Source organism: Lycorma delicatula, chromosome 9 (assembly GCF_047948215.1).
Source record: "Lycorma delicatula isolate Av1 chromosome 9, ASM4794821v1, whole genome shotgun sequence".
Lineage (NCBI taxonomy): Eukaryota > Metazoa > Arthropoda > Insecta > Hemiptera > Fulgoridae > Lycorma > Lycorma delicatula.
Window position 1 is genome coordinate 45,510,620 of NC_134463.1, and position 124,756 is coordinate 45,635,375.

Below are 124,756 nucleotides of genomic sequence, written 5' to 3' on the forward strand. Positions count from 1 at the left end.
CGTTTTTGTAAGATTATACTTCATATATAAAGCTATCCAGAAATGTGTACAATTTTCTTAAATTATAAACCTGTGACCTAAAACGCAGAATTCTCTCATTTTAGACTTTATTGAAGGGGGTGTTAGATTTAGAGAAAAAATTACTTTAACAATCTTAACCTACATATATAAATATTATTAATATATATATATATATATATATATATATATATATATATATATAATTATTATTTATATATATATATATGAATAGCTTTAGAAAAAAGGTTTTTTTAACATTTATTCCTCACCTCGCAATTTTTGAGTAGATTTCATAAGAAAGCTACCTATTATAATGGGTAGCATGATTCGTCTTCAGGAAAATTTTGACATATCTTCGCGTTTCACATCTCACAGACTTCAAAACCACGTTCACTCCAAAAGTTTATATATATATTTCACTTTCTTGTGGACACGATAACTACCATAACTTTGTGCCAATCACTTTCAAATTGATACATAAAATATAACGATCCAAAATATCGGTCGAGTTCGTTAATGGGCAAAATCGGATCATGGGGATGGAAATGGGTGGGGGCTTCTTCAAAAAAACAAAATATCACTGTAACTTTCTTATTAAGTATAATATTGAATCCGTTTAAAGTTCTTACTATTCTTTGGAAAAGAGCCAAGGGGGTGGAAAAAATGAAGTTTCAAGGACAAAAAAATCATAGCTGCCTTAATAGGCACAGGAATCATAAGATCATAAATTTATTTGTATTTTAATAAGTCTTGATTAATTTAGCTTTTAGTCTAATGAGAAAACGTAATGTCTGTAAAACATGGAAAGTAATGTTTGATACGAGCTCGTACAATCCGAGTTCACCTAACCCTACTTTTTTTTTCCCCTACTCCCCCGGGCCGGTTATCCAATTAAGTATACGCAGCCCGAGGGAGTGTCCTTTTACTCTAAGGGGGCTCCCCACCCACCGGCTGTATGTCCGGCTCGGGAGTTTGGCCCCCCCCCGGTCGGATCTTTTCTTTTCTTTTATTATTGCCTGCCTCAAATTTCCAGGACCAGGACGGAGTCCGGCTATGCCGTCCCCAGCCCCAGCCCCAGGAACCGGGTCTCGGTCTTGTACTTTGCCTGCCTCTAACCCCGCTGAACACCGGCATGGCCCGACTATGTCGTTTCCAACCGCGCCCAGCAGGGCCGGGACTCGGTCTTGAATTTTATTACCCCATTATTAATGTTAAAATCCTCTCCTTCTTCCCTCATCATCCTTTATCCTTATTACTTGGGTCACGAAAGATTCAAATTTGTGCCAGTTGTTCTTATTGGCAGTCAGGAACGATAGCATGTCTAAAGCAGTCAAAACCTGTATCCCGTTGCGCCATCTCAAGGGTAATCATCTGGGGCATGTGAATAAGGTATGTTCCACTGTGTCCTCCTCAACACAAAACATGCATGTTGAGGAGTCTCGACGTCCGAATCGATGTAGGAAATGTTCGAAGTTTCAATGTCCTGTCACGGCCTGTGTGGTATAAAAGCTCATTTCACCATGTTTTCTTTTAATTCATCTACGGATGTCAGGAACCATTCTTCTTGTCCAAGAGGCAGTCACGCATCTGTCCCATCTCTCCTGCCACTTATCATATATAATTTCGTTGGCCTCTCTCTTGTCCATGCCGTGAAAACGTAGCCATCGCTCAAGGACCAAGAGTTCTATAGGTGGGACCGATGCCAACACGCATGCTGCCTCATATGTGATGGTGCGGTATGCGCTTATAACCCCAATCAACATCCTCCTGTGCACACTCTGAATGCGTCTGACATTTTTTTTGATGTTCATAGCTCTATGCCAAATCGGGGCGGCGTATAACAAGGTGGAAGTCAACGCAGAAGCAATAATCTTTCGTTTGGAAGCTTTCGTTGCAGCTGTTCTTGACATAAGGTCAAGCAAAGATTTCAGTAACCCCTCAGATTGCCCACATTTATTGGCTATGTGGGAGCTGAAGTCAGCGACTACCTCTACCCCTACTTGGCTCCGGTGAAATTTACCTTCGTCTTCCGGTGTGCCGAAAAGAATTTTTTTTGAGGGGCTCTGACGCTTTCAATTTTTATTATTAATGGCCGGGAAAGTTATCCAATACTTACCCACTTTTTTAAATTATTTTTGTTTAAAATAAAAAAATAAGGCTATTTAAATCTAAATAAAAAAAGTAAAAATACACTTAAAAGAAAATTACTCTTAAAAATTCAGTAAAAGTTTATATATTAATGTAATTCAATAATTTAGATTAAAAATTTAGAGTATTTTTAAGATGTGAATCATATTCCATAAAGGGAAAAATTATTATTATTTTTATTAATTATTTTTTAACTTTTATATTTCGTAATATTTCTATATTTTTATTTATATTTCCATTTTTGATAATTAATTTATTTATAAAAATAAGGTTAAGCTTAAAGAAGTTTACTAACTCTGCTTCGCTTTAATAAAGATTTATTTATTTTCGTTTTAAAGAAGATTTTGTAGATTACTATAGATTACTATATTCTTAATAAATATAAGCCTTCAATTGCATTCATGCAGCAACTAGAAATAAATCGAATATTCGAATAACTATTTTTTTATGTCACACGCAGGTTTGATACACATCTCCATTTTTTTATATTTCACATCGATCTGTTAAATTTAAATATTTTTACAGATCCTATATTCTCATGTAATCTATGTTTTCGATATATTTTCTTACATTAGTAAATTAAATTAATGATTAGTGAACTTAAAATTTTAATAAATTTTTTAAATAAAGTAAAAAGTTTGTAAATTTTTTCCAGTTCCTTTTAAAGTTTCTTAATTTCAAAATTGTTCAACCCATTTAATTAATTAATTTAAATTGTATAATATCAAACATCAAAAATTTATATTTTTTGCTTTTGTACAGTCAGTGTTATAATATAGTAATGTGCTGTACTTTATCTTTACTAATATTTTAAATAATTTTTAAAATTAGACCAGTCCCATCGGACTGGTCTAGCGGTTCACTCGTCGTCAGTAGTTTAACATTTGACTTTTGAAGTCGAAGGTTCTGAGGTTCAAAGTTGCTTTTTTACGGATTTGAATTGTAGACACTGGATGCCGGTGTACTTTGGTGATTGGGTTTGAATTAACCACACGTCTCCGAAATAGTCGGCCTGCATCAGTACAAAACCTCATTTTCGTATCGTGTCTATCATCCTCATCTCACTTGCCCATGGAGGATTGTTTATTGTTCACTAGTTGCACAGATTGCAACGTACACATTAGGAAAATAAAATAAAATTATCCTTTGACATTTTTTTGCATAACTAAGAAAATTCATGTGGTATATTGCTTTTCCTTATATTAATAGTCTATTATCTTACTGTTATTTTTATTTTATAAGTTCTCAGTTTCATAAATTCCATATTTATTTAAATAAATTATTCAGTTTTAAAAACAGTTATATTATTTAAATTAACTATTATTTTTGAAGATTTATTCAAGAAATGAATTGGAAATAGCTATCTATTCTATCCCATCTATTAGAACGAATGACAGTACTAATAGATTCGTCATTTATTCCATTTTTAAATTGCATTTTTAAACTAGAAAAAAAAATGATAAGAAAAACTCAGTTGATTGCACACTGCTTGCTAAATGTTTCCACAATCACCTTTCCTTCTCAGTTAAGATAGAAGATGAAGTAGACGTAAAAGGAAAACTCATCAATGTATAAGAAAATAAAAAGATTAATAATAAAAAATTTCAGGATTTTGTCTCAAGAACAGTGAAAATATTGTAAGAGTTATTCAACAAAAAAAATGCGTTTTATAAAAATTAGTTTTAATGCTAAACGCTACTGGGAAATAGTTAAAATAATTATCAGTCAGTTAAACTGATTTTTCTGGTAATATCGAATCCTATCTTATTATTTAACTGTTAACAAAAAATGTTTAACTTATTTGAACTTCAAACAGCTATTGAATTTTTTTTTGTTATTGATGAGTAGGAGAAATACCATTTACGCACGCTCCATAAACTCATACTTTATACATTGTATAAAAAATAATCCACAATTCAAAAGGCGTTAATGAAACTTATTTGAGTACATATTTACATACACAGAGACGCAGAATATTAAAGATTTTCTAACAATATTATTTGAAAATTTATCGACGGAATAATTTTGTTTCTGCCGAAGAGAATCAATTAATTGTATTTTAAATAATTTTGTATCAAGATTTATTTAATAGGTTAATTTTTTTTTAATTTCTGAATGTCGTTCTGTATGATTCTGTTATAGTAATTTTTGACAGCCCATTTGATAATCTTGAAGACTAGTTTTTACTTTTAATTCCGTAGTTCTTCATTATATTTAATTTAGTCGTTATTAATTGTTTTGAATTGGTTGTAACAGAGATCCAGTCTCGGTTGGTTCTTTTTGGGTACTGTAAGCCACAAATATTTTCTTAAGATCAAGCACGTAGGCTCTTCTCAATAGTCTTTCATTTACTTAATTTTTTAGTTCAAGAATATTTTTAGTTAAAAAAAAAAGAATTTTATTTTATTCTTGTATTTTCTTTGTTTGAATAACCCCAATTGTATATTTTTAATAAACAAAAAGAACTTTATTATAGATTTTAATATTATTAATTAATTACGAGGTAATTAATGTAGGTTGCCGACTAATAAATAATTTAATTTCAAATTCAAGACTTCTTTAGTGTTTTCTTTCAGTAGACGTGCTATGAAATTAAAATTATATTATGTTACCGCTAACTTGAAATTAGAGATAGAAAATGCTGGAACGAACAAATCGAAAATTATATTAGCTTCTGTGACTCGTTTTTTACTTCCTTTTACTTTCTCCCCCTCACCATTTACATCTTTTATTTTCAGTTTTATTTTTCATTCTATTTTCTACATTTCTTATTTGTTTTCCTCTTTTTTTTAATATTAACTTAAACGTTTCTATTAAAGCAAACCTATAATTTTATTGTAAGTCTTATATGTTCATATTAGTCGTTTATATACATATAATTTTTATTAATTTATTAATTGTTTTATATTAAGTTATTTCCTTTGTGTTATATTCGTTATGAATAATTAAAATTCATGCGGTTAAGAAAGAAATTAACCTTTGCTTTAAAATGGTTCAACATTTAAACTTTTAGAAAGGAAAATAAAAATAAAAGTTACTCCATAAAAAAATTGCAGACTAAGGAAAAAGAGGAAAAAATGTGAGATATCAAACATGATAAATCTGTTATACTAACCTCGATAAATATTTTCCTTTATTTATTTATTTATTTTTTTTTTTGCTCTTTTCACACTGATATAAAGAAGAAATTATAGTTAAGAGGGTTCAAAAATAAATAATTTTCTTTATATTTCCATTATTTTTTATGAAAAAAGGTGTTAATAATGAAACGATTTCGTGTATGTTAACATTGAAGTGAATGAAATCTCAATTTTTTAATACTATGACGTGAGCTATCAACTTTAAACTTATCGATAAATATATATAGTAACTAGTTTAACTCACTTATGTCAATAAAAAATAAGATTAACGCTAACAATTTGCATTTATTTTGCTATTTATATTTCCTAATGAAATCATTGAAATATTGCTACTTTATATGTATGTACAAGGCAGTTGCGGTTCGCTTCGCTTGTCCGACTGTCTAGAAAGAGAACGGAGCCCCAAGGACCCCCGAAAAATTCATTAGCTTCGTAGTTGTGAGAAACTTTCGCAGTTATATGTTCAACCTTTTTTTTTTTTTTTTTTTCTCTCAGCTCCCCTGGGCCGGACCGACTTGTTGGTATTACGCCGCCCAGGGGAGTGTCTTTAAACTCAAATAGGCCTCCCCACCTACCGGCTATATACCGGCAAGGCAGGTCGGCCTACCGGTTAGCTCTTTTTGAGAGTTCTTTATCAATATTGCCCCTCTGGAGACCCAAAAGGGCAATACTAATACACCACATTATTACACCACATTATATTATTATTATAACTGGGTCGCCAGACCCAGTTCACCGCGACGCGGTGCTGGGTCCCTTCAGTATTCAGTGTGCTGTTGTCTGACTGTTACCCGTGGAGTCCTTGGTGGCTCATCAGTGCCAACACACCGCAGCATGCTGGACCTCACCAGCAAGGCTGTCCACCCAGTCCTATTCTAGCCAACACCTTGTCTTCTCTCATCGGAGTATTTCTGTAGAACAACTTGTCTAACAAAACTAGCAAAATTATTCCAGTTTGACTCGCTTCTTAGCATGTAGTCTATTGTTGTCTCTGGAGTTATACCTGTGAGTGCCTTACTATGTCTAAGTGTGTCCCACCTATTGCACTCAAAAAAGGTGTGCTCAGCATCATCTATCTCGTTGCAGTAGTTGCAAATCGGCTCTTCTCTCTTGCCTATTTTGTGCAGGTAGTTATTGAAGGAACCATGTCCTGTAAAAAACTGCGATAGGTGATGATCAACCTCACCAAATCTTCTCGACAACCATGGCTTGATGTTGGGGATGAGGGTTCTCGTCCATCGACCCACAGCTTCCTGCGACCATCTTTCCTGCCAGATATTATAAACGGCATCCCTGACCTCTTGTTCTGGCTTGCCTTGTGCCCTCTCCACCCTCTTTTTTGCGATTAGGTCAATAGGAGGTGTACCCGATAACACGCACAGGGCGGCATAGGACACTGTCCTGTATGCGGACACAACACCTAGGAGCACACACCTGTGCGTCCTCTCCAGTCTCTCTTTGTTGCGCCTGATGGCGGTAGAGCGCCACCAGGCCGGAACGGCATACATAAGCGAAGACACGACGGTGGTCGCCAGTAAACGGCGCTTTGAGGCCCGAGGGGCATTCTGCGATGACATAATGATGTTTAGACTTTTTATCATCCTTTCTGCCTTGTTGCATACATTGACTATGTGCTCGGTGTATCTACCGTTTTTCTGGAGGATAACTCCTAAGTACTTGATGTTATTCGCTTCTTCTATAGCATGACCGTTGATGGAAATATCAACCTGGCTACGCTTAGCGGCACTTCATTATCGTCCTAGATTCGATCTCTTCTTAAAGGGAATAATGAAAAAAATGGAAAAAACAAAATTAACACTTAAACGCGTTGCACTCAAATAACAATAACACGATACCTAAAGTAGATATCAGCAATCCAAGAACATGTGGTTATAGAGGAGGTTATACGGAAAACAATGCTGCCAATCGCACGTCACTAAATATTTCCGTTGGTGCGTAATAATAAAAATTCGGTTGTTTTTTGAACAGACCTTGTACATATTTAGTTCAGTTATAAATTCCTTCCTCCTCTATGAATCATGAGACCTTGCCGTTGGTGAGGGGGCTTGAGTGCTCAGGGATACAGAGTAGCTGGACCGAAGGTGCAACCATATCGGAGAGGTATCTGTTGAGAGCCAGACTAAGGAATGATTCCTGAAAGAGGGCAGCAGCTCTTTCAGTAGTTGTTAGGGGCGTAAGTCACAATGACTTAAACGGCCATATCAACATCACTCAGTCCTCTGAGTACTGCGCAGCTGAAAGCAATGGAAAACTACAGCTGTTTTTTTTTTCCAAGAAAATGTGGCTCTGCATTTTCAAAAGTAATAATGGAGGCGCCTTCCTTGGTAAAATATTCCGGAGGTAAAATAGTCCCCCGTTCGGATCTCCGGGTGGGGACTACTAAGGAAGGGGTCACCAGAAAAGTAAAAAATAACATTCTACGAGTCGGAGCGTGGAATGTTAGAAGCTTAAAAAAGGTTGGTAGGCTAGAGAATTTAAAAAGGGAAATGGATAGGGTAAACGTGGATATAGTAGGAATTAGTGAGGTTCGGTGGGAAGAGGAAGGCGACTTTTGGTCGGGTGACTTTAGAGTAATTAACTCAGCGTCAAATAATGGGCAGGCAGGAGTAGGTTTCGTGATGAACAAGAAAATAGGGAGGAGAGTGGAGTATTTCAAGACGCATAGCGATAGAGTCATTGTAATAAGGATAAATTCAAAACCTAAACGGACAACGATTGTTAACGTCTATATGCCTACAAGCGCCCATGATGATGATGAGGTAGAATGTGTATACGAAGAGATTGATGAAGCAATTAAACACGTAAAAGGAGATGAAAATTTAATAATAGTTGGAGATTGGAATGCAAGCATTGGAAAAGGCAAGGAAGGAAATATAGTGGGTGAATACGGGCTGGGCAAAAGGAATGAAAGAGGGGACCGACTTATAGAGTTTTGCGCGAAGTATAATTTAGTAATTGCCAACACCCAATTTAAAAATCATAATAGAAGAATATACACTTGGAAAAAGCCAGGCGATACTGCAAGGTATCAGATAGATTATATCATGGTTAAGCAAAGATTTAGAAATCAACTCGTGGACTGCAAAACTTACCCTGGAGCAGACATTGATAGCGACCATAATATGGTGATAATGAAATGTAGATTGGGGTTTAAAAACCTGAAGAAAAGGTGTCAGATGAATCGGTGGAATTTAGAGAAGCTTGAGGAAGAGGAGGTAAAGAAGATTTTTGAGGAGGACATCGCAAGAGGTCTGAGTAAAAAAGATAAGATAGAAAATGTAGAAGAAGAATGGGAGAATATTAAAAAGGAAATTCTTAAATCAGCAGAAGCAAACTTAGGCGGAATAAAGAGAACTGGTAGAAAACCTTGGGTTTCAGACGATATATTGCAGCTGATGGATGAACGTAGAAAATATAAGAATGCTAGTGATGAAGAAAGTAAAAGGAACTATCGGCAATTAAGAAATGCTATAAACAGGAAGTGTAAACTGGCGAAAGAAGAGTGGATTAAAGAAAAGTGTTCAGAAGTGGAAAGAGAAATGAACATTGGTAAAATAGACGGAGCATACAGGAAAGTTAAGGAAAATTTTGGGGTACATAAATTAAAATGTAATAATGTGTTAAACAAAGATGGTACACCTATATATAATACGAAAGGTAAAGTCGATAGATGGGTGGAATATATTGAAGAGTTATACGGAGGAAATGAATTAGAAAATGGTTTTATAGAGGAAGAAGAGGAAGTTGAGGAGGATGAAATGGGAGAAACAATACTGAGATCTGAATTTAAGAGAGCATTAAAAGATTTAAATGGCAGAAAGGCTCCTGGAATAGACGGAATACCTGTAGAATTACTGCGCAGTGCAGGGGAGGAGGCGATTGATAGATTATACAAACTGGTATGTAATATTTATGAAAAAGGGGAATTTCCGTCAGACTTCAAAAAAAGTGTTATAGTAATGATACCAAAGAAATCAGGGGCAGATAAATGTGAAGAATACAGAACAATTAGTTTAACTAGTCATGCATCAAAAATCTTAACTAGAATTCTATACAGAAGAATTGAGAGGAGAGTGGAGGAAGTGTTAGGAGAAGACCAATTTGGTTTCAGGAAAAGTATAGGGACAAGGGAAGCAATCTTATGCCTCAGATTAATAGTAGAAGGAAGATTAAAGAAAAACAAACCAACATACTTGGCGTTTATAGACCTAGAAAAGGCATTCGATAACGTAGACTGGAATAAAATGTTCAGCATTTTAAAAAAATTAGGGTTCAAATACAGAGATAGAAGAACAATTTCTAACATGTACAGGAACCAAACAGCAACAGTAGCAATTGAAGAACATAAGAAAGAAGCCATAATAAGAAAGGGAGTCCGACAAGGATGTTCTCTATCTCCGTTACTTTTTAATCTTTACATGGAACTAGCAGTTAATGATGTTAAAGAACAATTTAGATTCGGAGTAACAGTACAAGGTGAAAAGATAAAGATGCTACGATTTGCTGATGATATAGTAATTCTAGCCGAGAATAAAAAGGATTTAGAAGAAACAATGAACGGCATAGATGAAGTCCTACGCAAGAACTATCGCATGAAAATAAACAAGAACAAAACAAAAGTAATGAAATGTAGGAGAAATAACAAAGATGGACCACTGAATGTGAAAATAGGAGGAGAAAAGATTATGGAGGTAGAAGAATTTTGTTATTTGGGAAGTAGAATTACTAAAGATGGACGAAGCAGGAGCGATATAAAATGCCGAATAGCACAAGCTAAACGAGCCTTCAGTAAGAAATATAAGTTGTTTACATCAAAAATTAATTTAAATGTCAGGAAAAGATTTTTGAAAGTGTATGTTTGGAGTGTCGCTTTATATGGAAGTGAAACTTGGACAATCGGAGTATCTGAGAAGAAAAGGTTAGAAGCTTTTGAAATGTGGTGCTATAGGAGAATGTTAAAAATCAGATGGGTGGATAAAGTGACAAATGAGGAGGTATTGCGGCAAATAGATGAAGAAAGAAGCATTTGGAAAAATATAGTTAAAAGAAGAGACAGACTTATAGGCCACATACTAAGGCATCCTGGAATAGTCGCTTTAATTTTGGAAGGACAGGTAGAAGGGAAAAATTGTGTAGGCAGGCCACGTTTGGAATATGTAAAACAAATTGTTAGGGATGTAGGATGTAGAGGGTATACTGAAATGAAACGACTAGCACTAGATAGGGAATCTTGGAGAGCTGCATCAAACCAGTCAAATGACTGAAGACAAAAAAAAAAAATAAATTCCTTTGCGAAATATGATTTTATATATTATATTGTCATTGGCACTAATCATTTTTGTAGTTCCCATATTTTTCATAGGGATATTAATCCTCATAATTTGAGAAAAACCGTTTTCCCTTTTGTATTTATTTAAAAAACTGATATCCATAGAAATTAAAAAAGCTTCTCTTTCAATTTATAAAGCGTATTAAAATATTAGTTTAGTTCATAAAGTTCGTTTGCCTAATTATAAAAAGAATTACGATAAACGTTTCCGGTAAATGAGAAAAGAAGATAGTTATCAAAAATTGCTTACAAGCAATTTTTATAAATTCTTTTATAAAAGAATTTATTTGAAGTCTAAAATCAAATTGCCATTTCGATTATTAATTGTCAGTAAACACTGAGAAATAACTACATAAATAATTTATAAAATATTGTAATAAATAAATAAAAATATTAATATAAATGAATAAACAATAACTAGGTATCATTATACAAAGAGAAGATTACGAAAAATAACGTTATTACCGTTCAAAAATCTATAAACACTCTTATGTGCATTTCTTTTGTTTTTGTTTATTTTCTCAATATGTTTTTGTTAGTAAAATGAATTGTCCAGTAAGCCGTATGCAATGAATATTATTGTAGTTAATAATGAAAACTACTACATCCTCGCAAATTAAATCGGTGGAGGTAAATATTTTTTACGACATGATTTTTTTTCTATTTTTGCGAAGTAACGTCTTCCTTTAATTGTATAATTACGAAAATATCATGGAATTAATTAATTTAATAAAAATCAAGGTTTTCTTGTCAATCTTTTATGTAAATCTAATGACTCATTTAATCTCCTGGCATCATAGCTCGAGAATTATGCAAGAAGGAAATTATGATAATTAGACAAAAAATAAAATAAGGAAATTTTTTTCACTTCTCGACGTTTCATTACCAAGGGACCCAAAAAAACAAAAGAAAGTAAAGGGTAATGTTTTAATGTATGTACATGTGTTGGTGTGTTTGAAGCTAAATTTTGACTGGATAACCTGATTTAAATGAAGTTTGGCACAGTCTCGTATATATGGTGCAATATGCTGGTAAAAGTTTGAAGTTAATATTTTCATGGGGTGATGAAAAAGGTTTCCCATATTAAGGCAATCCTTAATTCGACACTGTATGCTTAATCTAATAGATATTATAATAAATTAAAACTCCTATATCCTTTTTTGTACTTACAAGCGGCGAGTCAATGTGGCGAGAGCCGCATTGTTGGACCGTGTTGGAGTTCCTTAATCCGATTGCTATGTTCAACCGACATCAGTAGGTTACTTAAGGGAAAGACTCCTATCGCACTGCTGTGGGAAGATAACCTTGAGATATATGGTTGACCAGCAGCTAATTAGGGCTCCAAGCGCTTTAATATGGTGGACAGGTACTTGCTGGCATTCAGCGGCCTAGGCGTGGCAGCGAATTGCTGTCTAGACAAAGTAAATTTTAATTTACGGATGTCATATATATTTTCAGTAGTTGATGGGGTGCGCCTACCAATTTTAGTAAATATATGACAAGTGAGCGGTTGGGACACGTAAGCTGGTGGTGTATGACACCGCGCTTAGCCCGCTCACGCTGTTAAGTAAGCTCTAGTAGTTATTTAGGACACTGGTCGCTAAACTGTTTTGAGGCTCAGTAGCAGCCGTTTGTGACACATACATTCGGTCTTATGCTTTAGGGTGACCGAATGGGTGCTTAGCATTTCGGAAGAAATGCCAAGCAAACCAAAGCCAAAATTATTTTTTGTACACCCGGTAATTTAAATAAATAATCAAGGAAAAGTTTTCAGTTTATATATTTAAACTAATTATTATTACGTTTGCTCAGAGGTTTACTCTAAGCAATATTAAAATATTATTTTTATTATAATGGTAGCGTCTAAAAACATTTAGAGTTTAGAGTCATGAGTTAGTTGTCGAGAAATGAAATAAATTTGTTTCTACTTTTTTTTATCTTCTTTTTTAGCAATTATTCTCTAACTTAAATATAATTTTGATGATGAAAACGTCATTTGGTCAACGAGTCAATCCGGAATAAAAGTTATTTAATAATAATTTTGATTTTTTTCTCAATTATACTTTTAATAATTTGATCAAGGAGATCAAATCCGCCAAATTTCTTTTAATAAATATTTTGATTTTTTATTCTAAAAATTGTATTATTATTAAGTAATAATATTTAAAAAAAAAACAACAGCGTATTTGAAATAAAAATCTGTTAGGGAAAAGCCGGAAAAATTATGCACCCCATTGCTAGGATTTAAAGAAAAAAAACAGCATAAATTATTTCATTTTTTCGTTATTTTCAAGATGTTTATGAATAGATAATATTTAATCGGCTTCAGTTAAATACTTTCAATTTAAATAATTATTGAATATTTTTAATTTTTTGATTAAATTTTTCCTCCTGTTATACTAATAACCGTTATCTCGATTAGCACAATAAGTTTTTGTTTATTTATGGTATTTTTGACAAAAGTTTGGTTTAGCATTTTACACGGGCTTTTATAATGATTAAAAATGTATAAAAAAATATTGTTTTCCTAGCTGACTGATTTAATTTGTTCTTTCAGAGCAAATGTAAACTGTGGTTTTTTTCGTTCCTATATGCCTTTTATCTGATGTATGGAAATTTTGCTGTGGACTAAGAAAAAACAATTATAAATTTTAAATATTTTGGTTACAAATTTAAGACAAATTTTCTTCTTCAATTAACTCTTTATTTTCTATATAATTATGAAATATCAAAAATTGAAGTTTATTTAAAACCAATTTTTTTAAATTGATTAATAATAATAATCCATGTTATAAAAAGAATGAAATATGTAATTAAAATGTCAGCGGTTCACAAATAAAATAAGAACTTAAGCGTGATAAGATACTTTTCTGAAATAAGTAAACGTAGAAAAGAGTTTACTTGTTTAATTTATTTTCTCGAACGATTTACATCTAAATGTTGACGTTACGAAGATAAACAACGAACGAGTCGAAGGAAAACACGATTTCAAAATAAAATATTACACTTACAAAACTCTTCAACTAAACATTTTATTGTTAAATATAATAACAGAGTTATTTAAAGATTCGGAAATAAACCGTCTATGACCTACAATTTCGAGTAAAGTTAATCTTAAAATATTGTTCCTTTTTCAACATCTCCGTTAGATAGAGTATTATGAGTTATGAGATTATATATAAAAAATAATTATAAATTACGTGAAAATAAATCTCGGTTCTATTTGAATTTGATTTTTTACTTTATTCTCTAATAAAACATCATGCTCATTATTCTTGAGTTATTTCATACAAGGCTGGCTGTCAATTTAACAGGCTTCTTTCCAATCCTCTCTTACCTCGGTAATCCTCCTCCACCTCGAAATTTTACTCTACTCAAATCCTCTTCTCTGAAGATGTCATCCAGTTACACCGTTCTTCCCCCTATCGCTCCTGTATTTTATTACATCCCAGAATACCATACTTGTCACTCATTCGCTTGTGAACGGTTCAACATACCCATCAAAACCTTTTTTTTATTTCCACAAATATTTTTATCCTTTTTGTAATGTGTTTTTTATTATTTTTCTACTCTCCTTATTCACAATCAGTTTAGTAAAAATTCTTTTTCATGCTGCAGTAGGCAAATTTCTGATAAAATATCAACATTAAATATATGGTTCATAAGGATAATAAACTGCATTAGAATAAGGAAAAATTAAAGAGCTCATTTTATAGAAGATGCAGTAAGAGTAGAATAATTTTAACTTTATATATAATTTATTAATTTAAATGTCAGGAAAAGATTTTTGAAAGTATATGTTTGGAGTGTCGCTTTGTATGGAAGTGAAACTTAGACGATCGGAGTATCTGAGAAGAAAATATTAGAAGCTTTTGAAATGTGATGCTATAGGAGAATATTAAAAATCAGATGGGTGGATAAAGTGACAACTGAAGAGGTATTGCGGAAAATAGATGAAGAAAGAAGCATTTGGAAAAATATAGTTAAAAGAAGAGACAGACTTATAGGCCACATACTAAGGCATCCTGGAATAGTCGCTTTGATATTGGACGGACAGGTAGAAGGAAAAAATTGTGTAGGCAGGCCACGTTTAGAATATGTAAAACAAATTGTTAGGGATATAGGATGTAGGGAGTATACCGAAATTAAACGACTAGCACTAGATAGAAAATCTTGGAGAGCTGCATCAAACCAGTCAAATGACTGAAGACAAAAAAAAAATATATAATTTGTAATAATATTTGTATATTATTATGTGTGTATTAACCCTCATCCTTCTGCTTGTTATTTTATACATAAATTTATTTACATTTTAATATATTTTTTGAAAAATTCAATATTTAATATTACAATAATTAGCCGTTTGTATTCATGTGTCTGTATTTAAAATTATCTTAACTTCGCAAGAGTGTTTAAATTAATTTCAAGTATGAGTTTAATATGGTAAATAAAACGTACTTATACCAAAAATAATTGAATCAACTTAATTTGTGCATGCAGTTATTATCGTAACTGATATACTTACTTAGGTTATATCAATAACTATTGAAAAGCGATGGTAAACAGAGTTAATCGAATAAATAGGAGATGAATATTCATGTAAATTAATAAACGCCTCAAATAATAAGCTAGAGTGGAGAATAATCATAATACAGTTTTTATTTAATTTATTTGTTGGCATCCTTGATATCAGTCTTTTTTTATCAGTTTCTTAGATAATTTGCAAACCTAGATCAATCTACAACCTTTTTAAAGATAACATGGAGTAGAAATAACATGGTAGAAAAACACCCACCACAACACGTTGTCGAAAGCGGTTAAAGACGGTTTCAGGAGACTGCCTGCATTTTTTCTAATGGTGGCCATTTTGAAAATCTGGTATAATTGACATTGCAATTCTGTTGTAATTATTCCTTGCTAATAAATAAAACTAAAATCACACTGTCCAAGGTAAGACCTTTTAATCTTATCGTAATATATAAGATTAATGAAATACCTATTATATTAATGTATTTTTTCTTTTGTCCCGAAAGAGACAAAATTACGACGCCACGCGGTTTGTTTACAACAGGATAACTCTTAAAGTGAATCGAGTATATAAAAAATAATTTTTTTTTTTTGAGATGTGCGGGTATTGACTGCTGAGGTCACTTAGCCAAATGGAAATTTTACCGTAAGAAAAATGCCATGCCTGACCGGGATTCGAACCCAGGAACTCCGGAGTCAGGGATCTTGGTTATTTTATACTAGCTAATATACCGTACTTTTTCCTTTTTTTTTATCTCTGCCTCCCGGAACCAGACCCCCAATTAAGCATGTACACGGTTCCGGGAGGAGCCTTTGCCTCTAGCCGCCAGACGAGGGAAACCCCAGGCCCAGTCTTCATCACCCAGCAACCGGGACTCGGTCCTTTGTGCTTCGCCTCTAACGGGGATACCCCCGAAAGGACGGCCCGCTGGGACTCAGTCTTTTAGCTCAGGGGCTCGAGAGTCCACTCACTTCATCAATACCACCCACCCGTATAAGCGCGGGTGAACAGCAGCTCTGTACGGAGCTGTCCCTCACCCCCTCGCTTCCCGATATTTCATTTGCAGCATTCCCGACACAAAATCCGTCACAGTGTCTAAGTCCACCGAACTGCGTAACATCGTTCCAACGATGGTCCCCACCTCGAGATGCCCAGTTACGGCAATGTGTAGTCAAGGAGTTCCTCGACCCACCACCGGCACTGGAATACCACGTGTTCCGGCGTGTCTAACTACCGACAGTAGGGGCAGAAGGGATCTTCAGCTCTTCTTCGTCCACACAGGTATAAACGAAAGATCCCCATGGCCGGTTAGAAATTGTGTCAACCAGAATCCCAGTTCGCCAAATTTCCTCTCGGCCCACGGCTCAGTGTGCGTGATCAAACCATGCGTCCACCTCCCTTTTGTGGAAGCATTCCACCTGGCTTGCAATCCCTGTAGACAGTTGCGTTGGCATCGTCCTTAGACACACCCTGATAAACTTGCACACGAGCCGCCACCAGCTGCTGAAGTGGCGGCATCCCAGTCACCACCAGCACCGCCTCAGTCGAGACCAAGGCGTATGACGAAGCCACCTTAATATACCGTACTTTAAAACGAAACATCTTCACAGAGAAGTATGAGATGATGTATGATGTATTGTATTCGCTTAATTTAAACAAAAATATTTCTTCCTAACAGACAACCAAAATTATCATCATTTTTAATAAAACCTTTTTTTATAAAATTATAAATCCCACCCTATTTTTATAAAAAAATATAATTTGATTTACGTATCGTAATATACTTTTTAAAATATATTTCCATGTAAAAATATTTTTCAGGCTCTACTGTGACCCGGCGGTAAATATTAAATATTGAATTTGATAAGAAAAACAATAGATAAAGTTTTGTTCTTTCATGTATATATAAGTAATATTTTTTTATAACATCCATTTATAAAATTATGGGACAAATAAACTAATAAAATGAAACAGGAATAATATATTACTTCATGAGAAATTTTTCTAATTCCTTTCAGAACTCGTTCAAATAAATTTAAATTCGATGTATAATGTAAAAATAATAAATAAGTTTTACTGTGGTAAAAGTATAAAAATTAATTATTACAGTACGGTTAGAAGTTCTGTTGAATATCTGTTAATATTGAATAAAAAATAGGGTCACTGTTTTAAAACTCTCACTGAAAAGAATTTTTTAATACACTTATTGAAATGTAAATAAAACAATACAACCAGCAAAATGCAATAATTTCATAATTAAATTTTTATTTAAAAAGAAAATTAAGTGAAGAAAGACTTTTTTTTTTTGTTTAATAATATGCCACTGGTTTTACCGTCTGAATATAGATATACAATTTTAAAAAATTAATTCTCTCTTACTGGAAATCAAACAAAATATTTATTTATATTTATGAACCTACCTTCACTTATTTTAATGGATCTCAATAAAAATTCATTTTTATGAATCTTTTATGAATCATTTTTATGAATGAGTCTGTCTGTCTGTCTGTCCGTCTGTCCGTCCGTCCCCCCTCTCTCTCACCCTCAATCTCTCTCACTCTCACTCACTCACTCACTCCCACTCTCTCTCTGTCTCTCTCACTCGCTTTCTCTCTCTCTCGCGCTCTCTCACACTCTCTCTCTCTCTCTCTCTCTCCCTGTGTCTCTCTCTCCCACATATGGTGGGTCTGACAAGTGATTTACTGACAACATTTGGATGGGAAAATTTACGGTCACCCACCGTGTAGTCTGGACTTAGCTCCTTCTGATTACTATTTGTTTGGGAAATTGAATGAACTTTTGAGTGGTAAGCGATTCGCGGGTGGCGATGAACTTAAAAATGCTGTTAATCAGTGGTTAAATGGATTGGCGGTAGAAGAATACGATGAGGGTATATTGAATCTAGTGTATCGCTACGATAAATGTCGTAATTCATGTGGCGATTCTATAAAGAAATAGTATAAGGTATGCAGTTTAAGAGAAATAAAAATGTAAAGTTTTCAGAATAAAATTTTACAATGAAACTGTCTTTACTTTAGAGATAACCTCTTGTAGATTATATACGATTTAATTGTTGATTCCTAAATTTCGAACTTATCAGATATTCTCTGGGCGGCCAGATTGGGGAAGAGATTAATGAAAATTAAAAAACTGAAGATAGAAAGATTGATGTATACTGTTAATTGACTTTCTGGCAGTAAAAGCGTATTCAGATTTTCTATTTAATACTACTTTTTATCCTAAGTGACATCACTTAGTTATAATATCCTTGTTATTATAGACCTCAACTTCAGCCTGTTCAGAAACATATTTAACAAAATTCATAGCAGTATTTGAGATAGAAGTTAGGGACAACAAGATGAAGCCGCGTATGCAGAGCTTATCTTTAATAAAATTCACTTTTCTCCGTTAAGCCTTCAGATCAAGTAGAACCCGTTTTCTCTGTAAAATGTGACATTAAAAGCTTTTAGTTTATATCGCGTAAAAGAAAAAAATCGTTGGTGATGTATAATATTAAGCACATTTTTTTTTTTTTTTTGTAATATCAAAAACACTTTTATTATTTATTAATCTTAAATTAAAAAATGGCAACATCTAATTTATTTTCGGTTTCATAAATAAATCTTAAGTAAAATTTAATATTATTCTGTAAAATTTATTTTTAAAAGGTTTATAAATATAATAAGTAATATTTTTATAAACTATTTTTACCGTTTTTTGCTTTGATCTTATAGATAATGTGCGAGCAATATCAATTTGAAAAGCAAACCATCGAGTCAGACTTTGATAATATAATATGTAATTATATATGGGTTAATAAAGATGGACGAAGCAGGAGCGATATAAAATGCCGAATAGCACAAGCGAAACGAGCCTTCAATAAGAAATATAATTTCTATTGAAATTATATTTCTTATTTCTTATTCAAAAATTAATTTAAATGTTAGGAAAAGATTTTTGAAAGTATATGTTTGGAGTGTCGCTCTATATGGAAGTGAAACTTGGACAGTCAGAGTATCTGAGAAGAAAAGATTAGAGGAAGCTTTTGAAATTTGGTGCTATAGGAGAATGTTAAAACTCAGATGGGTGGATAAAGTGACAAATGAAGAGGTATTGCGGCAAATAGATGAAGAAAAAAGCATTTGGAAAAATATAGTTAAAAGAAGAGACAGACTTATAGGCCACATACTAAGGCATCCTGGAATAGTCGCTTTAATATTGGAAGGACAGGTAGAAGGAAAAAATTGTGTAGGCAGGCCACGTTTGGAATATGTAAAACAACTTGTTAGGGATGTAGGATGTAGAGGGTATACTGAAATGAAACGACTAGCACTAGATAGGGAATCTTGGAGAGCTGCATCAAACCAGTCAAATGACTGAAGACAAAAAAAAAAATTGAGATTTTAAGGCAAATTGGACCGTAATACAGCATATGTCAAAATTTGATTAGAAAATTTACAACCAATCTAATTAAACAAATTTTTCTGAGCAAACGGACGATCCGTGTTAGAACCAGTGGGGTACTTTCAAAAGTCTTTGAATTTAAAAATTGAGTCCATCAGGGATCTGTTCTAAGTGTGATGCTCTTCTTAGTAGACATTAATAAGGTAGCTGATGTGATCACTCCGTCGGTTAAAAAAAGTATCTTCGCTGACGATATCATTATCACCTGTCGAGGCAAGGAAATTGAAACTACTAGGGAAATAATGCAGAAATCGCTGAACACAGTGCAAAGATGGGCACAGTGTGGTGGTTTCAAGTTGTCGATAACTAAGTCAAGATTTATTGTTTTCTCTAGACAGTTAAATGGATGGATACAAGAATATGGTGAAATTAAACTTAGGTGAAGATGAAATAAAGGGAACAAACGAGATTAAACTTCTAGGTGTGATTTTTGATGACAAGCTGACTTTCTCAAGCCACATTAAGTACACTAAGGCTGAATGTTTAAGGAGAATTAATGTTCTTAAAGCCATATCATCTTGCAACTGAGGTGCTGCAAGATGATATGAATACCTGAATTGGCTTATCAATAGGGGAATTTGCCACTACCCCTATACCAAGTTTACTGACGAAATCCTATGAAATCCCATTACATTACAGGAGGCTATAAATTACCAGGCTATAAAGTACGCGATCAGCAAGTCCCGTCTCTCCAACTGCTCACGCAAACGATCAGGCACGCTCGCACTTTACCACTCGAGGGAAAGAAGTCCTTACCGCAGTCTTTCAACCTTAGACTGCTTCGCTATCTCTAGGAACTAGATCTGCCTGTTCCGAGGGTTCTTGGAAAGAAAATAGGATCCTTGGTTGCGCGCCTCTCTAATGATCGAATACTTACCGTCTGAAAGTCGTAAACGGGACCCACGTTACCAATCTCCTAGAAACCAATTTAGCGAGATGGCCAAGAAATACAAAGGATACACTCAACACAAACGGTTCTGTCCCGGTCGACAGATGTGGCTGTTCAATTATACTCCGTGACACCGAGATAATATATAAGTTTAGTGCATATTCCTCTGTGTTCTTTTTCGAGGCCTACGAAATTTACTCCGCCTTGAGAGTTATCGAGACACGTAGTGACGACAGATTCCTGGTAATTACCGACTCTTTGAGGGTACTTTAGCTGCAAACCATCTGAATTCATCGTCCAAATAATTTCCCCTCTCAAGAATAAATAAGGTAGTGGTATTGGTATGGGTTTCGAGCCATTGCGGCATCCTCGGGAACGAACGGGCTGATGAGGCTGCCAAGAGAGCGGCAATAAATGGTCTCCGAGTAGATTTAAAATGTAAGAGCGACTTCATGAAAACAGTCCGTTTTAATCTACGTTCTCAGTGGAATAAGTTCTGGCTGCTAAGTCCTCCTACGACCTTACATGGCATCTGGGAGAACGTGTTCGAGAAACGTTTTGTCCCTTAGCAACAAAAGAGACCAATTCATACTAACTCGACTGAGGATTGAACATAGTAGGCTTACCCACGCCTATCTATTTGGCTTTCCTCAGCAAAACTGTGAAACGTACAATGTAAAATGGTCCGTAAACCACTTGTATATAGACTGCCGAATCATCGTCACAATCAAATTAGTGTCCGATAAAAATTAGACCTGGGTTCAGATGTGAGGTGTTTACTAATACATAAAAACACTTGCGGTTTCTCTCTTCTAGTGGGATGAAGAACGTAATTTAGCGCGCAGTGCAAAATGACTAGTGGTGATGTTTCAATTTTTATTACCAATTTATTATTCTTGTTCTAGTTTGTGTTTATTGTTTCTTGTTTTTGGTGATTATTATTTATGATCATGTAGTTAGTTATATTACAGTCGCTAATCACTCTAAGGGCTCGTCCACATGATAGCGTTTGCTAACGCGCGGTTGCAAACGCGCGTTAGTGAGGTACACAGAATTGCATGGAAGAGTACGCGTTAGCATGCAATTCTGTGTACCTCACTAACGCGCGTTAGCAAACGCTATCATGTGGACGAGCCCTAATTGTTGATGCGACTGTAATATAGGTATTTTAAAAAAAAAAAACATAATTTATTAAACATTTAATTTATGAATGTAAGAAATTTAAAAGGTAAAAAAATACATCGAAAACAAAGTTAGTATAGATAAAGAAAATGTGTGATCCGTAAAATATGTTAAGTTTTTCAGTTCGGTGCAAAATATAAAAAAAAATGGGGAGATGTGTATCAAATCTGTCGAGTGACATGAAAGAAAAATGTTATTTAAATTTTTTATTTATTTCTAGCTACTGCATGTATGCGGCTGAAACAGTAAGCTTTATTGAGAATATAATTAACTCGAAAATCTATAAAATTTTATTTAAAGAAAATAAATACATTTATTTTTGTATGTAGAGCAGCAGAGTTATTAATTTTGCTTCTTCTTTCTTTTTTCCTGTTTAGCCTCCGGTAACTACCGTTTAGATAATTCTTCAGAGGATGAATGACGATGATATTTATGAGTGTAAATGAAGTGTAGTCTTGTATATTCTCAGTTCGACCATTCCTGAAATGTGTGGTTAATTGAAACCCAACCACCAAAGAACACCGGTATCCACGATCTAGTATTCAAATCCGTGTTAAAATAACTGGCATTACTAGGATTTGAACGCTGTAACTCTCGACTTCCAAATTACCTGATTTGGGAAGACGCGTTAACCACTAGACCAACCCGGTGGGTTATTAATTTTGCTTAACTTCTTTAAGTTCAACGTTTTCATAAATTAATTATCAAAAATGGAAATTTAAATAGATGCATACAACTTATATTTAATGTACTAAACGTTTAATAAATGTCTACAATATTTTCCTTTTTTGCTTAAATTTTCAATTATTTTATTTTAAACAAAAATAGATTTAAAAGACTGATTAAATATGACTTTCCCGACGACTAATATTAAAAATGAAAAGAGTTAGAGCAAACAAAAAACCGAGAATACATTTTTAGAGGTGGGGAATAAATTTTAAGAAAACGTTTTCTAAAAATATTCTCATAAAAAGATTAAGCTTAACAAATTAGCAAAATTAAAGTTTTCTTTAAATCTAACACCCGCTTTAATAAAAGCTAAAATAAAAAAAAAATTGATGTCGATACCACATGACTTCCTTGTACGCCTATTAAATTACATATACAATTTTTTTTTAATGAAAAGCACATAAGATTTTATTTCATAAATAACTTCTGATATTTTTTCATTTTTTTTTTATTGTTATTGAATTATAAACCTTTTTAGAAGCAGAAGTTAATAATTATTAATAAATCACTATATATGAATTTAAAAACAAGTTAAAATAAAAGGAGATGAAGTCGGATTGAACCGATGTGTCCAAGTAAGATCCAAATATTTCATTAATTAAAATTTTATTTGACTCCAACTCTGGAACCAATGAAAATAAGTACCACTTATTGAAAAGCTCTCAATGGGGGGGGGGGGACATTTATTTCTACAATTAATAAAAAATTCCAACATCCAATTTTTTTGGATTTTGGGCTTTTTTGGGCACTTCTGGTCCCGTCGATTGCAATCAAAAGGGAAGGTGCACAACTAGATGTTACAACAATCCTAAATCCAAAATTTCGACATCCTACGGCAAATCGTTTTTGAGTTATGCTGACACATACGTACGTACAGACATCACGCCGAAACTAGTCAAAATGGATTAAGGGATGGTCAAAATGGATATTCTCGTTGAAATCTGAAAACCGCGATTACAATACTTCCTTTACTTCGTACAAGGAATAAAAACGTATTTTACGTCCTAGGTCTACAATTTACGAAAATTTTAGACGTTTCTTGATAGCTTTGTATATGAAGCATAAACTTTCAAAAACTTTTCGAGGAATATTTAAACCGAAGGGTGATGGAATAAAGAACAAAAATATTATATTTCAATTTTAAGAGGTGGGGGTTGATTTCTGAAAAAGATTTGTTACGTTATTGATTTATATGTTGTAAGTAACAAATTTGGTTTAATAAATTTTTCTTTAAAACTCTTCTGAAAAAAATCAAAATTGATTTTTCTCGCAATATCCCCTATCCCTTAACGAATTTTGAAAAAGGATCTATCAGGTCAATGTCTCATGTATAGAAATGTTTGTGCCAAATTTGAAGAAAATCGATTGCGTCAATCCTTAGATGTAAGGCCAAAAGCAGTACGACACACACACAAACGTACGCATGTTCATACATACGAGTACATTGTTTTTTTTTTTTTATGTAGGTGAATTAGTTGGATTCTAAAACGTAAAGATTTGCAAAAAAAAAACCGGGTATCCCATTTTAACATAATCATCATACTTTCCCCTTTAATATAGCTATTCTAACTATATTATCTCGGAAAGAATTAAATAAAAAAAGTAAATAATTTTATCGAAATTAATTTCGTTTAGATAACGTAAAATAAAACCGATTTATTTAAAAATAAAAGCGCATAATGTTTTTAAAATTGACGATAAACGACAAATAAATAAAAGAAAATACTTCTCAAATAATCACAGGATTATTACATTAATATTTTTTTATAGAATATATTAGTTATGGTAAGAAAAAAGGAAAGTTGACTTTTTTTTATTTGATGTTATTTTTATTTTTTATAATTTATTTTTATTTAATTTTAATGTTATGTGTTATCAACACAAATATAAATATATATGTCAACCTACAATTTAGTCAATATGTTTTTTTTTTTTTTATAAATAAATAAATGAAATTCAACCTTACCAACAATTCGTCCACGTTCTCTTTTCTAGCACTTTCGGTCATTCGACCATCCTCAGGAAAAGTTATTCTTCAATTTCAGATCATTAAAATTAAATTATGTAAAATATAAATTTATAAAATGTTAAAATCACAACAACTTATCGATAACAACTGCAACCTTCTTGCATAACAGACATGACTAATTTTATATTATGACGACCAGTTGTGATTTTATAAATTTACGTAATTTAATTTTAATGATCTGAAATTGAAAAATAACTTTTCCTGAAGATGGTCGAATGACCAAAAGTACTAGAAAAGAGAACGCGGACAAATTGTTGGTAAAGTTGAATTTAATTTTTTTATATATAAATAATTTTATATACCAACTGTGCCATGTTTCAAAAATGTACATACCCTTCTAAAAATTATTTTAATTAAATATTTTTTTTTACTTTTCTGGCAACATAACTCAAGAGCTATGGAGAAGAAAAATATGGTAATCAGTCAAAAACTGGGGTATGAGCTTTTCTGCATTTCTCGATGTTTCATGACTCAGGGACCCAAAACAAAAAAGGGGAAGGGAAAGTTCGTATGAACATTTGTACGTGTGTTTAGCGTGGTTGAAGTAAAAACCTTTTGACTGAATAAACTGAATTCGATGAAATTGGTACAGTCTCGTGTATGTGGGTCAATTATTGGTAGAATTTTAAGATTAATATCTGGAGAGGGGATTTGGGGATTAATAATCTCATAATTTTACAAGCATAACCGCACATTATATTAAGCTTAGTGTACCTGCGTTCATGCTTATCTTACTATTTTTTTTTTAAATTTGCCTCAAAATTCCCCCTTTCACAATAATCGAAAATAGCTATCTTTTTATTTATGTTATTTTTTTAACCGAATTATTTTTTATGTCTTCCTAGGTATTATAATAATGCAAGTGACCCTGGGGCAGTATTGGTGGTGAGGGAGTCAATCAAAGTATAAAATATCGATTTTTTTTTTTTTTAATTCTTTAAAACTTCTTTTGATTTATTAAAACTTTTAACATTATTAAAAGTTTAAACAATAAACTTTTAATAATAATATTTCAATCAAATTTCATCATAATTCACCCCCTCCCCACAACAAAAATGAAATTTTAGTTAACTTTGTATTAGTTGTATATTTTTCAGTAAAGTTTTTTTAGTTTCTTCCATTTTTGCCACTTTTTTCATGTATCATTATTTTTCCACTATATACGAATAAATAACCAATTCCAGGAAAATATTAAAACTTTATTGCCAGCTTTTCTTTATAAAATAATTCTGTAGTTCTTATACATTTTTTATGAATAAAAGAAGTTATATAAATATAAAATTTTACATAAAGAAGTTTTATTCTATTCTCTTATATACTGCTTTATTAAAAACAAACGATGTTTAAATATTTACCCAGTTGATGAAAATTTTATTCATTAATTCCAGAATATGCTACACTAAAGCTTGGTCTTTTTAAGAAAAAAAAATCAGTTTTTATTATTTTATTTTTAATAAATAATTTATTTTAATAATAATAATATATTAAAAAGAGAGAAAAAATCACTTTTTATTTGTATTATTTTTTTGTTAAAGATTTTTCGTTGGGAATTGTTAAATATAATTAATCAAAACAAAAACTTTTCACATAAGTAAACTTTAATAAAATATAACCAATTTTAAATAGATCTTTTTTAAAACAAAATTTGGAGTTATTCTAGATTGATATTAACATTGTTTTAGAAAGAAAGAAGCGTATTTTTATTTTTGAATATATGTATTTCAACCATTTTTTCCAGCTTGCTGCCATATCTAGGTGTGTTTTTATAAGCAAATGCAATTACTGCTACCGGCTTGCCAGGCCTGCACCTGTAAATGTACCGGTAAACATATAGTCCTGAACAGACTCAGGTCGACCACTCTTGAAAGGTGTGGTTAATTGAAACCCAAGCGCTAAAGAACACTGGTATCCACAGTCTAGTACTCAAATCCGTATAAAAGCAACTGCTTTTACAAACCTGTAGAACTCTGGACTTCGAAAATCAGCTGATTTTTTGATGACGAGTTTAATAAAACAATAAAAGTATAATTTTCCTAAAATTTTACTTTTATAAAGATTATATTAATTTACTCTTTATGAACCCTCTGGGAATTTTATTATAATTTATTTATCTTCCATTTGTAATCAATTCATATATTTTGTCCCTTCATATAAAAAGAGTAGTCCCAACGATCTCAGAACGAAATGTTTTTATTTTTTTAAATTCATAGAAATATATTTGAGTGGGAAACAAATACGGTACTACAGAAACAATTCCACTAAGACAGACTTTAAGGTCTCGTCCAAGTGATAAGTGATCATTCCATTTACATCCCTTGCGGAAGATCGGAGTATTTTTATCTAGGCTAGAACCATTATTTATATTTCTGATCAACCATTTTGAATTAGTCAGATTAAATAATTATCGTATGAGCCGTCAAAATTATTACTCAGACTTTAGAAACTAAAGAAATAATCAAAGCCAGATTTAACTTACACCAAAACAAGTTTATCCTGTCTAACAAAACATCCTCGTTTTACTGCGGAATTCTCTACTAAAACGAATTAGAGATAAGTTGAAATTTGATCTGACAGATCACTCCAATGTTGAGGAAAAATTGAAAGGATATCTACAATTTAATATTATAAAAATTATTACTGTGTCTACAGTAAAACCTTGCAGTGTCTATATTTTCTGTCTGGAATTATGAATCACCTTTTAGATTTCCAAAGAAAAAAAATTACTAATAATTTGACAGTGGTAGATTGTTTTGATAGATTAGTAGTTCGTTCGTCGATCTATAAATAATATTTAATATTTATATGAAACAAAGATGTGTCCCACATTTTTCATAAAATTAAATCGTGAATTCCCCACCTCTTAATTAAAATTCCATTTACGGACGCCTATGCAGTGTCGGGTCTCGCTAACAGGTGCCGCAAGTAGTTATTAATATGTGTATGTAAACCTGCGCACTACCGACTAAACCACCACCCTTCCTGGAACTGCTAGTAAAGCATTCCTTCTGTAGGAGGGTTACACGCTCGCTCACACACAAATAAGTCATGGTAAGATACATAAGATACAGAAAACAGATTATGAAACTGCAAACAAAGAAAAATGGCACACAACATATAAAAATACAAGAGAAGAAAAACTCAAGAAAACAAGTCTCACAAGAATATAAAAACCAATACAGCAAGAACATGAAAAAAAAAATACGCCTGAAATGAGACATTCATTAATATTACACGATCAGTGCAACAACACAACACTAAAAATGCATCGGACAGCAATACAAATCGTTATGTAGCTTGGAAAATATTTATTTACTTGGAAAAAAGAGATTATTTCAGGTGAGATTTTGATGGAAATCGGTTTTATTTGTGTAAACTTACATACAAAACGTTTTGTTTTTGTTTTTTTTAATAAATATAGATTTAATTTTTTTTTTAATTTTTAAGCAAATTTCCAGCCGTAAAATCAATTTAGATAAGCATATAAAAAACTAATTTTGATGTTATTTTTTAAAACTAATTTAATTTTTATTTATTATATTCGTATCAAATGAATTTCAACTCAGTTACAACCATTTGATGATCTATTTACAGTATCAATAAAAAAAAATTACTTTCTGCAAAACTCAGTAAGTCGGTCCTCTCTTTCATTCCTTTTGCCCAGCTCGTATTCACCGGCAATATTTCCTTTCTTCCTTTTTTCGAATCTTGCATTCCAATCTCTAAGTATTATTAAATTTTCATCCCCTGTTATGTGTTTTAGTACTTCATAAATTTCTTCGTATACATACTTTATCTCAACATCATCATGGGTACTTGTAGGCATATAGACGTTAACAATCGTTGTCGGCTTTTTTTATTTTATCCTGATGATTACAATGTTCCTCCTATCTCTAAGCTTTTTGAAATACTCTAATCTTTTCCCTACCTTCTTGTTCATTACGAAACCTATTCCTGCCAGCCCTTTATTTGATGCTGAGATAATTATTCTAAAATCACCTGACCAAAAGTAATTTTCCTCTTCCCACTAAACCTCGCTAATTCTTACTACATCTACATTTAACCTACCCATTTCCCTCTTTAAATTTTCTTACCTACCAACCTTTTTTAGACTTCTAATATAGAACTTCACTCTGACTCATAGAATGTAATTTTTTAATTTTCTAGTGACCCCTTCCTTAGTAGTCCCCACCCGGAGATCGAACTTGGGACTAGCTTACCGCCGGTATATTTTACCAAGGAAGACGCCTCCATATTTGTTACATGAAAATGCAATGTTACATTTTCTTTGAAAAGAAAACAGCTGTAGTTTTCCATTGCTTTCTGCTGCGCAGTGCTCAGAAGATTGAATAATGTTGATATTGCCGTTTAAGTCCCCCTGACTTACGCCATTAACAACTACTGAAGCGCTGCTGCTCACTCACAGATATCATTCCTTAGTCTGACTCTCAACAGATACCTCTCCGATATGGTTGCACCTTCGGTCCAGCTATTCTGTATCACTGAAAATCAGAGCCCTCTAACCATCGGCAAGGGATCATGATTCATAGAGGAAGAAACCCATTATAGTAGGTTAAAATATAAAATTTCATTGGCATTTAACAAAATTGACTTTCCTGGATTTGGCTATTTATTCTTATACAGTGGAAAAATAATGATGTATGAAAAAAGTTACCTAAGATTTCCTTTTTTAGAATCGGGTGATGTTTTATTATCAATTATCATTACATATTTAAAGAAACCGAAAAACGATTTTTTTTAATGAAAAAATCGGTATTTTTAAATATTTTCTGCTCCCCTACCGCCAAAAAAACCCTTCGGATTTTACTACGTATATTATTTTAAATAGAGCAAACTACAAAAAAAAACTTTTTTTTAATGAAGGGTTGAATCATCATTAAATTCTATCGTAATATTATTACTAAATTTTATTATTTAAACTTTTAATTAAAAGTTTCGATAATTAAAAAAAAATCAACTTTTATCGGCTCCCCCACCGCCAATATTGCTCCCTAAGTGTTATTTTGGATCGCTTCAACTACTACTACGTCTATGGACATTTAAAAAAATTCTGTTAAAAATGTATAATAAATAAAAGATAACTTTTTTTCAATTTTTGAGGAAGGGGAAATTTTGGGACAAATTCTTTCTAAAAATGTTAAGATCATGCACGCATATACAGAGAATAATAATAAAAATGAGTTATATTCGCAAAATTTTGAGAAAATTGACCCCCCGAAAATTTCCCTGGAGATATTGATCCCAAAATTTTACCTACAAATTATCCCTTATACACGAATCTCTGTACAGAATTTCATAAAAATTGATTTATCCAGTCAAAAGTTATTAAGTTTCAAACACGCCAACTTAAGTAATTACTATCTGTGTTAGGTTCATACAAACACACGTAATTATTACCTACATTATGAACAGTTTCCCCCTTTTTGTGTTTTGCAATTCGTGGTTCACTAAACGTCGAGAAATGCAAAAAAAAAACCATACCGCATTTTTTGATTGATAATAACATTCCTTCTCGCATCATAGAGCAATGATGCCAAGAAACTAAACTTAAAAAGAAGGGTTAGTTTCTTATTTAAATGGGTACTGTAGTTGTATTGTTAATAGACTATACTTGCTTTAATCTGTTTAGTGAATAATCGTTTTCCATTCATTAGCTGAGGATATACCAACGATCTTCTAATCAAACTTTTCTCTTATTTCTAAAAGTGAGCTGATTTATTACCCAATAACTTGTACACGGTTGAATTGAATATCACAAAACTAATTTCAAATTAGTCTTTGAAATATTAAAAAAAAAAAAAACTGCAGTTAAACCCGGATCGGTTTGACGCAAGAATTGATGATCAATCAAATGATGATCGAATTAAATGATGATCAATCAAAAGGTGCAGTAATGCGACAACTGGCTTTTAACTTTTTATATCATTATTGAATACGAATGAGATACCTTGTACGATTTATTAGGAATAAATGGTAATATAAGTACTGAAAAATTCCTTTATTAGTTCAATTCTTCCTTTTTTTGGAATTTTCAAAAACATTTCCCACAAAAAAATTGAACTAATACGAAAAGATTAGTTAATTAGTAGTTATAGAATATATTACTAATAAGTAATAGAACATATTTTTAGGAATTTCATTGTTTGAATTTAAAAAAATGTAAGTGTAAGTTACAGAAAAATCAAAAAAAGTGCTGTTCATTAATTTTTCTCCATTATTTCGAAGACGGATTTCAATAATTGCATATACTTAAACTAGATTTTGCAAAATTAATAAGATCACTCTCTATTGTTCATCGTTGTTATGAAACAAGTTTTAATAAGTTGTTTCATAACCGAAGTGTTTCATACACATCGGTAATATGAAACAACAGTTGTGTAATATTCAGTTATATTTGAAAAGTTTTCTAACATATGGAAGTTCATTACCGAATTTACTTTACAAAACCCTCTACTGTGCTTTTCCATCCCAAATAAATAGTATCGAATTATTGTTCGTAACTTTTATTTCCCTAAGGTCTCTTTATTATTACATTTTACAATTTATACAAAATATCATTCATAGAATCTTTGTAGTTTGTTTCCTAATTAAAAGTACAAAATACTGCCGACTCCCTAGCTATCTTTTTTTTTGGCTAATCAACTATTAATATATTATTTTTTTAATTCTATTTTTTTTTTTTTTTTTGTAATTCAGATTTTAATTGATAGTATCTCAGATAATTTAATTTTCGAATAATCAATAAAATTGATTTTTTTTTTTAAATTAATTTTTTTTCAGATTGTTCACGGATGTTATAGGTTAAAAAATTTAGTGGTTAAAAAAATAATATATAGGATTAGTTAACTTAGTTAAATATTTTTTTCTAAATTCAGTTTTTGTAGTTTTAAAATTGTATTTAAGCTTGTAATCTCGGAATTTTCATCGTAACCTAAACATCTGAGTCCTTATAAGTAACAGAAGTTTTTAGAAAAGAATATTTTTAACATAAAATTATACGTGGGTTTTCTTTTGGTTCATTCATATTTTATTCAAGTTTTATTCTGCTTTGTTTTTAATAATAAAAGTTGATTTCATTTGGTTTTTTAATAGACTTTATTACATCAGTTTTTTTTAGAATTAAATTCTCTACAAGATTAATAATAAGATTTAAGCATTTATTAGTAGTCATTTAATAAATTTTTCATACTTCAAACCTAAAAAAAGTGTTTTCGCCACCGAAATTTTCTGTTTTACGTTGGATATCAAGAAAACTACGGAAAATACAGCTCTGGGACCAGTTTTACTCGATTTTCCGGTCATGAAACATAAGAAAGCAAGTTTATACCTTATATAACGCCTTAAAAATTTCAGTATGGTCTCATTTCACCGGAGGAACTGTAGTAATACGGGCAAAATTTTTCGTTATTTGCAACTCGATAACAAAGCGTTTTAGGATATGAAACTTTTTTCCTTATTTCAAGCTATACTTCGTCCATCTTAAGAGACAAAGTATGCAACTGTAAAAATCAGATATCATATATAGTAAGTAGGATCTAAGAAAAATATATAGGATTAAAGAATACTGATTAAGTTTTATTTTCTGTCAGAAAAAAAAAATGACCATTTTCGTAAAATAAAGCATTTTTGTATGTATAGTTTTCTATTGATAATCTTTTGTAGTGAAATAAATCTTTACTATTTTTATATTGATTGTATTTTTGTATTCTTTTTCTGTTATTGAGAGTTCATAAGCTTAAAAAAATATACCATTTATTTATATGGACCACGCAAAAACCTTTAAAATTAGAGATTTTATTAAAATATCATTTAACGAAACGGTATCAATTGTCTACATATATATTATTTTAACAAAATAAAAATGAGATAAATGAAATGATAGGTAAAAAGACATTTGCCAGGATTTGAACCTAATCTAAATGTCAACATGCTAAACACTACACCAACGTTACATACGCTACATTGTTACATAATTTTAAAGAATTATCAAAAAAATAAAGATTTCCTTAACTCCATCGGGGGGTAAAAATACACTAAAAATTGTTACAATTTATTGGGTTTTGTATACATGTTGCATGTTGTATATGTTTTCATATTGTTACAAGTAACAATTTAAGGCTTTAATAAAAATTTTTTCAGGTATTTATATTTTGAAAACTCATCTTCATGTGTATTAGGTACCATCCTCGAATGATCTCCTTCTTCTTTTTCCTGTTTAGCCTCCGGGAATTACCGTTTAGGTATTACTTCAGAGGATGATATGTATGAGTGTAAATGAAGTGTAGTCTTGCACAGTCTCAGTTCCACCATTCCTGAGATGTGTGGTTAATTGAAACCCAACCACCAAAAAAACCGGTATCCACGATCTAGTATTTAAATTCAAATAATTCCCGAAAATTCTGTAGCCATTCATAAAAACAACAAGATCCCATGCTAGGAATACTAGGGAAAATGAGGTTCCCTGTGACCTTCTTAATCGAGCCGAATATTATTTAATTGTATATTAGCATACCAGATCCAACGAAATTCCGGTGAAAAATTACATTTTCACTATGTGATAGACTGGTTGTTTAATTAAAATCATTACTCTTAGAGAAAACAAATCTGATTGCTATTGCTTGTACATCTGATGCTTTATTTGTGTTACATCCATAAATTGACAAATTAATGCCTCCCTTTTTATGTAAAGGAATGAACTTTAAGTATTGTTTCGACTAGCTGGGTAAAATCATCCTCATAAATATTAATGCAATAATATAATATTGATTCGATTTTAATTTTTAATGCGTTAAGATGATGGAGAGAAATATAATTACACAATAGTCAATTAAAAACAGAAAACATATTTTTTTAGTTAGATTACAAATCAAATAAATGGTAAATTAAAGCAAATTTTTACATTTTATTTTTTATCTACCAGGTTTTCTCCGCGAGTAGGATATAACATAACAAAGAAATATCCTTTCTTGGCGACTTTAAAATATCAACATCTTATTTTTTTTTAATTATTCAGTCATAATCTATTCAAAGAACACTGTAATGAATCGTAAGAAACCTTTAAAATCATCAAACATTATACACAACTCAATTTCAAATTATATGGAAATTGATTCTCAAAAGGAATTTTCAGAGATAATTAGCAATACCTTCCTCTTCAATGGTTTTACCAGAAGCGATGTTGTTAATCAATGATAAGAGATACAATTGATACGTTAATTACTATTAATTAATAGATAGTTCCAAAACGTCTTTCTATGAACAATTTCTATTTAATTTGAATTTGAATCTTTTATAATTAATTATTAATAGTTTATTGTCTGCCTAGATGATCTCTGAAGGATCTAACAGACTAAAAAAAACTAGTATTATCTAATAACAAAATAAAATACACTGAGTGTGAAAAATATTCGACAAAATTTTACAGTAAGTTTTTAATAAAAATAAACGTTAAAAAAATTACTTATGTACCACCATTTTGATGCCGTTTTTTCATAAAAATATTACTTAGAGATATGGAATTCATAGCAGTAAAATTAGCTTACATATTCAGTTAGTAACAGCAGTTTTATTTGTGTTACAATTAGACCAACGTAAACTAAAAAAGAGGAATAGAAATGACATTTTTAGGTTATGAAACATGCACGGAAAAATGTAGTAATATTTAAAAATTAAATTAAGTTTATCAAAAAATGTAAAATACATACAAATTAGCATTAGTTTAATAATATTAAACTAAATTAGCAATATTATTAGTTTAATAATTTTATCTGTTATAAGTATGTGTTGATAAATGTTTCCAAACAAACTAAATCTTTCCATATAAAATTTACGTTAATTAAACTTGGTCAGTAGATTAACTAGAAGAAAATAAATAGAATAAACATTTTACAGGAACATTACACAGATGTAACACATCCGTGTTAGGTCGCTAAGTAGTAGAATAATTTGCTTTCAGTTTTAATAATATCAAATAATTTAACAACGTAAAGAAATTAATCAACCGTATTCTTGTACGGTTTATTTGTAATGATTTTGAACATGAAAATATTATGTTTAAAGCCAAGTTTAATTTTTTTTTGTCTTCAGTCATTTGACTGGTTTGACTTAGATTCCCTATCTAGGCCATTCGTTTCATTTCGGTATACCTCCTGCATCTCTAACAATTTCTTTTACATATTCCAAACGTTGCCTGTCTGCACAATTTTTCCCATCTACCTGACCCTCAAATATTAAAGCGACTTGTAGAATGCCTTAAGATGTGGTCTGTCTCTTCTTTTAACTTCTCGGCTTCTGGCCCTGTGCCGTAAAACTTGTGTTTATTGCTACCGGTAGCGATATATTGCTTCAACAAATACAGCGTACGTTCACGTCGTCGGGGATGACAACGATCAGTGGCTGTCAGTCAACCTGCGTTGCTGTAGCGTTTAGGCAATACAGCTTCGTAGTGTGTTACAACTATGCCACTGTCGGCTAAATAAGGACGTTTCCTTTGAATCGTGTCCCCATTTTCATAGGTTCGTGAGGCCAGTAAATTTTTCTGATCCTCTGGCAGGTTCGGAAAGCGATTTCGCTCCGACCTCGCCGGTGGTCTGTAATAGGAGCTTTTAAGCTTTGACTTTTTCGAGCGGAGTTGCGTGAGAACAGGCGGCCTCGCTCGGAATAACTAAGATGAAGCTCACCTGTCTTGTGTTAGGTGTTAGGTTTCATTCAAACTGTAGCTGTAGTGCCTGGTGGTAGCAAATTGCTGTCTTTGACAAATTTAATTACTGTTAGTCATATATGTTTTAGTAGTTGAAGTGGTGCGCCTACCCATTTTAGTGATATATGACAAGTGGGAGTGAGACACGCACGCGAGTAGTGTAAGGTAACACGCTTATTCCTCTCACGCATTTAGGTTAGCTCTAGGAGCTAGTTAGGACATTGTTCGCTAAACTGTTTCGAGGCTCAGTAACCATTTGTAGCGCAGACGTTCGGTCTTATGCTTTAGGGCGACCGAATGGGGTGGTGGCGACCCAATTCGGTCGCCCTCTGCTACAAATGGTTACTGAGCCTCGAAACAGTTTAGCAAACAATGTCCTAACAAGCTCCTAGAGCTAACCTAAAACTGCCAAGCAAACCAACTATTCTTTTAGCTATATTTTTCCAAATTCTTCGTTCTTTATCAATTCGCCGAAACGCCTCTTCATTTGTCATTTTATCCACCCACCTGATTTTTAACATTCTTCTATAGCACCGCATTTCAAAAGCAGCTTCTAATCTTTTCTTTCCAGGTACTCCGGTCGTCAAATTTTCACTTCCATATAAAGCTACGCTCCATATACTTTCAAAAGTTTTTTTCTGATATTTACATTAATTTTTCATGTAAGCAGATATATAATCTTCTCGGCATTTAATATCGCTCCTGCTTCGTCCATCTTTAGTAATTCTACTTCCCAAATAGCAAAATTCTTTTACCTCGATAGTTTTTTCTCGACCTATTTTTATATTGAATGGTCCAACTACATTATTTCTACTATATTTCATAACTTTCGTTTTTTTCTTGTTTATTTTAATGCGGTAGTCCTTGCGTAGGACTTCACTCATACCGTTCATTGTTTCTTCTAAATCTTTTTTACTTTCATACACTGCTATTCCGCATCTAAATTGTTCTTTAACCTCATTAACTGCTAGTCCTATGTAAAGATTAAAAAGTAACGGGATAGGGAACCTCCTTGTCTAACTCCTCGTTTATTACTTCTTCTTTATTACACTCTTCAATTATTACTGTTGCAGTTTGGTTCCTGTAAATGATAGCATTTGTTCTTCTATCTCTATACTTAAACCCTAAGTTTTTTTTTAAATTCTGAACATTTTACTCCTTTTTCATTACGAAACCTACTCCTGCCTGCGCTTTATTTGATGATGAGTTAATTATTCTAAAATCACCTGACCAAAAGTAATTTTTCTTTTCCCACCGAACTTCACTATTTCCTACTACATCTACATTTAACCTACTCTTTTCCCTCTAAATTTTCTAACCTACCAACCTTTTCTAATATTCCAGGCTCCGAATCGTAGAATGTTATTCATTAATTTGCTGGTGACCCCTTCCTTAGCAGCCCCACCCGGAGATCTGAACGTGGGACTAGTTTACCTCCGGAATATTTTGCCAAGGAAGGCTCCTCCATCTTTGTTACATGAAAATGCAGAGAGCTAAATTTTCTTGGGAAAAAACAGCTGCAGTTTTCCATTGTTTTCAGCTGTGCAGTACTCACAAGATTGAGTGATGTTTATATGGCTGTTTAAGTCTTCCTGACCTACGCCTTTAACAGTCCCTCTTCCAGGAAACATTCTTTAGTCTGATTCTCAACAGATACCACTCCAGTATGATTTCACCTTCAGTTTAGCTGCTCTGTATCACTGAGCACTCAAACCTCTCACCATCGGCAATTTCTCATGATTCATAGAAGGGACTAACTAATTTAATTTTTTTTAAAATTATTTTTAAAATTTTAGTCAGCATTATTTTATAAGGTCTCATTTGGGGATTATTTGCTTTCATCATATCAAAGTAAATCTTACTTTTGATAGAATTTATTTACATTCTCCATTCTTTAAGCTATTCAAAAGTATACATACTCATTAATCTATTTATATTATAGCTTAAATATATACACAAAGAAAAATTGTAAAAATGTTAACATATAAAAAAAGTTAAATAAAATTATCAAGAGGTAAATATACTTATAAATATTTAGAATTGGTTGTAGAACTAATCATCAAATTTAGTTATGAATAAATGACTATTATTTTAGAGAGATTTGGAAATGATTTTTTCACAAAGTATCTTATGTAAGCTACGTAGTTTGGGCTCAAACTCAATTACGTTTGTCAAAAGCAAACAAGCTCGTTTTAAAGGCATTGATTCAATTCGTTTACCGTACTAACTGTCAATATAAATAAAGACAGAAAAAAGTTCATACAGAAAGAGAAAGGCGAATGTTTTTGAACTTTTAAAGTGGTCATTCGTACTGAAAGTAACAACATTATGTCTATTCATTGAATACAATTAGTATTTACGAAAAGCAGTTAATTGTAATTTGTAAATTCAGAGGAAATTCTGAACAGTTGTACGTTCGTTTTTTATTTTATTATTTGAAATAACTCCAGATTTCTTTACTGTTTTTCGCGTATTTTTATTTACGTATAGGTAATATTAATAATTAGCCTTAATTGTTGTTATGAGTATATGAATAAGTAATTTAATTTTAAGTTATTTTTGCAGTTGTTTGAAAATTCCTTTCATCTTTTAAGATTGGAGGAATCTTTTTTTTTGGCAATTTCCTTTAGTTACTTACAAGAAACGAAGGCAATAAAAGAGAGTTTAAATTTATAATATTTTTGCAACTGATGACTGAGATTACAAAATAAACGATGTTTAAAATTAGATGTAGAATAACTAACATTATGTTTATGATTCTTGCTAACGTTTGAAGTGAGATGTTTGCGATGAGAATTAAATGCATTGATGTAATATTGTTTTTTTAACATTTCCAATACTGAATAGTGAGGTTGTAGTATTTAAACTAATATTTTCCAGAATGTGTCGTCTAGTCTCAAAAAATTCTAGGAATTCTTGTAAATTTGGATAGCTCTTATTTGATAATCTTTCCTTTCATAGTTTGGCAATATCTAACCTTGAGGTTAGAAATTGAATTATAATGAATTCGAATATGTTAGCTGGAAGTTTCATTACTTCAAGTGAGTTGACAAATGAAGGAATGTCAATAACGAATTTATATAGGAGATCTAATGATTCTTTTTTCAAGCAATTTTTAAAATGCGATCTGCATTAAAATATGAAATCGTGAATTTATTATCAAATCTTTTTATGAAAAAATCTAATGCGATTCTATAATTTTCATTTGTTATTAGAAGATTTTTAACTACGGCTAAGGCTTCGTCTCTTAGCGAAGAATGTAAGTAATGAAATTTTTGAATATTTGTTTTATCTTTTCGAGTGTGGATTAAGTTAAAAATATTAAAAAAGTAAGGCCATCCAAGAATGTCACCTTTAAACAATATTTTATTGAGATCGTTTTTTAAATGATAAATAATGAAATTAAATACTTCTCTAATAATTTATATTAAAAGGCTGTAAAACAACTTAATAACATATGGAAATACGTAGAATTTTTTTAATAATGGATTGGGAATAAAATTGTGGAATATGATTTCCCAGGAGTACACAAAAGTTTTCGAAAATTAAGTTATAGTTTTTAATTCATCTAGATACAGGGTTCACAAAAAATTGAATCAAAAGAATAATCGGTATATTAAATACACGCTTTGTTATTCTGCATATCATGGATATGTAAAACTGATTAAATTTTTTAATTGTTACTATATCATGACAGATTTATACAAAACAAAAAATATTTACGTACATATATTGTAAGAAATAAATGTATATAAATAGAGTAATCAAAAAGTAAGCTAATCATTAAATAATTTTTCAATCGATAAATATTGAAAATAAAATTTAGTAAATATCCCGATCCGAAAAAAAATCTGTATTTTCAGTATGAGATCCCACATCTCACTCGGGAGGCAACCATTTTAAATAAAAAGTAGAATTTTGACATATTTTAAAGCATATTAAAAAACAAAACTAAAAATTCCTTTCATCTTTTAAGATTAGACAAATCTTTCCTTTAGATATAAGTCAATCTCAATAAACGAAGGCAATAAATAAAAGAGAGTTTATTTTTTTGAGATTTTTATTTTTAATTGATAAATAATAAAATAATAAACAATTATTACTATTATTATTAATATTATTATCCCAAACTTTTACAGCTTTTACTTTTGCCAGTGACGTTCCTTAAACTCGGAGTAATTTATACCAATGAAATTAGGCTTGCTATTTTTGACTAAGTGCCTTCCGGACAACATGGCATTATTATTGTTATTATTATTATAAACAATTTTATATTATACTGCTGTAAAACAAGCAAAAGAATAAAAATAAAAAACTGCATCGTTGTTGTTGTTATTGCTGGCATTAAAAACCTTTGAGCTACAACAACGCAACAAAAATGGTGTCGTTTAATAAGTTTTCCACGGCTAATTTAAAAAGTAACCTACAGCATTCTCCAAGTACTGGTCTCATACCGAAAAATAGTTCGTTTTAAGAAAATATTTGCTAAATTTCAATAAAAGTGAACAGTGCGTTACAGTTGAACCATTATTTAAGATATACTGTGGACCACTTTCGAAATTAGATTTGAAAAATGAATTAGATATGAATTTTGGATTTAGGACTATTGTAACATCTAGTTGTGTACCTCTCCTTTTGATTGCAATTGACTGAACCAGAAGTGCCCAAAAAAGTCCAAAACCCAAATTTTGGACTTTTTGTTAACTGCAGTAATAAGTCCTCTCACTGAGATCTTCTCAACGATACCAGTGGTACTTTTTCATTGGTTCCAGAGTTATTGCCAAATAAAATTTTAATTACTGAAATTTTTGGATCTTAAAAGGGGAAGGCATATCGGTTCGAATCAAACTATATTAATTAATAAAATTGATTAATTAATAATTATTAAGCTCTGATTCTAAAAAAGATTTTACGATAAAAAAAAATTCAATAATAACAATAAAAAAATATATCTAGAAAAATATCAAAGTTAATGAAATAAAACTTTATTTACTTTTTCATTTTAAAAAATGTGTATGTGAAATTTAATAGGCATACAAGGAAGTAATATGGTGTCCACATCAGATTTTTGTTTATGTTTAAACCCTGAAAGCAAAAAGTAACAGATATATTAAGAAAAGAAAATTAAAGAAAGAATAAATCAGATTGTGAAATGAAATCTAAATATATAAAAAAGATTGCAAGAAAAAGTCAAAGAAAAAAACAAAATTGAGACATTCGTTTCCGTCGCTTTTACAGCCACTCTGCCTCCTGGACCCCCTCTGTATTCATTAAACTCATGCTTTTGAAAATAATAATTATATAAAAAATAAAGCCTGTTCACTTTATTATAACTATCAGTGTATTGTAATTTTTTCAGAGCCGCAGTTTAGTCAGTAAAAGACCCGAAAAGTTTGAATGATCTTCAGTGGAGAATCGCCAAGAACGCACGGTTCTTAGCGTTCCTACTTTCATGTACGGCGCAGCCGGTCGCGTCGCAGATACATTAACACTGGCATTTAGCTGTGTTGTTCAATCGCTGCGCCGTATATATTCGTATCCTTAAAATGTTAAAATTTAATAAAACCCCAAAAATGGTTTTTAGATATTTATTTTAAAAAAATATTTTTAACCCAAGATCGAGTAAATATTTAGTTTAATTTTATCGGAGATGGGGAAAATTTACAAAATCTTACCTTTCTTCACCTCTTTAAGGTCGAATTTAGAAATTGGTTTTTAAATATTCACATGATTACACACACCAAAAATCAAGATGTTACTTTCTCATTTGTTACCAAAAAATTTAAAAAAATATATATACATAGTAAAATGCGTTTAAACCCGGAATTTAAAAAAAAAACCTTTCTTAGTATACACTTAAACTGTGAATGTATATACAAATTTTCAATTATTTATCTTCAGATGATTTTGCTGGGCGTTGATTGTGTCAGGTCAGGACAAGTTTATTATATTTTAATTATTTTTATTAATTCATCTTAAAATTACGTATTCATTAAACGACATAAATTTGCTACAAGTGTGTATGAGCCGATATTGTTATTAAAAAATATAATTCATTGAAAAAAACTTTCATTAACGAATTTATGTAACGTTGAGATTGCATTACCGGAAACAAGGAATATAAAAGGATATTTTCACTCCCTAATTTCTACAGTCATTCTTCAAATAAATTGAATCTCAAAGTAATAAAAAGGTAAAGTGTATATATGAGATCAAACATTTTTATTTCTATCTAACACTATTTTATTAAAAAAAAAAACTGATTAATAGTATACAAGATGTATAAAAATAAGGCAAAAGATATTTGAAAATCTAATTAATACAACAAATAATTTAATGTAAAGCAGTGAATGTAAAATATTATTTTTAAAGTCGGTGACTTGTGAGATAAAGTTATATTATGAAATATACGAAGGTACGGGTAAATTTAAAGGAAAAGCAGGACTAATAGGAACCTAAAAAAATTTGAAGAGATGAGAAAAGAAAAATAATATAAATCGTGAATGGAAGAAGAATGAGAAGAGAGATAAGAAAATGAACTTTTTTATCCACGTTTTTCTTCTGGTTATGGCAATTTGCAGTAATTCTTTTAAATTGCGTTAAATGCGCTGAAAAGATTTCTAAATAAAATAATTATTTACATATTTCATGAAGTAATAAATACTTCAAGGAAACGTATAACTTTCAATAAAGAAACACTTTTCATCATCAATAAAAATATTTTTATTTTATCAAAGATATTTAAAGTTAAAAAAAATTGATATTAAAGTTTCAATTGAAAAGATTTGAATAACCTACTGGTCTTACCATTTTCATTATTATTGACCAAACATTTTCGTTTAAGAAGATATGCATTTCCACAGAATAACTACTGAATTTTTTTAATTTTTTACTTCTCGTTCCGACCACTACGGATCAAGTTTACATAGTTTTGACTTCTTTTTTTTCCTCAAAAGGTTTTCTCATTCTTTTGCTCTGTTATCGCCTTTCTTTCTTCCATCTATTCAGGTTTACCCTTCTTTTTCTTTCTCTTTGGAAACTTAGATTCTCTAATCATTTTTTCTAATTTTTCTCTGTCTACACAGATCTAATGTTTTTAAAGAAAGACCGTTTGGTCTTTGTGGCTCTGTTTATGTAGAAATTAAATATTTGTTCTGTCAATCTTTGGTTATTCATTCTCCATAAATGTCCATAAAACTATAGAATCTTTTCCGGATTAATTCCCGTAATTTTTCTGTATGTTAATAAATTTCATTTTCGCTTTTCAATTTGTAAATTCCATCTTTATATTTTGGTCCATAAATTTTTCTTAAAGTTATTTTTTCTATTTCGCTATTTCTTGTTCTGAAAAAACTGCAGATATCTGCCCCATATAGTGCTTCTGGTAGGACTAGAGTTTTATATTGCCTGAAATTGGAGTTTTATAACAGGGATTTATTATTGTAAATATTATTCGTGAGATGAGAGGCAGTTGCCATTTTTCGTTCTCTATTCTTCATCCCTTTTTTTCAATTAAATTTGGTGTTATGATTTCTCTCAAATATTTAAATGTTTGAACTTTACTTATTAATTCTTTGTTGTCGGAAATTTTTAGGGTTTGAGTTCTGTTCTCTTTGTCATTGGAAAACCAGTTAGGTTTTTTCATAAGAAATTTAGAGAAATTTTAAAATCAATTTTTCTTGCACATTCCCTTAGTTTTTGAATTTTGTTTTAGACTTGTCCATATCTCTTGCGAAAATAGCAATAGCGTCTGCGAAAATCAGAATGTGGTGTTTATGAATTTAGTTTTAGCGACCATTTTTATGTTTTCTTGTATGTTTAACTTTTTAAGTTCTTACTCCCGTTCTCTTATAACTTTTTCAAGAACACAATTAAAGAGGACTGGAGACAGTCCATCTCCTTGCCTTACTCCAGTTTTAATTTCGAATGGTTCTGAAAGTTCTACGAATTTATCTTTCGATTTGATGCTTTTTAATGTTTCTTTTATAATGTTTATTGCCTTGGGATCTATTTTAAATTCTTCAGGGATTTTATGTAGAGATTCCCTGTGAGCTTTTTTAAAATCTATAAAAATTGTAACTTATTTTAGATTTTTAATTTTTTGGTTTAGAAAAATTTGTTTTATATTAAAGATTTGCTCTGCACGTAAATTTGAGAAATTATTCATTTTGATATTGGATGAAAAAAAGCTTTTCAAAATCATTCTTACATTAAAAACTACGATCTTTCGTTTCTGAATGACCCCTTTTAGATTTACTTGAGATTTAATGCGAAATCTAACTTTTTGTAAATATTATGTTTTTTTTTTTTTCATTTTAGCCACTTTGGACCACGTTATTTTAACTAATTCATTTTTTTCAGTTTCTTTTTCTTCCATATCTCTTTCATAATTTTCCGGTGTTTTTCATTCTTCTGTCCAAGTATACTTGTTCCGGTATTTTTATTTTCCCTCACAATCCGTGATGTTTTGCAATTTCTGTCTTAATGATGAATGTTCTTTTTCGCATGATGAACGTCATTTTTCTTTTAGGTTCTCAAAACCAGTTATTGGTTTTTAGATTTTTATAGTATGTAAATAGCCTGTTTGTCAGCCTATTAGGAATCATTCTTTGAGTGAAATAAAGAATGAGAAATAAAAAAATCACCTTCTACACCACTGCAGAAGGTGATTTTTATTTTTCTAATTATCCTTAGACTTTTTTTTTGGTGTTCAAATACAGTTCAGTTCAGTTCATTATTGTGTATTCTTTCAGTCTTTGATATGCCCTATGAACTTTCTCAGTATTCTTCATTCTTTTTTATCGATTATAAGTTTATTGTATGTTAGATATTCAGCATATATATAGAGCTTCAAGACAAACGACTAGTGTAGCGTTCATTGATAATGATTTCTTACTCTAAGCGTCCATAATTAATGGAGAGACTAGTTAAAATTTTATTTCTTCATTTAATAATGGCTTGCTTTTCAGAGACATTAACTTCAATTATTTATCCTAGATATTTGAATTTTTCGGTTGTTTTAATTTTCTAATTTGCCGTTAGTTTTTTGGGAACTGATTTTCTATATTCGTCATAAATTCTATTTCATCGAGAGAGATCAACAGTTCTATCATTTCTGCTTGATATTTTTTTATTAAGATTATTTGTTTCGTTACTCTCTCTATTGAATCTGATATGACAGCTAGATCATTTTTAGCCTATTGTTAAGCTTTTTCTGGTCCGATTTTACCGCTAATTTATATTCTTCCACTTCCACTTTTTCCATTCTCTAATAACTTTTTCCAGTACATAAATAAAAAGGACAGATCCATCCCCTTGTCCTACCTATTTTGTCCTATCGCCTTGTCTATTTCGAAAGGTTTTTTAAGAATCATTTATGTTAAAATTATACTTATCTATTTTAAAATTTAAATTAAGCTTAATTTTGTCGGTTTGATATAACTAATATCATAGCTTACGTATGAATCTCACTAAAACTGGATTAATTATTATCATAACATAACATAGGACAGATTTTTACTTTAAGAATATATAAGGCTAAAATATAAAAATTAAAATAAATGTTTAACTTTTAAGTAGGTGTAACTTATAAAAGTAGAATAATACATTATTAAAATTTTCACTGAAGTGAGGTTTTTAAAAAGAAAATGGTTTCATGCAACCTTATGCGGATGTAAAAAATGAAAGGAGTAAAATTCCTAAAATGATACTCTTTCAACTGTTGGAGTGAAATGAATTTCAATCTCACGTACTTTAGAGAATACTTTATCCGGTGAACAGCAGCGTCAGATGCACTACTGCGTTATATCGATGGCTATTCCCTATTTTTCCTTTTCTAGTCTTTTATACCATCTACACCTTTTTGAACCTAACATCGGAGTTCGTTTATTATTCTCACAATTTATTTATTTTTTATTTACAACCACCATCTTTAATAAAAAGAATTATCTAAGCTTTTTTACTAAACTTTTTTCCTTCACGTGTCACTTTTACTTTCGTAAGTAACACAAAATTATGAATTACATGAACCAACGAAGAGAATAAAAAAATATGAATACAATAAATATATACAGAGTTATGTTAATATGCATGTGTTGACATTCGATAAAAATTGAATTTTATATCGAAATATAATTCGATATGTAGAATAATATAAAATATAATTCGTATATGTAGAAAGATAACTCTAATCGATATCAGGAAAAAGACTTTTAGTCGTAATCTTCTCGATACCTATTACACCGAGGATATAACAACCGCTAATTTACAACTTTTCAACAGTTAAGCATAAAAAAATTAAATTTAGTAAATCTTCCTACCTCGAAGTAATATATTTCTTTGGAATGAGATCACCTCACCCCCTAAGTACCATGTGGGTTATCGAAAAACTTTAAATTTTTTTAATAAAATTATTAGATCACTTTAAAGGAAATTGAAAAACAAAAATTTTGACTTATAAAACCATCGGGTTACCGATAACTTTAACAACAATGGCGACCATTTAATACATTTGTTACAACTAGTCTCAAAAGTGTGATAGTATGTCGCAAATACAAGTCTCATACCGAAAGATGAATGGATGATTTTGTGATAGCAGCTTTGTTTTTTTCTTTTAGTGTTTCAGAGAATTGAACCAATTATTTAATAGATACATTAGTTCACTTTTGAATCTAGCTGTAAAAAATATCAAATGGTCGTCATTTTTTTATGGTTGTTGCAGTAGTATGAATATTCTTACCTAAGTTTTTTTTAATACCCTTTAAAATAATTTGCTACAATCCTACCCATTGCATGTAAAATTTATGAAATTTTACTGTTTACGCCAATGCGTAAAGCAGTTTTAATTCAACTTGATATTTAACTTATTTTCATCTAAAATTTAACAGCATTTCAATTAAAATGAAAATTTCAACTATAAATAAGAAATTTTTCATACACTGGGATTTATGTATTTCATTCAACATATATATTTATATATGCTCAGCTGATGTTTTCATTTATGCCTTCTGTACTGATTATTTCTTTAAGATAATTATTATTTCATGTGTTTATATCTTAAATGGTAATAAGAAGAACTTTTAATTAAAACAAAAGAAAATCATCTTTTGGATTGTTGTATTGTTTTCTTTTCACATATTTAAACCATTTTCTTCTCATTACACTTCAATTTTATGAATAAGACACTACATTTTAAACTCTCTTAAAAAGTGTATGTTTCAATTAACTCTGAAAGTCCTCCTCTGTTATGTTTAATTCTTATGAATCTTTGTTTTATGTCAAAAATTCTTTAAACATTATGTTTGTGAATTTCTTCTCTGTAATTGTGTGACAAAATATTAAACTCAAAAGAATTTATTTCGACAGAAGTTAATGATTTTGAGATTACATTCTGTGCAAATTAACAGCAAAATATTGTTTTTCATCCTACAGTAATTGCTGTTTTCTATTATGTTAGTCCAGATTACATTCTGCGTAAGTGAATATTAAGATATTGTTTTTCATTGAACAATAATTCGTCTGTTAAATATCGTCCATTAAATAATAAGTTTATTATACTTTTTATCGTTGTTATATACTTTGTGTATGTTATTATTATTATATACTTTGTGCATCTCAATGAAGTACTAAAGTTAACAAATTTAGCTATACTGTAAATGTTATAAATAGTTTTATAAAACAGTTTTTATTTTGCAGTTTTTTTAAATATGGTTATATAATTCTCATTTCATTCTGTAAAAAAAGTCCAATATTCTTTTGGCTAATAAAATTATGTATAATTTTATTTTTGTAATTTGCCCAACAGTGCCCAACAATCGTTTTTCAGATGAGTCTTACATCAAAAAAAGATTGTTGTAGCATCTGCTAAATTTTATTTTTTTATTTAAGTTGTCGATTAAGTAATAGCGTCTATCTTTTATCTGGAGGTCCTGGGTTCAAATCCCGGTTAGGGGTGGCATTTTTCATACGCTGCAAAGATTCTTATAATTTCATCAACCAAAAAATTAACTGTCATATTTATTATTGTGTATGTTGAAGTCCTTATCAAGAGAATTATTTGTATGTTTCCGTAATTTTTCTTTTGTATTTTCCCCTAAGTAAATTATATAATACAAGTAATATACAAAGATTGTTTGAAAATGTTTTTTATTTTAGTATTTTTTTACATATGCACATAAACCTGACACAGTCGGATTTTCAAAATACCACATAGAACTAATTGGTCTTAACAAAACTAAACAAATTAATTTCTTCTAATTCCTTTGGTGAAATCCTCACCCTGTAACATACATTTTTATAACTAACCTGTTAAATCTAATATTTATACTTATACTTAATATTTATTTATTTATACTAACTACTGTATCCCTGTTAGCTAACACAATATTGTATCCCTGTTAGCTAACACAATCTTGTATCCCTGTTAGCTAACACAATCTTGTATCCCTGTTAGCTAACACAATCTTGTATCCCTGTTAGCTAACACAATCTTGTATCCCTGTTATATAATATATCTTATATTATTACATTGATGTAATAACATAAGTACATACAGTACTTATAAGTATATTATTACAGTACTGTATGTACTTATACAATACATACAGTATGTATAAGTACATACAGTGATGTAGTACAACTACATAAGGAAAAATATGTTTTGGGTAAAATTTTGATTGTACCAATTTTATTAATGTAATACGTGCATGTAAAAAAGTTTTGTTTATTTATTCAACTATAATAATTTTATTATAATATTATAATAATCTCAACTGTTGAGATAATTCAGATTTATTTATCTGATATTTACCTGTTTATTATTTACCCTCTGTTTTTAGAAAAAACAGAGTATTTTCTGTCTTCTTTTTTTTGGAATAGGTATTTTGATAGGAAAATCTGTGCAAAAAAATTAATTTATTTCTTAAGCAATAACTTAACTTAAAAAAAGTTGACTAGAAACATGGGGTCATTCACCCAGTCTAAATGTAAAAAAAACTTAAATGTAAAACTAAATATAAAAATAATTCATAATTCAGAAGGTGTTAATGAAAATTATTTGATGTTATATAATGCAGAAAATGATATTTTATTTGGTGTTATATGATGCAGAAAAAAATATTAAAAAATATGTTGAATTCAATATCACTTTTTAAGAATAAATGACTAAATAAAATAAAAAATGGTGTTCAGATGTATAAAAGATTATATACTTTTTTTCGTTATTTTGATAAAAAAATGGGTATCCTCTGAGTTACAAATTTGCAATTTGTCTAAATGTTAAATGTTTTGACTTTCTGAAATTAGTCTTTCTTAATCTTCATTGTTTTTATTTATAGTATAATAAATTTTTTAAACAATAAATGCCATACACATTTAAACCTAATGCGACAGTTTAGTACTTTATTGCAGTTTGTTTTATCCCAACACACCACATTATTATTATTATCCTTAAGAATTGGGAGCTAGAGTGACAGGTGTCGTGGAAGTATGCGTGGTGACAGAGGATGAGGGGCAGAGCTGAGATGAAGAGATTGTACGATGGCCTGAAGATGTAAAACGATTCAAAGCGCTATCATTTGAAGTTCCGAAGAAAGCGATATTACCCTTTTGACAAAATAATGTATGATGCGAAGAATTCTCATGAATTCTAATCTCATAAGTTCGATGAGAATCTATCGGAAGAATTTTGAGCGAAAAAGGATTTTATCGGTTAAATTATTACAGTAGGATTTTTGGGTGACCTCAGAGAAAAATTTCTCAGAAAAAGTGGTATCAGCATCAAGGCTTTCGAAAATATTTTTTTCAACCGTGAAGAATTCAATCAATTCTTCATATGTGGGTACATTTTTTATGTGGGTAAATTAACCCAGTCATTGAAATTGCCTGAAAATATAGGAATTTTAATTTTCGGAGTTTAAAGACTGAAAAACTGGTTTAATATTCGGATTGAAATCGGGAGTTTGATTTTACAACTATCATTATTAGTATTATTATTACTGCCCTGATTATAATATTATTGTTATTATTATCATTGTTTTATTACAAATATCGCACATTGGTCTCACTTCGCCGGTTAACAAATATGAATTTGTTAATCGCGTGTGACCGATTTTAAGTCTGGTCGCTTTTCCATTTATATGGAGACGTTTTTACAGAGTTTAATTTTGTATTTAAACTCCTCCATTCAGCATTCCACTTGTTTTTTACTATGTTTGTTAGACGGTTTTTAACATCTGCCACTCTTACAGGAAATGCATCTAAATCATCGCAGACTGTTGCATTTCTGGCAGCTTCGTCTGCGTTTTCATTACCTGTAATACCAGCATGCCCTGGAGTCCATAAAAATATGCATCGCTGTCCTCGTTGATTTTGAACGTATAAAATGGACAGGATGTTTGCAATTAGGACATCCTTAATGTTCTTGTTCCGAATTGCGACAAGTGCACTTAAAGAATCGGAACATATTAGCACTCTTCGGAAAGGTGTTCAGTGTAGCGAAGAGCTTGCTGAATTGCAGTAAGTTCTGCCGTGTAGACACTGGCCACATCTGGCAGTTTCCAAAAGTGGGCTTTTTCATTTTCATATATGGAGCATCCAACACCATGTTCGGTTTTAGAACCGTCAGTATAAATTCTAATATGTTCTTCGTAACTACTGACGGTTGCCAAAAATTCCTGTTGGATGATCACTGCTGGTTTCTTTTTTATTTCTCCTTGAGAGAGATCCAATCTTGTATTTACCGCTGGTAAGAGCCATGGCGGTATTTCTCTAGTAGAAATTGCTAATGTATCAGGAATGTCAATTTCGTATTTACTTCTTAATTCGTAGTACCTAATAACATGCAGCCATAGGATGGTTGTTTTAACTTTATAATGTTTTGCAGTGGTATTCAGCTGCCTGATCATATTATAATGGATTTCATCCGGACCAGCAGCTGTGTTGCCTGCTTTTTCCAACGCTTTCATGAATTCTTCCATTTTAAATGGTACATTATTATATGAGTAATTATACTCAGTTCTAAAATTTAGTAGACATTCAAGTTCTTCTTTTTTGGTTCAAAAACCTTCCTCGTAGTTGGCCGTTTTGCTGGCCTTCTCGAAGTGATTGGACAATAGCTCTGCGATTTCGTTTGGAGTGTCCTTAATTCTATCTTCATCTTGAAGGCTAGTTATGGGCGCAAAATTTTTACGCCCACAAATCGCCTTCACTTTCCTCCAAACATCTGATGCAGTAGTGGTTCTGTCAATGGATGACACATATTGCTGCCAGGATCGTTTCTTCGAGTCAATCATGAGACGTTTTGCATACGCCCTGTATTTTTTAAAGGCAATAAGATTTTGTAGGGTAGGACGTTTCTTGAAGGCGTTATACGCTCTTTTCTTTCTTTTAATAGCTTCACTTATTTCTTCGTGAAGAAATACCGTGGAATGGGTTGATTCGTAAGTTTCCCAGATGTTTTGGGAATGAATTTCGATGCCGACTCAAGTATCGCATTTGTTATAGCGTCGACATCGTCCCCGATAACTCCAGTTGTTTCAGGGAGTATCGTTCTAGCTGTGAAGCACAGCTAGAATTTGCACCAGTTACAATTTGCACCGGGAAATGATCGCTTCCATGCAAATCTTCTAAAATATGGAAGCTGTACCTCGGTGCTATCGATCCGCTTATCTGTGCAAGATCTATACAGAACGTCGATCCATCACTGGCATTGAAAAAGGTTCCTGACCCATCGTTTAAAAGCATAAGTTCAGAATTCATCAGGAACCTTTCCAATTCTCTTCAGCGGGGATTTACTCGATCCGATCCCCAGAGAGAATTATGAGCATTAAAGTCACCCACCAGTAAAACAGGTGGGGGGAGCTCAGAAATTAATCTTGCTATGTCATCCTTATTCCAATCAAAATTCGGCAAGTATATACTGCAAACAGTGACCTGAAACGGAGCTTTATTCTAATGGCAACCGCTTGCAGGTTTGTATTTAGATCAACAGCTTCGGCGGTAGCTCTGGTCGATGTTAGTATGGCTACTCCACCTCTAACTAATATTTGGCGGTTGATCTCGCAGAAATGTATCATATCCTTTTAATTTAAAATTTTCATTTCGCTTGAAATGTGTTTCTTGCAGACATATACAAATCGGGTCTACATCATGTACCAAGCGTTGGAGCTCATGGATGTTTGAAAAACATCCATTGATGTTCCATTGTACTATCGACCCGCTGATTTTAAATTATATTATAGCCTAGGTTTTCCCTTCGGCTATCCTTTTCTTTTTTTCTCCATCTTACGAACAGCATCGTGTTCGTGAAGGTCGTCACCCGTAAAGCGTCCAGTCCGTCCGTAAAGCCGCCGACGACGACGGGCATGGATCGGCACCGGTTACAGGCGCCGATTGTGGGGCGGCAACCTGGCCGACCCCAGACCCGGGGGTCGCACCAGTCACCGCTTGTGGAAGGGGAGACACTCGTCCCCCCTGTGAAATTTTTTGTGACCTCTGAGGCTTAGAGGCCACTTCAGTTACAGGAGGCTTTGGAGCCTCCATAACAGACTCTGTAGCTGTTACTTTCTTTTCATCAACTAAAATCTCACTAAGACGGACTTGGATTTCAGGTTTAGCGTCCGTTTTCTTCTGTACTGGAGAAACTTTCGGTTTCGGAAATGTGTGTCTTAACAGATTCTTTAGTGCTGAGAGGCTTCATTTTATTTTCAATGATCCTCTCAATTAAGCCAGCCAAGGTAGGTGCAAGTTTGTTGATGATTGCATCAACAGCAGCCGCAGCCTGAGCATATGTTGCTGTTGCTCTAGGTCTGCGGGCGTTTACGATCTTCTTTGCTTCGAAGTAGCTGACCTTTTGCAGGGTTTTTACTTCCTGCACAGCCACTTCATCTTTGTAGACAGGACAATTCCTGTATCTACATGAGTGCTGTCCCTTGCAATTGATGCATTGAGGGGGGCTCTTTACACGGCTCTCCCTCATGCACCTCTTCGCCGCACACGCATATTTGCGTTCTCTCACATTTGATAGCGGTGTGGCCAAAGCGTTGGCACTTGAAACATCGCATTGGCTGTGGGATAAATGCCCGCACATCCAATCGATGTATCCCCGCTCTTATCTTCTCCGGCAAGTTAGGCCGATTAAATGTGAGAACATGAGAGGCTGAAGGTAGAACTTCGCCATTCCTCCTCGTGTTCAATCGGCGACACTCTATTACTCCTTGAGCTGCCAGTTCTTCTACAAGCTCTTGTTCCGAACAATTTAAAAGATCCCGACAGACCACAACACCCCTTGAGGTGTTGAGTGTGCCATGGAGATCAACACGTACAGCCAAATCTCCTATTTTTTTCAGCCCTAGGATCTGCTGAGACTGTATATAATTTACAATCTCTACATGCAGTCCCGTGAAAGTTTATCTAATTTCCTTAACAGGGCCTCCAGCACATTTATTTCTCGAGCGATGGGGAAGGGACTCAGCTTCGAGCAATTGCCGTCTTCCTTTGTGATAACTAAATATTTAGGCTTCGGAACGTTGCTCTTAAAAAAAGCTATTTGCATTTTCCTTGACTCTGCACTCTTACGACGTTTCGCCTCGGGCGAACAGAACAGCCGGTTCTAGACGAGGGTGTTTACGTGAACCCTCTGCCACGTTTGGTTGTTCAGTTTGCATGAACGGTTAATCCCTTAGGTAGTAAGGCTAGCCGCCGGGGAACACCCCCACTCCAGGTCTACTAATCTTGGAGGTCCGATCCGGTACTCCGGTGGAACTGGCATATGTCCTGGCAGAAAGCAGATGCACAATCTGTGCACTGACTCCAGGCTCCTACTCACAGAAGCTTTCAGAGCTCCCATGCACCGACATATATGGGCACCATTGCTACATGCTTGCCATAGCAGGGGGCATGTGGACAACGGAAGGGTCTCTTTTAAACCTGCAATAACATTGACCCCGGCTGCCACATCACCAGCTCTAGATATGGTGTGAGTCCATTTCCAAGTCATTAGTAGTTCATATCCTGCAGGTGGAAATCCAATCCATATGGTGACCTGAAGATGGAGAAGGTCAAAAGATAAGCATATCCAAGGAATTTACTCGGAGCCCCGTTAGGGCATATATATATATATATATATATATATATATATATATATATATATATATATGCCCTAATATAACTCTTATATAACTAATCTAACTAATATATAGGGCATATATATATATATATATATATATATATATATGCCCTATATATTAGTATTGTATTCCGATATTTATGTTTTTAAATATTTTATTTATTGTTTTTACTATTATATATATTTTTATGTAATACTGTGCAACATATGAAGGCTTTGTCCAAACTAAATAAATAAAAAATTATTATTATTATATAATTATTATTAAACTTTATTATCTGAATCTGAATCATTATTAAAGTTTATTATCTGAATCTGACAATAGAAAGTATGCTCTATGTTCAGCTATAGGATTGGTACATACGCTATTGTCACTGAGACATTGGTTGAGGAGCTCGGGATTTTATTTGACACGAAGTTGTATTTTCACGAATATGTTGCTCGGATTGTCAAAGCACGCCCGGGACCTTGGTCTTGTCCTTTGGATTTGTGGACGGTTTAACAATATTTCCACTTGTAACCTGCTGTACAAATCTTTGGTGAGAAGTCACTTGGAGTACTCGACCGTGGTGTGGAATAGTACAAGTTTTTGCCTTTGATCTGGTTGAGGGTGTTCAGAATAGGTTCTTGAACTGAATGCGTTTTAAGTTTAGAGATTTTGTTGGCGCTAGTAGAGAGGATATGTTGAGGCGAGATCAGACCTCTCCAGGTTATCTGATAGAAGAACGTACTTTGACTTGGTTTTATTTTATAAAGCTCTGCACAATAAACTTCAGACGCATTACCATGTTGTCTTGCAAAACCAGGCCAGGTCAGTGTGGTCTTTTAGGCAATTTGTGACACCGGTTGGTTCCACCGTGTCTCCGATTGAGTGGTGTACCAGTGTTGCAGTGGAGTTCCAGGATAAGCTAGGCTTTTGGGAAGATGAGACAGCCTTTATTAAACATTTGAGAGGGTTATGTGGCAATGGATTATTGTCCTTAGTGTAGTGCTCACTTTCATGATTTTAAAATTGTTTTTTTAAGGATTATTGCTTATAACTTTTTATTTGGAATGTATTAGTAATATTGTGTTTTTGTTTTTGTATGTTTTCATCTGTGTTTTTATTATCACTCCATAGCTACCGTTTTTAAAGTTCTAATTATTATTTTTTTTGTATTTGACTTCATAATTGTTATTATGATTATTATTATTGTGTTTTGAATATTGTATTTTTAATTTATATATGGGTTGTTGACTTGTGGCTGTTCCTGTGTGAATTTATGTGATATTGTGCAGCATACAAAGGTTTTGTGTAACTGTTCTGTTGCACAAACAAAGTAAATAAACAATAACAAATTATTATTCACCATTGCAAACACTATGGGAAACTTAACTAAATCTTATTTAATAAGGGTGGTGTATTCAGCTTACTGATTATTTTTTCAACGGTTCTTACATTTGATTTGGCTGCATAATAGTACTAAATTCATCATCTGGCCCTATAGTATGAGTATAAAATAAGGTTTATTTACATCTTATAAGGTTTATTTACCTTTGTTTAATACTTTGTAACATTCTTCAAATTAATCCAAAATACTGTCATATACTGTACAACACAAATTCCAGTATGTATTTGTGTCTAAACATTTTTTATTCATCCACTAACTAGAGCTTCCTGTCAAAAATGTCATTCTTTACAACACCCCAAAAAAAGAAGCCCATTAGATTAAGTAAGATAAACATGATGCCAATTTAATGCTGCCATGTTGTCTGAGGTATGGGTAGATATCAAGGTGCCATTGTTGTGTGAATAGATATCTGGATATTCCCTTAAGGCAAAAGCATAATGAGAAGGTGACCCCATCTTATTACTACAGCAGTTCCAGTAAGATTCCTTTTTTTAGCTATTCTTTGTAAAACAGCTAGAAAATCTTTATTTGAAAAAATAAAACTTACTTAAAAGCAAGTTAAATCTATTCTGTTTTTCAATGATTAACCATATATACTGCATTTTTCATAAATTTTAAATAAGTCTTTTTCAAAGTTGATTCTAGCCTTCGGTCTACGTCAGGGCTTATTTGATGTAAATCATACATTTATAATACTTAACATTCCTTGTCAGTAAATATTGTCAATAGTCCATTTACTAGATATCGCTTCTCCAATCTTATGTACGGTGATACCATTTTGTCTACAGGTATTGGTTATGTAAATGTTCAAAGCACTGAAGGTTTACTTCCAAAATATTACCTTTCATCTCGTCATCAGTCAAGCGATTCAATTTCGACATTAATTTCTGCTTCATTTAACCATCAAACACTACCACAGGATAAAATTTTAATATGACGGTCCATACAAGTTATATTACAATCATAATATTGAATCCATTTACTATGATAGGTGCTGTCGTATCAGTTAGGGGACTGAGGTTGACCCACCGGGTTGGTCTAGTGGTGAACGCGTCTTCCGAAATCAGCAGATTTGGAAGTCGAGAATTCCAGCATTCAAGTCCTAGTAAAGCCAGCTATTTTTACAGACTTGAATACTAGGTCGTGGATACCGGTGTTCTTTGGTGGTTGGGTTTCAATTAACCACACATCTCAGGTATGGTCGAACTGAGAATGTACAAGACTACACTTCATTCACACTCATACATATCATCCTCATTCATCCTCTGAAGAATTATCTAAACAGTAGTTACCGGAGGCTAAACAGGAAAAAGAAAGAAAGGGGACTGGAGGTTATTGGCTTATTGACATATATCTTTTTGAAATCATTGTGACCCCTCCACTTGTACCTTATTTTAATGAGTAAGTGCTTGTCGTTAAAATCTGTTTTATGAATTTTAACATGGCGTTCCAAGTAAAGTGAGAGAGGGGGTTGATTGGAAATGGAAATGCAAGGTTGATGATTGTTTTTTCCTTCTACAATACTCATTCAGTTAAATACTATACCCCTTATAAATATAATCATGGAAGAGATTAGAGGTCTGCAACATCAATCTACATGGAAAAACTCTGACCATATAGATGGTTAGTCTGTAGAAAAAATTGACAATACTCTTATCAGATTTGACCAAAATGGAAAATTGGATGGGTATAGAGCAAAATCATCCACCTAGGTTATACAACAAATACACCAAATTTTTCAAGAAAGTGACGAGAGTCAAGAAGAAAGATCACGGACTCTTCGGGTTAGAATGCTACAACAATATTATCTAGAAATATCACTTTCAATAGGTTAATTTCCAAGTACAACATATATCCTAAAAACAAAGTTTGATGGAGGAGAAATTGACTAATATTTTTTCTCTACGACCTCCAGTATTCGATATAAGCTAAGAGATTTGGAGCACAAGTAACCCAAGTTTAAATAACACAAACCTACATATTTCATAGATACAATTTATTTGATCTGTGAGAGAATTAATTGTATTAAATATTTTATATTTTGTTATCAAAATAATTCTTTTCTACCTTTCTTCTTCCCTTCTATCTCACTCGTCTGGATCAATTCCAGTTTTACCAGGTACTTATTTACTTTACCCTAAGAACTGAACTACCTTCTAAGAACTGTTTGTCCATCTATTTGTTAGATGTCTGTTTTCTAGAAGGTACTTTTACAAAATTCCACAATTCATGGACCTCAATTCCCAGAACATGGCAATACCTTAATTAACTTGTTTTCAATTGCAAGTTAATTATCAGCATGTGCTACCTGGGTAAATAACTCTTATCTGTAGTTTCTGTATATTTTTTTAAAATTCAATAGAAGGATCTGGGCAAATCCCAGCACCTTATATTCTCTTTGCAAAGCCTCCTGCCAAAAAACGATGGAAAAGAAACCGAAGGAATAATAAAATAGAAATACATATAATATACTGATTTTATGCTGCTAACCGTTGTTAGCATAACATTATATGATTTGTACTTCATCCTCATCACTAGATAATTTAAGTCTTCTTGCATGGCCCAACTGTTAAAAAGAAATAACACTGATAAAGATTCATTTATAATATAACTTTTTGGTTAATAATGAAAGTTGTCATTTCATTATCACTTACACTATTGAATTTAACTTCTAGTTTAATTTTTAATTTCATTATTTAAAAATAATTCACTAAAACTGTACCTACAATATACATCTAAAATAAAAAACAAGTGTATTCTTTCTCTTCCTGTGTTGACATTCTTCCACCCACACAAAAATGGTAAAGTAAAACTGTATTTAAATTGATTTTATATGCATTAAAAAATGATTCTCAATACATGGCTTAGCAGAGTTTTCAGGTCTAAAATCATATTTAATTATAGCAATTAATTAAAATGAAATTTCTCTATTTAGTTTCTCTTTTTTTTTTAATATTTTATTTTTATAAACTGTATTCATGCAAATTGTTTATTAACAGAATGTTAATGTGTACAACAATTTATTGTGTAAAAAAAAAGGCAAACATAGATATTCAATTTTTTAACATCCAAATGCTTCTGCAAATTATTTGTGCACATACATAAGAAAATCAATGTGAAGTATATTTATGTTATTTAAATGAACACTCAAACAGAAATGTCAGCTCAAAAAGCAGTTTATTTTTCACTAAATAAGGAATTGTCTGGATAAGTTACATTCATTAATAATGGTCCAACAAATGAACGATATCAAATGTTAAATACTGCACAACTTCCCGAAGAATCAACAAACATTCTCTGTATAATTAGATCATTATGCAGCTTAATGATCATTGATGAACATTGGTTGATGAACATTAAACAGGTTGAATAGAAGAAGAAATTAACTAAAAGTCATCAAATTTATTAATTATAAAAAAAATAAAGATGCCATCAATTTTTATCTAGATTTTATGATTTTTTTTTATGATTTTCTCACTGGAGAAATGAAGTTATTAGTTATAAAGTTCACCAAAGAACAAAAATGAAATCATTGACAATAAGAAGTTTCTTTCTGAAATAATTACTAATGAATGAACAATTACTAAAGCTGAGGGATTGAGTGATGAATTATTGTTATCGATGAAAATATATCTGCTGAACTTGAAATATTAACCACCCGTGAACCTACTTTTGAAATCTTTGAAGAAACATAGCACATTAAAGAATCTAATAAATCATATACTGAATGAATCTGTATTCCTAATTTAATAGATAATTAAATGAAATCGTTTAATGTCCAACAACACAATATTATGTATTTAAAATGAGATATACTTATATCTTGTTTTAAAGCAGAAATATTTAACATTTCTGCTGGTGATTTCAATAAAGTGTTAATAATGGTACACTGGATAAGCAGCATCTAATGTTAATAAAACAACTTTTTACTCTAATGCAATTTCCATATCAACAACTTACTCCTGGTAAACTGAATAAACTTTCTGATGAAAAACTCAATACAATAAGAGCTGGATTAAAATATTTTAAACTTTTAATTATTGACAGTTAGTTTAGTATGAAGTAAAACATTTCATTCAATTAACAAAATATTTTGAGTTTGAAATATTAATTTTATTAATTGGTGATGACATTCAAAAATGACTTAGCTTAATCTTCATTAAATGAATGTGATGTAATAGTACACTGTGCAACCAGTGTATAAAGAATAACAGAAGAGTGTAGTAAGTTATGACAAGTCTTGGCGAGTGTTATAAATTTCACAAGAGTGCATTAATGACAATCATATAGTTGCATACTACATTTTTTGTACGGCTGAGAAAATATTGTGATCATTGATTTAAATTAAAAATAGTGGTTCCAAAAATTTTCTGAGTTGCAGCGCCCTTTTTCAATTAAATATTTCTATGCCGCCAAGTAAATGTATGCCTACTCATAAATAAGAGATAAAAAAATAAAATTCATGTATTTTTTATCTTAAATTAATTATGAAGCTTTTACAATATTCACAGTGCCCCTGTTAAGAGACCACGACTCTCTGAGGCACTGTGATGCATGATTTGGGAATTACTGCATTAAACAATACTTTTTTGTGGCAGTATGTTGTTGGTCATAAGTTATGCCTTTTCTTTAATATTGAAGTTATTTCTTCAACAGAATCTGACAATTAACAAAAAGATAAACAGTGTAATGTAGAAACTTAGTTATTGGTGTTTTTTTCAAATTAATCTTTGCTTGCTAACTATTACATCAAAATCAAAAACAGCTGAAACATTAAATTGTGCCCGCTTCTGATCAGTCAATGGCTTTAAAAGAGTAGACTTTTGATTGGTTTAACATCTGTATCATAATGAATCATAATCTTCATTATGATAGATTCTAGCCACGTAATTCAAACATTATAATACAGGAGTATAAAGAGTTATTGAAAACATGATTTAATGTTGAAGACGGTGCACAAAAGATGGTATTTATCTTTTCTAAAAAAAAAAAAGTAGCAATAAAGTCATTCAGACCTAATTTACAAGGCTTAGTTGAATTGAACTCAGGAAATTTCAGTTAGTGACAAGTGACAAGACATAGATTAACACCAGAGAGTTAAATTGATGTATTCATTTCCTGCCAGTCCTGGAATGTCAATTAGATGGGCTAGATACAAACTGAAAATTCCTTGTTTCATTGTTCACGACATTGTTCACATTAAGCCAAATGATCGCCCCCTACAATATCAGTTTACTGATTCCCAGATGTTGAATCAGGCGAGGAGATCAAACTGCATGGCCACCTAGATCTGCAGGTGTGGTACCAAAGAAAATTTCCAGATTTGCATTAAAACGGTATTTTTGAAGCTGCTGATCTAATAATGCCACAGATTCTTCTAAACAATTTTAAAAAGGGTTTAATTATCATCTAGACTCTACCGGGCTACAAAAGGTGCACACATTGAACTTGACCCTAACCTATATTAAAACTTGGTGAGTTACTGTGTTAATTAAATTACATTAACTGGTTCTCTTGATATAAGCTGTTACATTTGGATACCTTTTGCTCAGATACATTGTGTAGAGATTGTATTAAAACATGCAGTAATGTTCAGAGAGTATACATACATATAAAATCGATAAAAAAGCAAGTGGATTAAATCAAACAATAAAACTTATATTTGTTACAGAATCATGTAAGATACAATAATCTGAGTTAAGTAGAAGTTAGAGAGACTAAATTCTGCTTAACTTCTACTTATTAATCAATTAATTAATAATTGAGAGAACAGTAATAATAATAACAATGTTCATTTGGGAAAATCTTACTACACTTTTCATTGATAACTGGTTTTTGAATTGAAACTGATGTTCTTGAGTTGATGTGTTGAACATCCTGTCTGACCTGAATTCTTCTTGTCACTTCCCTTTGAAATACAATACCCTTCTGAATAGTCACATAAATAATCCACTTAATCGATGTAATTTTATTACAAAAAACAAAACAAAAAAAATCAAGAGCAATATAAACACAACCTCTCACTATTAAGATACTAAGATAAACAGCTGTTATTTAATAATAAAAAGCCTAGTGTTTTATTAAGATACTTCAAACCAAAACAGTACAGTGTGATTTTGTTACAAACGAAATTATTTTCCCGAAGTGCAAGTTGATTACCCCAAGACAATTTTTCATCTAATAAAACGCTCAGAATATGACAACAGATGCAGGAAAATAATTATACTAGGAAAATATTTCATAAAAAGAATGTTACAAAAGATTAGGATTCTAGAAATTGTACAAAAAATTAAGCAGTGTTTCACAATTCTGGAAAGCATTTAAAAAATAATTTGAATAAAATGAAATATTAGATATCATAGGATAATTAAATTTCCTTATATAAAATATTATTAAAATATCAGTTTAAAACGAAAATTTTAGACTTCGTAGTAGCCTTAACAAAAACTATACATAAAAAGTAAGTAGCCTCTTTAATATTCTGATCATGTCAATCTGTTTTTCAATGTGATCCCTACCTATGACACACCGTGTTTTTCCTTTATTTTATTCATCCGTTCAAGTTTCATTTCTAAAAACCAATTTTGTTCATATGGCTAAAATATTGTCACTTTTTGTTAACTTCTGGGCAATGTGTCTTAGGACTAAAATTGTACGAAAATTTATCTAATGAATCAGTTTAAAATATTTTTATTATCTTTTTGTAGATAATAAAAATAAATAAATAAAATAATGGATAAAGTTTTAGGAATATAGAAAACACAACGTTATTAATTGCAGAGAAGTTGGATCTTATACTGTAAACAAACCAGGAAATTAGGGTTGTAAAGATTATATGAATATAAGCTTGTCAATTGTTTCATATAGCATTAGTCTAATTAATAGTTTAATAAAAGCAATTTAATGCAAAAAAAGGTTATTAAAAACGAGGTGTTATTAATTATTGAAATTTCTATCAGACGGTAAGCCCTACGGTGTAAACTTAAAACAACGTTATCCAAATCTCGTTACACTAGAACACTGATTCAATACATATACCGAATACACCACATATATTCGTGGTTAAGCATTTCCTCTCTTCACTAATTTTAATGTAATTTTACTTGTATACAACGTATCATCACGTAAATGTTTTAGAAACATGACACTAGATTAAAACTGAAGTACCAGTTCATTCAAGCATAGAAGTATATTACCTCTTGGGCATCCAGTTTATATAACATTGGTAATATTACCAATTCTTCTCTTTTGATTCTACGGGAAAAAAACGAAAAAAACGCTTACCACAGTCCTAGAAAAGGTAGTAAAAATTGATTAAATCGTAGTTTTTATTTTTACAACATAATTTTAAAAATCTATATCATGATACAAAAGAATAAAATTAATTTATTTCATGAAATGAAATAGTTCTCAGTGAAACGTTAGACCACTAATGTTAGGTAAATTAAGAAATATAGACAACTACAATAATTTATTAAACCAAAAGATAATTTAGTTAATTATTTCATTAGTTGTTCCTAACTTTTTAATAAATAAATGTTTAACAGCATGTGGGTCGCCGAAATCAAATAAGCTTAGGTGTCCTGTTGATTGAGGTGAAAATGATGAACAGAGTCGGAAGCTCCTAGATCATAGATACATAGGGAAGAACGTAGTGATAATACAGCCACATAAAATACTTTATCACTTTAAGAATACTTTATCAAGCTGTTTGATTTTGTATTCATCTTAGCTTAACCATTTTTCCCCATTAAAATATTTTCTCATCTGTAGACCAAGCATATGCATTATCGAGATTCTTTATTTCCCAAAAAAGTGTTTTAAGAGTCCTTTAAGTGTTTTAGGCTGATTTTTCATTGATATCAATTCTTATATTATTACCATTCCCAAAAATACCTATATTGTATTATTTATACTTCTTTAGTCTAGCAACTTGTTCTTAATGTTTTGATTCTTGAAACTTACAATCACAATCTACCATTTTCACCATTTTTGCTATGTATCATATCAACATTATCATTTGTTATTTTTTTGTGCACCTTAAAACTATACATACACCAATATTTTGTTTTCCAACTTCTCAATTTTGGTGTTTTTTCTATAAGTGTTTTCTAAATCTATAACTCTTCCATAATAATTCAGTTTCTGAGGTTTATAATGTAATCTAAATAAGCTTCATTATTTTGTTGAAGTATGCTTTGATATGATTCTGCCTCGGAAATTCTGAGTTTAACCTCTCTAATCCTTTCCTTGATTGACAATTCCTCTTCAAACATATTATCCATCTGCTGACGAGATTGGTTTTGCTTGTATTTCAAGTCGTTAATCTTTTTTTGAAAATAATTTTTTTCTTTTAACTGTAATTGTCTTTCTTTTTTTACATTTGCTAGTTCCCTTTTTAACTGATTAATAATTAACGATTGATTTGTCAGTATATTATTTTTTTCATCTTTTGATAGTTTGGTTTTATTTTTCTTTTTAAAAAAATCTATAATTCTGAGCATGCTTTTTTGTAGTAAATTTTTTCTCTTTAACGTTAAACTTAATAGTAGAATAATATATATAATGTAATATAATATTAAACTATGTTGCTCAGCAACAAATGCGTAAATTAATAAAGGAGCAAAATGTAATAATAATAATGCACAACATTCATAAAAAGCGAACTAAAATAATGATAATAATGCCCCATACAAAATCCAATCACATGTCCGTGCAGTTACAGCTACGCACACTACGGGCCGGGCAACGACATCTTATTTTGGTACTTTCACTTATGTGGATAATAATGAATTATACTATTTTCCCTCTACACTGACGTTCTTTTTCAGTCCGATGCCGATCGTGAACTACTAGTGACGGATTTTTCCACAACTAGGTGCGCATCCTTAAACAGAGCCGTACTGTTAGACAAATAGTCACGTACCACGGCCTACAGGGCTACGGGAACATAATTTCAGGACCTGATTTCCCACCGTGGTACATACGTATAAGGTAGAGTATGCCCAGTAAGGGTTGCAGACTTTAAAAAAGCGTCGGTTTACATTTTTTATTTATTGTTTATCTTTCAGGCTACGCATGGTACTTGGATGCTGATACTTCTGGAATCGAATTTCGCATTCCCTATGTGAGAAACTGTAATCATAGGCACTTTCAGTGTAGTAGACGAAGTTACCTTGTTCCTTTGGCCAAATTTGTTCATCTTTGAACGAAATAAACGATAAGATTGATGTTGCTTAAAAAAAATCTAATTTTTTATTAAGTCATGGGTACTTGTGTTTTCTGATTTATTTATTTTGATTCTTGACGAGAGCATTCACTAATGAGTGTTTTCGTATGTCCCTTTTTTATTTCTTTTTTTGTGAACTATAATCGTAGCATGGGGCACTTGGTCGGAAAATTAACTTCTTGAGTATGTATTTTTTCAACTTGGAGAATTTTTACTATTTTTTCCTCTTCTCCCTGTTAGGGCAAACAGGACACACTAAGGTGTCCCATTTACTGTTCCGACGTGCTTGCTTCTGCTTAAAGATAGATCATTTCCGCTAAAATTGTTATATTAGTATAATAATAATAGTACTGGACGCACGGAAAAACTGTAATTATAATTTTTTATTGTAAAACACATGTTTATTTAATAAATAATTAATATTTTAGTTAAAATTAATGTTAATATTACAGCTAATATTAATGTTATTATTACATAATAATTTAATTCATAATGTAAGAAAATTATATCAGTAATCTTGTAGGTTCAAGTAAGAATTATTAAATGAATTATTAAAAGACGGTAGTAGATTACACCGATGCTAAGTAGAGGATAAAAAAGAATTCCACCTTAAAGTTAAGAAAAATTTACTCAATACGACAATGGTTGCATGTGAAAAAAGTTTCACATGTTTAGCATACGACAAGCTATGTTCTTGTGCTGGATCTTACAATTCCAGCATCGTTTTGGCCATCCCTTCCCATAAGTGTTGATCATATCAAAACTTGTTTCCGGCAAAAGTTTTAGGTAATATTTAGAATACTAACGGCCACTTTAAATCGATTCGATACTGTGCCTAATAGGGAGGTATGATTTTTTTTTGTTTTCAAGATACCATTTTTCCACCCTCTGGGCCAGTGGTTGGTGATATCAAAAAAATTTACAGATAAGTTTTAGGTTCTTACTCAAAGATGAATAGGAACTTTAAACGAATTCGATACTTCACCTAAGAAAAATCTTATAATTCCAGCAATATTTTGGTCATCCCTTGCCGTATGGGTTGGTTATATCAAAAATTGTTTCAGACAAAAGTTTTAGATAATGTTTAGAGGACTAACCATCACTTTATATCGATTCGATACTGTGTCTATAAAGGGAGGTATGATTTTTTTTATCTTAGAAAAAATGGGGCGAGATGGCTCCATTTTTTCCACTCCCTGTGCTAATGGTTGTTGATATCAAAAAACTTTACTTACATAAGTTTTAGGCCCTTACCCACAGAACAGTAGGAACGTTAAAGGTATTCGATTTTTTACTTAATAGGAAAGTATTTTGGATTGTTATATTTTATGTATCAATTTGAAAGTGATTGGCGCAAAATTACGGCAGTTATCGTGTATCCACAAGAAAGTGAAATATATATATATATATATATATATATATATATATATTATATAGCTGTATATATACTATAAAGCTTTTGAACTGACGGTGGTTTTGGGGTCTGGGTGATGTGAAATGCGAAGATATGTCGAAATTTTCCGGATGTCGAATCATGGTATCCATTACAATAGGTAGCTTACTTTCATGAGATCTACCTATAAGAGCGCTTAAAGTGGTTTCAGGTTTTTTTGTCAAGACGACCCAAATTTAAATCTTTATAAGCATTGATCCTTCTAGGTTATCATTTATTATCACTTTGAAAATTATTTTTCCAACGTAATAAATACCTTGTAAAACACAATGTGTACCCCATTATTTGCGACAAAAAAGAGTGTAACGTGGTAGCAGATTATTTTAACCTATACGGTAAGAAGTCTTTAAAACTCCAAATTCAAATCATTTTTAATAAATTGCTTTGCTTTCACGTATTTTAGAAATAGAAAAAGAAAATATTTGAAAACGAAGCTTTTAATTACTTATTAGGGGAAATTTCTTAATAGTTATTTTTCCTTTAAAATGTGTTACGATGTTTCAAAAAGGACGCAACTCTAAGATTAAGAAGGTAGAAGTCACGCGTAGGTAAATTTTATTTCTCCCTATATGTCTGTTGGTAATACTGTACTCAAGGTTAGCAGCTTGTAACAGTTGAAATATCCTTCTTATACACTAGTGCTATACCAGTATAAATTTGTCTCTATTGTTTTAAATATGTCGTTTTCCAAGGACGTATAAATCTTACGAACGCGTGAAAGATGAGTTACGGATAAAACTTTTCAATTCTTCAGTTTCTAATAAGTCGATAATATCGTATTAAATTAATAAATTTCGTGAGACTGGGAGTGTACATGATCGGAAAAGCACAGGACGACCAATACTGTTAACAGTAGAAGTTCTGGAGGATGTGAAAGAACGTTTGACTCGCTCACCCAGAAAATCACTCAGAAAGTTATCTTCAGAAGTCGGGCTTTCACTATCTACAGCTTTCAGGGCTACTAATAAATTACAATCGCATGCTGATCGCATCGGTGTCGATCAACAACTGAAAGAAGTAGACCACGGAAAACGTTATAGTATTGTCGTTGGTTTCGTTCTCTTGATGAACGAGGTATGGTTTAATATCGATGACTCATTAACAGCTAAAATTGCTGTATATGAAGCGCTGAAACTCCTCACGCGTTTCATGAACGACCATTACACGCATGTAAAATTGGTTTTAGGTGTGCGATCTCCTGGGGTCGTGTAATAGGGCCTTTATTTTTTGACAGATCTTTAGACGATGTGGTTTCGAACAGTTTATTGCCATATTATATTTACACGAACAAGAATGTTGGTTTCAGCAGGATAACGCAACATGCCATATTGCTAATGAATCGCTGGGTATGTTACGGGAATTTTTTGGCTAAGGTTTGATATCAAGAGGGTTGTAGCCTCTAAGATCCCTAGACCAGCAGAGTTTTTCCTTTGGGAGTATTTAAAAAGTGTCATTTTTAAAATCCTCATGTACTTATCGAACATGGCTAACATTGAAAGTGATATTTCAAACATTACTGAGCAAACATTACGAAAAGTGGCTGCAAATGTTATGAAACGTGTACAAATCTGTAACGGGATTACAAGAAATCATTTTGAATCTATTGTAAAGTTATTAAAGGTAATTTGAATATTGTTGAATTAAGTATTTTATTAACATTAATATTTTTCTAATAAATTCACGTCGTAAATAAAGAATTTTCGTCCTTTTTGAAACATCCGGATATTATGACTACTTTTTATTATAAAATGTATGAGCTATGTATTTTTTTTTTTTTTTTTTGTATTTTGTATACTATATATAATCTATAATATGCAAGAACAGCCTAATTCAGATTTATGCATGTGTTAAAAATTATCTTTACTTAAAGTAATTTTAATTTTTTAAAGAAATTTATTTAATTTTTTTTTAATCTTTGTATTTTGTATATTGTAATGTTATTTTCCTTTTTTATAAAATGAGCTACCACGTATTATTGTTGTAATTTCTATTTTTTAATGTACTGTATTCTAAAATAGTATTATAGCGGTCAGGATCAGCTAAGCCCCCTGTGACACTTGCCTCAAACACTCTACCCGTATATAGCACGTTTCAATGTCATTGCTAATGACAAACTACGTTTATGTGTTACTAGTAGTGATGCTTCATCTTCTACTTTTATTAAGCAATTACGTTTTCAAATATCTATAAGAACAGTCATGTCTAATGTAAATAAAAGGGTAAGGCTAGCACTCTGTTAAGGAGACGTTAACTAAAGAAGAGCTAAAACTTTAATGGGAATTCATACTACGGAATGAAAGTTTTCAAAATTAATAATACAATAATTATAATTAAAGAAGTTTATCAAATATTAATTACTGAATTAGTTAACTAGTGAACTATTTGTTGTAAAATTTAAGTAAATATTTTAGTTATCTTAGGTGTTACGTTTTCAAAACTATTTTTTTGAGGAGTAAATATATTTCCTAATAATTTTGTAAAATATTATTGAGCAAAAATCGCTGAACCTTTTGAAAGTGAGGTAGTTTAAATTAACAGGTGGCTGGATTCAAAACTTGTCTTCGGTCCCTCTTCAAAGTATAAGTTTTTCGACTTATACTGTGAATAGGGGCAAACGTATTATTTTTTAATAATTTTAAATTTAATTTAATTAATGAACTGCTTTTGCTTTGATCTTTGTCTGTTAAACTTGCATTTATGTTGCAGGAGTAAAATTGAATATTACCTAAGAATCACAACTGATGGGTTACATTAACTGTTTTTAATTAATATCAAATATAAATAAATAAATAAAACTGACTTCAAATAAAAGAATAAAAGTAGAGATATTTTCTTTTGTGAATTTTTTTTACGAATAAAGCCGGTCCGTAACTGAAACAAACAAAACTATCACAAATAACTTTCTATCTCGTAATTTATGAGCAATATCAGTAGTTTTTAATTTAAAGAACTCATGCGCAAGAAGACCGAATTTTCATTATGGATAAAACCATGAATTGTGATTCCTGATCACCTGGTTAGAATTCGCACGAACGATAACATTTGTTTAAAAAACAAAATTTCTGAATTTTTTATTAAATGAAAAATTCTCTTGGAATAATCAAATATATTTCGTTTACAAAGATATCAAATCATTCTTTTGTGCTTTAAGTGTCTTTAACCATAACACATATTCCTTTCTTATGTATCTCTTAAGGCTTCATCATTCACAAAAAATTTTCAAGACACAAAAATAAGCTAAAACAGCATAAGTATGAATCATGGTATGTATAAAAGTAAAATTGATTAAAACATATTCCTTTTACCCCACCCCAAAGATAACAAGAAAGTGTTTGAGATAACTTTGGAGTTACGTTTGAGACAATGAGAACTGCTGCAGTGGTGCAGTGCATGCGATGTCAACAGTACGGCCACACTAAAAACAACTGCATGCGGTCTTACCGTTATGTTAAATGTGCAGCGAGTCATAGAACTGCTAATTGTTCTAAAGACAGAAATATTTCGGCTACTTGTGCACTCTGCCTATTGGACCAATCCGCTAACTGCAGAGGGTACAGGGTTTATAAGAAAATTCTGTGCAGGAAACTGAGGCAAAGAATACAACCTGTTGTAGAAGCTACTCCACTAAAAACTCGGAACAAACGGAGCGTTTCCTTTCATTCTGCACGTTTTCTAGAGATAGAAAAGATAGTAAACAAGAGCCATTCGTTTATTTCTTAAAATTTTGAACAGCTGGTAGCTGTCCATAATTAACCTCTTCACTAAAGGCTGTAAATTAACCCGAAAATTCGATTAAAAATGGCAAAAATATGAATTAAATATAAAAAAGTAGTTTTGTAATACAATACCCTTCTGAATAGTCACATAATAATCCACTTCATCGATGTAATATTTTATTACAAAAAACAAAACAAAAAAAATCAAGAGCAAAAGATAAACACAACCAGTATTAAGATACTAAGATAAACAGCCGTTATTTAATAATAAAAAGCCTAGTGTTTTATTAAGATACTTCAAACCAAAACAGTACGGTGTGATTTTGTTACAAACGAAATGATTATCCCGAAGTGAAAGTTGATTACCCCAAGACAATTTTTCATCTAATAAAACGCTCAGAATATGACAACGGATGCAGGAAAATAATTATACTAGGAAAATATTTCATAAAAAGAATGTTACAAAAGATTAGGATTCTAGAAATGGTTTATTAAAATATCAGTTTAAAATGAAAATTTTAGACTTCGTAGTAGCCTTAACAAAAACTATACATAGTTTTTATCAGTAGCCTCTTTAATATTCTGTTCATGTCAATCTGTTTTTCAATGTGATCCCTACCTATGACACATCGTGTTTTTCCTTTATTTTATCCATCCGTTCAAGTTTCATTTCTAAAAACCAATTTTGTTCATATGGCTAAAATATTGTCACTTTTTGTTAACTTCTGGGCAACGTGTCTTAGAACTAAAATTGTACGAAAATTTATCTAATGAATCAGTAAAGTTTTAGGAATATAGAAAACACAACGTTATTAATTGCAGAGAAGTTGGATCTTATACTATAAACAAACCAGGAAATTAGGGTTGTAAAGATTATATGAATATAAGCTTGTCAATTGTTTCATATAGCATTAGTCTAATTAATAGTTTAATAAAAGCAATTTAATGCAAAAAAAGGTTATTAAAAACGAGGTGTTATTAATTATTGAAATTTCTATCAGACGGTAAGCCCTACGGTGTAAACTTAAAACAACGTTATCCAAATCTCGTTACACTAGAACACTGATTCAATACATATACCGAATACATCACATATATTCGTGGTTAAGCATTTCCTCTCTTCACTAATTTTAATGTAATTTTACTTGTATACAACGTATCATCACGTAAATGTTTTAGAAACATGACACTAGATTAAAACTGAAGTACCAGTTCATTCAAGCATAGAAGTATATTACCTCTTGGGCATCCAGTTTATATAACCTTGGTAATATTACCAATTCTTCTCTTTTGATTCTACGGAAAAAAACGAAAAAAACGCTTACCATAGTCCTAGAAAAGGTAGTTAAAATTGATTAAATCGTAGTTTTTATTTTTACAACATAATTTTAAAAATCTATATCATGATACAAAAGAATAAAATTAATTTATTTCATGAAATGAAATAGTTCTCAGTGAAACGTTAGACCACTAATGTTAGGTAAATTAAGAAATATAGACTAACTACAATAATTTATTAAACCAAAAGATAATTTAGTTAATTATTTCATTAGTTGTTCCTAACTTTTTAATAAATAAATGTTTAACAGCATGTGGGTCGCCGAAATCAAATAAGCTTAGGTGCCCTGTTGATTGAGGTGAAAATGATGAACAGAGTCGGAAGCTCCTAGATCATAGATACATAGGGAAGAACGTAGTGATAATACAGCCACATAACACGCTAAATTCCAGCAAGGGGATAATCTTAGCTGGTATAGAATTTTCTGAACAGTTATTTCTAGATTCTTAGTCAGAAACACTGGTGATTTCCATACTGAAACCTGGTAAAGATAAATCATGCCTCTCGAGTTATCGTTCTATCTCCTAGAACAGTAGTGATGGAACGAATAGTAAACCGTCATTTAGTGTGGTACCTTAAGAGAAACGCTCTAATTGTCCCCGAACAATGCGGTTTCCGCCAAGATAGATCATATACCAATCATGTAACTGATCTGGAATCTGTTATTCAAAACATCTTTTAACTTCGCCAACGCCTGGTTGCTGTATTTTTCAATTTGACTGATTAAAGTTTCTGTTATTACAATTTTTTACTCTTTGTTTTCACTTCTCTCATGCAGTATTTTTAATATATTATTTACTTATGGTTTCGTCAGAAGAAACCGAATGTAAATTTTTTCTCTAGAGTAAAAAAAAAAAAAAATATTTAAACAAATTCTTTAATTATTGGTACAAAATTAATACGCGCTTTAAATGATGATTTTTAACGTAATTTAAATGTTTTTATTCATAATATTGTTTGTTTTAAAAAAAAAATGATAAAAACAAATTTTTAAGATTTTAAAACAGCTTAATTCGTTAATTTACTGAATAGGTTACTTTTAAAATGGTCCAGTTCATTGATGTATTTTGTATTACTTACTTCTTTAAAAATTTTATTTTTAAAATAAAATTTTTTCAGTACAAATAGTTTTAAATGCCAATAAAAATGTTGTACTCACTTTCGGTTTCTCTTTTACTTAAGAATTTCAGGTTATTAAATAAAGAAAATCCAAAAATAAAACCAAAAATCATATATTTTGGAAAGGGGGAAATTTTTTTTCGTATCGCTTAAATTCTTAGTAATTTAAAGATGATTCTGAGCATGAATCATGTAATGCTTTTCTTATATTATGTTTTATTAATGTAAAAGAAATGCACCAGAATTATTTGCAGTATTACTAGTTATGTAACTTTGACTCGAAAGTTTACGAATATCATACACCAGATTTGAAACACCTGTTACACATTTAGTTTCTGTATTTCATATTGCATTGGTTTATTAATCTAATAAACCAGTGTCAGAGATTTTATGGAGGTCTAATTTTGTAATTCATGTTAGAAGGGAGTTTAATCCAAAACTGAAGTTTGTTTAAATTAATGTTAGCGGAAAATTCCTAGATTTCAACTTGCTATTAGTTACGTTTTACCTTAAATTGAAGTGACGTGGCTTAATTTACTTTAATTTTAGCCTTATGAGTTAGATCCTTCTAGGAAGTTGTTGATCATTTAACAGAAATAAATTTTTATTTCTTCTACCATAGTATAATTTTTTGAATTTTATTTTACTTTTATAAATACACACGCGCGCGCACGAACATACAGGCATACGCGCGCACACACACACACACACACACACACACACACACACACACACACACACACAAAGAATTTTCATAAAATATGGCAACCCTTTAATAATTATTTTCAATAGAAAATTACATTTAACAAATATTCTTACCTCAAACGAGTTTCCTCAAATGAGTTTTTGAGTTATCCCCCCATGGAGGCAACACAAAAATTTTAAGATGGAAAAGAAGGGTTATCTAACGACCTTGAAAACAAACGTTTTGACGAATACAGGGGCTACAGAAACTCTTACCAGCACGATGGTAATTTATACACAAGCTCGTACGCGCGCACCGCGAATTTGAAGACAAGTTTACTCAAAAAATAGTACTTTTGTAAACAGTTTTTTGAGCGAAAGAGTCTTCCGATGTATCTCAATAACCGTTTTGCATAAACTCTTTTATGAAAGAATTATGTATAACATAATTTACATATACATAATATTATTTATATTTTATATATAATACTATATATCACATTTAGTTAAAAATTACCCATCGAGTTATTTATATTTTCTGACCTAGAGGGAACCAGGAATCGTTGAGATACCAGCAAAAAACCAGAGAGAGTGTGTGTGTGTACGCGCATGTTTATATATCCTATATATGTTTATATACCGAGTGATATTTAAGTATAAAAACACAGCTTTATACTGGATAACTGAGAGGTAATTGGAAGCAGAAAGAAATGGGGTTCTACGTAGTTTAAATAAAATCTGCATTATGGTGGGTTTTTAAGTTTTTTCCGCATGTTTGATCCGCGATATTGAATCAAACTTAATTTTTTTAAATGGAAAGGTGGACATATGACAAGTGATTTCGATTTAAAATTTTATAAGAAACACAATGGCGAGACCCGTTTTTCTGTTAATGACTTTGTTATCGAGTTATAAGCATTCAAAATTGCAATGATGGAAAAATTATGTTAACAATTAAACGAGGTAAAACGCGCTGCATTAACAGTTTTATTGCATTTTACATTCATAATACATACAGTAACTAATTTTAATTACTGCTTCAATACTGATAATAATAAACAATATTAACAATTAATACAAAAGAAAAATTAAACGGCTATGTCAACTGATATTATTTACTTTACAATATTTAGTTAAAAGTTTTAAATAAATGTTTTCGATCTTAAATTATTAATGAAATAAATTTTGAAACCATATCATTCTGTAATAAATTTTCAAAATGCTTTTCCTCCACAGCTTGGCAGTGTACTAACCTCAAGTAATATCCGTTTATAACTTGTATTATGTCTGGTGGCACACAAGCAGATACGTCAATTATTCTTCAATTCGTCATTGTCTGCAGGTTTTGTTTTATAAACATTATTTTTTTCAGTCTTATACTAATTCAAAAAGATTCTATGGATAAAAAATAAAATTAATCGATTATTCTCGTATAATTTACCTCCAATGGTTTTTGAATGTTGAATACGAAGCAAAACATAAAAATAGTTGATTGTAATTCTTAAAGTCGCGCAGATAGCTTAAAATTAAAAGTTACTAATAAGAAAATTTATTAGTGTAATTGTTGAAAGGAGTTATTAAAATAATTTATTTATTTAAATAACCAATATTTATCATACAGTTACTTACATAAACTTACATTCAGAAATATTAAAAGAAACAAAAAATAAATACCTCTTTAGTTACAATTCATATCATGTATTTAATTGATGCGAGGTGGAGACGATGATAATTAAATCATGACAACTGACATTTGAATATGCTAAAAAGACTCCAAGAAGGTGATTTTATATTGCTTCACTCTTCCATGCTTCAAAAATTCTCGATTACCGATAATTAATGGTCCAGTTATATCTGTGTTAATTAAAAGAAAAAATTATACTAGTTTATGTAAATGTTACAACATTTTTAGTGTTATTAGTGTGTTGTTAACATTAATTTAAAAAAAAATTGTTTAACTGTTTTATGTATGTAATGTAGATGTGGTATGCGGTCTATATTTATAACATAGCTTGCAAACCAGCTAAAATCTAGAGTTACTTATCTCAATATTCTTTAAAATATTCTTAAGAGTACTAGAATTGGCTGAATGAAGAATAACTGCCATAAATAAAGAACAGCTAGAATAAATGGCAGAGGAAATAACTGGATTTAATCCAAATAGTATTATATTTCCACATGCACACACGTGCGCACGCCTACAGTATGCAAACACATGCGTACATACAAGAATTATATTTGCTAAAATAAAAATTGGATAACTATTTATTATTCTACAGGATTTTATTTAAAAGTAGTTTAAATTTACATTTATAATCTGATAGTACGTTAAATTTTACATTTGTTTAACTTAGCTTAGTATACTAAAATAAATAATTTATCAAAATAAGCAAATTATCTTACTGCACATCCACTTCAAATAATAAAAACAAAAATATTATTTCCGATATAAAAATGATTTATTTCATTTATCAAAACGATTAATATCAAAAATTTTCCATTAATGACCCAATAAAAACAAAATTATAATCATTATTTTTAATATTTATCATCGTGAACTTCCGATTCTTAGAGCAGCAAAATGTTTCATAAATTCAATATTTAAAAAAAAAACCGTTTGGTTTTATTTTGTTATTATTACTATTACATTCCTAATAAATTATTCAATTTTATTGTAATCATATTTATTTTAGTATTTTATTATTTTGAATGAACTTGTTTAATTTACTAAAACGTGAATTCCGGAGGAAATTAATTTATATCGATTTTAAAGAGTAAATATATATTTAAAAAAAAAAAATAAAATAGCGAAAAATGGAATATGAATATTAAGTATTTCATTTAAAATAATAATTTTAAAAAATATATTTTTTTGTAAAACTAATGTTTTGTTTGTCATATTTTACAGAAAATCTAAACTATTTTTAAATGAAATAAATTAATTGTATGTTAAATAATCATTAAACGTAGCCAAAATGAGGACATCTTTTAGTTTTCTTTCAATTAATATTTATTATAAAGTTCTTAGCTATTTACAGAGGGCAGTAAAATAAAACTTTCTGTTATTTATTAATGTAACAACATCACTCAGATTTATTAATTTTTTTTTCTCTCTCTTTCCGTAGGGGAATTTAATTTATATTGAATTAAAATAAGTTCACAGGAATTTATTGTTATTTTAATGTACATCATATTACAGAAAAAAATGAATTTACGCCGGTTTTCTGCAAGAAAAAAGACATAAAATTAGCTTATTGATATTTCGATTGGCTTGCTTTGATGTGGTAACTCATTCTGTGTAATACGGTAGGTAAGACGCGTCTGTAAAATCTTATTAGCTACAATTTTTCTTCTTTTTTTTAATAGCTATTGCCTACTTAAATTACATTAAAATTAATTATATAAATTATTTACTCTGTAAAAATAATACGAGTAAATAAAGTCTGAATAGAATGAAATAGCAATTTTTTAAATGTTAATTGTTAAACACTTTAGTACTCAAATAAATTTATTTAAGTACACTTAAAAGGCGTATGCAGAAAATTCAGGTTTATTTAATTATGAGAGGTTATCTCTAAAGTAAATACCGTTTCATTGTAAAAAAGTTTATTCTGAAAACTTTATAAATATTTTTCATCTTTCTTAAACTACACACCTCATACTATTTCTATAAAATACTACTTCTATATAATCGCCACATGATTTAAGACATTTATCGTAGCGATATACCAGCTTCAATATACCCTCGTCGTATTCTTCTGCCGCCAGTCCATTTAGCCACTGATTAACAGCATTTTTAAGTTCATCGCCACCGGCGAATCGTTTACCACTTAAAAATTCTTTCAATTTCCCAAACAAATGGTAATAAGAAGGAGCTAAATCCCGACTAAATGGTGGGTGATCGTAAATTTCCCATCCAAATGTTCTCAGTAAATCACGTGTTGCTCCCGCAGCAACATGTGGACGTAAATTATCGTGAAGCAGGACAACGTCGTCGGTCAGCCGCCGACGGTCAGCGCCGACTTTGAACGGCGCGCCTAACTTCCGTAGAGTTTCGCAGTAGGCTTCTGTATTTATAGTAGTTCCACGTGGCGTGAAATCAATCAGCAGTATTCCAAACCGATCCCAAAAGACTGTGACCATCAGTTTGCATCCAAATGGCTGTAGCTTAACCTTTTTGGTCTGGTTGGTGATTAAGGATGACGCCATTCACTTAACTGCAGTTTTCTCTCAAGCGTGTAATACGAAATACCATGTTTCATCGCCGGTAACAATTTAATTAAGGAACTCATCACCTTTTTCTGTGTAGCGCATCAAAATTCCAAAGCAGATCCCATTTGGATTTTTTTGTGACATTCCGTTAAGACGTGCAGCACCCGACGTGCACAAACCTTTCTGAAGCCTAAATGGTCATGAACAATGCGATCAATAACAGCTCTTGAAACATCAGGAAAAAGAAGGGCCAGATAGAAAATCGTTGAGAGACGATCTTTTTTTTTGATTTCATCATCAATGCGTTTCAACAAGTCCTCGGTGATTATCGAGGGCCTTCGCGAATGTTCTTCATCATGCACATTAATTCTATTATTTCTAAAGTTTTCATTTTATAATGTAATAACTTACACGTAAACAAAGACACTACAACCCGACAACTTACAGACAATAATGCAGTGTATACATTACTAGCGTGGCCATGAACGACACAGGTTCACCAACTTTAAGGAGAGAAATTTCCCAGCTGTCTTTACTTTAATCTCTCGTAGTTATATTGTTTAAAAAATTCTTCAGCGAAGTGATATTATTTCTTTGAAAGAAATCTTTTAATTTCATTTTAAATAAATTGATCTGAAGATCTATTATCTCTGTTAAATAATTTAAAAATAGAAACTAAAGTATAACAGATGTTTTTCTCTTACAAGGTGGTCTCTTATAATGTTGTAGTATTGTATCTCAAAGACGGTTTTGTTGTACGGTTTGATAAAAGCAAATTTTTTTTAATTTTTAATGATTTAAAGCTTTTGATAGCTTCTTAAAAATTACCAATCTATTCATTTGTAAAATATACTTCTACTTCAAAAGAAATATCTTTTTACTATTTTCTTTAAAATATGTAAAATTACATACAAGTATGTGTTTTTAAAAAGACAACATGAAATGAAATAACTGACTAAATATCATGAAAGGTATTTATAAAAATTGAATATTAGACAAGCCTGCAAGACTGAATACTACAGTATTGAATGCGGTTCCGTTACTCCGCTCACGTTAACGTAAACGTAAGCTAAATTAAGAACATTACCCGGCACTGGCAAATGAATCAGTAGAAATGTTATAAAATTGCACGGTATTAACAACCAACAAATGATTCTTGTTACCTTATCAATCGATCTAGAGATTTCTCTTTGACTGTTTTAAAGTTTTTTTTTTTAATTTATCCCTAAATGTTTAATTCAAATAAAAATGTAATTTCTGTAGTGGTTCATCTGAACTAAAGATAGATGTATAAATTATATTATTTATTAAGAAAAATTGGTCGTTAGCAGACTATATGAAAATAATGTTTTTTTGTTTAGTTCCCATATAACACCTCAATATGTAAAGTACATATATAATTCCTATAATAATATATATATATTTATACCCAAATTAAAAATAAACAAAAAATTAATTACGTCAATATTTTTCAGGCTGGAGTTTGAATCATTATAAAATAACTAAAAAACAGGCTTTGTGGGAAAATTAATTAACAACCCTTCGACTCTTCATCAGGTTAGTATTATATTTTATCTTTAAATAATTATAAATATTTTAAGAAAAAAATTATATGAAAATATACATTTTTTATTATGAGTAATAAAAAAAATTGTAACTTAAAGTAATTAATTCCTTTCTTTATTTATTAATACCTTTTATTTACTTTACGAGTATCTTATTATTTTACTGTATACTTTTTTACTTGTTTCTCATGCACGAAATTCATGTTAGAGAAATGTCGAATAGTAGTCGATCAAGACTTGCTTCCCTGGCCTTTCCGGAACTAGAAAGTATACGGGTTTCAGAATAATTGACCTCCATCATAAAATTGACCCCCATACTGGTCTTTCGTTCAGGTAAAAAGGTATTTTGCACGGTTCTTTGCGCTTCCCGATAAACACCACGAGGAGATGACCGTACTTCATTTCTATTTTTCTTTTTATTTTTAATAGTTTTTGTGGGGCATTTTGTGAACAATATAATATACAGATTTTTCATATATATTGTCGCATGTTCGCGGCTCGATCAGGATATTGGTAGAATGACAATTTAGAATGTTTATATAATTACAGTTTATTGGTTTAAAAACATAATTAAAACAAGACAAATCAATATTAATGTCAGTGATGGTAGTAATAATAATGGTGATAATAATAATAGTAAGCGACAATAATCAAACAATTAATACATAACATAATCAGAACAGTAAACAATCATAATAGTACATATAATTAATAATAGTACACATCAAACAGTTATAAATGTCAATAGTAATAACGTCAATAGTAAGACAGAATTTAAAATAATCATCAAGATGTATTCCAGGTAGATAAATAGAAAACCAGAATTCAGACCCATTAAAAAAATATATAGCATATCCGCTAGTCCTAACACTTTTAAACACTAGTCCTGTATTAACAAACAATAGTACACAGATAAGACAAGTAAAAAGCTCTTTTACTGCAGATCCCTTTGCTTTCATAAATAATTTTTGTAAAATACGTCTTCGTTATGGAAAAGAAATACTTCATCAGCTTTCTACATTTGGAATCACCATAAAGTAAGCCTAATCTATTTCATACATTTCTCAAATCTACATCAATTCATTAATCTATAAAATAAATCTATCCGTTAATTGTACATTGTATTTAACATCATATATATTAAAGAATTTATAACAGATAGGACAAATTTGTGTAAAATATATTTCTCGTTCAATCTCAAAAATTTATGAGCACTAATATCGGTATACATGAGAATCAAATTATCTTCTTTGTACTTCCTTGTACAAAATAAAGAATGTATTGTGATTGCGAAAATTCTCGGTTTTCAGATTTCAACGGAAATATCCACTTTGATCATCTCTGAATCCATTTTGACTAGTTTTGGCGTGACGTCTGTACGTACGTACGAACTAACGTATAACTCAAAAACGATTAGCCGTACGATGTTGAAATTTTTTATTTAGGGCTGTTCTAACATCTAGTTGTGCACCTTCCCTTTTTCTTGCAATCGACTGAACCAAAAGTGTCCAAAAAAGCCTAAAATCCAAAAAAACATTGAATTTTGGACTTTTTCTTAACTGCAGTAATAAGCCCTCATTGAGACCTTTTCAACGATTATCATAAGTGGTACTTATTTTCATTGGTTCCAGAGTTATAACCAAATAAAATTTCAATTGATGAAATATTTGGATTTTATAAGGGGAAGCCACATCGGTTCGAATCAGATTTCATCTCCTTTTCTTTATCTAACTTTTTTGTTTTTTAATTTAAATATATTGATTTTTTAATAATTATTAACCTGTGATTGTAAAAAAATTCTTTAAATTATTAATAATTCAATAATAATAAAATTAAAAAAAAAAAAATATGAAAAAATAGCAGAAGTTATTAATGAAATAAAATTTTATGTACTTTTCGTTTTAAAAAAATGTGTATATGTAATTTAATAGATGTACAAGTAAGTCATGTGGTGTCCACATCAGATTTGGTGAAACATCTGATTATTCGTTTTTGTTTTCATTTTGTTGATGGATACATCATAATAATTTAAAAAACATAGTATTAGATATATATGACATAATAATTCAGGTAAGATTGTTGAATTAATAATTGTACAAATATTAGTTGTTAATAACTAATACTTTAGCAATTGTGTAACTGTCCTATTTATTAAATAATTGAAGGCGTATCTCACTTTCAAATTAAATAAGTTTAAATGAAGTGTAGCAAAAAATGTGTACATGTAATTTAATAGGCATCAAGGAAGTCATTTGATGTCCACATTAAAATTGTTTTAATTTATAAAATAAAACTTCATTAATACAAATATGATTAATTTCTAACTCTACAGATTACACACGCGCACGCTCACGTGCACGCATACATACATACACGAATATATACGGTATATATATATATATATATATATATATATATATATATCTGCTCTAAAAAGGTTTCATCGAAATTTTTTTTTTATAATTTTTTCATTTTTCATCATTTTACCCTTACATTAATAATCTTACTTATACGTATGCTTGTTTCAAGATAGTATTAATTTTAATAAAAAAAAATTAAAAAGAAAAGAAAATTTTAATAGGAAAAATTCATGTTGAGAGATATTTAGATCATGTTTTATGGTAACCTATTGCGTTAATATAATTAGAACTAGCTATACAGCTACTGAAGCAGGCGGCCACTAAATAAAAATTTTTCTAATTATTTTTAATCATAAATATGTTAACAAAACTTGATTGTAAAATACTTATGATCTAAAATTTAAAAAGTATTTTATAAGCACATTAAACTAAGTTCAGTTTTAAGAAGTAAATACTCGTAAATAACATACTCGTAAATAAATAAAGTAAAAGTCTGGACAGTATTTATAATATTATCTATTTTTAGTGATTTCTTAGAAAGATGTTAAAAGACTATTCTATGTTTACAACTACAAGAAAATATATACATCTACATGTATCTATACCAGTGTAAACAGAAAAACAGTTAAATAAAAAATCAACCAATTCTTTAACTGAATGTAATCTAATTGAAGCTGGACGTACAACTAGCTATATTATAAAGCGTTTCATATCGTTTCTTTATAATTCAATAATTTTTTTTTTCTTATACTACATGTTATTAAATCATATATTTTTTTCTTATATAAAAGCCGAAGGGATCTCAGAGTAAATGATTGAATGTTCATAAGAGGAAGGGAATAGAAAAAATGTAGCCATTATTGAGGAAGTTGATGTTCAACAGACCATAGACGTTTTATACTGCTGTTTTTATAATTCTAATTTCATTTCAAAGAGCCGTTTATTCCATTAGTAGCATTTATGTAATAAAGAGTGTCCCATTTGAAATGCCCTATTTTTATTTAACTATATCTCCCTAAATATTACACATATCGACATGAAACAAATATTAAATTAAATTCTGTCTTATGAAGTTATAACAATCACGGTGCATCCAATCACTTCCACATGTGCCCCACCAGTCACATGAAGAATATCCAGCCGATAGGCGATTTCTTGCCGTGTTCCTTGAAGCATTTCTGGTGTGATGGTTGAAATGACATTCCGAAGGTTCTCACACCCAGAAGAAGAAGTCCAGAGGGGTTATGTCTGGCGATCTAGCTGGCCAGGGAATTGAACGACCTCTTCCAATCCATCTACCAGGAAACGTCTCATCCAGCCTTTCCCTTACCTCGAGGAACCAATGCGGAGGAGCCCCATCTTACTGGAAGAAGATATTAGGATACCTATCTATCTATGCTCAATCTGTGAGAACGCAAATTCTCCAACATAACGAGATATGAAATGCCCGTTACAGTACCTTCAGCGAAGAAGAAGGGTATCTATTACTGCATCTTCCATGAGACCACACCACACATTAAATTTAGGACTGTTTCTCTCAAATTCAGTTACCTCACGAGGAGGCTCTGACTCCCAGATTCTTACGTTATGACGATTGACATGGCCTGACACGTGATATGTGATTTCATCGAAAAATATAATTAATGACAGAAAGTTAGGATTCTGATCAATGCGTTCTAATATGTTTTCTGCAAAATCCGATCTTTTCGGCTTATCTTATGGTTTCATTGCTGGAACAATCGTTCTCTGTACGCTTACAATTTCAAACGTTTATGCACCATTATGTGGACGGTTAATTTTGGGATATACAGTTGAGGCGAGGCTCTGGGAATGGATTCGCATTGGCTTCTTTGAAATGTTTCGGCAATACGCTCCACGATCTCTTCTGATACAATTTGTCAGCCACCGCCGCGCTTTGTAACCACTGAACCAATCTACAAAAGTTCTCTTTCCGTGCCTTAATTCTCTCTCTTGTGTTTGGACAAAATTATATGTTGTCTGGATGGTTCTAAGTTTTTGTGCCTGATAAAATGTAACGTTTTGTAATTGATATGATATAGTTTTATCCGCATTCAGGGATGATACCTATTTTATCGTTCAAAATTTGTTGCATTCTAATTGGTAAATTTTATTCACATCTTATAATTGGTTAGAAAAATAAGGATTATGATTGGTTGGAATTTACTGCCTAATAATTGTCAGTTCCTTTTACAGCTGTGATTGATGTGAATTAGTGACTTTTCGATTGGTCAACCATTTTTGTACTTGTGATTGGTTAGGAAAATACGGTATTCTAATTAGTTAGTTACTGAAATAATCATTGGGGGCCGTGAAACATATATGTAATTTTCGATATGCATGGATGAATGTGTATTGTCATTGGTTTATTTTTTATCGGCTTTATTTTGGGAAGATATAATCGTGTTTGGGTCATAGTTCATTCATTTACGCACGTTATGTGACTGTTATAAAGGGGCCAATGTTGAATAATACTCACATAATTTCACTATTATTAAAAACCAGTGAATGCCGGTACCTTATTCTTTACATATTCGTACATAAGCCTCTGACATTAAAAATTTCATACAAAAATTATAAATTTTTACGCTTGTATTTTTACGATTATCCGTTAAAATATACTTGCATTTGAAAAGTAAACTGATGTAACGTATCGTGAAACATTATCTGTTTGGGAATTTTAAAAGGATTTAATATTTACAATAGAATTTCATTAATTTGTAATAATTTTAACCATTTTATTTCAGAATATACCGTGCAATTCGTAACTTTAATTCTCAATTCCGAGAAAATACATATCCTGTTTTTTCGTGTGCTATAGATATCGCTGTTGCGTGTAAAAGTACATAAAAATGAAACTGCTAATACGTTAATTTATGGCATACGTTAATTTCTTGTTGGATCTTCTAAAATGTACTGGAACTATAAAAATACATCTTATACACTAAACTGAAATCTTATAATATATGTATACAGTGGATTTTATAAACATATATAAATATTGTATAATAAACGGATTTGGATAGGTTAACAAATATTTTTTTATGCTTATCGGATAAATAATAGTAATAAATTTCTCTCTTATGTTTAATGAAAATTAATTGCTGTCTAGATGGTTTTCAATCATTGTATTTGATAAAATGTAATGTTTTGAAATTGTATATGATATAGTACTTACAGCATTTAGGGATGGTACCTATTTTATCAGTACGAGTCTGGGTCATCCTAGATTCTTCCCCTTACAGGGGGACTGTTTCTCATCGGGATGTATAAAACCCCGACTCTTCAAACTATTTATACCAATAACGAATGTTCTTAGCCGATGTTAGATAAATCCTGAAACGCTGTCCAAATGAAACGCTGAATCGTTATTACAGACTCTGTCTTTCTAAACTGTAGAACACAAAACACCTTCTCTCTTGTACAAATGCTACGTTATTTACGACTGAGGTTAGCGTACGTTTGAGCATTAGCATTGCAGTCTGGCGGTTGCATTTAAAACTTCAGAATGCTCACTTTCAAATGGTGCAAATTTCATTTCATTGACCATGCGTGGGATTGTACTGGTATATGATTTTGAAATTGGGTCATTGTTTTTTAAATATTCTCTCTCTCTCTCTCTCTCTCTCTCTCTCTCTCTCTCTCTCTCTCTCTCTCTCTCTCTCTCTCTCTCTCTCTCTCTCTCTCTCTCTCTCTCTCTCTCTCTCTGTATGTGTGTGTGTGTGTGTGTGTGTGTATATGTGTGTGTGTGTGTGTGTGTGTGTATATATATATATATATATATATATATATATATATATATATATATATATATGTGTGTGTGTGTGTATATGTGTGTGTGTATATATATATATATATATATATATATATATATATATATGTGTGTGTGTGTGTGTGTGTGTGTGTGTGTGTGTGTGTGTGTGTGTGTGTGTGTGTGTGTGTGTGTGTGTGTGTGTGTGTGTGTGTGTGTGTGTGTGTGTGTGTGTGTGTGTGTAATGTACCTTTATAAAAAGAACAGAACATCAAAAGCTCCATCCCTAATCACACCAACTCTTTTCAGTGATATGATTAAATAATAGTTAATAATTAACATTCATAACGGAATAACATTTTATACTAACTGTTGTTCTAGTCTGGTATAAATCATTTGTATTGCACTATTTTGCATATTATTTTCCTACAACCTCATTTAACAAATTTCTATATATAGTAGTAATTTAGATACACATTGTAGATTTTCTCGTTTACATTCTCTTTAATTGTTTTCCCTTTATTTAAGTTACATTATTTCCGATGTAAATCACGTTGTGTAAAGAAAACTAATCGAGTAAACTGTAACTAAGCGTTGCGCATAAATTTATGTTTGCTTTATATAAACATTTGTTCGTCATTTTACATGTAATTATATTTCCAAGACTGATTCGTTCGATTCCAGTATCTATAAAATGATAATTTAGATGAGTTTTTGTTATATAATATTATTAAAATAATTTAAATAAAATTTATAATTTATATTAATCGGTCTCCTGAGAAAATCTCATTTTTTTTAATCTGTAATTCCTATTAACTTATCTTTTTTTGTCTTTGTCTATTACTTCTTGTTGGGCTGGACCAGCTTAGCATGAATGGAGCCTAAAGGAAAAATCTGATGTGGATACCACATGACTTCCTTGTATGAATTATGCAACGATTATGCAATGATTAGATACAATGTCCATTATATGCCTTATTGCAGGTATATGCATCACAGCCTTCTAAACCAAATTTTTTTTCCTGCTAGCCATTTCTTAGCTAAGAAAGATTCAAAGCCGTGAGCATAATATAATCTATTTAAGGCTAGTTATCTACGTTCTGATATAATTTTTCTCTTTCTATTTAAATCCTCATATTTACTTCTTTTTTTTAATGAAAAATACATAAAATTTTATTTCATTAATAACTTCTGATATTTTTTCATATGTTTTTTTCTCTTTTTTATTGTTATTATTATTATTTAATAATTATTCATTGTAATTTTTTTTTTACAATCAGAGGTTAATAACAATTAATAAATCAATATATTTAAATTAAAAAAAAGTTAAAAAAAAGAAAAAAAGGTGATGAAGTCTGAGTCAAACCCTTGTAAAATCCAAATATTTCATTAAATTAAGTTTTATTTGGCTATAACTCTGAAACCAATGAAAAAAGTAGCACTTTGATACATCTTTTTAAATCTCTCAATGAGGGCTTGTTACTGCAGTTAAGAAAAAGTTTAACGTCCAAATATTTTGGATTTTGGGTTTTTTGGGACACTTTTGGTCCAGTTGATCGCAATCAAAAGGGGAAATGCATAACTAGATGTTACAGCAGTCCTGAATCCAGATTTTCAACATCCTACGACTAATCGTTTTTTAGTTATGCAAGATACTACGTACGTACAGACATCACACCGAAACTAGTCAAAATTGATTCAGGGATGGTCAAAATGGATAGATATTTCCATTGAAATCTTAAAACCGTAAGCAGTAAAAAGCTGACAACAAAGTTTCTTACTTTATTGGTTTTTTAAAAAAGTTTTAAAAAATTCAAAAAGTCGATATTTTAAAGTTTGATCTGCTTCCCCCACTTCTAATATTGCGCACAGTACTTATCAATTTTTTTTTTTTGGCTTCTTGCTCTACTACTAAGCCTAGAAAGACATAAAAAATATGCAATAAATAAAAAGATACCTTTTTTTGATTTTTGGGGAAGGGAAGAATTTTTTTTTAATGATAAGATAAGCAAGTGCGCATGTACTGAGATTAATATAAAATGGGGAAATATTTTCAAAATTTTGAGAATATTGACCTCAGTGAAACTGTTTACCCCACCCCATGGAGATATTAACCCCATACTTTAACTAACAACTTGCCCCATAAACAATCTCTGAGCTGAATTTCATCAAAATCGGTTTATCCAGGAAAAAATTATTAAGCTTCAAAGACGCTAACACACTCGTACATATGTACCAATATATCCCTAATTTTTTATTTATTTTTTGGGGTCCCTGCGTCATGAAATGTGAAGAAATGCAAAAAAAAAATATATATACACTTTCCTTATTTAAGCACAGCTCTAGAATTACGCTGCCAGGAAAGTAAAATTATTTTTTAATTTTTGTATTAAATACAAAATTACAAATACATATTACAAATCAATATTGTTTACTAATTTTTATATGAGTTCATAATTTTCTATTATTACTGCATTATCCAATACATTTTAAAATTGCTATTTATTACATATTGGCGTGGAAAGTTCTATACAACAATAAGTAAACTAAGATTATCGAAAATTCACGTTTATCTAGAGAAATAGAAATAAAAGTTTCATTCACGTTTCAAATTATAAAAAAATAATCTGAAAGTAAATATTTTTTATTACTTTTTTCAGATGTAGCTTTTACTGAAACTTCTGAAATATTTGTGCACATATAACTCTAAAATATATATATATATATATATATATATATATATATATATGCTCTTCTACTGTGTGAATAAGTAAAAAAGTACACAAAAGTTTAAAGCTGGACAATAAAATGGGTTTTTTTTATTTTTTTTCTGTTAATAAATATTAGCGGATTACTAAAAAGGTGAAGGAAAAATAATGTTAGAATAAGCATAACTGTATTATTTATTATTCTATACATCAAAACCTAATACGTAGTAATTAAAATTTACTCATGACTTGAAATGTGTCATATTGTTCCTCAGACATATATATTGTAACTCTGCTGCTTATATCATTATATTAAATACCATGGAATTAATAATTATTTTTAACGTTATAAAGCTTTTCTGTTTAGAAAATTCATTAATTTTTTAATACTAGTAATTACAATTTTTAAACGCGTTTTGATCGATAAGAATTTGATGAGAAAATACTTTCGTTCTACAATACGTTGAACAAACGACGACAAACTTTCTCACAAAATAATATCCTGGCAAAAATATATTGATACAGCATTGTTCCCAACCGAAAAAAATCAACGTGAATAATTATTGGAGCGCATAAATAAAGTACACAAATTAAACTTTATAGCCGAATAAGATTACGATAAAACAAATGAATTTTCTTTACTTTACGGTCATAAAATCAACAAATAAAAATACACTTTCAAAATATACAGAAAATCAATAATGACAGACACTCTCATTCAAAGCACTTCAATTTTTTCCATAATACACAACCGTATTAGGTAGAACGTAAAGACCCTATATCATCTGAATATCAGATATAACTTGACATTATAAAATACTAGCACACGCCGATATAACAGCAGCCTCACTGATACAATGTGATTCAAAGGAAAACAAACAAAAAAAACCGACTTCACATAACTCTAAACAATTCAAGAGAAAAAATAACTCAAAAATTAAAAAATTATTGATACATCGTGACCTTCAGAACGATAAAAAAAAAGAAGAATTAGCTGTAACACAATCATCAGACAACTATAAGCCCCTGGAATGTATAGACTGACAAGTTTCTCTGATCGCGCAATGTTCTACATTTAACATTTTTGTCAAAAGATTAGTTGTTAAACTTACAAACATCTTTTAGTCCTACTGAGAGTTTTTGTTGAAATACATTCTACTCCCATAAAAGTAGAAATTTTTTAAATGTTATTTTAAAATATATCTTTTGAAAACAAAAACCGAACCATTTATTATCTTATTTAAGAACGTTTTCGCTCACTCATGTGAGCAACTTTGTGATTGGTACTACTGATCTACAGCATTAATCTACAGCATCTCCTTATAAACAGCATTCGAACAAGATTTCTTTTTCAAAGATGGAGAACAAATACATATTCACACTACAAACAAAGATACTGCGACATAAGATAGTTTAAAAAAATATTAACATACGCAATCAAAATACACCATAAATTAAACTTTTTTGCTGAATACAGGCCGAAGGACCAAAAATTTCGAATAATATGCGTCCTTGATTCAATACCTCGGTTAGGTTTAATTATTCTAATTATATTTATTATTCGCTGGTTAATTCAAATAAATAAAAGTCTTTATTTCGTTTATTATATAAATTATTTTTATTATAATCTTTGAAGTTGTAATTCATGTATATAACGTTGTTATAAATTAATAAAACATGACTGTTAAATACATGTTGAGTCTCTGATGACTGATACGAGATTGACCAATCGAGAGCGTTAGACCATATAGTTAAAAATTAATTTAAAAAGAGTAACAAAAAAGGTGAGAAACTACATTTAAAAATTAGATAACCCTGAGTCTTAAAATCACAAATAAACAATTTTTCTTGATTTCACAATCACAAATAATAATAAAAAAAAATCCATCTCAAAATATATAGGAAACCAATGATGACAGACTATATTTTACAACACACCCAACTACCCATCTTTTATAACCTATTTGTTTTCAGAAGTAATTCTAAACGCACAGTCCATGTCACCTGAAAACCATAAAAAAAAACTAAACATTATTATTACAACAGCAATAGGTACATTACAACAGTAACAGGACATTCATTGACACACTTTTACACGAAATAAATAAAAATTCCAAAGATAAAATTAAAAAAAAACGACATTAACCTATGAACATGAACAAAAATTTAGAGAAAATATGTCATGAATTTAAAAAAAAAAATCAGTATACAATTTCTTTTGAAAACAACAAAATAAAACAAATCATTATAAACGGGAAACAATCGCTAATTAAAAACACATTGCTCCTATTTCGTAAATTGAACTGTTCCGACTGAACAGTGTGTTCTACATCGGTCAAATAAAACGCAACTTCTAACAATCACACAATGAACAGTTCAAAGCTTTTCAGAGCAACACTAAACAAACATTTGCCGACCATCTATTAGATTAAAATTCAGAAATCAGTTGACAACATTATTAACTAACTTGAAATTCTGCCGACACACAAAAAGTATTGTTAATTATAGTTAGTTAATATAAAATGTAATGCAGATATATAATTTAAAATACAGAAATAATTTATATAAATAAAATTGTTAATAGAATATTTTAAATGAGGCTGTCTTAACGAAATGAGAATAATTCTACTTTAGCAAAAAAAAGTACGTTCATCGGTTTTAAAAACTTGTTTATAAAATTAGATTTTAAGATATTATTAAAATTTCAATATTTTTATTATCATAAAGAATATAATATTTTTGAAGATATTTTAAGCTCTTCAAACAAAATTAAAAAAAAAAATGAAAAATATTACTATTTTATAATATTATTTTTGTAATGCTTAAAAATGAAGAATTTTAAATATAATTTTTCTAAAAAAAAGGATTCTTGCGCAGAAGAGCACAAGAAGACCAACTTTCGTTATTTTATTGCGCTTCCTTTTGAAAAAGTATCAACTTATTCTAAATTAAAAAATTTACCAAAAAAAAACCTTTGATCCATAAAAAAAAATCCACATCAAAAATGCATTCTAGAATAAAAAAAAATTAAAAATTAAAAAAAAAAATAAGTATCAAATCACCAATGACCAACTCCATAAGCGCGAATGAAACATACATCACTGTAATATACAACTCTCTCTCTTTTCCTGTTTAGCCTCCGGTAACTACCGTTAAGATAATTCTTCAGAGGATGATGAGGATGATATGTAATGAGTGTAGTTCTTGTACATTCTCAGTTCGACCATTCCTGAGATGTGTGATTAATTGAAAAACCCAACCACCAAAGAACACCGGTATCCACGATCTAGTATTCAAATCCGTGTAAAAATATCTGGTTTTACTAGGACTTGAACGCTGGAACTCTCGACTTCCAAATCAGCTGATTTGGGAAGACGCGTTCACCACTAGACCAACCTGGTGGGTTTGTAATATACCACTGTAATCAATCAACATAACCTCAAATGTTTTCAATCTTCAATTTAGCCTAACTCAAGAACAACACAACCAATCTTAGTCGACCCACCAGATTGGTCTATTTGTGAACTCGTCATCGCAAATCAGCGCATTTTGAAGTCGAGAGTTCTAAAGTTCAAATCTTAGTAAAGGCAGTTAGTTACTTTTATACGGATTTGAGTACTAGATTGTGGATTTTTTGGTGGTTGGGTTTCAATTAATCAGGAACGGTCGACCTGAGACTGCACAAGACTACATTTACATTCATACATATCATCCTCTTAAGTAATACCTTATGGTGATCCGGAGGCTGAACAGGAAAGAAAGAAAGAAAGAATCAGTCTTAAATATAGTACTAATACAGTATATCTAATGTATTTAAAATTTCAATGAAATTTATCTGGTAGGTTTGGAGATTTTTGAGCTACAGAATTTTATACTTAGGAAGATATATGTATATAAATGAATTTTCTTTACATTTTGAGACACGAGGTGTAAATAAATACTGTTTACTTAAAATAAGATTTTTTTTAATATATATATATATAAATGTAGAAGTAGAATAGTAAATAATATATTTTTTTTACTCCTCATACCTCAAAACGTAAAGAAAATCCATTTTCACTTCAGACTCCCACCATGCGACCGAAATTATGTCGTATTTTCCTTTGAAAAGTCAATAAAAACAATTCATATAATTCTTTTATAAAATACTTTGTTTATTTTTATATATAGTATAACAAATTTTTGCTTATATTACTCAGCTACATTGCTCAGAAGGACATCGTATTCATGCAACTTCTAATTTTTAAATAATATTCATTAACAGATTTTTAAAAAACAAGTTGTTGCAATGTTACTGAAATTATTCGAAATACACCAAGGGCTTTAAAGGTAAGGCTCAAAATCATTAAAACCCTTACTTATCCACGTGCTATAACAAAAAAATAAAAATTGTTTAAAGAAGCTTTCATATGGTATAACAAATCGGTAAAACTTATAAAAAGGTAGATAAGTTCAAATTACTTTGTTTTTAACGGACTTAAAAAGGAAGTTTTCAGTTACACTAAACGTTTTTTTTAACATATATGTTTAAGCCGATCGTTATACCATACGGATCGATTTCGATTATTACACATTCTTATTTTCTAGAGGAATACCTTCTGGTTGTATGCTTCTTCCAGATAACTTACCTAGAAGAGTTTTAAATGAAAAATTACATTCTTTACAAATATTATTTTTACTTTCCCAGGAATAAATATGTAGCTGTTCCAACAGCTACTATTGTGAAGGAAAGAATGTTGGTTGATCAAAATTTTGAGTATTGAGGGTCAAGATACCTCTTTAACCAAAAAACACAAAACGAAACATGAAAAATTTCGGAAAGATGTATGTATGTACATAAGCATGTAAATTAGCCTGTTCTTTGATAAATATTTCTGGACTGCCTTAACATTAAAACTTGAAATTTGACTTAAACATTTATATAGATTCCTGGCATTAAATTTCTATTTTAATCAGATAAGGATGGTAGGACATTTAGCGGTAAACACCCCACCCTGCTTGAGAGATGACCAGAATTCAGTGTGAGAATCTTGCCTCTCGGTATACTGAGAAGCTAATCCATCGCACCGTAGAGGTGCCGTTTAATAACAGTTGAGGGAGTATTATATTAATTCACAATTCTTTACGTGAAAGATATTGAATAATCAATATCCAAAAAGAGAGATATTGGAAAGGCTATTTTACGATCCATTATTTAAAGTTGTTTAAAATAATTTCGCTAAAAGGTTAAACCAAAAACTTGTTCAATTGCCAGTTGTTTGAGTCACTCTTTTAAACTTTTCTCTTGTTATACTGTTGATAATGGTGGCCCATTTGTAATCTGTCGTGACGGACAGAGATCAAGAACCACTTTAATGACTTGTCATGACATATCAACTAAGGCTACACATTAGTTTCGGATTTAATCCCGGAGACTTTCTTTTCTCTACTGAGACGATTTATTTCACGAAGAGATATTCCATAACAAATGTTTTCTGATAATGGTACAAACTTTTTAAAGTGACAAATAAAATTTTACATGAAGTACTTTCTAAATTTAATTCAAGGGAATTACAACACAATATTCACACCATCACTACTTTTGGACATTTATAACTACTTCATTCCCACACTTCGGCGGATTATGGGAAATTGGGATGATGAATGTTAAATGTCATCTTCGTTGGGTTATAGGATAAACTGTTCTTAATTTCGATGAACTTTCTACTGCAATCAAAAAAATTGAAGTTATCTTAAACTCAGTCCACTACGTACTGTATCTTCTGATTTGAGGATTCCAACCAGTGACTCCCGAGCACTTTTTTATGAATCTCCTTTGACTACAATTCTTAATCCTGATATTGCTGAAATTCTCTTTCTTAGGCGGTTGGCAAGGAATTAAAAAAATTTACGCAATCTTTATGTAATATTTGGTCTAAAGATTTCTTATATCGGCACTTTTTCGGAAATACAATCTTCTTTCTTTTTCCTGTTTAGCCTCCGGTAACTACCGTTTAGATAATTCTTCAGAGGATGAATGAGGATGATATGTATGAGTGTGAATGAAGTGTAGTCTTGTACATTCTCAGTTCGACCATTCCTGAGATGTGTAGTTAATTGAAACCCAACCACCAAAGAACACCGGTATTCACGATCTAGTATTCAAATCCGTGTAAAGATAACTGGCTTTACTAGGACTTGAACGCTGGAACTCTCGACTTCCAAATCAGCTGATTTGGGAAGACGCGTTAACCACTAGACCAACCCGGTGGGTTTCGGAAATATAAGCTAACCAAACTTAACCTTTTTTTTTTTTTTTTTTTTTTTTTTGAACTCTACTCCCCTGGGCCGGTCCGACTGGTTGGTATTGCGCTACCAAGGGGAGTGTGCCTGTTCTACTCTAATGGGCCTTCTCACCTACCGGCTATAAGTCCGGCATGGCAGGTCGGCCCACCGGTCAGTTCTTTTGAGTTCTTTTGCCCCATCCGTATATCCACGTCAATACCATGTATTGTCGTGACGTGGCGATTGGGACTTCTCAGATCTTGATATTAACCTAACGAAAAAATCCTTAAAGTCCCCAGTGGTTCATCGGAACCGACACACCTCGGCATGTCAGCCCTCACCACTGAGGCTGTCCACCCTGTCCTATGCTAAAGTTTAAAATCCTAGTCGCCTCTCATCGTTGTTTTTCTGCATAAGTATTCTTTTGATGACCAACTCAACTTTTTTCCAAGTTTCTTCACTGTTTAACATAAACAGTTTCTTCACTGTTTAACCAAACTTAACCTACACTCGTTAATCCTTATATTGAACTTCTCACAGGTACATTTAGAAGACCATATTTGAATAAAATCGATTCCAAAAAAGAACCCTTTCTTCAGTTACAACAACGTAACAAATAGCAAACTCCTAAGAGAGAGACGTAAGTTCAGGAGATGTAGTTTTAACATTAGACGAAACAGCTGTAATGGAAGTATGGCTTTATAACAAAACCATTTACTGGATCAGATAACCTAGTACGTGTCGTAGATGTAAAAACCACAAATGGAATAATTTCTAGGCCAATAAATAAACTATGCTTATTACCGATTTTGAAGAATAGAATAAATAATTAATAATTTTTTTGTATACTATTTAACATGTAATTTTCATGTGGGCACTTTTTCGTTTTACCCTTCCACTTTTTTCCAATTTTTTTACATAAACCTTACTTAATATAGCATGTTTTATAATAATTGAGTAATAAAACATTATGGAAATACTGTAGTAACCCTATAACTCAATAATACATTAACCCAATAATACATTATAGAAAACACACTAACATGCTGCTTTATACCGGTTATTTTAAACATTCTCCATATTAACATATTTTACATATTAAAAATATAAGCATTATTGCTTATAATTATAAATATAATCTAACCAAACTTAGCCTACGATCGCTTCGCTCGCTAACCTTAACTAATTAACAGTACTAACAGTATATTTTTTGATTTAAATAATAAATAATTACAATAATTGCTGAATTGATTATTTAAATAAAACATTACTGTTAATTCGTCAAGCTTATCGAGCGTAGGTTAAGTTTTGTTAAATTATATTTATAATTTCTCTGCAAATACGTCCAAATATCCATTGATTTGCAAGAATTCTACCTCTACTGTACTTTCTTTTTGAAAATGAGGACTTGTCTATTTCTGAACCACCTACATTTTTGGTTTTTTAAATAAATTATCACACACACACACACACACACACACACAATAGGTACACACACACACACACAATAGGTGTGTGATACACACCTATTAAGTACATTTTCCAATCCGGTATTGCTTCACTTGACATTAACTTACGCTCGTTTCGCTCGCTAACCTTGACTAATATGATAATTTTTTTTTTTAAATTACCGGTATAAAACAGCTTGTTATGTGTTTTTTCTAATGTTTTATTCATAAATTATTACAAAACAAGTACTTTTAATGTGAAAATGTGAAAAAAAGTGAGGAAATTATAACGAAAAAGTACTCTTTATCTGAACTCACTTATTCATCATAGATACTTCACTCTACAAGAGAAGCATTGCATAATTTTCCATTTATGCATTGAATCTTTCAGTCTCTCTCAAATGATTTGCTTATTGGGATGTTTTGTTAGCTTTACAACGACTTGCCTAAATAAGAAATCCGTCCAGAAAATTTGTATGCAGTTTATTCCTCCTACTCGCGATTCGTTTTTATAATAAATTCTGTTATACATGTATAACAATTTATCAAGATATGCAAACAAATCTCATACGCCTCAAGGTTCTTTTAGGCTTTTAAACTATTACTTTCAAGGTTATGTTTATCCATGTTTTTAATCAAGCTTAAATTTATATTTATTCAAAACTTATTTTGCTATATACCTATAGTCAACTACTACGTTTATTCGAGGCTTGTCTATTCCACAAACTTATTTAATCAACAATTATACAGTTCAGATCTTCCTTATTTTTTCCATATTCAGATGGTTACTCTATTTAACACTTCACAGTTACATACTCAAATCGATATGGATCTCGTACAACAATTATTTGTTTATTTAGAATTTGCTAATTGAAAAATTTTACTAATACGAAAATTGTTTCTCAGGAATTATTATGTACTTGTGCTAACTACTATTTGTGCATATATTTAATTATTATGCGATTATTTATTACCTTTATAAACAGTTAAAAAAATAGATGATTTTGGCAGGCAGTATGTTCGATCATGGAATCATGTGTATAATTTCTTCTTTTTAACTAGTTGTCATATAAAATTAGTTCTTTTTCTTGACTTTTACTTTCTTTCTCAAGAACACATTGTTATTCAGTTAATAATGTAATATTGAAGTGTTAACTTATTAATATAAAACTAATATGAACTTTTACTCAAAATAAAACTTTGTTAATATTCGTACGTTAAATATAAGGCATCTCTATGGTGAAACGAATCAGCCTCTAAATACACAGAGAGGCAAGATTTGTATATTGAATTTTGATCCTCGTTGTGGGGAGCGAAAGTTTTATGGGAGAGTCCAAAATATTTTTGAATTCTGTGAACAATTAGTTGATTTTTGAGTAGCTTGTGAACGTTGATGAAATCCTTTTAGTTAAATTTATTTTATTTAATTAAAATTATTGTCCTTAATCATTCATCGTTTTGATACATTCGTAAGCCATGGAGTGGCTTAGGACTATATCAAAACGATAAAATAGCTTCTATTTTTATCAATACGATTTTCAGAGTTTTTGCCACACTCTAAACTAGAGTGAGAATAATAATAACTCTAAATAACATATCTGAATATTGCTTAGTTACGAAATAGTTCCGATTAAATATGGCGTCACATATGTACACATTTAAAATGAAATTTTTAACACTCCCTTATAATCTACGTTCAATGATAAATTCAGTAATTACATATTTTATTTTATAATCAGTTTGTCAAATAATACAAGTAAATCTTATAAAGCAATAATGACATAAAAGAAAGATAAGGATTAGTAACCTCAAAGACAACGCAATAAAAATCTAAACAAAGCATAATACAATTAAAAATACAAAGACTAAAATATATTTAACAATGTACAAAAAGAAATCCCTAACAAAGCACACAATCAACAAAAAATGAAATAGAAGAAAAAGGATAAATAAATGATCAATGTAGGGTTAGGTCCCAACTCTTAAACTGAATTAACACAATGAAATTAAAAAAAAAGTGTGAATTTATTCTTCATAAACTACATGAATGAACTGATTACAAAAACTACTGAATATAGACAGTCCTCTAACTGAATACGTGTGTAAACACATTCATATTACTATTACTATAGATAATTACAATTAAGAAAATTTAATCAGCTGAATCGAATAGTACGCCTTTCTCACTGCAGAGCAAGGCAGACACATGTATGTAGGCGGGAAATACAAAATGCGTTAGGAACGTAACAATCTATACAACAATTAAATCGTCAATAAAACAAAAAAAGGACACTTAACGCACTACAGTCTTAAGATCCAATATATGCTACCTTTTCAAGTCGTCTCGCATCATCACTGTTATCCAGTAAGTTAATAAAAATCCGTTAATCCCTATGGAATTAACCGGTGAATTTTTCACGAATAGATAATTTCCCTAGATAATCGTGGATCTTTTTGTTCTTCGCAAATCTTGGGTCTCCGATATATTCCTCAGCACTTTTTTCTGAAACCTTTGCATGATGTCTGTAATGCTATTGTTTTCCGTAACCCAAAGTTGCATCCCGTGGGCCAATATTGGCTTTAAAAACGCCTAATACAACAACAGTTTGTTACTTAGCAATAATGGAAATCTCCTTCCTAGTCACTAGTTCTACCAATTAGCTTAATATTTAATTGCTTTCACTTCTCTCTCACGTAAATTTTCCATTTTAGGCGGTGGTCAAATGAAGTCCTTATTATCATAAGTTGAACCAATGAAGGATGTGAACTCCAACTAGGCAGACTCATCCTCCTCATCGAAAACGTCACATGATTCGACTTTGCAATATTAACATGTACCTTCCATTTAGCTAGCCATTCACTGAGAAAGTCTTACTCTGATTTCAGTTTCTCCGATGCTGCTATTGAGTCAACGTGCAATAAGTATGAAAATTGTAGTTTTATTTTGTTTGTGCCACTGGATACTGACTGTGTCTGGATATTGAGCCACGAAACAGTTTAGCGACCAGTGTCCTAAATAGCTTCTAGAGCTTACCTAACAGCGTGAGCGGACTAAGCGCGGGGCCGTACACCATCGGCGTACGTGTCCCAACCGCTCACTTGTCATATATTTATTAAAATGGGTAGGCGCACCCTGTCAACTACTAAAAATATAAATGATGACACCCATAAATTAAAATTTACTTCGTCTAGACAGCAATTTGCTGTCATGCCTACGTCGCTGAATGCCAGCAAGTACCTGTCCACCACATTAAAGCGTTTGGAACCTTAATTGGCTGGTGGTCAGTCATATATCTCTAGGTTAGTTTCCGACAGCAGTACGATAGGAGTCTTTCCCTTAAGTAAACTACTGATGTCGGTTGAACATAGCAACCTTATATATATATATATATATGTTATATATGAATGTTTGTTTGTCCCGTATGCGTTCCTATGCCTTCATCCGATTACGATGAAACTGACATGAGTTGTTGTACACACGCCTGTGAAGGTTTCTTAATTAGTTTGTACCCGCTTGGTGGCGCGAGAGTTGAGATATTTCAAAAGATTGTATTTAATGGTCTGATTTGGCTCCTATTCAGAATATCTATTAGTTACATTCTTTATTAATATAATATCTATTAATAAAGAAAATTTTTATAAAAAATGGATCTGCTAGGTGGCGCTGGGATCGAGATATTTCGGAAAATTGTATTTATGGTCCGATTTGGTTCATATTCAGAATATATATTATTTACGTGAAAAGGGACGATCAGGTGGAGCTGCAGGCGGAGGACAATGGCCGTTAACATCTGGCAGTTATAAATTTTCATGTCTGGTATTTTGTTTTTCATTCATATATCTCACCCATAGTATTCAATATTTCATGTTCCCATATACAATGCATGTCAGAACAATAGTTATAGCTCCTGCGCCTTTCCTTTGGGCCGGCCAGGATGCTTTTTACTGGGTTTGCCCAAGAGAATAATAATAATATTAATAATTTAATTTTTATTATAAAAGAATTTTGTGATGTCCCGTAATGTTCAGTGTTTTAATGTTTTATCAAACTTTCATTTGTGTTCGTTTAATCTATATATATATATATATATATACATACACACAAATCTAGCAATACCGAAGCATTGTCGGGGTAGCTAGTGTACAATAAAACCGACTACTGTACTCAACGAATAAACTATGAGTATATTCTATATCAAATGTAATGAATGACAGACTATATTATTAATCTGCTATCAAAAACCATTTACAAAGTCGTCATTATCATTCGTTCAACATATAAAGCATTTTTGATTAATCGCTATCAAACTGTTTATCCCTCACTAAAGTGTTATCGCATGCAAAAAACCTCATTTATCATTAAAGCTTCAAAGAAATCAAATTATTAATTATTAATAACATATGTTAATTTTAATTAATAATAATTAAACGTAATTTGACGTGATATTACAACAATTCGACACGAATCGGTAATTCATTCTATGTTTGGCTTCAGATGAATATTTAAATATGTCATTTAGTAATGGTTGTTCATAACAATGAAAAATATTATTAATTATTCAGTATTGCTATATCTATAAAACAATTTATACTCACTAACTTGATTCAATTACTCAATCATCAACGCACAGCCCAAACCCCTACACCTAGAAACTTGGAATTTCGCATGTAGCTTCCTGCAGGGGCGTAATTATCCACTAAGAAAGAATTTTTCAAAATTCATCTTCTAAGGGGGTGAAAAGGGCATTAATAATTCTCTCCTAGTTATCATGATAACAGAAGTATAACGAAGTAAAACGAATAATTTCTTTTCCTTTAATGAATATTTTTAATATCGTTTGCTTTAAATTTAAAATCATTTAATTAAATTTTATACGAATAAAGATGGTTGTCGGAATATTTTCGACAACCATTTTTCTCACGAAGTGGTCCACATCTGGGCCGATGGATAAAAACGCAAAAAAAATTTTGTTTAAAAATTATACAAAATTAATTCCAAAATATCAGTTTGAAATTTAGAATATGCATATAAATTATAGTATGTATTACGAAGGTCGTTCGGAAAGTTTACGGCCTGAAAGAAATCATTAAACTTTTCAGAGATTTTATTTTTTAACCTTGCAATTCGATGCATTTAGACCAACAACTTTCCAACTTTTTAATACTCTCAGTACAATGCTGGAAAAGTACAACTTTGTAAAATAATATTACAAAAAATTTTCAAGATTTTTGAAAACTTGCTTTATACTTTTTAGTCATGCTTTAATCAAATTATTATTATACATCGCATGAGTTTAATTAGCAGGTTAATTTGGATTTCAAAAGATAATATTATATATTGAAACCCCGCATAGCCGTTTTGTAGATTTTGCAATTTTTTACACCCGCACCCTTAATTTACTCCGGTTCGGAGGGAATGTTTGCAAAAGTAATGGTGGAATATTATATTGTCACCCGACCTTTGTAATTATACAAAATTTCATCAATTGGCCACGTCAGGAAGTATGTTAATTAAGGATGCAAGATTTGAGGACAAACATGAAAAAAACATTGTGAATTAGGTCTACAGAAAAGCAAGTAATAAGCGGTTTTCTCAGCTTTAAACTCATCATTTTAAGTGAATTTCATCCAAGGCCATTTCTTCAGGTTTGGGAAGAGAAGTAATCGATGGAAATCAAAACCAGCACCCATCAAGGAAAAGCTTTTTCATACCCAAAATATCGTATAAAATGTAATGGACACGGTATATTGAGATGATGTCAAAAAGCTCTCATCTCTTCACTTGGCGATCATTAATACGTCATTGTGGTTTTTTGAGACGATTTCGTCCGTTGTAATGGTTTTTGGGCATCCTAAGCTTTCATCGCATCTTGAATGGGTGCTTGACCGCGTTTAGATACAGCAGCCCGCTTTTTTACTGCCAAAAACGAAGGTGAAGAATCCTTTAATGTGGAATTTAACTCTTTTTGCACGTCATTCGGAGTACTTAAAAAAAAACTAGAACTTCAATTTTATCGATTTTTCAGAAAATGTTAAAACTTGTTTACTAACTTATTTGATCGCCATTAAATAAGTCATTTGGCTGCGCCATCTCTATGTAAGGCCAAGAACCTTCTGAACGACCTTATTACAATTCATTATTTTCGATGGTTAAGCGAAAAGATGGTGGTTTCCAATGTGACTGTTTTCAGGGTAAACCGACCCGATATTGCTCGATTTGAAATCACGAAGAATTTCTTTTTGTCAAAAATAAACTTGCGTTAAATAGTTGTACTAGAAAAAAATCAGTGACATCAAACAGAAAATAATTAATAAAAATTGTACTAAATGCATCTTACTTTTAAATAAAACAAAATACAGAGTGCCATAATTTTCCATAGGTAGAAAAAAATATTTTTTTTTATGAAAACCGTTTTTATTTATTTAATATGCTCTACATAACTATCACTGATTTTAAAACACATTTTGATGCATGTCTCCAGTGCTGAAGAACAAATATAAGCACAGCTGGAGTTATGCTTGTAATGGCGTTTGGTGATAGTTAATTGAGACGATGTTTTGTATCTTTTCCTGATACACCGTGACCTTCAAATGATCCCAAAGATAAAAATAAGTGAGGTGAGATCTAAGGATCTGATAGATCACTCCACAGGACCGTGCCGACCTATCCAAGCATTTTTTTTTTTGTGTTTAACCTGCGGATCCACCGTTAGACATCGCTTCAGAGGATGAGATTAATGATTTGTATCGTTTATGAAAATGACATACCTGACCGAGATTCAAACCCGGGACCTCCGGATGAAAGGCCGGGACGCTTACCACTCGCGCCACGGAGGCCGGCCATCTATCCAAGCATCTGGAAACAGCTGATCTAACCACTGACGTATGCGAATACCAAATGAAATAAACCCAATGAGTGAACAGCAAAATGAGCTATTTCCTATGTATGGAAACTTATAGAATACACCATAAAATAGGTAAGCATGGTAAAACAAAATTTTATATTATCTTCTGTATAGTAACAAAGTTACTACAAATACAAAAGATTTTAAAAAATTTTACAATATAAAATTACGTCTAGAAAAAATGACTTTCCTTAGATATTCTAATAATAAAACTTATCTGGATAGTCGTCGCGGTTGACATTCAATTAATCTATAAACGTAATAAATTAGTAATTTAATATAAAAATGCTAACTAAAAACAAAGATCCTGTTTAGAGTAAAGGAATGTTAAGTTAAGAAAACGTAAATCTGGCGTTGAGGAGAAAATATAATGTCGAATAATAATAGTAAAATGATTCAAACATCCTTCTAAGGTTTTAAAATTTCTGGTTGGTGAAAATTTTTTTATCATAAAAGTGCATGTTAAAATTAAATTCAAATATAAACTTAAATTATGACTAATTTTTTTAATATAAAAACTAATTCTACTATAGTTTTAGAAATAGGCAAGAAATAAACAGGCATTTAATAAGAGGGGAAGACTTCTTTCTTTTTTTTTCCTGTTTAGCCTCCGGTAACTGCCATTTAGATAATTCTTCAGAGGATGAATGAGGATGATATGTATGAGTGTAAATGAAGTCTGAGTGTCTTGTACATTCTCAGTTCGACCATTCCTGAGATGTGTGGTTAATTGAAACCCAACCACCAAAGAACACCGGTTTCCACGATCTAGTATTCAAATCCAAGAAGGGAAGACTGCTGTGTGGAAAGTTAAACTTAGCGTTAAGGAAGAGATTAATGAAATCTTTTATTTGGAGTGTAGTGCTCTATGGAGGTGAAACGTGGATGATGAGAAAGTAAACAAATTGAGGTTTTTTACATGTGGGTGTGGTGCAGAACAATAAATGTCAGTTGGTAAGACCACGTAACGAATGAGGAAATATTAAAGAGAATGTCAGAAAACAGGAAAATGCTAAATGTGATTGAATATAGGAAAAGGAACTGGCTAGGACATTGTACGAAAAGAAAGTGTTATTAGTGGATGCGATAGAAGGTTAGATGAATGCAAGGAAAGGAAGAGGAAGGAAGAAATTTCAAACGACGGATGGAATTATAGAAAAGGGAAAATATGGTGAAACAAAGTGGTATGTTTTTTTTTTTTTTTTTTTTGAAGGTGGAAATACATTTCCGCACGGAGTGTCGGAATCCTACTGATGGTCTTATCCGACCGCCACCAGCAGACTACCGACTAAAACCACCCCCCTTTGGAGTAATCCTCCGTACCCCGGAAAAAAAAAGCATTAGGCATAACATCAGAGTACACAGGGTCCAGACTGGTCACTAGCTTAAACGAGAGTTCGAACCAACAACACGCCACAACGCCTTAACATTACAACATTAACCTATATAATACTACAATAACTACTATATTATATATATATATAACACTACAACAGCAACACGATTTTTTTTCGAATGCAACGATAGCACGGTAACAAATAACACAATAATAGTGTAAATTACAGCGCGAAATCCGCAAGGTAACCCTCCAACACGCAAATTACACTACAAGTATTTATAAATACACAAACTACACTACAAGTTAAAAAACTATACTTACATTAGAAAAGTACACACGACATAACACTACGACGCCATTTTTTTTTAATCACAGACACATTATCGCGTAAACAAACAAATTCAAGAAAAACAACATGATAAATAACCCGACGCAAATTACATTACGAAACTATTACACTACAAATTCCACCGGTTCTCGTCCTCCACCTTCCTAGACATGGAAGACGTTATAAAGAGACGAAACAAAAGGTTAGAAAAAGATAGAACAAGATGGAGAGCAGTAACCGTGATAGAACTTGCCCTAATCGCAGAACGTTGAATGAATGAAGTAAGATAAACATAGCACGTCTTAAACCTTCTTAAACCGAAAAAATAGATATTCTCTCATATGAAGCAAATTTAAAGGGTGGAATTATCCGTTTAGTGATAGGTTGAAAACATTTACCAAAAAGGTTTTTCTTTTAATTTATAATTTAATTTTGTTGTGGCGTAATTGTGTTTTATTAAATTTTTAAATGCGTGTAATATGAAGATCTTTTCCTTCAAACAACTATGATACTGCATAAACGTATTTCATTAGGCTGGACAAGGTCATGGAAGGACATGAATAAGGTTATTTACATCTATGATGTAAATAAAATGTAGATAAGATGTAGATGTAAATAAAATCTATAAATAGATATATTTTCTGGTTACTAAAAAATTAATTATGAGAAAAAATAAATATTCCAATAATCACAGGCAAAACCCTTTATGAGATTACTATGTATTATTTTCAAATATTAAATAAATTTCTTTAAATGGAATTATCAAATTATGTAACATAGAAATTTTGTACATCTGAGTTTATAACAGCGTAAAAGCAAATAATTATTTATTGAACCTGGTCTGAGTTAAGTAATAATATAGTTCTTTGGTGGCTTCGGTAGACCTACCCGAATATTACTCAGTACAATTAGTTTTTAATAAGATTTAATTAGCAGTGATTTCATAAAGGTTGACAGTTTTGTTAACAACCCATCATTAATTATTAAGTAGCTTTAATTCATAAATTTTCCTATGGAGCTGATAAATACATAAATACAAAATATGAAATAATTTTTGTTCCTATTAATTTAGATTACATTCACTTCCATCTATAATCTAATTACATTAATCTTAGTGACGTCGTAAATTCATATATGCTTTTAGCGACTGGAATATTTATCGAAAAATAATTATTATTTATTTTTCTATAAATATTAGATAAAGATACGGAATTAAATCTAAACAGTATTAAAAATAAAATGTAAAATACAATGCAAGTTTAATTTTTTCTAGAATTCAAGTAGATAGAGAGCAGATAGAAAAATTCATCAATTTAAAAAAGTACAAAAGTTAGAAAAGATGTTTATTTAAAAATATATATACAAAAATAAAAACTGTGAAGCTGAATTACTCATTATTCTTCTGGGAACACTGTTATTTTTTATCCGAAAGGTTAATTTTAAATTCGCTAAAAGATTTTGTACAAAATTGTTTCGGATTTCTTTTATTAAAATTTACCTCAAACATCAATACTATCTCGTATAATTTCACAATTCATTATTTTATTCACATCATTTAAACATTTAAAATTGTAATGAGTTAGAATTATTAATAATTTTATTTATATTAATTTTAGCTTTGTCTATGTTTATCTTTTAAAATTATTATCTATCAATTACTCACTTTGTTCATTATTGATTTCTATTTATTCCAATAATTTTGTTTTAATATTGCTATAATATTGCTGAGATTAATTGAAGCATATTTTAATTAACCCACCGCGTTGGGTTAATTAAATAGACCGTGTAGTAGTCTTTGCAAATCAGCTGATTTCGAAGTCGAGGGTTCTAAGGTTCAAATCCTAGTAAAGGCAGTTACCATTAAACCCGTTAATTCTACCATTAAACCCGTAAATTAGTATAATCAGTATATTTCCTGTTGCTGTGTAAAACTACAAAATAATAACATTTTGCAATTGAATTTTTTAAATTTTTTTATCTCAAAATAAAATTTACAATATTAAAGAAATCATAAATAAACATGATCACATGCAGCGAGGCTTCCATTGAATCTCCTTAAAAACTGTATACTAATTTTCCTAAACAGAAAATTCAATGTACTTACACATATAACATTGAGTCAGAGAACAGTACCGTCGATTGCACAATAAACAAAAATAATCATAAGAATACATAAACAAGAGAAACGATGAAACACTGAGTGAAAAAAAAATGAAATTAAAACTAAAATTAATAACGAAAGAATAACAACTAAAATTGAACGGAGTAAAATAATCAATTTTGGGTAACACAATCAGTTGATGCAGATCCAACTCAAATCACTTAAAGTCACGAAGGTCTAACACGTGGCTAAAATAACTATTTTAGCCTTCTAACGTCTTCACTATTGTCTATAAGGTTAATACCTAAATAGTCCACGCGGTTTTTTAGCCTCATTTTATATTTTGTATCGAACAGCTCTATTTCTCCTCGAATAAACAATAAGCCCAGATATTCGTGAATCTTACGAACAAAGGCACCTCTGTTATATTTCTCAGTAATTTGTTTGTATTACATCAACGTTGCTGCTGCTCGTAGTACTCCAGTGCTGGATCCATAGGTCCAAATCAGTTTCAGAGTTTGTAGTGAAAGTTGTAATCTCCTGCTTAGCAACCAGTACATTTCCTTAAACTTAATATTCAATTGTATTTCCCCTTACGTGGATCTTCCAGGAAAACACAATATATACTCTCGTTTGAAAGTGGAATGGAGATAATTGAATGTGAATTAAATATCAAAATAGTAATAAATTATAAATTGTCGTTTTTCTGATTGTGAATTTTAAGAAAAATCTACAGCTGCCGATTCTTGAATTAATAAACGTTAACTATACAACAATTATTCAGAATAACACAGCGGATCCTGAGTTTTTAAGGAATTTACAAATAAGCAGGCATTTCGATTTATATCTAAATGTATTAATTATGTTCGCAATCGTTAAAAAAATTTGTATAATATAAACTAGATTTTATTTATTTTCCAATTTTATAAGTTTTTACATTATACAGCGTAAACATATTTTCTAATTTCGTTTTATAAAATTTTCTTATAATCTCATAAGTTTTTTTTACGGGTCGATAACTAACACGAACAATAACATAATTAATTATTTAAATCAGGGATTTTTCAGTAATATTTCAATTTATTTTATCATTTCAGATCGTCTTTAATGAGTTAAATTAATTCATTCCACGTAATTTCAAGGTTTAAACGTTCACTGTAAATTGAGTATTATCTAAATATTACACATAACACATAGAGGTTGCTATTGTCATATTAATTGTTTATTGATCTAGATTCTAGAATACCGTACCTGAATATTCATTCAACGGCAGCATTTCATTTTTGTACATTTTTTCCAGACAAATTTAGTTTTGTAGTCTAGTAATTCTTATTAATTCATTCCGGTTTGTTTACAAGTTTTTTTTTAAAAAAAAAAAAAAAAAAAAAAAACACAAATGGGTTCGTGTAATGAAAAAATATTCATATCGTGAGAGATTTTTTAATAATCGCCTTTTCCCAGATTTACATTCATTTGCATCATAAAACTGTTATTAAAAAATTCATATTTAAAACTGCCTTTTTAAATGTTGATATATATAAAAAAATTCATTCACTTTTCACATGAATTTTTAATTTAACCTTATACCAGATTACGTCAAACGAAGAATTATATATTTTCGTTGTATATTTGCTCGTTTGTGTAGTTTTTGAACCCCTGTAATTCCAGGAGAGTTTAACACATTTTAATTAATCGTATATCAAATTATTTGTCATAATTAAACATTAAATAACGATTATGATGACTTAAAGAGAACAAAATAATGAATGTATTAGAACCAATAACAAAACTCTTACATAAAGAAATTGTTTGAAACACAACAAGTGGAATAGTATAACTATAAAGAAAAGCTGACAACTCAGTTGTTTCTGATGCACGGCTTACACATACACCTTAATTAAAAATATTTATCATTTTATTTACATATAATATTTTTTCGTTATTTAATTAAATAATTCTAACAAAGCGCGCGCGCATATGTATTTAATTCGCGAGGGTGTGGGGGTACTAGCGGCGTCGGTCGGCACTAACTAACCTAATATAATTTCACAACTTACATAGAACAAATTTCGTTGTACGGTCGGCAGACTGGTGTAGACTCGAAGCTTAACACACCAGGCACCGAGTCGACTGGGCAATCGATTTTGAGACCTAGCCGGACCGAGTTACTATTTTACATTTTAAATATTATTCATTTATTTAATTCTACCGCTCACCTGTTACGTCACAAGATAGAAGACGACTACAATAGCATTTTTTGGGATTGGGGTGCGATTTTGCAAAAAAAGATTTTTATAAATATTGTTATTTTTTAATTGTTAATAAATGTGCCTAAGAAAAATATGACCTTAATTAGGCGAAATTTTGAGTTACTGAGGGTGACCTTGCTCTATAGCTTCACCCCCTTGACCTTTTAAGTTGAAAATTGAATGGCATCAATTGCCCATATATAGAAGTAATATGATCAAGATTGGTCAAAATCGGTCCAATACCTCGTACAAGGAAGAGAAAAAATCCTACTCCAAATTTTTTTTTTAATGGTAAGAAAAGCATGTACTTATGTATTGGGCTTAATATAAAGTGGGGTTTTGTTTCCAAAATTTTGATAAAATTGACCCCCAATGAATTATCTACCCCACCCCCTGGAGATATTGATCGAAAAATTTTCCCAACAAATTGCTTCATATAGTTCAGTCTTTGCACAAAAGTTCATCAAAATCGGTTTAACCAGTCAAAAGTTATTATGCTTCAAACTCGCCAATGTACGTACGTTACCCCCCACTTTATTGGGAGGGTTCCTGGGTCATGAAACATCAAGAAATGCAAAAGAAATCATACTCAATTTTTTAACTGATTACTAGACTTTCCTTCTTACAGCTCTAGAACTATGATGCCAGGGAAGTAAAAAAAGTAATAATTTAAAAAAATTCGTTAATACTCGTGAAAAAATATATTTAAGATGTAAAAATTTGTTGTTAAAATTATTTTATTCACCAGCTAAACAAGGGCAATATGAATTCAGACACAATAGGATAGAGGATTTTTAAGTTTCAATGTTACAAAAAAAAATGAAAATATAGTAAGTTTATATGTAGATTTATGTACCGCACTTTAAAATAAACAAAAAAAAAATTAAAATAGAATGAAGATAAAATAAATTGAATTGATGGGATGTTTTTGAAAAAAATTATAAAGTAGTAACAATGTCGGATGACCGCGTAATTAGTAATTTTTAAGTTTAATGTTGTGACTACAATAGTTGCAGGCGGCCTTACATAAGTTGCCATCAATCCCATTGTATTTAAGAATAACAAACATAGCAGGCATAGTAGGAAGAGTAAGGAATGAAGAGGTTTCTTATTGCCTTCTACACCGACCAAAATATACAGTTGTATATCAGCAACCGACCGAAATGTGGTTGATATTCACCCCTATAAATAACACCATTTACTGTTAACCGCAGAGATGGTTGTATAGTAAACATCATTACTCTTAGAGAAAGCAATTACCATTGATGTTTTTACCCCCTTTCTGTTGTAAAGCGATGTATTATAAATTCTGTATTAAATTAGCAGAAGGTAATTTTTTCAACAGAAGAAATCTGGGATTGGTTAATTATAGAAGACAAAAGATGTAGAATTATTATGCAGGTAATTTTAGGATGTAAAATATAAAAATTACGATTCCCTTGTATTTTATAATAATGGATTACCTCATATGGAAATGAATAAACTGTGTAAAATAAATTTAACAGACCAAAAACAATATTATTTAAATAATAATTCCAGAAAGATAAAAGCTTTATTTTAATTAAATGTTTGTATTGTACTACTTATATAAAAAATTAATTATTTTGTTTAAATGTTTATTAACTCATATATTCAACAAATGTTCTTTTCTTTGTTGAAAATTTAGAATTACTTTGTAGTAAAAATATAAGTAACCTCTAATGTCTGAAAATAAAATACATGTATGTAATAAACATAAACAAAACTATACTGTATTTTTTCTTAAGCTTTTTAACGGTCTTTACTCTCTATTATAAAAATAATACATACAAAACAATTACTCAGCCGAATAGCTTAGTCCCTTAGGTTTTTATAACTTTAGGCGGAATTAGATGTTCTTCAAAGTAACAACAGATTACTCGGTGTTGTGACGACATAGTGCGGCAAGGCTTTATGTCTACTCTGTCTCATAACAGTTTCATTCCATTTTCAAGATAGAAATGTTTCTTCTGCTTCTTAGTTTATTATAGCTTTTTTTGTCACGAGTCTATAAAAAGAAAAATCCCTGAGTGACGTTATACATTTCTTCTTTTTTTTCCACCTGAAATCAATAAACTTTATGTTGACTGTTCTTTCTTCCCTTATAAACTTTTCAAACTATTTTCTATTGTTTCATTTAATAGTTATATAGTATTAAATCTAGGCAAGATTAAAAAAAAATCAGTACTTTCATAATAAGAATCTGATTGTACAAGTTTTACCATACTTATCCAAGAGTAGGATAAGTTTTTTTTTTGCCAATAAAGTTATTATTTAAAATCAGTTCCAATTAACTGGAAAAATAAAAAAAATAAGTAAAATAATAAAATTACATCAAAAGAGTAACGTGAAACCTCTCAAGAATTATAAATGCATAGATATATATGCATATTTACACGTGTTCACAATTCAACTAGAATATTGAGAAAGTAACAAAACTAAAAATTTCTTTTAAATGCAATTTATTACTGAAAAAACCTAGAAAATAAAATAAATAATGACAATACGTATATATAAAACATATAAAACGTATATAAAAAATACTAATTAAAATAAAAAGGATAAGATTTATTTAATGACACTTAAATTCTAAAAATCAGAATACAGTCAATTTACCAAAAACGTTAAAATGATTGATAAAAAATAATTTGCATTACAAGATAATAATTGAACAGTCTAAAGTTTATACAATTCACTTTCTGCAAATATTACATTTACCGTTTACAATGAAAAAAGCCATTCTGTTTACCGTTTACAATTCATAAAGTGTAAGATATAATCTTACACACACAAGTAAGATATATACTTATATAAGATATTTGTAAGATATATACTTACGTAAGATATAATTTTACACTTTATGAATGAGTAGAATACTGTCACTTTCACTATTGTTTACCAATAACTTACCGAACAACTTCCTGCATTCACCCACTGCCCACAATGGAATGCTCGTGACGTACTCCTCACTTTTGTTATTACACTTTACTGATATCACCGTCACTGCAACCGCGTCGAACTCAGACTTGCGAAACTAATCTGTTTTCGCTTGTTATCACGACTGCTCCGAACACGTCCTCGCAGTACTACTTACTGTTGTCCGCTGGTCCCTGGCAGTATTTATATTGCCTGGCCTGCAAAACCAGTACCAGCCTCATCCCTTTAATTTTTTAAAGGTAATAATTTTCATTGTCCGCGCCGTTAGGTTTTTCTATAAATTCTTATTCTGTCTAGTATCTCTTCTGATCGAACAACAACTTTTGGAGGTGCCATTGTCTATATGATAAGGAGCAGATTGTTAAATGGACCTAATAGTCTGAGAAAAAATCCCTTTTAATTCCTTCTGGACTCTTCTTTTAATTATTATTATTATTCTCTCTTTCTTTCTTCTTAATTGGAAAAATCCATTACCATGGACCATTATACTGGTCCTGTTACAATATGTATACATATCTTACAGAGCACGTCAAGTATGTAACCCTCCCCATTTGAGGCAGGCAATTGAATGGACCTAGTCCCAGTGAATCAAGTGGTGCTGCTGGGAAAACGACATAACCGGGCTCAGCATGGCCAACGGAGACGTTAGAGGTTGAAAGGCCCCCCCCCCCCCAAGACTGAGTGTGCCAATCATGGTGGGGCCAGCAATTCTTGGAGGTTAGGTTATAAATGAAATTAAAGATAAATATGTAGTTTAGGATGTTCTAGATTTTTTCTAATGAACTTTAAATGTAACCCATAGACATGTGTGTAACTGTATGCCTCTTAATTCATTAACAGTACTAACAGTACTAATTCATGAACTCATTATGAATTTTTTACAGTAATTTTGATCATGTTTTTCTTTACCAGCTGTATAAATATATTGTATAGTTATACAGTATAAGGGGACATTAGCTGATCGAAACATTTTGGCAGGATGTATTTTTGTAAATACATATGCATTATGTATTATGCATTATTTAATTTTGGTTATTATTGGACAACAGAGTGAAGGAAGAGGTACAGCCACCACAGGTCTCATATCTCAAAATTTTACTCAAAGAGTAGAATACATTTTTACATAATTCCTTATATACTTTAATTTTCCACTTAAACATCCTTCTAAGCAGTACTTCATCAAGGGTGAATGAAACCTTCTATGACCAGAGCATAACAGCTCTTTAAGGGCATCTTTTAAATGATTTCTATGAGTTCAAATGTTACATTAGTAAATCTGACCAGTGAAACTAAAATTTAAAGCATTTAACTGGGGAAAAAAATTTACTAAAAATTTTTAACAATAATTATATTTAATAATTATTTAATATTAATTACTTTTTCTTTTTTTTTTAAAAAGCAGTGGGTAGATTTTTCAAATTATTTGATAATTTATTAAAAATTTCAATATAAGCATAAACCCTTTCTTGTACAAAAACAAGAAAGAGTATAAGATTGCACAAAAACTGTTCGGGTTGTTTGGTCTGGTAGAAGTGGATATTGTTATTTTTTTTAAGAATAAGTAGTAACTATTCTCTTTAGCAACGATTGCACATTCATAAATATAAACGCAAAGATAATTAACATTTTTAATTTTCTGAATATTGACCTGTGTAATTCATACTTATGGACACCAAATATATGTTTCTCAGATGATAATAACATGTCCGATTGTTAACCTTAAAAATGAGTTCATACCAAAAGTTTTAGCTTTTTTCCCATTATTTATATTATTTATACCACCCCCATATACACACACACACACACACACACACATATATGTTTTTGTTAACCTCAAAAACCATCATTAGGTATTGCTTCAGAGGATTAGATGAGTGATTTTTAGTGTGTGTGAAAATGCCATGCCTGACCGGGATTTGAACCCAGGACCTCCAGATTAAAGGCCGATATGCTACCACTCGCGCCATGGAGACCAGCCTATTTCTTGTGCCGGTATCCCGTAATATTTTTTCAGAAGCACTATGGATTCCCTTGTCATTGATTAAAATGAGGTCATCTTTACTAAACGCCAAATTAAGCTGGTTGTACCAAATCAGTATCAAAGAAACAGATAAACAACAATAGTTTGTATTGTAAAAAGATGTCTAAAATCATAAAACTATAAATAAATTCAAAAAGCAGACAAAAAGAACAATTTTATTATTTTTTTTATCAATAAATTTTTATTATTTTTCTCTTTTGTATCTTTACTGTAGAAATATTTCTTATAAATGTTTTAAATCTAATATAAAGGATGATTTTCTAACATGTGCCATTGTACTAATATATCATTTATAAATTATGGATAATAAAAAAAAGGAATAATACAAATAATTAAGATAATGAAATATTTATAACATTCACATGTTAACCTTTAACATTCAAATGAAAACCTTTATTACAGAAGTTTTCCTCTTTATTCTTAATATCTGAAGAACTGAACATTATTAAAAAAAAAGAAAATGAAAAAAGTATAATGACTAAAGACATGAGTAATGAACAGAGAGCAATAAAAGAACTAATGTTCATTTCTCTTTTTAATTAAAGAAGGAAAAGGGTTTGCCATACCAAGTAGCTTATACGTATTGCAAAGCTCAAGTAACTAAAATACTAATTACAGAGATACGAGAAAGTAATGTTCTGGAAAACTGTATGGAAAAAAGTTGATAATTAAAACAATATAATTTTTAATTAAAAAACATTTTTAACACAACGGATTATTTTAATTAATAAACTGTACTGGTAGAACTTATAATAACAAAAAATCAAGTCCACATATCAATACAATGAGTTTAAAATTGTTCTCAAGTTGAACAAACTGTAACATACATATTACAAATAGAAAATTAAAAAAAAATTAAATAAAAAATATATAGTAATATAAAACAACATAACTACACATTTTGTTAACAATATATATTGTTTCTTATATAAATCAGAAATGATTAGATATGCTTCTCCATGAATATAAAAATAATTGTCTAACATTTGCATGGATGGATCAAAGGAGAATGCAAAGCTTGAGCAGAACAATAAAAAAAAAAGAACAGAATGTTCAGAAAGTGATGCAACCTTATGGAAGAAATTCTTCCATCTTTTATTGAAGGTTTAATTGAGGAAAAATTGGTTACACGATGCAGCAGAAAATATTCATTGTCTCCCAATACATTAGATATTACAGTTATGCCCAGACTCAGAATGCCTTTACAGAAAAGTATGGTGTGGATGCACCAAACAATTCCTCCACCAAGCAGCTGTACGACAAGTTCCAAGAGACGGGGAATCTGCCAGATGCAACCAAAAATTGTCGAACGAAAATGCTACCCCCAGAAAAGTTGATCGATGTGCAAACTGCATATCTATTAGTCCCAATAAGTCTGTATGATGCCTATCTAGCCAGTCTGGTCTCTCTGTTGGTAGTGCCCACATGGCGTTGCATAAGTATTTAAAGATGCATTCGCACAAAATTTGTGTTGCTTACAAGTTGTTAACTGCAGACACTGGAAAACATGTAGCTTTCTGTCAGTGGTTCATGTTATATGTAATACCAGATAACGAAGAACTCAATGATTGGTTTTGGTCTGAAGAGGCATAGTTCCAACCTTGATGGATTCATGAATACACAAAATTCACACATTTGGTATACAGAAAATCCACATCAGCTGCACAGACAAAAAATAGGTGTTTGGTGTGCAATGTCACTGTGATATTGTAGGCAAATCTTCATTTCATTCTTTCATGGCACAATGAACAGTGAGCGCTACATACAGATGGTGCAACAATTCATAAACACTGCATCTCCAGACCAGCTACAGAACACATGATTTCAGCAGGACAATGCTATGTCTCATACAGCCAACGGTACTATGACTTTCTTGGATCATTGTTTTCATGGACTAGTGATTTTGAAACGGTTATGGCCTCCTTGGTCTTCTGATTTATCCCCTCCTGACTTTTTCTTGTGGGGGTTGCCTTAAGGTTGCTACTTACAAAACTCATCCTCACACCATCCTTGAATTCCAGAGCAAAATTAAACGATGTGTTGCTACAATTCCTCAACAAACATTATAACATGTGCTTAAGAGCATGCAATGTCATATTCTATTATGTGAACCACATAATGTAAGCCACTTTCAGCAACTATTGTAACTTGCTTATTTTCCCATAAGGTTGTGTCACTTTTTGAACACTGTATATGAAGATACTAAACATAATATTAACGAAAATTATTTAAGCAAATATTTATGTCTATGTAGAATTAGATGTACAAAAGTCAGGGTTTTTTTTAAAATTATTAATTAGTATTATTTAAAAATTTATCAGCAGAGTAATATTGTTTCTGTAAAAGAAAATCTTTTACAGAAATAAACTGTGGGAAGATTTTGTAATTTATTAAAAATGACAACAGAAGGATAACCGTGGGAAGATTTTGTAATTTATTAAAAATGACAACAGAAGGATAACCAGGCCATCTCTCGTAAACCGAAGTATTGTGTTGAGTTACTCGAAAATAGTTCTGGTTTGATAGAAGTAATTTTTTTTTTATATCACATAAGCTTGAAGTTTGTTATTTATTAAGAATAAGTGACTATTCTTGCTTGCATATTCATAAATATAAAGACATGGATAAATTAATGTTTTTTTTTTTTTTTTTCTAAATCGGTCTACATGATTCATATTCATGGGTGCTGAAATATTATATTATAATATAAAATAAGCATATTATGTTAGAGAATTCATTCTTCCATTTGACGCCATATGAGATTTTCTTTCTATTACCAAGAATGTAAAACAATTGATGGTCTAAACCAGTGATTTCTTCTCTTTTGTGACTGATATATCCTCTCCCCTTTAAGAGGAAGAATTATGACATTGCCCTCTTTAACAGATATGCATATGGCCAAATATAAGACAAAAAATGATTAGTGTATCATTCCTTTTTAAATAAAAATGTAAATGTGGTTTATTTTTTAACCAACACTGATTTTATATATTCAGAAGCAACTAGTAAATGCCAATAACCTTCAGTGAAACTACACCTGTTGCTTAACTTTTGAGGATTTATGAAATTTGTTTATCAAATGTGGTTTAGACTATTGATATAACCTTACTTGATATTAACCTTACTTCCTCAATTTTCTAGTACACTACTCATTGAGATTTAGCAAGTGTTATGGAACCATCAAGTTATAAGAACATACAGTTTACCAACTTCTTCAAGACACATGTCTAAAAATAATTGTTTATGGTAATTGAATACAATTGTAAGTTAATCATTTAAGTGTTAAATAAGAGGATCATGAATTCTACTTGTAATGTGGATGGAATGTGAAAGATGTATTTATATTTTTTTCAAAAAGCTTACTTTATTAAAGGATTGTTAAAAGATCAACTATAAGTGGTTTGTTGATTTAGCTATGATTTATTTATTTATTAAAATGATCTACATTTTTAAATTAGAATTTTGTGAATTTCAATTTGCTATTCTGCAAAACAAACATCTAGTTTTCATTTGAGTATTTTAATACTCCCCAAGAAGTGACAGTGTCCAGTTTAAAAATTATAAACCAAAATTTCATAAAAACTGAATCATTTAAAAATGAGTGTACTGCAGAATTTTGTATACAAATAAACAAATGTCAATTAATCTAATTAAAATAAGAAAATTAATTTTCAAATTATTTTATTATATTTTTATTACACTACAATCTGGAAGTATCCAGGGGTGAACTTAAAATCTCTTCTTTAACATAACTTAATTTCAAACAAGTACAAAATTATTAGATTACGTTTTTGGTGCCATATATTTATCTATTTATTGTTTAAATAACTATAAATTTAGCACTAGACCAAAATTATAATTAAACTGATGAGAAATTTAATAATTTTATAAACTTTAATGTAATTTGCTGTGTTACTTTTCATGGTGATTGATAACGAATGAAAATTAACTAAAAAAGTATTTAATTGGTGGTGCTATGTAGCTATCTGCAAGTTTATTAAACAACATTTAGAGTTAGGCAGTATTTAGAGATAATTTTACAAAATATCACTGGCACAGTTAGTACAAATCAGCTGATTTCAGCTGAAGTTGAAAATTTTAAGGTTCAAATCCTAGTAAAGGCTTTTATACAGATTTGAATAGATCATATGGATATCACTGTTCTTTGGAGTTGGATTCCAATTAACCATACATCTCATAAATGGTCAACATGAGACTATACAAGACTACACTTCATTTACATTCATACATATCATCCTCATCCATCCTCTGAAGTAATACCTTACGCTGGTTCTGGAGGCTAAAATGGAAACAGAAAGAAGGATGGTACAGTTAGTAATAATAGTTGTTAGATTTTTAGTAGTAGTAATAGTACCAATTTATTAAATTTTATGTACAACTATATATCTTAATGAGTAATTTTTGTACTTTATGAGGTAATACAACTTTAATAATTACATACACAATACATATTACACATACAGTATTTACATAATAATATTTCACCTATGTTGTTTTAATATAATAGTCATTTCTTGATAAATTCTAAAATGTAGTTTCATTTACCATAGCAATTCTTGACAGTTGAATTTTTTAGTTGTTGTCAAAGCACAGCAAAGTAAAAAAAATCAGTTAGCTCTGACTATTTACCTCAGGAAAAATTTAATTTAGCTCTAATTCCCTGGAGTTATGTAAACTGTTCATTAAATTAATTTGATTAAAACAACGCATGCTAGTTGGTCAAAGAATTTAGATTTATTCAATCTTATGCTCAGATTTTGATATCAAAGCAGATAAGATAAAACCCATGTTAGACGAAACCATGCAGTACATCCATTCAAAACACTTCGTTAAAATGTAATTGATATATTTCTTTTTTACTGGTCATTTTCTATGAAGTTTATACAGTTTTAAAATAATAATATACTTCTCATGATTAGAGCAATCATTTCTAACATTCAACAACGTCCACTCGTGTATGCCATTACAACTAACCAAGACAATTTCTGTTGGCCAGTCAGAGCTTAAAAATTCAATCAACTGGAATCATTAATGCTGGATAATTAAATCACAATGTAATTTTTTGCTGCATTTGGATTGCATAAGCTGAAACTGAGAATGTTAATACATAGAACACAAGCAATGGGAATTTATATCCTTTCCTTCTTTTGCCCGACCTGACAGGGATAAATTTCCCACATTGAATCCAAATTATCTAAATAAAACATAAATGTACAATGCATTATGTTGTGAATTTTTTTTTTTAAATCATTCGTATATTATTTATAACACGTAACTGGTCAACACAATTTTTCAAACTGGAAAGGAAGTAGGTGTTTATATTGTATTTTTTATACTAAATCAGAATAAGTATTCAAAAAAATACTTTATCACATCACATTTTGAACTTATCACTCCCTAAAATTGTATGCTGCATCATTATAACTTAAGTATATATTATAATGATGCAACAACATCATCTTCTTGCTAAAAAACTTCTGATTCTGATGAGGGTTCTCTTGACTGCTTCAAAAGCACTGATTTCACAAAATGAAACAATATAAAAGAAAAAAATATTTAGCCATGTCTCATCACACAAGCAGAACTTAGTGATTTAGTTTGTCTAAACATATATGTATTTGCATTTATGTATTTTATATAATATTTATCTAAACAGAAAGTAGAACTCCTAGGCTCATGTTCCATTGATATTTATTAAACAATCATATTAAAATTTCACTGTTTGATGTGCTTTGATATTTATGGGTTGATTTTTAATCAGGGGATTACACGGGTTGATGAACAGCATTTACTTATAGATTCATAAAAAAAAGCCAATATTGTATCAAATAAGTTAGCTTTATAGTAACAGCTCATACTCTAAAAATGATGAAAACATGAAAGTACGCTGTCTGTTTTTAAAGTACAATAAACACTTACAGCGATTGTGATTTAAAGTTATTAGGTCACCATGTTTTTACAGGATGAGTTTACAGGTTGTAAACAGATCACCATCCTGTTTGCAGGATGGCTTTACAAAATACTATTCTTTCTTGTGTTTATGGAATATTCATGCTATCAGTTGGTTTTGGTCATTTAAAAACTACCCAAAAACATAATTTCACTCCAGGACAACAACCTGTTAAGAATAGTACTCTTTTTAAGCTTCACCAATTTACTTTACCATCTACATTAAAACAAGGACTAATGAAAAATTTTGTTAAAGATGAGGTTGGCTTTAAATATTTAACTCAGGTTTTTCCATAATTATGTGATGTTAAATTGAAAGACAGGATGAATATACATCAGGCCTGAAATCAGAAAATTAATTCATGATCACTTGTTTGACAGCAACTTGAATAATGCTAAGGAACTAGCAGCATAGAAATAATTCAAAGATATTGTTAAGGGTTTTCTTGAAACAGAAAATTTATTAATAGAGAAGGTCTTAATTTTTTACTCTTATCTTGGCTTCTTCCTTCCAAATTTGGATGCTTATACAAAGAGTAAAGAGAAAGATTATGTCAAGAAATAATACAAATAGAACAGTGTTATCAAGCTGGATTGGTTGAATCTATGATGAGTGACTACTACTGGTTTGTACATGCAGAAGTCTTCTTGGACATAAAAGAAAAAAGTAATTTCTCAGTTAAATAGACACCAATTTCTGCAAAATATTAGTTAAAATTTTCATTTTATTTATTTTTGTCACATACTAAATGATAGTTATTAATGAAATAATGCATTATTGTATTATTACAATACATGCTAGTTAATAATTAATATCATAATACATAATAGTTATCAAGGTCGCTTGTAAATACATAATATGAGGGGCTTGTAAATTTGTATAGTGATTAGTGGCTACATATATTATAATATCAAATTTATATAACGTTGAGATAATAAAGTTAAAATTTTTGAGTTATTCTTTTAATGATTATAGCCAAAAATCTGAAGGTGATAGTGAAAAACTGAAAGACTGATTTAGTTTTAAAAATAGATTTAAGATCAGCTATTTTTGTTACAGTTCTAAAATTTTTCTATTACTTTGTAGAGAAGTAATTAAAACAAAAACCAGTCATGTTTCACCAATAGTTTCATAATGCAGCCAGTAATAGTTTTTGTTATTTGAAAACAAACTTAGAAAAATCAAATACCTTTCTTAAAAGATTAAGTTGATTTTTTTAACTCCAAATGTAATTTTAAACCTTCTCATGAGTGGATTTTAAATAACTGTGCCAGGCTAATGGAAAAATCAAGAAATACTGAAACAGCTTTCTTTTCATTCCATAAGCCAGTCTATTAACCCTTTCATAAAATATATAAATTTTCTACGCAAAAAAAAATCTATTATTTTTTTGTTTTAATAATTTTTTGTTTCTTATTATTTTTCAGACATGGCAGACAAGAAGGTTCAAGAAGAAGAAGAAATTAGTCTCGCTTTAATAGCGATATTAGCGGTTGGAACATTTGCAATGCTGGCATTGCTAAGTTGCTACATATGTGTATTTCGTCAGTTATGTTGTCAACCCCCTCCTAATTCAAAACGGCGACGTATCGATAGTAATTTTGGTCATGATGATTTACAAATGGGTGACACGACACAAAATGTTGAAATTAGTTTAGCTACTGGAACCGATCCTGACCAAAGATAAAATTATTTTTATTCTTAAATAGTTTTCTAAATTGGATGTAATATTTAATAAACTGTAAATAAACTAATAAATTTTATATATTATTTATGTAGAGTGAATACAAGTCTATGTAGTGCAAAACTAAACTAAATATTGATAAAGCTAGATCTTTTTTATTTTTATAAAACTGTCAAAGTAAGTGACCAATAACAAATGATTTAGATCACCATCTTATTATTCTTATTTACCAAAAACATCTTACAAACAAAACATTAATGTTAACCTAAATATTCTATGTGTACAAAAAAAGGACCATGTATTTAATATTAATTTATTATAGATTATTCAACAATATAACCTCCCTTGAAGAATAGTTCTATCTTTCCATTCATCCAGAAATGCTTGGGTTTAAACTGCAACTAAATGAATACATTATCAATTGTAAAAGTAAATAACACCAGCATAATACATACATCTATTTTAGCCACATACATGCTAAGTAGGTGTGCACTTGTAAATTTTCTGGTACCAGAAAGTTTGATTTTTTATTACAGTAGACAGCAAGAATATGATCCACAGTCACTCACGGCTGGCTGCATGACAATGTTATGAAAAATGCAATTCATTTCTATGTTTATATCAATAAAATGCAAAATTTATCTTTTTTCATGCCAAATGTTTAACTTTTATTGATGAATTAGATTTTTAGAGACTTATTTTGTCACTCTTTGCCTTCAGGTATCCAAAAGCAAGGACCATTTTCATGTAGTCTGATTTTTATAATTTAGATTATATTTTTTATGCTAAAATAATACCTAGACCAGACTAAATTAAAACAAATTTTATGTAAAAGGACAATTTTTTATTTCTCCCAAACAGCAGTACTGGAATGACATTCCAGCATGTTCCAACACCAGTGCATTCCTGATGCTAAATACTTTCTGAAACACAGCCAAAGGGGTAGGTAAAAGCCAGCCCACAGACAAAAAGCGGCCCTTTTAATTGCTTAATCCAGCCCATTATGAAATCCAATGCAACATTTTCATCTCTTTCTTACTCGATTTCATAAGCAAACTACTAAAACCAGCAGCACAATTGCACATCTATTGTTACAGTTATATGTCCATATATATGCTTGACTAGTAGCTTAATGAGGGATCGTAGTGAGAGCAATAGTGGCAGGTTAGCAAGCTGTGGAACGCAATCGGTGCACAGCGTCCTTTCTCACAGTAGATTTCAGATTTTGTATGGGCTTTAATTCTGACTGTACCAAACTTAGAAAACTGGAATTTTTTTCATGGGCAAGTTTTAAGAACCTTTGTGGTTTTATTTTATTGTTTTAATTGCTTAACGATAGGCGCTGAAATGCGTCAGAACAAAAAAATAAAAATTGATTTGGAATAACAAAATTTTAATTATGCATGGACAGCACAGTATTTATTTACAAATTTTAATAATAAAGCAATTTGTTTAGATTGCCAAGAGACAATTGTTGTACTCAAAGAATACAACTTCAAGAGCATTTTTCAACAAAGTATTCAAACTATGAATCATTTTTGTCAAAGAAATTGCAAAATTTTGCAGAGAACTTAAAAAAAAAATTGCAAAAGAAACAAGATTCTTCACAAAACAAAACAATATCAATAAAGCAGCCACAAAAGCTAGTCATGTTATTGCACATAATGTTGCTAAGTTGTGAAACTTTGCTGAATCAGAGTTTGTCAAGGAATCCATGATAAAAAATTTCAGAAATATGTTGCCCTGAAAAGAAACATATATTTGAAAATATATGCCTTTCTAGAAGAACAGTGATTTGGCAGATTGAAAATATTTTACAGAATTTATTTGATAAGCTAAAAACAAAAATTGCAAATTTTAACTATTGTTCTCTCATTTTAAATGAGTCCTGCTATGTAACTGACACAATTCTTGGTGTAAACAAGAAATTAGTAAGAAACTGGTTAGTGTACATTCAATGAAAGATTGACTACTGAAGAAGACTTTTTTATGGCTGTTCAGAAGCATATAATTAAAATGCATTAGTGACTTTCCTGAATTTTAAAATGAGCAATGGTTAAATAATTTCTCCTTTTTTGTTGACTTACTAACTTAATTCAGTGAATTAAATATTACATTCAAAGGAAAAAAGCATTTACGACAAAACTAAATTTATTTGCTGAAAATTTAAATGAAAAACAGTTAAATTACTTTCCAACATTGGAATAAAGAGAAAACTTGAGATATTATGGTTTTGTATGGAAAAGTAATAAAAGAATTAGTTACATGTTGAATTTGGCAGAAGATTTGAAAACTAAAAAGATTTATCATTAATAAATACAACATTTAATTTTAATGTGGAGATGCTCCAGTTCAGTTAGAACTGTTTGATTTACAATCAGATAATTTGTTAAAGGAAAAGTTTCATTCAAGTGAATTAATGCTTGTTTACGATTCCCTGAATGCAGATAAATTCACAACTTTTCTGCATTATCTCAAAAAAATATTTATTAGTTTTATTTGGATCGACATATTTATATATAAGAACATTTTTGTTAATGAAGTACACAAAAACTGAATATTGAACACAAATTACTGGTGAATATTACATTCGGTGTTAAGGATTGCTGTTAGAGAGTTGAAACCTAATTTGGATGAAATAATCATAAACAAACATTCGAGATTTTATTTCTCATATTAAATATATATTAATTAACAATTGTTTTTACAACATATTTGTAATAAAAATGAAAATGTATGCTAAGCTATAAATTTATGAAAAATTTTTATTAATCATCAATGCCTTTATTTGTTTCACATAAATTAATTTCAGTAGAAATTAATATGTACATTTTGTATTTGATTGGCTGACCTGCATGCAAGGCCATCATAACTCCTACCCAGTTCACTGTCTAAGACTTTTTAAACTAAAAAATATGAAATTATGCATAAAATGCAATTTAAAGTTGTAATTTTTTTATCTCTGGACATTTTTGTGTATATAGCATACTGATGTGTAAAAATATGTTTGGCTCCATGAAGAATGTACCCCAGGAAACCACTTCACCCCTAATTTTCATTAGTAAATTTAACATAGCATGCTTTTCTTGAAAATAGTTATCCAGATTCAGAAGTGACTTTTATTTCACATAAACTTACCTACATTTTTGGTAGTGATACCTAACATGCACATGCATATCTATTCATGCTATAAGAAAGTAGATCATTTTTGTTATAGAGTGTTTACATTTACAACAGAAATATACTGAAGAGATTATAGCTTTTATCTAAAATACATATAAGGTCAGTTGTTTAAATATATAATATACCTATGAAAATTTTAAATGTCAGGTGAAGTTAATTGTCACTGACTAAAATCTGATCAGTCAGATCATTAGATTATGTTAAATATGTTATTACAGTATTAGTATAAATTATCTCAATAATCTGGTAATACCTAAATACAACTATAGATATTCCAGTTAATTTTCTCATTTACAGTTATGATATTCGCTACACACATACAACACAAGGCTAGCACACAATCTACAGTCAATGTGTTTTTGTGTAGAAACAAAAATCCTGAAATAAAACCAGACTAAGTTTTTTCTGCAATTGGCAATAAAAATAGTTATCAAAGGATGTATTAATTAGGACTTTAACACAACCTTAGCAGAAAAAACTAAACCTCAACAGAAGATTGACCTGAGAGAAAATCACATTTTAAAATGTAAAACCTGTTTCTTGTAAATTAAAAATTATGAATTGTTTTAGGCTTTTTGGATATTTACTGATTAAACTATCATGTTTTGTAACATATTTAACACTTCCTTTTTTCATCATCTGATTGATTAATTTGTCACATCAGCTTGAAATTTAGAAATGTATTATTGAAATTTTTTAATGTAAAAATGCAAAGTCAAACTAGGTTTTAAACCTGGAATATTCTCAATATAAAGCATGTATTTGACCAGTACACTTTGCAGGTGGTTGACATCTTCACAAATGTTTTTTTTTTTTTATTTTACATTAATAAAATTACCTTATTATATAATTGTTACATTATTTTACTTTAATAGAATCTATATTTTGTTTTTTAATAATAGTGTATTCTTTTAACTTTTTCTTTACCTCCAATGAAGATCTACTCTAAAGTCAACATACAATTGAATATTTTCACACAATTTTTAGTCTGGATAAAAGCCTGAGCTAGCCATCAAGTAAATATTAGTCTTATCTGAAAAAGCATCTTTTTTCAGAATAATTTTGATTAGTTTTTACAGAATTTTTTATAAAAATGATTAATATGCTTTTTCTATCTTGAGTACAGATATCATTAACTGTTGTGAGATTACAGATGAAATTGGTGACACTATCTACAGGGAGCCATAAAGATCTCCCTTAAATGAGACTGACTGTTTTATCTTATAGTCGCTTACTGAGTAGACTGTCTCACTCACTCTTTCTCATCTTCTTTCCCTTGGCCCTTTATTTCTTCTTTAGAAGAGTGTTCTGTGGAAATGAAAAATTGTCTTTCTTGAGTCATCAGTCATTCTACCAGTTTGATGATTCTCTCCATTTCTTTCTGTTTTGTGATGAATGTTTAGCCTCAATATAATAACTACA

The 124,756-nt window shown here is 30.6% G+C and overlaps 1 protein-coding gene and 1 long non-coding RNA gene across 2 annotated transcripts; one reads left to right on the forward strand and one right to left on the reverse strand.

Annotated features, from left to right (window-relative positions):
* Positions 1 to 61,922: 61,922 nt before the first annotated feature.
* Positions 61,923 to 83,851, reverse strand: LOC142330465 (uncharacterized). Its single transcript, XR_012757772.1, has 3 exons — positions 83,586 to 83,851; positions 73,927 to 74,106; positions 61,923 to 62,003 (listed from the first exon to the last, which is right to left on the reverse strand). It is a non-coding gene; the product is annotated as an uncharacterized LOC142330465 (long non-coding RNA).
* LOC142330464 (uncharacterized) lies at positions 77,960 to 120,154 on the forward strand. Its single transcript, XM_075375706.1, has 2 exons — positions 77,960 to 78,021; positions 119,895 to 120,154. Exon 2 carries the CDS (start codon positions 119,897 to 119,899, stop codon positions 120,152 to 120,154), a length of 258 nt encoding a protein of 85 aa, XP_075231821.1. The 5' UTR covers positions 77,960 to 78,021; positions 119,895 to 119,896.
* Positions 120,155 to 124,756: the final 4,602 nt, after the last annotated feature.

Coding starts and splice junctions, on each gene's coding strand:
- LOC142330464 (XM_075375706.1), top strand. CDS start 119,897: ATGGCAGACAAGAAGGTTCAAGAAGAAGAAGAAATTAGTCTCGCTTTA.